This window comes from Salmo salar, chromosome ssa16 (assembly GCF_905237065.1).
Source record: "Salmo salar chromosome ssa16, Ssal_v3.1, whole genome shotgun sequence".
Taxonomy (NCBI): domain Eukaryota; kingdom Metazoa; phylum Chordata; class Actinopteri; order Salmoniformes; family Salmonidae; genus Salmo; species Salmo salar.
In genome coordinates, this window is record NC_059457.1 from 88302921 (window position 1) to 88447099 (window position 144179).

The window sequence follows — 144179 nt, forward strand, 5'->3', positions numbered from 1 at the left end:
TAGGGGCACAGTAGTATGATGCAGGAGTAGATAGGGGCACGGTAGTATGATGCAGGAGTAGAAATGGGCACAGTAGCATGGTACAGTAGCGATAGGGGCACAATAGCATGATGCAGGAGTAGATAGGGGCACAGTAGCATGATGCAGGAGTAGATAGGGGCACAGTAGCATGATGCAGGAGTAGATTGGGGCACAGTAGCATGATGCAGGAGTAGATAGGGGCACAGTAGTATGATGCAGGAGTAGAAAGGGGAACAGTAGCATGATGCAGGAGTAGATAGGGGCACATAGCATGATGCAGGAGTAGATAGGGGCACGTTAGCATGGTACAGGATAGATAGGGGCACAGTAGCATGATGCAGGAGTAGATAGGGGCACAGTAGCATGATGCAGAATTAGATAGGGCACGTTAGCATGGGACAGGAGTAGATAGGGGCACAGTAGCATGATGCTGGAGTAGATAGGGGCACAGTAGTATGATGCAGGAGTAGAAAGGGGAACAGTAGCATGATGCAGGAGTAGATAGGGGCACATAGCATGATGCAGGAGTAGATAGGGGCACGTTAGCATGGTACAGGATAGATAGGGGCACAGTAGCATGATGCAGGAGTAGATAGGGGCACAGTAGCATGATGCAGAATTAGATAGGGCACGTTAGCATGGGACAGGAGTAGATAGGGGCACAGTAGCATGATGCAGGAGTAGATAGGGTTGCAGTAGCATGATGCAGGAGTAGATAGGGGCAGAGTAGCATGGGACAGGAGAGATAGGGGCACAGTAGCATGGTACAGGAGTAGATAGGAACACAGTAGCATGATGCAGGAGTAGATAGGGGCACAGTAGTATGATGCAGGAGTAGAAATGGGCACAGTGCATGGTACAGGAGAGATAGGGGCACAGTAGCATGGTACAGCAGAGATAGGGTACAGTAGCATGATGCAGGAGTAGATAGGGGCACAGTAGCATGATGCAGGAGTAGATAGGGGGACAGTAGTATGATGCAGGAGGAGAAAGAGGCACAGTAGCATGATGCAGGAGTAGATAGGGGCACGTTAGCATGGTACAGGATAGATAGGGGCACAGTAGCATGATGCAGGAGTAGATAGGGGCACAGTAGCATGATGCAGGAGTAGATAGGGCACGTTAGCATGGGAAAGGAGTAGATAGGGGCACAGTAGCATGATGCAGGAGTAGATAGGGTCGCAGTAGCATGATGCAGGAGTAGATAGGGGCACAGTAGCATGATGCAGGAGTAGATAGGGGCACAGTAGCATGATGCAGGAGTAGATAGGGGCACAGTAGCATGATGCAGGAGTAGATAGGGGCACAGTAGCATGATGCAGGAGTAGATAGGAGCACAGTAGCATGATGCTGGAGTAGATAGGGGCACAGTAGTATGATGCAGGAGTAGAAAGGGGAACAGTAGCATGATGCAGGAGTAGATAGGGGCACAGTAGCATGGGACAGGAGAGATAGGGGCACAGTAGCATGGGACAGGAGAGATAGGGGCACAGTAGCATGATGCAGGAGTAGATAGGGGCACGTTAGCATGGTACAGGAGTAGATAGGGGCACAGTAGCATGATGCAGGAGTAGATAGGGGCACAGTAGCATGGTACAGGATAGATAGGGGCACAGTAGCATGATGCAGGAGTAGATAGGGGCACAGTAGCATGATGCAGGAGTAGATAGGGCACGTTAGCATGGGACAGGAGTAGATAGGGGGCACAGTAGCATGATGCAGGAGTAGATATGGGCACAGTAGCATGATGCAGGGAGTAGATAGGGGCACAGTAGTATGATGCAGGGAGTAGAAATGGGCACAGTAGCACGGTACAGTAGCGATAGGGGCACAGTAGCATGGTACAGCAGAGATAGGGTACAGTAGCATGATGCAGGAGTAGATGGGGGACAGTAGCATGATGCAGGAGTAGAAAGGGGCACGTTAGCATGGTACAGGATAGATAGGGGCACAGTAGCACGATGCAGGAGTAGATAGGGGGCACAGTAGCATGATGCAGGAGTAGATAGGGCACGTTAGCATGGGACAGGAGTAGATAGGGGCACAGTAGCATGAGGCAGGAGTAGATAGGGTCGCAGTAGCATGATGCAGGAGTAGATAGGGGCACAGTAGCATGATGCAGGAGTAGATAGGGGCACAGTAGCATGATGCAGGAGTAGATAGGGGACAGTAGCATGATGCAGGGAGTAGATAGGGCACAGTAGCATGATGCAGGAGTAGATAGGGGCACAGTAGCATGATGCAGGAGTAGATAGGGGCACAGTAGCATGATGCAGAAGTAGATAGGGGCACAGTAGCATGATGCTGGAGTAGATAGGGGCACAGTAGTATGATGCAGGAGTAGAAAGGGGCACAGTAACATGATGCAGGAGTAGATAGGGGCACAGTAGCATGGGACAGGAGAGATAGGGGCACAGTAGCATGGGACAGGAGAGATATGGGCACAGTAGCATGATGCAGGAGTAGATAGGGGCACGTTAGCATGGTACAGGAGTAGATAGGGGCACAGTAGCATGATGCAGGAGTAGATAGGGGCACAGTAGTGTGATGCAGGACCAGATAGGGTCACGGTAGTATGATGCAGGACCAGATATGGTCACAGTAGTATGATGCAGGACCAGATAGGGTCACGGTAGTATGATGCAGGACCAGATATGGTCACAGTAGTATGATGCAGGACCAGATAGGGTAAAGGTAGTATGATGCAGGACCAGATATGGTCACAGTAGTATGATGCAGGACCAGATAGGGTCACAGTAGTATGATGCAGGACCAGATAGGGTCACAGTAGTATGATGCAGGACCAGATAGGGTCAAGGTAGTATGATGCAGGACCAGATAGGGTCACAGTAGCATGATGCAGGACCAGATAGAGTCACAGTAGTATGATGCAGGACCAGATAGGGTCACAGTAGTATGATGCAAGACCATAGAGGGTCACAGTAGTATGGTACAGGAGTAGATAGGGGCACAGTAGCATGATACAGTAGTAGATAGGGGCACGTTAGCATGGTACAGGAGTAGATAGGGGCACAGTAGCATGATGCAGGAGTAGATAGGGGCACAGTAGTATGATGCAGGAGTAGAAAGGGGCACAGTAGCATGATGCAGGAGTAGATAGGGGCACAGTAGCATGGGACAGGAGAGATAGGGGCACAGTAGCATGGTGCAAGAGCAGATCAGGTCACAGTAGCATGGGACAGGAGAGATAGGGGCACAGTAGCATGGTACAGGAGTAGATAGGAGCACAGTAGTATGATGCGGGGAGTAGATAGGGGCACAGTAGTATGATGCAGGAGTAGAAATGGGCACAGTAGCATGGTACAGGAGAGATAGGGGCACAGTAGCATGGTACAGCAGAGATAGGGTACAGTAGCACGATGCGGGAGTAGATAGGGCACGTTAGCATGGGACACGAGTAGATAGGGGCACAGTAGCATGATGCAGGAGTAGATAGGGGCACAGTAGCATGGGACAGGAGTGATAGGGGCACAGTAGCATGGTACAGGAGTAGATAGGAGCACAGTAGTATGATGCAGGAGTAGATAGGGGCACAGTAGTATGATGCAGGTGTAGAAATGGGCACAGTAGCATGGTACAGGAGAGATAGGGGCACAGTAGCATGGTACAGCAGAGATAGGGTACAGTAGCATGATGCAGGAGTAGATAGGGGCACAGTAGCATGATGCAGGGAGTAGATAGGGGACAGTAGTACGATGCAGGAGTAGATAGGGGCACAGTAGTATGATGCAGGAGTAGATAGGGGCACGTTAGCATGGTACAGGATAGATAGGGGCACAGTAACATGATGAAGGAGTAGATAGGGGCACAATAGCATGATGCAGGAGTAGATAGGGCACGTTAGCATGGGACAGGAGTAGATAGGGGCACAGTAGCATGATGCAGGAGTAGATAGGGTCGCAGTAGCATGATGCGGGGAGTAGATAGGGGCACAGTAGCACGATGCAGGAGTAGATAGGGGCACAGTAGCATGATGCGGGGAGTAGATGGGGGCACAGTAGCATGATGCAGGAGTAGATGGGGGCACAGTAGCATGATGCAGGAGTAGATAAGCCGGCACAGTAGTATGATGCAGGAGTAGATAGGGGCACAGTAGCATGATGCAGGAGTAGATAGGGGCACAGCAGCATGATGCAGGAGTAGAAATGGGCACAGTAGCATGGTACAGGAGATATAGGGGCACAGTAGCATGGTACAGCAGAGATCGGGTACAGTAGCATGATGCAGGAGTAGATAGGGGCACAGTAGCATGATGCAGGACTAGATAGGGGCACAGTAGTATGATGCAGGAGTAGATAGGGGCACAGTAGTATGATGCAGGAGTAGATAGGGGCACGTTAGCATGGTACAGGATAGATAGGGGCACAGTAGCATGATGCAGGAGTAGATAGGGGCACAGTAGCATGATGCAGGAGTAGATAGGGCACGTTAGCATGGGACAGGAGTAGATAGGGGCACAGTAGCATGATGCAGGAGTAGGTAGGGTCGCAGTAGCATGATGCAGGAGTAGATGGGGCACAGTAGCATGATGCAGGAGTAGATAGGGGCACGGTAGCATGGTGCAGGAGTAGATAGGGGCACAGTAGCATGATGCAGGAGTAGATAGGGGCACAGTAGCATGATGCAGGAGTAGATAGGGGCACAGTAGCATGGGGCAGGAGAGATAGGGGCACAGTAGCATGGTACAGGAGTAGATAGGAGCACAGTAGTATGATGCAGGAGTAGATAGGGGCACAGTAGCATGATGCAGGAGTAGATAGGGGCACAGTAGCATGATGCTGGAGTAGATTGGGGCACAGTAGCATGATGCAGGAGTAGATAGGGGCACAGTAGCATGATGCTGGAGTAGATAGGGGCACGTTAGCATGGTACAGGATAGATAGGGGCACAGTAGCATGATGCAGGAGTAGATAGGCGCACAGTAGCATGATGCAGAATTAGATAGGGCACGTTAGCATGGGACAGGAGTAGATAGGGGCACAGTAGTATGGGACAGGAGAGATAGGGGCACAGTAGCATGGTACAGGAGTAGATAGGAGCACAGTAGCATGATGCAGGAGTAGATAGGGGTTGCAGTAGCATGATGCAGGAGTAGATAGGGGCACAGTAGCATGGGACAGGAGAGATAGGGGCACAGTAGCATGGTACAGGAGTAGATAGGAGCACAGTAGTATGATACAGGAGTAGATAGGGGCACAGTAGTATGATGCAGGAGTAGAAATGGGCACAGTAGCATGGTACAGGAGAGACAGGGGCACAGTAGCATGGTAAAGCAGAGATAGGGTACAGTAGCATGATGCAGGAGTAGATAGGTGCACAGTAGCATGATGCAGGAGTAGATGGGGGGACAGTAGCACGATGCGGGAGTAGAAAGGGGCACGTTAGCATGGTACAGGATAGATAGGGGCACAGTAGCATGATGCAGGAGTAGATAGGGGCACAGTAGCATGATGCAGGAGTAGATAGGGCACGTTAGCATGGGACAGGAGTAGATAGGGGCACAGTAGCATGAGGCAGGAGTAGATAGGTTCGCAGTAGCATGATGCAGGAGTAGATAGGGGCACAGTAGCATGATGCAGGAGTAGATAGGGGCACAGTAGCATGATGCAGGAGTAGATGGGGGACAGTAGCATGATGCAGGGAGTAGATAGGGGCACAGTAGCATGATGCAGGAGTAGATAGGGGCACAGTAGCATGATGCTGGAGTAGATAGGGGCACAGTAGTATGATGCAGGAGTAGAAAGGGGCACAGTAACATGATGCAGGAGTAGATAGGGGCACAGTAGCATGGGACAGGAGGGATAGGGGCACAGTAGCATGGGACAGGAGAGATAGGGGCACAGTAGCATGATGCAGGAGTAGATAGGGGCACGTTAGCATGGTACAGGAGTAGATAGGGGCACAGTAGCATGATGCAGGAGTAGATAGGGGCACAGTAGTGTGATGCAGGAGTAGAAAGGGGCACAGTAGCATGATGCAGGAGTAGATAGGGGCATAGTAGCATGGTACAGGATAGATAGGGGCACAGTAGCATGATGCAGGAGTAGATAGGGGCACAGTAGCATGATGCAGGAGTAGATAGGGCACGTTAGCATGGGACAGGAGTAGATAGGGGCACAGTAGCATGATGCAGGGAGTAGATAGGGGCACAGTAGCATGATGCAGGGAGTAGATAGGGGCACAGTAGTATGATGCAGGAGTAGAAATGGGCACAGTAGCATGGTACAGTAGCGATAGGGGCACAGTAGCATGGTACAGCAGAGATAGGGTACAGTAGCATGATGCAGGAGTAGATAGGGGCACAGTAGCATGATGCAGGAGTAGAAAGGGCGCAGTAGCATAGTGCAAGAGCAGATCAGGTCACAGTAGCATGGGACAGGAGAGATAGGGGCACAGTAGCATGGTACTGGAGTAGATAGGGGCACAGTAGTATGATGCAGGAGTAGATAGGGAGCACGGTAGTATGATGCAGGAGTAGAAATGGGCACAGTAGCATGGTACAGTAGCGATAGGGGCACAATAGCATGATGCAGGAGTAGATAGGGGCACAGTAGCATGATGCAGGAGTAGATAGGGGCACAGTAGCATGATGCAGGAGTAGATTGGGGCACAGTAGCATGATGCAGGAGTAGATAGGGGAACAGTAGCATGATGCAGGAGTAGATAGGGGCACAGTAGCATGATGCAGGAGTAGATAGGGGCACGTTAGCATGGTACAGGATAGATAGGGGCACAGTAGCATGATGCAGGAGTAGATAGGGTCGCAGTAGCATGATGCAGGAGTAGATATGGGCACAGTAGCATGATGCGGGAGTAGATAGGGGGCACAGTAGCATGATGCAGGAGTAGATAGGGGCACAGTAGCATGATGCAGGAGTAGATAGGGGCACAGTAGCATGATGCGGGAGTAGATAGGCGGCACAGTAGTATGATGCAGGAGTAGATAGGGGCACAGTAGCATGATGCAGGAGTAGATAGGGGCACAGCAGCATGATGCAGGAGTAGAAATGGGCACAGTAGCATGGTACAGGAGATATAGGGGCACAGTAGCATGGTACAGCAGAGATCGGGTACAGTAGCATGATGCAGGAGTAGATAGGGGGCACAGTAGCATGATGCAGGGAGTAGATAGGGGCACAGTAGTATGATGCAGGAGTAGATAGGGGGCACAGTAGTATGATGCAGGAGTAGATAGGGGCACGTTAGCATGGTACAGGATAGATAGGGGCACAGTAGCATGATGCAGGAGTAGATAGGGGCACAGTAGCATGATGCAGGAGTAGATAGGGCACGTTAGCATGGGACAGAAGTAGATAGGGGCACAGTAGCATGATGCAGGAGTAGGTAGGGTCGCAGTAGCATGATGCAGGAGTAGATGGGGCACAGTAGCATGATGCAGGAGTAGATAGGGGCACGGTAGCATGATGCTGGAGTAGATTGGGGCACAGTAGCATGATGCAGGAGTAGATAGGGGCACAGTAGCATGATGCTGGAGTAGATAGGGGCACGTTAGCATGGTACAGGATAGATAGGGGCACAGTAGCATGATGCAGGAGTAGATAGGCGCACGTGTAGCATGATGCAGAATTAGATAGGGCACGTTAGCATGGGACAGGAGTAGATAGGGGCACAGTAGTATGGGACAGGAGAGATAGGGGCACAGTAGCATGGTACAGGAGTAGATAGGAGCACAGTAGCATGATGCAGGAGTAGATAGGGTTGCAGTAGCATGATGCAGGAGTAGATAGGGGCACAGTAGTATGATGCAGGAGTAGATAGGGGCACAGTAGTATGATGCAGGAGTAGATAGGGGCACGTTAGCATGGTACAGGATAGATAGGGGCACAGTAGCATGATGCAGGAGTAGATAGGGGCACAGTAGCATGATGCAGGAGTAGATAGGGCACGTTAGCATGGGACAGGAGTAGATAGGGGCACAGTAGCATGATGCAGGAGTAGGTAGGGTCGCAGTAGCATGATGCAGGAGTAGATGGGGCACAGTAGCATGATGCAAGGAGTAGATAGGGGACACGGTAGCATGGTGCAGGAGTAGATAGGGGGCACAGTAGCATGATGCAGGAGTAGATAGGGGCACAGTAGCATGATGCAGGAGTAGATAGGGGCACAGTAGCATGGGGCAGGAGAGATAGGGGCACAGTAGCATGGTACAGGAGTAGATAGGAGCACAGTAGTATGATGCAGGGAGTAGATAGGGGCACAGCAGCATGATGCGGGAGTAGATAGGGGGCACAGTAGCATGATGCTGGAGTAGATTGGGGCACAGTAGCATGATGCAGGAGTAGATAGGGGCTACAGTAGCATGATGCTGGAGTAGATAGGAGCACGTTAGCATGGTACAGGATAGATAGGGGCACAGTAGCATGATGCAGGAGTAGATAGGGCGCACAGTAGCATGATGCAGAATTAGATAGGGCACGTTAGCATGGGACAGGAGTAGATAGGGGCACAGTAGTATGGGACAGGAGAGATAGGGGCACAGTAGCATGGTACAGGAGTAGATAGGAGCACAGTAGCATGATGCAGGAGTAGATAGGGTTGCAGTAGCATGATGCGGGAGTAGATAGGGGCACAGTAGCATGGGACAGGAGAGATAGGGGCACAGTAGCATGGTACAGGAGTAGATGGGAGCACAGTAGTATGATACAGGAGTAGATAGGGGCACAGTAGTATGATGCGGGAGTAGAAATGGGCACAGTAGCATGGTACAGGGAGACAGGGGCACAGTAGCATGGTAAAGCAGAGATACGGTACAGTAGCATGATGCGGGAGTAGATAGGTGCACAGTAGCATGATGCAGGAGTAGATGGGGGACAGTAGCATGATGCAGGAGTAGAAAGGGGACACGTTAGCATGGTACAGGATAGATGGGGGCACAGTAGCATGATGCAGGAGTAGATAGGGGCACAGTAGCATGATGCAGGAGTAGATAGGGACACGTTAGCATGGGACAGGAGTAGATAGGGGCACAGTAGCATGAGGCAGGAGTAGATGGGGTCGCAGTAGCATGATGCAGGAGTAGATAGGGGCACAGTAGCATGATGCAGGAGTAGATAGGGGCACAGTAGCATGATGCAGGAGTAGATAGGGGGACAGTAGCATGATGCAGGGAGTAGATAGGGGCACAGTAGCATGATGCAGGAGTAGATAGGGGCACAGTAGCATGATGCTGGAGTAGATAGGGGCACAGTAGTATGATGCAGGAGTAGAAAGGGGCACAGTAACATGATGCAGGAGTAGATAGGGGCACAGTAGCATGGGACAGGAGGGATAGGGGCACAGTAGCATGGGACAGGAGAGATAGGGGCACAGTAGCATGATGCAGGAGTAGATAGGGGCACGTTAGCATGGTACAGGGAGTAGATAGGGGCTACAGTAGCATGATGCGGGAGTAGATAGGGGCACAGTAGTGTGATGCAGGAGTAGAAAGGGGCACAGTAGCATGATGCAGGAGTAGATAGGGGCATAGTAGCATGGTACAGGATAGATAGGGGCACAGTAGCATGATGCAGGAGTAGATAGGGGCACAGTAGCATGATGCAGGAGTAGATAGGGCACGTTAGCATGGGACAGGAGTAGATAGGGCACAGTAGCATGATGCAGGAGTAGATAGGGGGCACAGTAGCATGATGCAGGAGTAGATAGGGGCACAGTAGTATGATGCAGGAGTAGAAATGGGCACAGTAGCATGGTACAGTAGCGATAGGGGCACAGTAGCATGGTACAGCAGAGATAGGGTACAGTAGCATGATGCAGGAGTAGATAGGGGCACAGTAGCATGATGCAGGAGTAGAAAGGGGCGCAGTAGCATAGTGCAAGAGCAGATCAGGTCACAGTAGCATGGGACAGGAGAGATAGGGGCACAGTAGCATGGTACTGGAGTAGATAGGGGCACAGTAGTATGATGCAGGAGTAGATAGGGGCACGGTAGTATGATGCAGGAGTAGAAATGGGCACAGTAGCATGGTACAGTAGCGATAGGGGCACAATAGCATGATGCAGGAGTAGATAGGGGCACAGTAGCATGATGCAGGAGTAGATAGGGGCACAGTAGCATGATGCAGGAGTAGATTGGGGCACAGTAGCATGATGCAGGAGTAGATAGGGGAACAGTAGCATGATGCAGGAGTAGATAGGGGCACAGTAGCATGATGCAGGAGTAGATAGGGGCACGTTAGCATGGTACAGGATAGATAGGGGCACAGTAGCATGATGCAGGAGTAGATAGGGTCGCAGTAGCATGATGCAGGAGTAGATATGGGCACAGTAGCATGATGCAGGGAGTAGATAGGGGGCACAGTAGCATGATGCAGGGAGTAGATGGGGCACAGTAGCATGATGCAGGAGTAGATAGGGGCACAGTAGCATGATGCAGGAGTAGATAAGCGGCACAGTAGTATGATGCAGGAGTAGATAGGGGGCACAGTAGCATGATGCAGGGAGTAGATAGGGGGCACAACAGCATGATGCAGGAGTAGAAATGGGCACAGTAGCATGGTACAGGAGATATAGGGGCACAGTAGCATGGTACAGCAGAGATCGGGTACAGTAGCATGATGCAGGAGTAGATAGGGGCACAGTAGCATGATGCAGGAGTAGATAGGGGCACAGTAGTATGATGCAGGAGTAGATAGGGGCACAGTAGTATGATGCAGGAGTAGATAGGGGCACGTTAGCATGGTACAGGATAGATAGGGGCACAGTAGCATGATGCAGGAGTAGATAGGGGCACAGTAGCATGATGCAGGAGTAGATAGGGCACGTTAGCATGGGACAGGAGTAGATAGGGGCACAGTAGCATGATGCAGGAGTAGGTAGGGTCGCAGTAGCATGATGCAGGAGTAGATGGGGCACAGTAGCATGATGCAGGAGTAGATAGGGGCACGGTAGCATGATGCTGGAGTAGATTGGGGCACAGTAGCATGATGCAGGAGTAGATAGGGGCACAGTAGCATGATGCTGGAGTAGATAGGGGCACGTTAGCATGGTACAGGATAGATAGGGGCACAGTAGCATGATGCAGGAGTAGATAGGCGCACAGTAGCATGATGCAGAATTAGATAGGGCACGTTAGCATGGGACAGGAGTAGATAGGGGCACAGTAGTATGGGACAGGAGAGATAGGGGCACAGTAGCATGGTACAGGAGTAGATAGGAGCACAGTAGCATGATGCAGGAGTAGATAGGGTTGCAGTAGCATGATGCAGGAGTAGATAGGGGCACAGTAGCATGGGACAGGAGAGATAGGGGCACAGTAGCATGGTACAGGAGTAGATAGGAGCACAGTAGTATGATACAGGAGTAGATAGGGGCACAGTAGTATGATGCAGGAGTAGAAATGGGCACAGTAGCATGGTACAGGAGAGACAGGGGCACAGTAGCATGGTAAAGCAGAGATAGGGTACAGTAGCATGATGCAGGAGTAGATAGGTGCACAGTAGCATGATGCAGGAGTAGATAGGGGGACAGTAGCATGATGCAGGAGTAGAAAGGGGCACGTTAGCATGGTACAGGATAGATAGGGGCACAGTAGCATGATGCAGGAGTAGATAGGGGCACAGTAGCATGATGCAGGGAGTAGATAGGGCACGTTAGCATGGGACAGGAGTAGATAGGGGCACAGTAGCATGAGGCAGGAGTAGATAGGGTCGCAGTAGCATGATGCAGGAGTAGATAGGGGCACAGTAGCATGATGCAGGAGTAGATAGGGGCACAGTAGCATGATGCAGGAGTAGATAGGGGGACAGTAGCATGATGCAGGAGTAGATAGGGGCACAGTAGCATGATGCAGGAGTAGATAGGGGCACAGTAGCATGATGCTGGAGTAGATAGGGGCACAGTAGTATGATGCAGGAGTAGAAAGGGCACAGTAACATGATGCAGGAGTAGATAGGGGCACAGTAGCATGGGACAGGAGAGATAGGGGCACAGTAGCATGGGACAGGAGAGATAGGGGCACAGTAGCATGATGCAGGAGTAGATAGGGGCACGTTAGCATGGTACAGGAGTAGATAGGGGCACAGTAGCATGATGCAGGAGTAGATAGGGGCACAGTAGTGTGATGCAGGACCAGATAGGGTCACGGTAGTATGATGCAGGACCAGATATGGTCACAGTAGTATGATGCAGGACCAGATAGGGTCACGGTAGTATGATGCAGGACCAGATATGGTCACAGTAGTATGATGCAGGACCAGATAGGGTAAAGGTAGTATGATGCAGGACCAGATATGGTCACAGTAGTATGATGCAGGACCAGATAGGGTCACAGTAGTATGATGCAGGACCAGATAGGGTCACAGTAGTATGATGCAGGACCAGATAGGGTCAAGGTAGTATGATGCAGGACCAGATAGGGTCACAGTAGCATGATGCAGGACCAGATAGAGTCACAGTAGTATGATGCAGGACCAGATAGGGTCACAGTAGTATGATGCAAGACCATAGAGGGTCACAGTAGTATGGTACAGGAGTAGATAGGGGCACAGTAGCATGATACAGTAGTAGATAGGGCACGTTAGCATGGTACAGGAGTAGATAGGGGCACAGTAGCATGATGCAGGAGTAGATAGGGGCACAGTAGTATGATGCAGGAGTAGAAAGGGGCACAGTAGCATGATGCAGGAGTAGATAGGGGCACAGTAGCATGGGACAGGAGAGATAGGGGCACAGTAGCATGGTGCAAGAGCAGATCAGGTCACAGTAGCATGGGACAGGAGAGATAGGGGCACAGTAGCATGGTACAGGAGTAGATAGGAGCACAGTAGTATGATGCAGGAGTAGATAGGGGCACAGTAGTATGATGCAGGAGTAGAAATGGGCACAGTAGCATGGTACAGGAGAGATAGGGGCACAGTAGCATGGTACAGCAGAGATAGGGTACAGTAGCATGATGCAGGAGTAGATAGGGCACGTTAGCATGGGACATGAGTAGATAGGGGCACAGTAGCATGATGCAGGAGTAGATAGGGGCACAGTAGCATGGGACAGGAGTGATAGGGGCACAGTAGCATGGTACAGGAGTAGATAGGAGCACAGTAGTATGATGCAGGAGTAGATAGGGGCACAGTAGTATGATGCAGGTGTAGAAATGGGCACAGTAGCATGGTACAGGAGAGATAGGGGCACAGTAGCATGGTACAGCAGAGATAGGGTACAGTAGCATGATGCAGGAGTAGATAGGGGCACAGTAGCATGATGCGGAGTAGATAGGGGACAGTAGTACGATGCAGGAGTAGATAGGGGCACAGTAGTATGATGCAGGAGTAGATAGGGGCACGTTAGCATGGTACAGGATAGATAGGGGCACAGTAACATGATGCAGGAGTAGATAGGGGCACAATAGCATGATGCAGGAGTAGATAGGGCACGTTAGCATGGGACAGGAGTAGATAGGGGGCACAGTAGCATGATGCAGGAGTAGATAGGGTCGCAGTAGCATGATGCAGGAGTAGATAGGGGCACAGTAGCATGATGCAGGAGTAGATAGGGGCACAGTAGCATGATGCAGGGAGTAGATAGGGGCACAGTAGCATGATGCAGGAGTAGATAGGGGCACAGTAGCATGATGCAGGAGTAGATAGCGGCACAGTAGTATGATGCAGGAGTAGATAGGGGGCACAGTAGCATGATGCAGGAGTAGATAGGGGCACAGCAGCATGATGCAGGAGTAGAAATGGGCACAGTAGCATGGTACAGGAGATATAGGGGCACAGTAGCATGGTACAGCAGAGATCGGGTACAGTAGCATGATGCAGGAGTAGATAGGGGCACAGTAGCATGATGCAGGAGTAGATAGGGGCACAGTAGTATGATGCAGGAGTAGATAGGGGCACAGTAGTATGATGCAGGAGTAGATAGGGGCACGTTAGCATGGTACAGGATAGATAGGGGCACAGTAGCATGATGCAGGAGTAGATAGGGGCACAGTAGCATGATGCAGGAGTAGATAGGGCACGTTAGCATGGGACAGGAGTAGATAGGGGCACAGTAGCATGATGCAGGAGTAGGTAGGGTCGCAGTAGCATGATGCAGGAGTAGATGGGGCACAGTAGCATGATGCAGGAGTAGATAGGGGCACGGTAGCATGGTGCAGGAGTAGATAGGGGCACAGTAGCATGATGCAGGAGTAGATAGGGGGCACAGTAGCATGATGCGGGAGTAGATAGGGCACAGTAGCATGGGGCAGGAGAGATAGGGGCACAGTAGCATGGTACAGGAGTAGATAGGAGCACAGTAGTATGATGCAGGAGTAGATAGGGGCACAGTAGCATGATGCAGGAGTAGATAGGGGCACAGTAGCATGATGCTGGAGTAGATTGGGGCACAGTAGCATGATGCAGGAGTAGATAGGGGCACAGTAGCATGATGCTGGAGTAGATAGGGGCACGTTAGCATGGTACAGGATAGATAGGGGCACAGTAGCATGATGCAGGAGTAGATAGGCGCACAGTAGCATGATGCAGAATTAGATAGGGCACGTTAGCATGGGACAGGAGTAGATAGGGGCACAGTAGTATGGGACAGGAGAGATAGGGGCACAGTAGCATGGTACAGGAGTAGATAGGAGCACAGTAGCATGATGCAGGAGTAGATAGGGTTGCAGTAGCATGATGCAGGAGTAGATAGGGGCACAGTAGCATGGGACAGGAGAGATAGGGGCACAGTAGCATGGTACAGGAGTAGATAGGAGCACAGTAGTATGATACAGGGAGTAGATAGGGGCACAGTAGTATGATGCAGGAGTAGAAATGGGCACAGTAGCATGGTACAGGAGAGACAGGGGCACAGTAGCATGGTAAAGCAGAGATAGGGTACAGTAGCATGATGCAGGAGTAGATAGGTGCACAGTAGCATGATGCAGGAGTAGATAGGGGGACAGTAGCATGATGCAGGAGTAGAAAGGGGCACGTTAGCATGGTACAGGATAGATAGGGGCACAGTAGCATGATGCAGGAGTAGATAGGGGCACAGTAGCATGATGCAGGAGTAGATAGGGCACGTTAGCATGGGACAGGAGTAGATAGGGGCACAGTAGCATGAGGCAGGAGTAGATAGGGTCGCAGTAGCATGATGCAGGAGTAGATAGGGGCACAGTAGCATGATGCAGGAGTAGATAGGGGCACAGTAGCATGATGCAGGAGTAGATGGGGGACAGTAGCATGATGCAGGAGTAGATAGGGGCACAGTAGCATGATGCAGGAGTAGATAGGGGCACAGTAGCATGATGCTGGAGTAGATAGGGGCACAGTAGTATGATGCAGGAGTAGAAAGGGGCACAGTAACATGATGCAGGAGTAGATAGGGGCACAGTAGCATGGGACAGGAGGGATAGGGGCACAGTAGCATGGGACAGGAGAGATAGGGGCACAGTAGCATGATGCAGGAGTAGATAGGGGCACGTTAGCATGGTACAGGAGTAGATAGGGGCACAGTAGCATGATGCAGGAGTAGATAGGGGCACAGTAGTGTGATGCAGGAGTAGAAAGGGGCACAGTAGCATGATGCAGGAGTAGATAGGGGCATAGTAGCATGGTACAGGATAGATAGGGGCACAGTAGCATGATGCAGGAGTAGATAGGGGCACAGTAGCATGATGCAGGAGTAGATAGGGCACGTTAGCATGGGACAGGAGTAGATATGGCACAGTAGCATGATGCAGGAGTAGATAGGGGCACAGTAGCATGATGCAGGAGTAGATAGGGGCACAGTAGTATGATGCAGGAGTAGAAATGGGCACAGTAGCATGGTACAGTAGCGATAGGGGCACAGTAGCATGGTACAGCAGAGATAGGGTACAGTAGCATGATGCAGGAGTAGATAGGGGCACAGTAGCATGATGCAGGAGTAGAAAGGGGCGCAGTAGCATAGTGCAAGAGCAGATCAGGTCACAGTAGCATGGGACAGGAGAGATAGGGGCACAGTAGCATGGTACTGGAGTAGATAGGGGCACAGTAGTATGATGCAGGAGTAGATAGGGCACGGTAGTATGATGCAGGAGTAGAAATGGGCACAGTAGCATGGTACAGTAGCGATAGGGGCACAATAGCATGATGCAGGAGTAGATAGGGGCACAGTAGCATGATGCAGGAGTAGATAGGGGCACAGTAGCATGATGCAGGAGTAGATTGGGGCACAGTAGCATGATGCAGGAGTAGATAGGGGCACAGTAGCATGATGCTGGAGTAGATAGGGGCACAGTAGTATGATGCAGGAGTAGAAAGGGGAACAGTAGCATGATGCAGGAGTAGATAGGAGCACAGTAGCATGATGCAGGAGTAGATAGGGGCACGTTAGCATGGTACAGGATAGATAGGGGCACAGTAGCATGATGCAGGAGTAGATAGGGGCACAGTAGCATGATGCAGAATTAGATAGGGCACGTTAGCATGGGACAGGAGTAGATAGGGGCACAGTAGCATGATGCAGGAGTAGATAGGGTTGCAGTAGCATGATGCAGGAGTAGATAGGGGCACAGTAGCATGGGACAGGAGAGATAGGGGCACAGTAGCATGGTACAGGAGTAGATAGGAACACAGTAGCATGATGCAGGAGTAGATAGGGGCACAGTAGTATGATGCAGGAGTAGAAATGGGCACAGTGCATGGTACAGGAGAGATAGGGGCACAGTAGCATGGTACAGCAGAGATAGGGTACAGTAGCATGATGCAGGAGTAGATAGGGGCACAGTAGCATGATGCAGGAGTAGATAGGGGGACAGTAGTATGATGCAGGAGGAGAAAGAGGCACAGTAGCATGATGCAGGAGTAGATAGGGGCACGTTAGCATGGTACAGGATAGATAGGGGGCACAGTAGCATGATGCAGGAGTAGATAGGGGCACAGTAGCATGATGCAGGAGTAGATAGGGTCACGTTAGCATGGGAAAGGAGTAGATAGGGGGCACAGTAGCATGATGCAGGAGTAGATAGGGTCGCAGTAGCATGATGCGGAGTAGATAGGGGCACAGTAGCATGATGCGGAGTAGATAGGGGCACAGTAGCATGATGCAGGAGTAGATAGGGGCACAGTAGCATGATGCGGAGTAGATAGGGGCACAGTAGCATGATGCGGAGTAGATAGGAGCACAGTAGCATGATGCTGGAGTAGATAGGGGCACAGTAGTATGATGCAGGAGTAGAAAGGGGAACAGTAGCATGATGCGGAGTAGATAGGGGCACAGTAGCATGGGACAGGAGAGATAGGGGCACAGTAGCATGGGACAGGAGAATAGGGGCACAGTAGCATGATGCAGGAGTAGATAGGGGCACGTTAGCATGGTACAGGAGTAGATAGGGGCACAGTAGCATGATGCAGGAGTAGATAGGGGCACAGTAGCATGGTACAGGATAGATAGGGGCACAGTAGCATGATGCAGGAGTAGATAGGGGCACAGTAGCATGATGCAGGAGTAGATAGGGCACGTTAGCATGGGACAGGAGTAGATAGGGGCACAGTAGCATGATGCAGGAGTAGATATGGGCACAGTAGCATGATGCAGGAGTAGATAGGGGCACAGTAGTATGATGCAGGAGTAGAAATGGGCACAGTAGCATGGTACAGTAGCGATAGGGGCACAGTAGCATGGTACAGCAGAGATAGGGTACAGTAGCATGATGCAGGAGTAGATAGGGGGACAGTAGCATGATGCAGGAGTAGAAAGGGGCACGTTAGCATGGTACAGGATAGATAGGGGCACAGTAGCATGATGCAGGAGTAGATAGGGGCACAGTAGCATGATGCAGGAGTAGATAGGGCACGTTAGCATGGGACAGGAGTAGATAGGGGCACAGTAGCATGAGGCGGAGTAGATAGGGTCGCAGTAGCATGATGCGGAGTAGATAGGGGCACGGTAGCATGATGCAGGAGTAGATAGGGGCACAGTAGCATGATGCGGAGTAGATAGGGGGACAGTAGCATGATGCAGGGAGTAGATAGGGGCACAGTAGCATGATGCGGAGTAGATAGGGGCACAGTAGCATGATGCAGGAGTAGATAGGGGCACAGTAGCATGATGCGGAGTAGATAGGGGCACAGTAGCATGATGCTGGAGTAGATAGGGGCACAGTAGTATGGTGCAGGAGTAGAAAGGGGCACAGTAACATGATGCAGGAGTAGATAGGGGCACAGTAGCATGGGACAGGAGAGATAGGGGCACAGTAGCATGGGACAGGAGAGATAGGGGCACAGTAGCATGATGCAGGAGTAGATAGGGGCACGTTAGCATGGTACAGGAGTAGATAGGGGCACAGTAGCATGATGCAGGAGTAGATAGGGGCACAGTAGTGTGATGCAGGACCAGATAGGGTCACGGTAGTATGATGCAGGACCAGATATGGTCACAGTAGTATGATGCAGGACCAGATAGGGTCACGGTAGTATGATGCAGGACCAGATATGGTCACAGTAGTATGATGCAGGACCAGATAGGGTAAAGGTAGTATGATGCAGGACCAGATATGGTCACAGTAGTATGATGCAGGACCAGATAGGGTCACAGTAGTATGATGCAGGACCAGATAGGGTCACAGTAGTATGATGCAGGACCAGATAGGGTCAAGGTAGTATGATGCAGGACCAGATAGGGTCACAGTAGCATGATGCAGGACCAGATAGAGTCACAGTAGTATGATGCAGGACCAGATAGGGTCACAGTAGTATGATGCAAGACCATAGAGGGTCACAGTAGTATGGTACAGGAGTAGATAGGGGCACAGTAGCATGATACAGTAGTAGATAGGGGCACGTTAGCATGGTACAGGAGTAGATAGGGGCACAGTAGCATGATGCAGGAGTAGATAGGGGCACAGTAGTATGATGCAGGAGTAGAAAGGGGCACAGTAGCATGATACAGGAGTAGATAGGGGCACAGTAGCATGGGACAGGAGAGATAGGGGCACAGTAGCATGGTGCAAGAGCAGATCCAGGTCACAGTAGCATGGGACAGGAGAGATAGGGGCACAGTAGCATGGTACAGGAGTAGATAGGAGCACAGTAGTATGATGCAGGAGTAGATAGGGGCACAGTAGTATGATGCAGGAGTAGAAATGGGCACAGTAGCATGGTACAGGAGAGATAGGGGCACAGTAGCATGGTACAGCAGAGATAGGGTACAGTAGCATGATGCAGGAGTAGATAGGGCACGTTAGCATGGGACATGAGTAGATAGGGGCACAGTAGCATGATGCAGGAGTAGATAGGGGCACAGTAGCATGGGACAGGAGTGATAGGGGCACAGTAGCATGGTACAGGAGTAGATAGGAGCACAGTAGTATGATGCAGGAGTAGATAGGGGGACAGTAGTACGATGCAGGAGTAGATAGGGGCACAGTAGTATGATGCAGGAGTAGATAGGGGCACAGTAGTATGATGCAGGTGTAGAAATGGGCACAGTAGCATGGTACAGGAGAGATAGGGGCACAGTAGCATGGTACAGCAGAGATAGGGTACAGTAGCATGATGCAGGAGTAGATAGGGGGACAGTAGTACGATGCAGGAGTAGATAGGGGCACAGTAGTATGATGCAGGAGTAGATAGGGGCACGTTAGCATGGTACAGGATAGATAGGGGCACAGTAACATGATGCAGGAGTAGATAGGGGCACAATAGCATGATGCAGGAGTAGATAGGGCACGTTAGCATGGGACAGGAGTAGATAGGGGCACAGTAGCATGATGCAGGAGTAGATAGGGGCGCAGTAGCATGATGCGGAGTAGATAGGGCACAGTAGCATGATGCAGGAGTAGATAGGGGCACAGTAGCATGATGCAGGAGTAGATAGGGGCACAGTAGCATGATGCAGGAGTAGATAGGGGCACAGTAGCATGATGCAGGAGTAGATAGGGGCACAGTAGCATGATGCAGGAGTAGATAGCGGCACAGTAGTATGATGCAGGAGTAGATAGGGGCACAGTAGCATGATGCAGGAGTAGATAGGGGCACAGCAGCATGATGCAGGAGTAGAAATGGGCACAGTAGCATGGTACAGGAGATATAGGGGCACAGTAGCATGGTACAGCAGAGATCCGGGCACAGTAGCATGATGCAGGAGTAGATAGGGGCACAGTAGCATGATGCAGGAGTAGATAGGGGCACAGTAGTATGATGCAGGAGTAGATAGGGGCACAGTAGTATGATGCAGGAGTAGATAGGGGCACGTTAGCATGGTACAGGATAGATAGGGGCACAGTAGCATGATGCAGGAGTAGATAGGGGCACAGTAGCATGATGCAGGAGTAGATAGGGCACGTTAGCATGGGACAGGAGTAGATAGGGGCACAGTAGCATGATGCAGGAGTAGGTAGGGTCGCAGTAGCATGATGCAGGAGTAGATGGGGCACAGTAGCATGATGCAGGAGTAGATAGGGGCACGGTAGCATGGTGCAGGAGTAGATAGGGGCACAGTAGCATGGGGCAGGAGAGATAGGGGCACAGTAGCATGGTACAGGAGTAGATAGGGGCACAGTAGCATGATGCAGGAGTAGATAGGGGCACAGTAGCATGATGCAGGAGTAGATAGGGGCACAGTAGCATGGTGCTGGAGTAGATTGGGGCACAGTAGCATGATGCAGGAGTAGATAGGGGCACAGTAGCATGATGCTGGAGTAGATAGGGGCACGTTAGCATGGTGCAGGATAGATAGGGGCACAGTAGCATGATGCAGGAGTAGATAGGCGCACAGTAGCATGATGCAGGATTAGATAGGGCACGTTAGCATGGGACAGGAGTAGATAGGGGCACAGTAGTATGGGACAGGAGAGATAGGGGCACAGTAGCATGGTACAGGAGTAGATAGGAGCACAGTAGCATGATGCAGGAGTAGATAGGGTTGCAGTAGCATGATGCAGGAGTAGATAGGGGCACAGTAGCATGGGACAGGAGAGATAGGGGCACAGTAGCATGGTACAGGAGTAGATAGGAGCACAGTAGTATGATGCAGGAGTAGATAGGGGCGCAGTAGTATGATGCAGGAGTAGATATGGGCACAGTAGCATGGGACAGGAGAGATAGGGGCACAGTAGCATGGGCGTAGATAGGAGCACAGTAGTAGTCGGAGTAGATAGGGGCACAGTAGCATGATGCAGGAGTAGATAGGGGCACAGTAGCATGATGCAGGAGTAGATAGGGGCACAGTAGCATGAATGCAGGAGTAGAAAGGGGCACGTTAGCATGGTACAGGATAGATAGGGGCACAGTAGCATGATGCAGGAGTAGATAGGGGCACAGTAGCATGATGCAGGAGTAGATAGGGGCACGTTAGCATGGGACAGGAGTAGATAGGGGCACAGTAGCATGAGGCAGGAGTAGATAGGGGCGCAGTAGCATGATGCGGGAGTAGATAGGGGCACGTTAGCATGGGACAGGAGTAGATAGGGGCACAGTAGCATGAGGCAGGAGTAGATAGGGGCGCAGTAGCATGATGCAGGAGTAGATAGGGGCACAGTAGCATGATGCGGGAGTAGATAGGGGCACAGTAGCATGATGCAGGAGTAGATAGGGGGGACAGTAGCATGATGCAGGAGTAGATAGGGGCACAGTAGCATGATGCAGGAGTAGATAGGGGCACAGTAGCATGATGCTGGAGTAGATAGGGGCACAGTAGTATGATGCAGGAGTAGAAAGGGGCACAGTAACATGATGCAGGAGTAGATAGGGGCACAGTAGCATGGGACAGGAGAGATAGGGGCACAGTAGCATGGGACAGGAGAGATAGGGGCACAGTAGCATGATGCAGGAGTAGATAGGGGCACGTTAGCATGGTACAGGAGTAGATAGGGGCACAGTAGCATGATGCAGGAGTAGATAGGGGCACAGTAGTGTGGTACAGGAGTAGAAAGGGGCACAGTAGCATGATGCAGGAGTAGATAGGGGCATAGTAGCATGGTACAGGATAGATAGGGGCACAGTAGCATGATGCAGGAGTAGATAGGGGCACAGTAGCATGATGCAGGAGTAGATAGGGCACGGTAGCATGGGACAGGAGTAGATAGGGCACAGTAGCATGATGCAGGAGTAGATAGGGGCACAGTAGCATGATGCAGGAGTAGATAGGGGCACAGTAGTATGATGCAGGAGTAGAAATGGGCACAGTAGCATGGTACAGTAGCGATAGGGGCACAGTAGCATGGTACAGCAGAGATAGGGCACAGTAGCATGATGCAGGAGTAGATAGGGGCACAGTAGCATGATGCAGGAGTAGAAAGGGGCGCAGTAGCATAGTGCAAGAGCAGATCAGGTCACAGTAGCATGGGACAGGAGAGATAGGGGCACAGTAGCATGGTACTGGAGTAGATAGGGGCACAGTAGTATGATGCAGGAGTAGATAGGGGCACGGTAGTATGATGCAGGAGTAGAAATGGGCACAGTAGCATGGTACAGTAGCGATAGGGGCACAATAGCATGATGCAGGAGTAGATAGGGGCACAGTAGCATGATGCAGGAGGGCGCGCAGCACTGAGCAGGAGTAGATAGGGGCACAGTAGCATGATGCAGGAGTAGATAGGGGCACAGTAGCATGATGCAGGAGTAGATAGGGGAACAGTAGCATGATGCAGGAGTAGATAGGGGCACAGTAGCATGATGCAGGAGTAGATAGGGGCACGTTAGCATGGTGCAGGATAGATAGGGGCACAGTAGCATGATGCAGGAGTAGATAGGGGCACAGTAGCATGATGCAGAATTAGATAGGGCACGTTAGCATGGGACAGGAGTAGATAGGGGCACAGTAGCATGATGCAGGAGTAGATAGGGGCCAGGTAGTACGATGCGGGAGTAGATAGGGGCACAGTAGCATGGGATCAGGAGAGATAGGGGCACAGTAGCATGGTGCAGGAGTAGATAGGGGCACAGTAGCATGATGCAGGAGTAGATAGGGGCACAGTAGTATGATACAGGAGTAGAAAGGGGCACAGTAGCATGATGCAGGAGTAGATAGGGGCACAGTAGCATGGTACAGGAGTAGATAGGGGCACAGTAGCATGATGCAGGAGTAGATAGGGGCACAGTAGCATGACGCAGGAGTAGATAGGGGCACAGTAGCATGATGCAGGAGTAGAAGCAGTAGGAGCAGATAGGGGCACAGTAGCATGATGCAGGAGTAGATAGGGGCACGGTAGCATGATGCAGGAGTAGATAGGGGCACAGTAGCATGATGCAGGAGTAGATAGGGGCACAGTAGCATGATGCAGGAGTAGATAGGGGCACAGTAGCATGATGCAGGAGTAGATAGGGGCACAGTAGCATGATGCAGGAGTAGATAGGGGCACAGTAGCATGATGCAGGAGTAGATAGGGGCACAGTAGCATGATGCAGGAGTAGATAGGGGCACAGTAGCATGATGCAGGAGTAGATAGGGGCACAGTAGCATGATGCAGGAGTAGATAGGGGCACAGTAGCATGATGCAGGAGTAGAAAGGGGAACAGTAGCATGATGCAGGAGTAGATAGGGGCACAGTAGCATGGGACAGGAGAGATAGGGGCACAGTAGCATGGGACAGGAGAGATAGGGGCACAGTAGCATGATGCAGGAGTAGATAGGGGCACGTTAGCATGGTACAGGAGTAGATAGGGGCACAGTAGCATGATGCAGGAGTAGATAGGGGCACAGTAGCATGGTACAGGATAGATAGGGGCACAGTAGCATGATGCAGGAGTAGATAGGGGCACAGTAGCATGATGCAGGAGTAGATAGGGCACGTTAGCATGGGACAGGAGTAGATAGGGGCACAGTAGCATGATGCAGGAGTAGATATGGGCACAGTAGCATGATGCAGGAGTAGATAGGGGCACAGTAGTATGATGCAGGAGTAGAAATGGGCACAGTAGCATGGTACAGTAGCGATAGGGGCACAGTAGCATGGTACAGCAGAGATAGGGTACAGTAGCATGATGCAGGAGTAGATAGGGGCACAGTAGCATGATGCAGGAGTAGAAAGGGGCGCAGTAGCATGGTGCAAGAGCAGATCAGGTCACAGTAGCATGGGACAGGAGAGATAGGGGCACAGTAGCATGGTACAGGAGTAGATAGGGGCACAGTAGTATGATGCAGGAGTAGATAGGGGCACAGTAGTATGATGCAGGAGTAGAAATGGGCACAGTAGCATGGTACAGTAGCGATAGGGGCACAGTAGCATGGTACAGCAGAGATAGGGTACAGTAGCATGATGCAGGAGTAGATAAGGGCACAGTAGCATGATGCAGGAGTAGAAAGGGGCGCAGTAGCATGATGCAGGAGTAGAAAGGGGCACAGTAGCATGATGCAGGAGTAGATAGGGGCACAGTAGCATGGGACAGGAGAGATAGGGGCACAGTAGCATGATGCAAGTAGATAGGGGCACGGTACCATGATGCAGGAGTAGATAGGGGCACAGTAACATGGTACAGGAGTAGATAGGGGCACCGGAGTATGATGCAGGAGTAGATAGGGCCACCGTAGTATGATGCAGGAGTAGATAGGGGCACAGTAGTGGGTTTTTAATAAGTGTACGGTTAGTTTTAAGGGTGTTTTATTCCCTTTCCCATTGTCCCGTTTTGTATCACAAAGTATAATGGATTTATACGATAGTCCAGTTGGGGGTGGTAATGCAACATATTGTATGCCAACCGCCATTAAACCCCACGGAAGAAGAAGAAGAAGAAGAAGAAGAAGAACGACGACGACGACCCACTACTGTGCTGTCAAAAGGATAACCGTTGTGTCCGTTTCAAATGTATTACTACAGGTAGGTAATAGCACGTTTAAACTTTCTATTATCGAAAGAACATGTCATAACATGCTAGGTAACAAACCTGTGAAGGTTTTATGACATGTTATTTATGTGTCAAGTCGAGTGTGTGAAGAACGTGCTAAAAACATAGCTAACGTTAGACTTTGGGTTTGATTTAATTAATATACAGTTCGTCAAGGTAATTTCATAAATATTCCATTCATTTGAGATTTCTGAGTTCGTTTTATATGTTATTGGTTTTCTGTAAAATGTTGTTCACAAGCTGGTAAAATGGCGTCGCCCAATCGGTCAACAGACTAAAGTGCAGGCAGTGCCGTAGCCTCTTCGCTCTGGGAGACGGTAATGGGTAGTCTAGAAGGGATCCAGCTTTTGTCAAATTAACGTCATATTTGACTTTTAGTAGCAGGTTAGGATAATTAGCATAGCAGGTTAGGATAATTCGGTTTGGAAAAGTGTTAGGGTTAGCTAAAATGCAAAGAAAATCAACCTTTTGACGGTCATTTGACAAAAGCTGGATCCCTTCTAGCCATGACCCCGAAGTCCTGGGGCCTCGTTGATAAACTGCATACATACAAAATATACCACAAAACACGCGTGAGACAATTTTCACTCAAAAGTTGGCACTTATAAAAACTGAACTTGACGTGAGAATGTGTTCACCATCCCACACATTTTAGATCACGGCTCTCCAGCCGTGTTCCTGGAAGGCTACTGTCCTGTAGGTTTTAACTCTAACCATGTTCCTGCAAGGCAACCTCCTGTAGGTTTTAACTCCAACCCTGTTCCTGGAGAGGGACCCTCCTGTAGGTTTTTACTTTAAAATGTTATATATATATTTATTTATTTGTAATAATGACAATTACAACAATATTGAATGAACAATGAACACTTTTATTTTAACTTAATATAATACATCAATAAAATCAATTTAGTCTCAAATAAATAATGAAACATGTTCAATTTGGTTTAAATAATGCAAAAACACAGTGTTGGAGAAGAAAGTATAAGTGCAATACGTGCCATGTAAAAAAGCTAACGTTTAAGTTCCTTGCTCAGAACATGAGAACATATGAAAGCTGGTGGTTCCTTTTAACACGAGTCTTCAATATTCCAAGGTAAGAAGTTTTAGGTTGTAGTTATTATAGGGCTATTTCTCTATACCCTTTGTATTTCATATACCTTTGACTATTGGATGTTCTAATAGGTACTTTAGTACTGCCAGTCAAATCTCGGGAGTTGATTGGCTTGAAGTCATAAACAGCGCAATGCATGAAGCATTGCGAAGAGCTGCTGGCAAACGCAGTAAAGTGCTGTTTGAATGAATGCTTACAAGCCTGCTGCTGCCTACCACTGCTCAGACTGCTCTATCAAATCATAGACTTAATTATAATATAATAACACACAGAAATATGAGACTTAGGTCATTAATATGGTCAAATCCGGAAACTATCATTCCGAAAACAAAACGTTTATTCTTTCAGTGAAATACGGAACCGTTCCAGAACGCAAGAGAAATGACACAATTTCCCTACTTAAAAGAAATTCATGTTAGCAGGCAATATTAACAAAATATGCAGGTTTAAAAATATATACTTGTGTATTGATTTTAAGGCATTGATGTTTATGGTTAGGTACACATTGGTGCAACAACAGTGCTTTTTTCGCAAATGCGCTTGTTAAATCACCCGTTTGGCGAAGTCGGCTGTGATTCAATGATAAATTAACAGGCACCGCATCGATTATATGCAACGCAGGACAAGCTAGATAAACTAGTAATATCATCAACCATGTGTAGTTAACTAGTGATTATGTTAAAATTGATTGTTTTTTTACAAGATACGTTTAATGCTAGCTAGCACCTTACCTTGGCTCCTTGCTGCACTCGCGTAACAGGTAGTCAGCCTGCCACGCAGTCTCCTCGTGGAGTGCAATGTAATCGGCCATGATCTGTGTCCAAAAATGCCGATTCCCGATTGTTCTGAAAACTTGAAATCGGTCCTAATTAATCGGCAATTCCGATTAATCGGTCGACCTTTAATATATACCCCAATTTGGGTGGAGGGTCCTCCTTCCCTCTAAACATTACATCTTTATTGTTAGGCAGGAAGTTATGTGATGCGGGTAATAAACGGTTCCTTCTCCCTTAATGTGACCTGACCTCCATTCCTCACTAAACCACCTCTCTCCACCCTTATCAGTGACTGCAACCATGTGATTGCCTTTCCTTTACTCAGTACATTCCAAGCTTAATTGCCCTCCACCATATAAATTCCACCTACAGATAACCATGAACTTCTGGTGTATAAAACAGACTATGGCACTCAATATTTCAATAGGATACCTGATAATGAACAATATGAACAAGTTTAGAGTCAGAACCAATCACAGGTCTCCCGGAGCGAAGAGGCTAGCAGTGCCGGTGCTTCAGAGAGTCAATTTTCACAGTTGCACTACTGTTTTGAAGCTGAATGTAATGATTATCATGTGTAGTAATATTCAGAGACATTCAGTTGTTTCTATGTTTATCTATACATGTTACTATGGTGTGAACAGGAAATACTATTGGTTTTTGATGTGAAGACAAGGAGAACCTGTGCTAAGGAGTTTTTCCACTGTGCTTCTACACCTGCATTGCTTGCTGTTTGGGGTTTTAGGCTGGGTTTCTGTACAGCACCTTGTGACATCAGCTGATGTAAAAAGGGCTTTATAAATAATACATTTGATTGATATTCAGGTAAATAGTACATAGTACTGCCTAAAACATACTGCAACCTTGTACTGAATGTTTTTTTGTCATTTATGCATTTATTTCATTTTCAGAAATGTATTATAGGTTATGTGCACTTAGTGTGCAGTTGTGTAATGTGAATCAATTAATGTTTTGTTGTCGAAGCTTAACTACCTGATCTATTGAAATTAGATAATTGAACAAGAACAAATATATTTTTAGAGAATAAAGAAAGCGCCAGAACTTTCAAGACTAACTTTTTGTGTCTGTTTCTCTTTATTACTACAGGCCGACTCCGATTAAGTCTGAGGCCAGTAACATCAACAGTGAGGACAAACCCAGCCTGCCTCTCTCCTTCCACACTGAGTCCAAACCTACAGTCACTGGGTCCTGATTGTGACAGTGGAGCCCAGTTTGCACTGCAGGATCCAGAGATGGCATCAGTGAAGCTGGAAGACTGCAGTCAAACACTGGAGCTGAATGTCAACATTAAAGATGAAGAAGAGGAGGAGGAGATCGGGAAATCTGTTTGTGATGGTAAGCACAGGTTCGATCCAGGGGTCAAAACATGGACTATCAAAAAAGCTGAATTTTAAACAATTTCACCTGCATTTTATATTGAAAGTAAAGTGTTTCTTGCTTCAATAGAACGACCAGGGATGTGCAACTATAGTTTGTTTTCCTTCACAGAAAATACATTAGTGTAACACATTAGGCAGAAAATAGCTTCATTTTCATCAGATGGCAACAGAACTGCAACACTAATTGGCTAGCAGCCAATCAAGTAAATGAGCTTACAATGAAAATCAAGGTCTTTTTTTGCTAAAACGATGCATGGTCATCATATTTCTAGTGTTTATCATAGAAAGAATGTAGCCAGCTACATTTCCTGATCTAATGTGTTGCTTGAAGTGAATCTGGCATTTTACTGGAGAAAAGTAGTCTGGCTACATCAAGAAAAGTACCAGAGAAAGTAGCTCCACATCAGAGTGCTGTCTGCTGATAGAATGATGGAGAACAGTAGCTCCACATCAGTCAGAGTGCTGTCTGCTGATAGAATGATGGAGAACAGTAGCTCCACATCAGTCAGAGTGCTGTCTGCTGATAGAATGATGGAGAACAGTAGCTCCACATCAGTCAGAGTGCTGTCTGCTGATAGAATGATGGAGAACAGTAGCTCCACATCAGAGTGCTGTCTGCTGATAGAATGATGGAGAACAGTAGCTCCACATCAGTCAGAGTGCTGTGTGCTGATAGAATGATGGAGAACAGTAGCTCCACATCAGAGTGCTGTCTGCTGATAGAATGATGGAGAACAGTAGCTCCACATCAGTCAGAGTGCTGTCTGCTGATAGAATGATGGAGAACAGTAGCTCCACATCAGTCAGAGTGCTGTCTGCTGATAGAATGATGGAGAACAGTAGCTCCACATCAGTCAGAGTGCTGTCGGCTGATAGAATGATGGAGAACAGTAGCTCCACATCAGTCAGAGTGCTGTCTGCTGATAGAATGATGGAGAACAGTAGCTCCACATCAGTCAGAGTGCTGTCTGCTGATAGAATGATGGAGAACAGTAGCTCCACATCAGAGTGCTGTCTGCTGATAGAATGATGGAGAACAGTAGCTCCACATCAGTCAGAGTGCTGTCTGCTGATAGAATGATGGAGAACAGTAGCTCCACATCAGTCAGAGTGCTGTCTGATGATAGAATGAAGGAGAACAGTAGCTCCACATCAGTCAGAGAGCTGTCTGCTGATAGAATGATGGAGAACAGTAGCTCCACATCAGTCAGAGTGCTGTCTGCTGATAGAATGATGAACAGTAGCTCCACATCAGAGTGCTGTCTGCTGATAGATTGCCCGTTTGTGAATTCTCATCCGAATGGAGAAGTGCAACTGAAGAACATGATATGATCTTTGATGCAGAAATTACAGTAAGAAGCATTTTAGATATGCGTTTACAGCAAGAAATTTGTTCTGCGTTTTTATCATTTTATTTTCTGCGTGAAAAATCCAGAATTCTGCGTTAACTTGACCCCTGCTATCTAAGTTTGTGTTGATCGTTCTAACTTTCCACTGTGCATGAAAAGTTTCTGTACTGTTTTATGATTAACTCTTTTATGAGAAGGTAGATATTATTTCATGATACTGAGTCTTGGGGTTTGACACTAGTATTGCCAGCATATGTTTTATTCACTGGGCTATCTGGAGTGCTCAGAGAGTAGACTAAAGAAGTGAAGTAGACAATCTGCCAGTGTTATAAAGTATTATGAAATGAGTCTGTAGTTACTAACCCTTGTGATAGTGAGAGGAGGATGATATGGCTCATAATTGTCAAACTTTTGCCCCTTTTTAGATTTCAACTCTTACCCAGTTTTAGGAGAGTTTTATTCTCCTATGTATTGTACAGCCTACTGATACACTACTGGTCAAAAGTTTTAGAACGCCTACAAGAGTATGTAAAGCTGTCATCAAGGCAAAAGGTGGCTATTTGAAGAATCTCAAATATAAATTATATTTTGATTTGTTTAACACTTTTTTTTTTGGTTACTGCATGATTCCATATGTGTTATTTCATAGTCTTGATGTCTTCACTATTATTCTACAATGTAGAAAATAGTAAAAATAAAGAAAAACCTTTGAATGAGTAGGTGTTCTAAAACTGTTGACCGGTAGTGTACGTATGTCGCCCGGTACAGGCAGAAGAGGATATGATGTCATATGTTTATCACACCACCTGACTGGTTTTTCTGTTGTTGTTCACACAGGGGACCATGTTGAGACTTTCTCTACATCCAGAGAGCAACAGCAGGAAGATCACAGAGCTAAGAGGTCTCACCACTGCCCACATTGTGAGGAGATTTTCCCGTTTCTATCAGGGCTAAAAATACACCTAAAAATACACACAGGAGATAATCCTTATTCCCGCACTGACTGTGGGAAGAGATTCACAACATCACATTCTCTGACAGATCATCAGAGTGTGCACTCTGGAGAAAAGCCTTTCTCCTGCTCTGACTGTGGGAAGAGTTTCTCTCGACTGAGCCATTTAAAAAGACACCAAAGTATACATAAAGGAGAGAAGCCTTACTCCTGTTCTGACTGTGGTGAGAGTTTCGCTCAACTGGGGACTTTAAAAAAACACCAACGTATTCACACAGGAGAGAAGCCTTACTTCTGTTCTGACTGTGGGAAGAATTTCTCCCGATTGGATACCTTAAAAACACATGAACGTATACATACAGGAGAGAAGCTTTACTCCTGCTCTCATTGTGGAAAATGCTTCACAACATCAACTGAGCTAAAAGTTCATCAGAGAACACACACAGGAGAGAAGCCTTACTCCTGCTCTGACTGTGGGGTGAGTTTCTCTCGACTGGGCCACTTAAAAACTCATGAAAGTATACATACAGGAGAGAAGCCTTACTACTGCTCTGACTGTGTGAAATTCTTCACAACATCAACTGAGCTAAAAGTTCATCAGAGAACACACACAGGAGAGAAGCCTTACTCCTGCTCTGATTGCGGGGCGAGTTTCTCGCAACTGGGCAACTTAAAAACACATGAACGTATACATACAGGAGAGAAGCCTTATTACTGCTCTGACTGTAGAAAATGTTTTAAAACATCAACTGGGCTAAAAGTTCATCAGAGAACACACACAGGAGAGAAGCCTTACACCTGCTCTCACTGTGGTGTGAGTTTCTCTCGACTGGGACACTTAAAAACACATGAACGTATACATACAAGAGAGAAGCCTTAAACATGCTCTTGACTGTGGGGCAAGTTTCTTTCGACTGGGCAACTTAAAAACACTTGAACGTATACACACAGGAGAGAATACTAGGGCTGTGGCGGCCATGACATTGTGTCAGCCGGTGATTGTCATATAAATACTTACCGGTCTCATGGTAATTAACCGGTAATTAACCTAAACATGTTTAGCATGTCCTGGCTTCTACGCATAGCCTACAAGCCACTGATGCGGACCTTTTGAAACATCTACATTGTAAAAAGTATAATACATCCATTTAATATAGTCTACACCTTCACAATAAATCCATTATTTATTTTATACAGGTCTAAAGAAACATGATATAAAGAAAATGTAACCTATTTCAGAAGAACAAAATAGCATATTCGGAGTTATCCTTACAGTATGTTAGGTCCTGATCTGGCTTGGCTATATGGCTGTGGGCAACACTAGTTCATTTAACAGACAGTCCTTACAGTATGTTAGGTCCTGATCTGGCTTGGCCATATGGCTGTGGGCAACACTAGTTCATTTAGCAGACAGTCCTTACAGTATGTTAGGTCCTGATCTGGCTTGGCCATATGGCTGTGGGCAACACTAGTTCATTTAGCACACGATTGAGCATAGCTGAAATAAAGAAATGGTTCCCCCAACAATTTCAGAGGAAGTGTGCACTATTCTGTGTTCTGTGTTAACAGGTCCTCCAATCTGCTTACTTTAGATTTATTTGTGCAACTTTAGTTGGGATTTAAATGTATGTTTAGATGTTTAATACATTCTAAGGCTGCATGATGCAAGTCTAATGATGATTTGAAAAAAAGTTGGATGAAAGGCCTGAGCTCTGCTCTGTTTCTTACACAGGCTGCACACACTTCATCAGTCTCTCATTCACAATTTGACAAGCACTTGATCATATTCTCAACCATCAGACTGTTCATAATTTAATCTCGTCTTTACATACAGCCTACTAATATATGTGTAGACATCATTTTCAATTAAAAAAACCCATGTCATCCGTAGCATGCACTCGAATAGCGAATGGAGGTTACGGCGTGTCTATAAGGCTAGAGGAAGCTAAGCTTTCACTAAAGTTAATTGAATTAAATTGCCAAAATTGTATAGCCTACTCCTGTCTATACAGAAATAAATAAAATCCTTCCAAATAGGCTACTAAAGTATGATTTGGCCTCAGAGGATCATTACCTTCTTTAAAATATAAATAAGTTGTGGATTGTTTTAAATTGAATTGTCTACAGTCGGAAGGAAAGGCATCGTGCACAATTTTGGCAGATTATTGTTGAGTTGAGACTGTCTGACAAGTAGAGAGGCCAAGCCAGACATATCACAATATTTTCAAAATACAATCGTGGGCAATACATACACTACATGGTCAAAAGTATGTGGACACGGACTCATCGAGCATCTCATTTCAAAATCGTGGCCATTAATATGGAGTTGGTCCCCCCTTTGCTGCTATAACAGCCTCTACTCTTCTGGGAAGGCTTTCTACTAGATGTTGGAACATTGTTGTGGGGACTTCAGCCACGAGAGCATTTGTGAGGTCAGGCACTGATGTTAGGTGATTAGACCTGGCTCACTGTCCGCGTTCCAATTCATCCCAAAGGTGTTCGATGGGGTTGAGTTCAGGGCTCTGTGTAGGTCAGTCAAGTTCTTCCTCACCGATCTCGACGAACCATTTCAGTATGGACCTCGCTTTGTGCACGGGGGCATTGTCATGTTGTAACAGGAAAGGGCCTCCCCAAACTGTTGCCCCAAAGTTGGAAGCACAGAATTGTCTAGAATGTCATTGTATGCTGTAGCATTAAGATTTCCCTTCACTGGAACTAAGGGGCCTAGCCCAAACCATTATTCCTCCTCCACCAAACTTTACAGTTGGCCCTATGCATTGGGACAGGTAGTGTTCTCCTGGAATCCACCAAACCATGATTTGTCCGTTGGACTGCCAGATGGTGAAGCGTGGTTCATCATTCCAGAGAACACGGTGTCCAATGGTGGCAAGCTTTACACCACACCAGCTGATGCTTAGCATTGCGCATGGTGATCTTTGGCTTGTGTGCGGCTTCTCGGCCAAGGAAACCCATTTCATGAAGCTCCCGACGAACAGTTCTTGTGTTGAAATAGCTTCCAGAGACAGTTTGGAACTCGGTGGTGAGTGTTGCACGCTTCAGCACTCGGTGGTCCTGTTCCGTGAGCTTGTGTGGCCTACCACTTCGCTTCTGACCCGTTGTTGCTCCTAGACGTTTGCACTTCACAATAACAGCACTTCCAGTTGGCCGGGGCAGCTCTCTCGTATCTGATATAACCCGTATCTGATATAATATATGTGATATATAACCCACGCCGTATGTGATATATAACCCAGGCCGTATGTGATATATAACCCGGGCCGTATCTGTTATAGCCCAGGCAGTATCTGAAATAACCCAGGCCGTATGTGATATGTAACCCGGGCCGTATCTGTTATAGCCCAGGCAGTATCTGCAATAACCCAGGCCGTATGTGATATATAACCCGGGCCGTATCTGTTATAACCCAGGCAGTATCTGAAATAACCCAGGCCGTATGTGATATGTAACCCGGGCCGTATCTGTTATAGCCCAGGCCGTATCTGCAATAACCCAGGCCGTATGTGATATATAACCCGGGCCGTATCTGTTATAGCCCAGGCAGTATCTGAAATAACCCAGGCCGTATGTGATATGTAACCCGGGCCGTATCTGTTATAACCCAGGCCGTATGTGATATGTAACCCGGGCCGTATCTATTATAACCCAGGCCGTATTTGATATGTAACCCGGGCCGTATCTGTTATAGCCCAGGCAGTATCTGAAATAACCCAGGCCGTATTTGATATGTAACCCGGGCCGTATCTGAAATAACCCAGGCCGTACCTGTATAGTCCAGGCCATATGTCTTATAACCCAGGCAGTATCTATTATAGCCCAGGCCTGCTATACGCGCTCAGCCATGCATTGAATGGTATTTTTTGCAAACAGTGATTGAGTGATATTATTAGTCAGAATTATGACTATTCAATCTACTCATAGCATTATAAATAATAAACTATTTTACATAAGTGTACAAATGTAATAATGCATAGAATGCTTTAATACGAAGGTGCATTTTTATGGTGAAAATAAGAACACGTTTTCACTAGGTTCTGTAGAATCAATGACTGGGCTTTAAAGAACACGTTTTCACTAGGTTCTGTAGAATCAATGACTGGGCTTTAAAGAACATGTTTTCACTAGGCTCTGTGCTCTCTGTGTTCCAGGGGTCCTAGTCTATAGGCTACGTTTGGTGTTATTTGGACATTTTTAGTTGTGCTATAAACCTTATTAAAACATATAGGGCTATGAGCTATGCTACATGATGCGTGTGACTATGATTTGGGAAAAAGGCATGCGCTGTTTCTTGCTTTAGACTGCATACGCTGGACAACATTCACGAGTGATAATACATCATTCACAAGTGACAATATTGTCAACCAATAGAAATGTAATGAAGTTAATCTTGTCTTTACATATACTAAATAATATGTGTGAATTATATGTCATGTTTTTCCCGCGGTTTATTTTCATGCAAGCCGTGTATGCTACTCCTGTTGTAAAGCGAAGCAATGTACTTAATATTAAAAACGCTGATCGATAAACAAACTGTGCATTGGGAAGTATTCGGGCCCCTTCCTTTTTTCCACATTTTGTTACGTTACAGCCTTATTCTAAAATTGATTAAATAGCTTTTTTTACTCATCAGTCTACATACAGTCCCCCTTAATGACAAAGCAAAAACAGGTTTTACAACATTTTTCCAATTTATATATAAAAAACATACATTATTTACATAAGTATTCAGACACTTTGCTATGAGACTAGAAATTGAGCTCAGGTACATCCTGTTTCCATCGATCATCCTTGATGTTTATACAACTTGATTGGAGTCCATCTGTGGTAAATTCAGTTGATTGGACATGATTTGGAAAGGCACACACCTGTCTATATAAGGTCCCACAGTTGACAGTGCATGTCGGAGCAAAAACCAAGCCATGAGGTTAAAGGAATTGTCCATAGAGCGCCGAGAAAGGATTGTGTCGCTGGAAAAAGTTTGGAAGAACCAAGACTTCCTGGAGCTGGCCGCCCGGCCAAACTGAGACATTTGGGGAGAAGGGCCTTGGTCACTCTGACAGAGCTTCAGAGTTTCTCTGTGGAGATGGAAGAACCTTCCAGAAGGACAACCTTTTCTGCAGAACTCCACCAATCAGGCCTTTATGGTAGAGTGGCCGATGGAAGCCACTCCTCAGTAAAAGGCACATGACAGCCGGCTTGGAGTTTGCCAAAAGGCACCTAAAGGACTCTGACCATGAGAAACAAGATTCTCTGGTCTGATGAAACCAAGATTGAACTCTTTGGCCTGAATGCCAAGTGTCACGTCTGGAGCAAACCTGGCACCATCCCTATGGTGAAGCATGGTGGTAGCCGCATCATGCTGTGGGGATGTTTTTCAGCGGCAGGGACTAGGAAATTAGTCAGGATCTAGGGAAAGATGAATGGAGCAAAGTACAGAGATATCCTTGATGAGAACCTGGTCTAGAGCACTCAGGACCTCATACTGGGGCGAAGGTTCACCTTCCAACAGGACAACGACCCTAAACACACAGCCAAGACAATGCAGAAGTGGCTTTGGGACAATTCTCTGAATGTCATTGAGTGGCCCAGCCAGAGCCGGACTTGAACCTGATCGAACATCTCTGGAGAGACCTGAAAATAGCTGTGCAGCGATGTTCCCCATCAAAACTTGAGCGCATCTGCAGAGAAGAATGGGAGAAACTCCCCAAAAAGGGTGTGCCAAGCTTGTAGCGTCATACCCAAGAAGACATGAGGCTGTAATCGCTGCCAAAGGTGTTTCAACAAAGTACGGCGTAAAGGGTCTGAATACTTATGTAAATGTGATGTTTTTGTCTTGTCATTATGTATGATTGTGTGTAGATTGGAGAGGGGGAAAAACGATTTATCCTGTTTTAGATAAGGCTGTAACGTAACAAAATGTGGAAAAAGTCAAGGAGTCTGAATACTTTCCGAATGCACTGTATATGGTATTTTGTATTGTATAGTGATACATGGTTGGGATACGACTGATGTGTGGTTGTCTGGTTATCTTAAGGTGAATCCACAAGCTGTAGGTAGCTCTGGATGGGAGTGTCTGCTAAATCAGGGTTTTCTAAACTTGGTCCTGGGTGGATAATTTTTTTACTACTAAATGACTTGTGTTTAATGATACACAGGCTATGAAATGACTGCATGTATTTTTAAACTAGATTCATTACGTTAGCCATTGATGATTCATGTATTTGGATAACTTCAATGAACTGAATTGATCTGCTAATAAAAAATGTAACCTTTTTGGGGGGGGGGAGTGGTGGTATCTATACAGAAAATACAATGTCTTTGTTTAAATCATGTCATTCAAAATAATATGTTTACTATTTATCTAGTCAAAACATGTCACTACATCTCTACACATCACCACTGGAACAAGCCCAATATCTAGGCGCCAGTATTATCTACAATGCATACAAATATATGTTTATCAGTATAAAGGATTTACATATGTTTCTTATTAAATAACAGTTAAATAAATGTATTTGTCATTTTTTATAAGGTGCCAAAGTCCAGGGACAGCATTACCACCACAATCCAATAATGACCCAGTTACTATTGGGGAATGGAACCAGAGAGGAAGCTTGTGTTACCTTTCTCACACCACTACAGTATTCATTTCAACAGACCTTTTCCGCACCCTATTGTTAGAGATATGCAGTACCAGTCAAAAGTTTGGACACACCTACTCTTTCAAGGGTTTTTCTTGATTTTGACTATTTTATACATTGTAGAATAATAGTGAAGACATCAAAACTATGAAATAACACATATGGAATCATGTAGTAACCAAACAAGTGTTAAACAAATCAAAATATATTCTTTAGGGAATAGGGAGCTATTCGGAACTCAGCCCAAGAGAATTAGCATTGGCTGTCTCACTAAAACATGTTGCATTGTGGTATAGTTGGAGTGATTCCACCTGAAACCAGGGTAAAGTTCATAATGCCTTGGAGTGATTCCACATGAAACCAGGGTAACGTTCATAATGTCCTTGGAGTGATTCCACATGAAACCAGGGTAAAGTTCATAATGCCTTGGAGTGATTCCACATTTATTTATTTAATTGTTCCTTTATTTAACAAGGCAAGTCTGTTAAGAACAAATTCTTATTTACAATGACGGCCTACCAAAAGGCAAAGGCCTCCTGCAGGGATGGGGGCTGGGATTAAAAATAAAAAAAATAGGACAAAACACACATCACGACAAGAGAGACAACACAACACTACATAAAGAGACCTAAGACATCAACATAGCAAGGCAACAACCCATGACAACACAGGATGGTAGCAACACAACACGGCAGCAGCACAACATGGTAGCAGCACAAAACAGGGTATAAAACATTATTGGGCACAGGCAACAGCACAAAGGGAAAGAAGGTAGAGACAACAATACATCACACAAAGAAGCCACAACTGTCAGTAAGAGTGTCCATGATTGAGTCTTTGAATGAAGAGATTGAGATAAAACTGTCCAGTTTGAGTGTTTGTTGCAGCTCGTTCTAGTCGCTAGCTGCAGCGAACTGAAAAGAGGAGCGACCCAGGGATGTGTGCGCTTTGGGGACCTTTAACAGAATGTGACTGGCAGAGCGGGTGTTGTATGTGGAGGATGAGAGCTGCAGTAGATATCTCAGATAGGGGGGAGTGAGGCCTAAGAGGGTTTTATAAATAAGCATCAACCAGTGGGTCTTGCGACAGGTATACAGAGATGACCAGTTTACAGAAGAGTATAGAGTACAGTGATGTGTCCTATGAGGAACATTGGTGGCAAATCTGATGGCCGATCTATAAATTACGTCTCCATAATCTAGCATGGGCAGGATGGTCATCTGAATCAGGGTTAGTTTGGCAGCTGGGGTGAAAGAGGAGCGATTACGATAGAGGAAACCAAGTCTAGATTTAACCTTAGCCTGCAGCTTTGATATGTGCTGAGAGAAGGACAGTGTACCTTCTAGCCATACTCCCAAGTACTTGTATGAGGTGACTACCTCAAGCTCTAAACCCTTAGCGGTAGTAATCACACCTGTGGGGAGAGGGGCCTTCTTCTTACCAATGAAACCAGGACAAAAATGAAGGTCCATGACTTTGGGGATTTTAATGAAATTGAATAGGGGATGGATTTCACAGGAGGTTGACGGCACCTTAATTGGGGAGGACAGGTTCGTGGTAATGACTGGAGCGGAATCAGTGGAATGGTATCAAATACACCAAACACATGGTTTCCAGATGTTTGATGCCGTTCCATTTGCTCCGTTCCAGCCATTATTATGAGCTGTCCTCCCCTCAGCAGTCTCCACTGGTGGAATGTTGACATATTATTGACATTTGTATCTAAAAGCATAATTGAAAAATAATTGAAAGAAGTCTGTATATTTATGACATTTCAGCCTTACCCAGGCCTCCTCTGAGACCATATTTCCTCTGTAGGTGAAGTTTTACCACTCTGTAATATGAGTAGTATTCAACTAGAGATCCTTTTTGTTATATTTTTACATTTTTGTGTGTCATTTTATTTTGTTGGTTGACAGTAAGAAAGTCCCTTTGACATGTATCCAGTGGCAGCGCCACCTAGTGTCTGGTTTGAGCAACTGAAAGCTCTATAGATCCAACAGGAGCTGGTAGAGGAATGCAGTTCACTGTTATTACACAATAGGTAAGTAGGTTCTCATGGGTACTACACATCAATACACAGGCCATTCTCACAGATCATCTGTCTGTATATGTATCAGATTTCATCCGTCTCTATCTCGCCACGGCATCAAGAAAAAGACAGATTTAATGTTGACCCGTGGCTATGGGGACCGAACTGGGGTTGTTTGGACTGCTGATTGGTCAGTTGTTTGGGGTTTAGGTTTAGGGACGTGGCCTTGGCTCCACCTTGGGGCCTCCCACCGATACCCAGGAAGTGGAGTCTGAAGGTTGCCCACTCCCCGAAGGTCATCTGGAGCAGCTGTTTAAGGTCGTCAGGATCACCGAAGACCAGCGCCTGGCCGGTGAGGTCATTGCTACGGACGATGTCTGCGTACTTCTTAGGTTAGTTCATCCTTGCCAGCTTTTGGGGAATTTGGAAAGATGCGGAACATAGAAAGAAGATTTCAGTTTACATGTTTGGGGAGGAAGGTAGCCTAGTGGCTAGAGCGTTGGGCCAGTAACCGAAAGGTTGCTCGATCATATCCCCGAGCTGACAAGGTAAAAATCTGTTGTTCTGCCTCTGACCAAGGCAGTTAACCCACTGTTCCTAGACATTCATTGTAAATAAGAATTTGTTTTTAACTGACTTGCCTGGTTAAATAAAAAAAATAAAAACATCTTTCTTGGATTTATCTGAGGTCTAAAGGTGGCTATGGACCCTGGTCTAATGGAGTGCACTATATAGGGAATAGGGTGCCATGTGGGACACAGCCAACCCCCTACCGCTTTGCAGACATCCTCAGAGGTCATGTTGATAACAGTCCTGATGTTGAGAGGAGCCAGGTTCCTCCCCCACCCAGAATTCTTCAGTCTGGTGGTCCCTCTGATCCGGGCCAGCTGCCTCCTGATAGAATGATCCAGGTTAACCATGGTCAGCTTCAACCTCTCCGCGTCTCTCACCCTGAACTGGAAATGCACCTGGAGGATTGGAAGATGAAGATGAAGTGTGCTGAGTGTTGGAGAGATGCGCGCGCACACAAACAAACACACACACAGGTCGCTGGTTCAAATCTGTCTCGAAGGAGCGTAAAAGGAACACACACCTTGAGGAACATCTCAAACATCTCTGGATCTCCGTCCTGTTCCAGCAGGTCTTCGATCTCCTCCCTCATCATGTGAAGCTCCATCCTCGAGTCGCTGAACACCTATTATAATATATATAATAATGTATTAATAGTATATAAAATAATAATATAGAATTTAATTATAATAATATATGCCATTTAGCAGACCCCCCACAAAGTCTTGGACTCGTCGACGAGTGTCGCCGTCCCGACGGCGTCATCGATCTCTGCTCTCTGCTGCTCGTCCTCCAGACACTGTAGTATCCAGCTGAGACGACAGGGCCAATGGTTGGCAAGAACGACCTCTAATGAAGTGATCATTACTGTTAATCCAGTCCATGTTTTCATTCTACTACAAACTGTCGCTTAGAATGCCATTCCATGTTTTACTCTAATGTAGTGAACATTACTGTTAGTCCAGTCCATGTTTTCATTACATTACAGACTGACACTCAGAATTCCATTCCATGTTTTACTCAGGCAGTAGTTGAGCTACAGAACTAGTGAACAACAATGTATGTAGCTATCCCCACAATGCCTTCAGTAAAGTTCAACAAACATATCAGATGCCCCAACCGACTTACGTTTTTCCTATCGTATCATTTGTATGACTCCCTCCCTCTCTCTTCCCCTCGCTCCCTCATTCTCCCTCGCTCCCTCATTCTCCCTCGCTCCCTCATTCTCTCTCGCTCCCTCATTCTCACTCGCTCCCTCATTCTCCCTCGCTCCCTCATTCTCCCTCCCTCCACAACATAACGGGGGGTGTTACAGTACCCAGGCAGCGATGTTCTCTGGCTGGGGCAGGTCAGTCTTCAGAGCCTCCATGAGCACCACGGTCACCCTGATGGAGTTGATGACCCGTCTCATGGACATGGTGTCATCAGAGATGTAGTGGTGGAGGTTCCCTCTGTTACTGGACAGGATGCTCTCCAACGCAGATTCTATTGCCTTGTCCACCTCGTCCTCACTCAGCGCAAACGCCACGTGCGCCGCCTTGATGTGGTTGTTGTCTGTCAAAGGAATACTGGCCTCCTTCAGAAAACTTGACGTCTCCTTTGTTTGGGAGGTGCTCTCGATCCAGGAGAGGGATGACTTCGGGCTGCCCAGGTCCAGCTCTCTCAGCTCGATCCCCTTTGACCCATGACCCTTGACTTCTTCCGTGATCTCTGATTGGCCGCTAACGATATTGTAGAACACCTTGGGAGAGAGACGGAGAGAAACAGATAGCGGAAGAGAGAGAGAGACAGAGAGAGAGAGAGAGAGAATTGTTTTTTTTACACAGTTTGGAAGCATTACAGATTATGAATGGCAGCAAAGGCTGAGTTATTTGATACAATGTATCCATTTCATATAGAACACCTTGTGCTTGGAGGTGTGGCAGAGTGGCGGTATGGTGAAGGCCAGGGTCACGATGCGGTTCAAGAAGGCATAGGCTCTGTCTTCTTGACTGAAGCACCCGTCTGCATAGTTCACCTGTTGGAGAGAAACAAACTGTGTTAGTTAATAATGAAAGCCATTATTGCCCTATTCACATTCTTCCACTGTAAATCATTTAAATAGTCAACGTTTCAGCTCTTTTATTATTTAAATGTTTTATTTCACCTTTATTTAACCAGGTAGAACAGTTCTCATTTACAACTGCGACCTGGCCAAGATTATGCAAAGTAGTGCGACACAAACAACAACACATAGTAACACATGGAATAAACAAACGTACAGTCAATAACACAATAGAAAAGTCTATATACAGTGTGTGTAAATGTAGTAAGATTAGGGAGGTAATACAATATGTACCTGTTGAACCAGGACCTCAGGGTTGACTGATAATAGAATATGTACCTGTTGAACCAGGACCTCAGGGTTGACTGATGTAACAATATGTACCTGTTGAACCAGGACCTCAGGGTTGACTGATAATAGAATATGTACCTGTTGAACCAGGACCTCAGGGTTGACTGATGTAACAATATGTACCTGTTGAACCAGGACCTCAGGGTTGACTGATAATACAATATGTACCTGTTGAACCAGGACCTCAGGGTTGACTGATAATACAATATGTACCTGTTGAACCAGGACCTCAGGGTTGACTGACAATACAATATGTACCTGTTGAACCAGGACCTCAGGGTTGACTGATAATACAATATGTACCTGTTGAACCAGGACCTCAGGGTTGACTGATGTAACAATATGTACCTGTTGAACCAGGACCTCAGGGTTGACTGATGTAACAATATGTACCTGTTGAACCAGGACCTCAGGGTTGACTGATGTAACAATATGTACCTGTTGAACCAGGACCTCAGGGTTGACTGATGTAACAATATGTACCTGTTGAACCAGGACCTCAGGGTTGACTGATGTAACAATATGTACCTGTTGAACCAGGACCTCAGGGTTGACTGGTAATACAATATGTACCTGTTGAACCAGGACCTCAGGGTTGACTGATAATACAATATGGACCTGTTGAACCAGGACCTCAGGGTTGACTGATAATACAATATGTACCTGTTGAACCAGGACCTCAGGGTTGACTGATGTAACAATATGTACCTGTTGAACCAGGACCTCAGGGTTGACTGATAATACAATATGTACCTGTTGAACCAGGACCTCAGGGTTGACTGATAATACAATATGTACCTGTTGAACCAGGACCTCAGGGTTGACTGACAATACAATATGTACCTGTTGAACCAGGACCTCAGGGTTGACTGATAATATAATATGTACCTGTTGAACCAGGACCTCAGGGTTGACTGACAATACAATATGTACCTGTTGAACCAGGACCTCAGGGTTGACTGATAATACAATATGTACCTGTTGAACCAGGACCTCAGGGTTGACTGACAATACAATATGTACCTGTTGAACCAGGACCTCAGGGTTGACTGATAATACAATATGTACCTGTTGAACCAGGACCTCAGGGTTGACTGATAATACAATATGTACCTGTTGAACTAGGACCTCAGGGTTGACTGATGTAACAATATGTACCTGTTGAACCAGGACCTCAGGGTTGACTGGTGTAACAATATGTACCTGTTGAACCAGGACCTCAGGGTTGACTGATAATACAATATGTACCTGTTGAACTAGGACCTCAGGGTTGACTGATAATACAATATGTACCTGTTGAACCAGGACCTCAGGGTTGACTGATAATACAATATGTACCTGTTGAACCAGGACCTCAGGGTTGACTGATGTAACAATATGTACCTGTTGAACCAGGACCTCAGGGTTGACTGGTTATACAATATGTACCTGTTGAACCAGGACCTCGGGGTTGACTGATAATACAATATGTACCTGTTGAACCAGGACCTCAGGGTTGACTGATGTAACAATATGTACCTGTTGAACCAGGACCTCAGGGTTGACTGATAATACAATATGTACCTGTTGAACTAGGACCTCAGGGTTGACTGATGTAACAATATGTACCTGTTGAACCAGGACCTCAGGGTTGACTGATAATACAATATGTGCCTGTTGAACCAGGACCTCAGGGTTGACTGATGTAAAAATATGTACCTGTTGAACCAGGACCTCAGGGTTGACTGATGGAACAATATGTACCTGTTGAACAAGGACCTCAGGGTTGACTGCCAGCAGAGAGATAAAGGGGGACTCCTCATCAGAGAGCAGTATACTGATAGCATCCAGGACACCAACGATCTTCTTAGGAGCACATCGGTCCAGGTTAGTGATCTCCAGAACCACGCGGATCCTCCTCTGCTCAAACACCTCCATGAACTGGATGAACCTGGATAACAGCCACATCTCCTTCCTCACCTGGGAGAGAAAGGGGGGAGGAAGGGGGAGAGAGGAGAGAGAGAGAGAGAGAGAGAGAGAGAGAGAAAAGTTGGAAAAATCCATCTTAATGCTGATGGGTGAAATTTTCATGCTGCCAAAGATTCCCTCACTCGTAGTCATATTGTATCACCTTGCTTCACTGGTCCCTTTGTTTACAATTCTTCCTAATTTATGCTAAACATATTATGGGATACTAGAACATGAATGGACCTTGTTACTATGGGTCTATCCCAGGTTGGAACCCTGTTCCCTACATAGTGCACTACTTTTACTCCAAGGTAGTGCACTTTGAAGGCAAAAGGGAGCCATTTAGGAAGCAGCCTCTAACAACCTTCTGATCCTCACCAGGAAGACGAGGACTATGAGAGCAGCCAGCAGCAAGGCCAGGACCAGGGACCAGAGAGGGAAACAGCAGAACTTCTTAGATCTCCACTCTGACGATGTGTTTTCAATCACCTTCTTCCTCACCTCATCCTCCTCGTTGTGCTGCGCCACGCGGTACAGGCCCAGCTGAAGAACAAGAAGAAGACTTTATTGTCCATTATCTTGATGTTTCCAGTCAGAACTCTATTTTATGAGGGAGACCGCTAACCTCTAGGTTACCTACCAGAAGTCAACCTCTAGGTTACCTACCTGAAGTTAACCACTAACCTCTAGGTCACCTACCTGAAGTTAACCTCTAACCTCTAGGTCACCAACCTGAAGTTAACCTCTAACCTCTAGGTTACCTACCTGAAGTCAACCTCTAGGTTACCTACCTGAAGTCAACCTCTAGGTTACCTACCTGAAGTCAACCTCTAACCTCTGGGTTACCTACCTGAAGTCAACCTCTAAGTTACCTACCTGAAGTCAACCTCTAGGTTACCTACCTGAAGTAAACCTCTAACCTCTAGGCTACCTACCTGAAGTTAACCTCTAACCTCTATGTTACCTACCTGAAGTCAACTTCTAACCTCTGGGTTACCTACCTGAAGTCAACCTCTAGGTTACCTACCTGAAGTCAACCTCTAGGTTACCTACCTGAAGTCAACCTCTAACCTCTATGTTACGTACCAGAAGTCAACCTCTAAGTTACCTACCTGAAGTCAACCTCTAGGTTACCTACCTGAAGTCAACCTCTAACCTCTGGGTTACCTACCTGAAGTCAACCTCTAACCTCTGGGTTACCTACCTGAAGTCAACCTCTAACCTCTAGGTTACCTACCCGAAGTCAACCTCTAACCTCTAGGTTACCTACCTGAAGTCAACCTCTAACATCTAGGCTACCTACCTGAAGTTAACCCCTAACCTCTAGGTCACCTACCTGAAGTTAACCTCTAACCTCTAGGTTACCTACCTGAAGTTAACCTCTAACCTCTAGGTTACCTACCTGAAGTCAATCTCTAACCTCTAGGTTACCTACCTGAAGTAAACCTCTAACCTCTAGGCTACCTACCTGAAGTTAACCTCTAACCTCTATGTTACCTACCTGAAGTTAACCCCTAACCTCTAGGTCACTTACTTGAAGTGAACCTCTAGGTTACCTACCTGAAGTCAACCTCTAAGTTACCTACCTGAAGTCAACTTCTAGGTTACCTACCTGAAGTCAACCTCTAGGTTACCTACCTGAAGTAAACCTCTAACATCTAGGCTACCTACCTGAAGTCAAACTCTAACCTCTAGGTGATCTACCTGAAGTCAACCTCTAACCTCTAGGTTACCTACCTGAAGTTAACCTCTAACCTCTATGTTACCTACCTGAAGTCAACCTCTAACCTCTAGGTTACCTACCAGAAGTCAACCTCTAAGTTACCTACCTGAAGTCAACCTCTAGGTTACCTACCTGAAGTCAACCTCTAGGTTACCTACCTGAAGTCAACCTCTAACATCTAGGCTACCTACCTGAAGTTAACCCCTAACCTCTAGGTCACTTACCTGAAGTCAACCTCTAGGTTACCTACCTGAAGACAACCTCTAACCTCTAGGTTACCTACCTGAAGTCAACCTCTAACCTCTAGGTCACCTACCTGAAGTCAACCTCTAGGTTACCTACCTGAAGTCAACCTCTAACCTCTAGGTCACCTACCTGAAGTCAACCTCTAGATCACCTACCTGAAGTCAACCTCTAACCTCTAGGTCACCTACCTGAAGTTAGCCTCTAACCTCTAGGCTACCTACCTGAAGTCAACCTCTAGGTTACCTACCTGAAGTCAACCTCTAACCTCTAGGTTACCTACCTGAAGTTAACCTCTAACCTCTAGGTTACCTACCTGAAGATAATCTCTGATCCTTATCTCTAACCTTCCAGCTAGCACCTAACGTTCTGAGAACCATATGTTTCTTAGAGCTTGGTGAGAGTGTGGTCGTCCTATAGGTATTTTGCATACATCCTTCCCACAACGTTCTGGGAATGGTGCAGGATACCCAGCTAGCACATAATGTTTTGAGAACCATATGTTTCTTAGGTGGGAATTTCAGTACTTCAGCATAACATTTCCTTCAGGTTTCCTCATTGTTCAATTTAAAGTAATGTTCTCAAATTGTTTTGAGAACGTTAAGAAACAACCTTCTGTGGGAATTTCAGTACTTCAGCATAACGTTTTCTGCAGGTTTCCTCATGGTTATATTTAAAGTCATGTTATCATAACATTAAGAAGAAATTTAATAAAAGACATAGAAAAACATTAGTAACGTTCAAAATACGTTCTAAGAATGTAATTTAAAAACATATACATTCTGTTCTCAGCATCAACTAGACTCTCTCTATTCTCTATCTTGTTAAGTGTGCTCAGGTGTGTTGGCTGAGCCCACTAAATTAGTCACGCCTGATCTTAATGAGTGCTTGTTTACTTTGAAACGGGGTCTGTTTGAACAGACTAAAATGAACAGCTTTGTATGAATAAAAAAACAACATGGCATGCTAGCTCCATCCTTGTACCGCAGTGGACTAATTTCATAGCTTTGAATCTCACTGACGCCGTGCCACAATAAAACATAAATGTGTTTGATACCTAAGCAAAACAGTTAACCCAAACTAAGCTAACAGTGTAATCAAAAGTCTTATTGAAATGTTCTCAGAACGTTAACTCATCATCTTCAAATAACCTATAATTTTTGTTTTCACAACTTTAATAAAACCTTCCAGGTAAACGTTTAGGGAACCATAGTAAAGCGTTCTCAGAACCTCCCCGCAACCTAAAAAGGTACATTCCCAGAACAGGCAAAACATTCACTTCCATTCTCAGAACGTAAAAAAAAAAAAAAGTTCAGTTTTACAGGTCGGGAAACGTATGGCTTCATTCCCAGAACCAATGGGAAACCAAAAACATACGTTCTCACAACCTCCAAGGAACCAAATGTGCTAGCTGGGCTCTGACCTCTAACCTCTAGGCTACCTACCTGAAGTTAACCTCTAACCTCTAGGGTAACCCACCTGAAGTTCCCCGAAGCTCTCCTGCAGTGCCAGGCACAGTCTCATCACCAGCCCTGCCCAGAGGAGGTCACTCCCGGCGAAGTGCCATGCGGAGAACCGAACATAGATGAACCGGACATTCTTCCGTCGCTGGTTCTCCTCGGTCCAGACGGGTCTGTAGAACAGCAGCCTGCAGATCAGAGCTAGGAGACCAGTGATGGAGGTTTTGACGGAACGAGGTTTGGACCTGCCCTGGTAACTCTGCTCCCTCCTCTCTGCCTCCTGCTCCATGTGGACTAGTCAAGGAGCGAGCGAGCGAGCAAGAGAGAGAGAGAGAGAGAGAGAGAGAGAGAGAGAGAGAGAGAAAGAGAACAGTGAGATAAGGATATGTTCCTTCTAGCTCTGGGCATTAGGGCTACTTTCTAACGCTGAGCATCCTGAGTGGATGAATATTGGCAACACTCTATATGACAGGATCATGTTGTATCTACCCTCTATATGACAGGATCATATTGTACCTACCCTCTATAAGACAGGATCATGTTGTGTCTACCTACCCTCTATAAGACAGGATCATGTTGTGTGTAACTACCCTCTATGAGACAGGATCATGTGGTGGTGTCTACCTACCCTCTATAAGACAGGATCATGTTGTGTTTACCTACCCTCTATGAGACAGGATCATGTTGTCTCTACCTACCCTCTATAAGACAGGATCATGTTGTGTTTACCTACCCTCTATATATCTGAGGATCATGTTGTGTTTACCTACCCTCTATAAGACAGGATCATGTTGTGTCTACCTACCCTCTATGAGACAGGATCATGTTGTGTCTACCTACCCTCTGTGAGACAGGATCATGTTGTGTCTACCTACTCTCTATGAGACAGGATCATGTTGTGTCTACCTACCCTCTATGAGACAGGATCATGTTGTGTCTACCTACCCTCTATATATCTGAGGATCATGTTGTGTCTACCTACCCTCTTTAAGACAGGATCATGTTGTGTCTACCTACCCTCTATATATCTGAGGATCATGTTGATGCGGTTCTGACATGATGAGTAGAGGCCCACCGTGGCAGGAGAGGACACTTTAATCAGAGTCTTGGACAGAGCGTACGCATAGATGTGATCCGATGGCAAATCTATAGAATCAAAAGAGATGAATGTAGCACAGAACATTCCTTCCAGGCATTTTGATAGGTCGGTTAAGTAGCTCAAATGTAATGGGAAACATTTTCCATTCTACTGAAAAAAATCTAAAAGATCAAAATAAAGGGACCAAAATGCATCATACCGGCTGTATTTCTGTATTTTGAAAGTTCTATATCTTGAAAATTTGACTGCTGATCTGACCTTTTGGGGACTATATCAACAATGGACTAATGAAACAAACACCAAAAGATATTTCTTTAATGATTGACAGTGTTTTCTGAATGATGGGAGTGATTTTTAAAGCATGTGATCACATGAATTTCCTCCAATGAGATAATAAAGGTTATCAAATGTCCTAATTATTACCAGTTGCACACAACTTCCTCTTTTTTAAACCTACAGTATGACTGCATCTGAAATGGCTCCCTATTTCCCCATAGGCCTCTGGTCCAAAGTAGTGCACTACATAGGGAACAGGGTGCCATTTGGGACACTGTCCTGTGTTTGTGTATTCCAGCTGCAGAGTTACAGAACAGGCCCAGTATATCATTATGCAAACATTCAGGTGCTGTTCTGTTCTATTCTGTTCACACAGCCATAATTGGGTTAGGGTAACTCAGAGAGGGGTTGAGAGTGAGGGACCCTAGAAACTAACAATTTGGAGGAGGAAATGGAATCTCAATTTTCTCTTTTTCTCTCGCATGAGAGAGCTCACCTTTTGTTATCATTGTATTGGTGTTGCCAACGGCACCCAGAGAATAATGGTAATGTATGGCTGTTTGTGATCTGTGAATGACAAAGAATAACACTTACAAAACCTCAGGTGAAAGAGAGGGAGGGAGAGAGAGAGAGAGAGGGTGGAGGTGAATGAGAAGGGGGAGGAAAAAGAGAGCGAGGGAGAGAGAGAAAGAGGGTGGCGGTGAATGTGAAGGGGGAGAAAAAAGAGAGTGAGGGAGAGAGAGAGAGAGAGAGGGTGGAGGTGAATGAGAAGGGGGAGGAAAAAGAGAGTGAGGGAGAGAGAGAGAGAGAGGGTGGAGGTGAATGAGAAGGGGGAGGAAAAAGAGAGTGAGGGAGAGAGAGAGAGAGAGAGAATGGGTTGGGGAATTGAATACTAATATAACAGCAGGGTTATATAGAAAGTGCATCACAACACAACTTAAGCAGTAGATAAGATAGAAATAAAATGACTTGGTGACTAAATACACCTCAATGTATACAGTATATGTCATTCTGGTGCTATTTTGAGTTACTATACTATAGTGAGTTACTGAGTTACTATACATCCAGTGAGTTACTGAGTTACTATACATCCAGTGAGATACTGAGTTACTATACATCCAGTGAGTTACTGAGTTACTATACATCCAGTGAGTTACTGAGTTACTATACATCCAGTGAGTTACTGAGTTACTATACATCCAGTGAGTTACTGAGTTACTATACATCCAGTGAGTTACTGAGTTACTATACATCCAGTGAGTTACTGAGTTACTATACATCCAGTGAGTTACTGAGTTACTATACATCCAGTGAGTTACTGAGGTACTATACATCCAGTGAGTTACTGAGTTACTATACATCCAATAGGCTATTTGTAGTGTACATGCAATTAGTAGTACTTGCCAGGATAAGGTGGGTGTGTCCAGGATAAGGTGGGTGTGTCCAGGATAAGGTGGGTGTGTCCAGGATAAGGTGGGTGTGTCCAGGTTAAGGTGGGTGTGTCCAGGATAAGGTGGGTGTGTTCTTTATAAGATAGCATAGTGCTTACTGACCATGAGCAACCACTTAGAATTCAGCTATTTGAGATACACTACAATGCCCTGTATCCAATCAAAACCCATCAGATGAAACAGAGGTCTTACCTTTCAGTTGGACGTCTCAGAACCCACTCCTCCTCCTAACACGGATCAGGATCAGGATCAATAGATGTTGTCTTGTTGTGACTGAGAGAGGGAACCACAGAGAGAGAATGCTGCTACCCACCGCTACAATGGCTAACTTCCTGCCCTGCCTGGCTAACTTCCTGCCCGCTGTACTGCTTTACAATGCAGATATCAGCTAAAAGCTAATTATTCACTAGATCATTTCTCCTTCTGTCTGTTTGTATGGCTCTCTCTATATTCTGTCTGTCTGTAGGGCTCTATCTCTCTCTATTCTGTCTGTCTGTAGGGCTCTCTCTATCTCTCTCTATTCTGTCTGTCTGTCTGTAGGGCTCTCTCTCTATTCTGTCTGTCTGTAGGGCTCTCTCTCTATTCTGTCTGTCTGTAGGGCTCTCTCTATTCTGTCTGTCTGTAGGGCTCTCTCTCTATTCTGTCTGTCTGTAGGGCTCTCTCTATCTCTCTCTATTCTGTCTGTCTGTCTGTAGGGCTCTCTCTCTATTCTGTCTGTCTGTAGGGCTCTCTCTCTATTCTGTCTGTCTGTAGGGCTCTCTCTCTATTCTGTCTGTCTGTAGGGCTCTCTCTATTCTGTCTGTCTGTAGGGCTCTCTCTCTCTATTCTGTCTGTCTGTAGGGCTCTATCTCTCTATTCTGTCTGTCTGTAGGGCTCTATCTCTCTCTATTCTGTCTGTCTGTAGGGCTCTCTCTATCTCTCTCTATTCTGTCTGTCTGTCTGTAGGGCTCTCTCTCTATTCTGTCTGTCTGTAGGGCTCTCTCTCTATTCTGTCTGTCTGTAGGGCTCTCTCTATTCTGTCTGTCTGTAGGGCTCTCTCTCTATTCTGTCTGTCTGTAGGGCTCTCTCTATCTCTCTCTATTCTGTCTGTCTGTAGGGCTCTCTCTATCTCTCTCTATTCTGTCTGTCTGTCTGTAGGGCTCTCTCTCTATTCTGTCTGTCTGTAGGGCTCTCTCTATCTCTCTCTATTCTGTCTGTCTGTAGGGCTCTCTCTCTATTCTGTCTGTCTGTAGGGCTCTATCTCTCTCTATTCTGTCTGTCTGTAGGGCTCTCTCTCTCTATTATGTCTGTCTGTAGGGCTCTCTCTATCTCTCTCTATTCTGTCTGTCTGTAGGGCTCTCTCTATTCTGTCTGTCTGTAGGGCTCTCTCTCTATTCTGTCTGTCTGTAGGGCTCATCTCTCTATTCTGTCTGTCTGTAGGGCTCTCTCTCTATTCTGTCTGTCTGTAGGGCTCTCTCTATCTCTCTCTATTCTGTCTGTCTGTAGGGCTCTCTCTATCTGCTCTCTCTATTCTGTCTGTCTGTAGGGCTCTCTCTCTATTCTGTCTGTCTGTAGGGCTCTCTCTATCTCTCTCTATTCTGTCTGTCTGTAGGGCTCTCTCTCTATTCTGTCTGTCTGTAGGGCTCTCTCTCTATTCTGTCTGTCTGTAGGGCTCTCTCTATTCTGTCTGTCTGTAGGGCTCTCTCTATTCTGTCTGTCTGTAGGGCTCTCTCTCTCTATTCTGTCTGTCTGTAGGGCTCTATCTCTCTATTCTGTCTGTCTGTAGGGCTCTATCTCTCTCTATTCTGTCTGTCTGTAGGGCTCTATCTCTCTCTATTCTGTCTGTCTGTAGGGCTCTCTCTATCTCTCTCTATTCTGTCTGTCTGTAGGGCTCTCTCTCTCTATTATGTCTGTCTGTAGGGCTCTCTCTATCTCTCTCTATTCTGTCTGTCTGTAGGGCTCTCTCTCTATTCTGTCTGTCTGTAGGGCTCTCTCTCTCTATTCTGTCTGTCTGTAGGGCTCTCTCTCTCTATTCTGTCTGTCTGTAGGGCTCTATCTCTCTCTATTCTGTCTGTCTGTAGGGCTCTCTCTATTCTGTCTGTCTGTAGGGCTCTCTCTCTCTATTCTGTCTGTCTGTAGGGCTCTATCTCTCTATTCTGTCTGTCTGTAGGGCTCTATCTCTCTCTATTCTGTCTGTCTGTAGGGCTCTCTCTATCTCTCTCTATTCTGTCTGTCTGTAGGGCTCTCTCTATCTCTATTCTGTCTGTCTGTAGGGCTCTCTCTCTCTCTCTATTCTGTCTGTAGGGCTCTATCTCTCTCTATTCTGTCTGTCTGTAGGGCTCTCTCTCTCTCTCTATTCTGTCTGTAGGGCTCTATCTCTCTCTATTCTGTCAGTCTGTAGGGCTCTCTCTCTCTCTCTCTATTCTGTCTGTAGGGCTCTCTCTCTATATATTCTGTCTGTCTGTAGGGCTCTCTCTCTCTCTCTATTCTGTCTGTCTGTAGGGCTCTCTCTCTCTCTCTATTCTGTCTGTCTGCAGGGCTCTATCTCTCTCTATTCTGTCTGTCTGTAGGGCTCTCTCTCTATTCTGTCTGTCTGTAGGGCTCTCTCTCTATTCTGTCTGTCTGTAGGGCTCTCTCTCTCTCTATTCTGTCTGTCTGTAGGGCTCTCTCTCTCTCTCTATTCTGTCTGTCTGCAGGGCTCTATCTCTCTCTATTCTGTCTGTCTGTAGGGCTCTCTCTCTCTCTCTATTCTGTCTGTCTGTAGGGCTCTCTCTCTCTCTCTATTCTGTCTGTCTGTAGGGCTCTCTCTCTATTCTGTCTGTCTGTAGGGCTCTATCTCTATTCTGTCTGTCTGTAGGGCTCTCTCTCTCTATTCTGTCTGTCTGTAGGGCTCTCTCTCTATTCTGTCTGTCTGTAGGGCTCTCTCTCTATTCTGTCTGTCTGTAGGGCTCTCTCTTTCTCTCTATTCTGTCTGTCTGTAGGGCTCTATCTCTCTCTATTCTGTCTGTCTGTAGGGCTCTATCTCTCTCTATTCTGTCTGTCTGTAGGGCTCTATCTCTCTCTATTCTGTCTGTCTGTAGGCTCTCTCTCTCTATTCTGTCTGTCTGTAGGCTCTCTCTCTCTTTCTATTCCGTCTGTCTGTCTCTCTCTCTTTCTATTCTGTCTGTCTGTAGGCTCTCTCTCTCTTTCTATTCCGTCTGTCTGTCTCTCTCTCTTTCTATTCTGTCTGTTGGCAGGGCTCAATTAGCTTGAGTACGAGTCTCTTTAACAATCCACTCCTTGCCACTCCTTGTCATTGCCAAAGAGACTGGCCTTTCAGCAATCTTAACGTTTTTTTCTAAACTGCCCCCTGTAATTCTGAATTTTTTTTCATTCAGTTGAGTCTATGACGGAAGCCTGGCGTGAAGATATTTCAACATCATGTCCAGATGATAAAAGGCTTCAATGATCACCCGTGCCAAATGTATAGGTGTCCCCATAGGTCTAAAATTTAAATTGAGGAAATGTGATCCTAATAATTGTTTTGAGCCTCCACGGTAAACATCCCTCCTAATGAAAAGACTCCACATCCTGCTGGTGTGAGCTGCAGAGGACAGTGTAGTTGCACTTGATACTGTATGTGTTTTTGGATGAAAAAGTGTTCTTGCCATTTCCAAAAATAAGCTCAGTGGGGAATGGGGAGTCTCTGCTTTGCGATCTGTTGCCTAGGTCAACAGCCAGGGTTTCATTAAATAGGCCTAGGCACTATACTTTTTATTTAAAATGTAATTAAACAGACACATTTGCCAGTTTTCAATTCACAGGCACGAAACGTGCGTCAGACAAAAACATTGTTTAAATTAACTAAATGTATGTTGTTTTTGGTTTATGTCAGTTTCATAGTTTTTTATGCTATACATAGTTTTTTTGTGGTTATAAGTGATTCAATTTAATGGAAAATTGTATTTTTTGCCATTCTGAGTAATTACTACTTTAGTAAGGATATACACTTTATTCAGTAGTACAGCAGTTGCTAAATAATTCCGATAGATGGCAGTATAAGGCCACAAATGAAATGACAGAAGATTTGTTTAGTTTTCTCCCTGGGTACACCACTCCACTCACAGGAGAAATCCTGCGTCAGACTAAAATATTGTTTTGTCTCTGGCTTACATAGCACAGACCACCTAAATCCACTGTAGGCTAGCATACGAATTGTGTATTAATAACCCAGGCTTTTTTTACAGTCTTGTCCCATCGCTGCAACTCCTGTACGGACTCGGGAGAGGCGAAGGTCGAGAGCCGTGCGTCCTCCGAAACACAACCCAACCAAGCCACACTGCTTCTTGACACCAATGTGTCGGAGGAAACACCATACACCTGGCAACTGTGTCAGTATGCACTGCACCCGGCCCGCCACAGGAGTCACTAGTGCGCAATGGGACAAGGACATCCCTCCCCTAACCCGGACGATGCTGGGCCAATTGTGCACCGCCCCATGGGTCTTCCAGTAGTGGCCAGCTGCGACAGAGCCTGGACTCGAACCCAGAATCTCTATTGGCACAGCTAGCACTGTGATGCAGTGTCTTAGACCACTGAGACAGAGCCTGGACTCAAACCCAGAATCTCTAGTAGCACAGCTAGCACTGTGATGCAGTGCCTTAGACCACTGAGACAGAGCCTGGACTCTAACCCAGAATCTCTAGTAGCACAGCTAGCACTGTGATGCAGTGCCTTAGACCACCGCGCCACTCGGGAGGCCAACTTACACAACTCTGTCTTCACTGATCCCTTCTTGAGCAATTCTCTTATTGCTCTTGAACTAGTAGCCTAACCCAATGTGTCCCAGAAGTAGAGATATAGTTTGGTTACTTACTTTGAACAATATATATTTGGGGTTCCACACACCACACAGCCTATTGGTTGTTGTTTACACATATCCTGTCCTTTCAGATCTGTGAACTGATAGAAGAGGGCGGGGCTAAGGGGCAGGGGGAGGGGGCTGCAGTTTAAAGTTCCTGAATTCCTGATCTACTGATGTCTGCTATGACAACGGGCTGTTCAGACTGTACTCAGGCCTGTACTGACATGTGTGGCTGTAGCTGTAGGGTTGCCTGAAGCCACGAATTCCTCCACAGAGCAAGACTGATGACAGAACACTGTGGATATACAGTACCAGTCAAACGTTTTAGAACACTTACTCATTCAAGGTTTTTTTTTTTTTTTTACTATTTCTACATTGTAGGATAATAGTGAAGACATCAAAATGATGAAATAGCACATATGGAATCATGGAGTAACCAAAAAAGTGTTAAACAAATCAAAATATATTTTAGATTTGAGATTCTTTGAAGTAGCCACCCTTTGCCTTGATGACAGCTTTGCGCACTCTTGGCATTCTCTCAACCAGCTTCTTGAGGAAGTCACCTAGAATGCATTTCAATTAACAGGTGTGCCTTGTTAAAAGTTAACTTGTGGAATTTCTTTCCTTCTTAATGCATTTGAGTCAATCAGTTGTGTTGTGACAAAGTAGGGGTGTATACAGAAGATAGCCCTATTTGGTAAAAGACCAAGTCCATATTATGGCAAGAACAGCTCAAATAAGCAAAGAGAAATAACAGTCCATCATTACTTTAAGACATGAAGGTCAGTCAATCCGGAACATTTCAAGAACTTTTCAAGTTTCTTCAAGTGCAGTGGCAAAATCCATCAAGCGCTATGATGAAACTGTCTCTCATGATGACCGCCACAGGAATGGAAGACCCAGAGTTACCTCTGCTGCAGAGGATAAGTTCATTAGAATAACTGCACTTCAGATTGCAGCCCAAAGAAATGTTTCACCGAGTTCAAGTAACTGACACATCTCAACATCAACTGTTCAGAGGAGACTGTGTGAATCAGGCCTTCATGGTAGAATTGCTGGAAAGAAACCTCTACTAAAGGACACCAATAATAAGAAGAGACTTGATTGGGCCAAGAAACATGAGCAATGGACATTAGACTGGTGGAAATCTGTCCTTTGGTCTGATGAGTCCAAATTTCAGATTTTTGCTTCCAACCACTGCGTCTTTTTGAGACGCAGAGTAGGTGAACGGATAATCTCCGTGGTTCCCACCGTGAAGCATGGAGGAGGAGGTGTGATGGTGTGGGAGTGCTTTGCTGGTGACACTGATTTATTTAGAATTCAAGGCACACTTAACCAGTATGGCTACCACAGCATTCTGCAGTGATACACCAATCCATTTGATTTGCGCTTAGTGGGACTATCATTTATTTTTCAACAGGACAATGACCCAAAACACACCTCCAGGCTATGTAAGGGCTATTTGACCAAGAAGGAGAGTGATGGAGTGCTGTATCAGATGACCTGGCCTCCACAATCACCCGACCTCAACCCAATTGAGATGGTTTGGGATGAGTTGGACCGCAGAGTGAAGGAAAAGCAGCCAACAAGTGCTCAGCATATGTGGGAACTCATTCAAGACTGTTGGAAAAGCATTCCTCATGAAGCTGGTTGAGAGAATGTCAAGAGTGAGCAAAGCTGTCCTCAAGGCAGAGGGTGGCTACTTTGAAGAATCTAAAATCTAAAATATATTTTGATTTGTTTAACACTTTTTTTGGTTACTGCATGTGTTATTTCCTAGTTATGATGTCTTCACTATTATTCTACAAAGTACAAAATAGTAAAAAAAAAAAAGTTTTTTTTGTTGTTGAGTGAGTAGGTTTGTCCTAACTTTTGACTGGTACTGTATATATGTATTTATGTATACACACATATATATATATATATACACTACATTTATACACTACATTTATAGCAGCAGAACCAACTCCATATTAATGCCCATGATTTTGGAATGAGATGTTCGACGAGCAGGTGTCCACATACTTTTAGTAATGTAGTGTATTATATATATTTGGTAATGTAGTGTTTTATATATATATATATATATATATATATATATATATATATATATATATATATATATACACTACATTACCAAAAGTATGTGGACACCTGCTCGTCGAACATCTCATTCCAATATCATGGGCATTAATAGGGAGTTGGTTCTGCTGCTCTAACAGCCTCCACTCTTCTGGGAAGGCTTTCCACTAGATGTTGGATCATTGTTGCAGGGACTTGCGTCCATTCAGCTACAAGCACATTAGTAAAGTCGGGAACTGATGTTGGGTGTTTAGGCCTGGCTCGCAGTCGGCGTTCCAATTCATCCCAATTGTGTTTGATAAGGTTGAGGTCAGGGCTCTGTGCAGGCCTGTCAAGTTCTTCCGCAAACCAGGAATTTACAGCCGAAGCATTGCAGGGAATACTGACCGAAGACGTTCCCCACTCTGTGTAGGGATGTGATCTGGATTGGACTGTCACTGTGGGATGGTTGTTGGATTTACATGTTGTTGTATTTTGTCTGAAGTCACCCCCCCCCCCCTCCTTTTCCACAATGGATGTTTATTTTTTCTCCAGTTTACTAACTGTACAGTAGGTGGCAGCATACACATTACATTTTGTGTGAACGTCATTTTACCAGAGAAGAAGAAGTTAGTGCATCAGTCCAGGGTCAGAGTAGTGCAGAAGGTGTCATATGCTGAGACAGTGAATAAAGTAGAGGAGGATGTATCAAGGGTGAGGGATTCTGAGAGGATCCCTGTGAGTCGTAGATCTCTACCAATACAGAGGGATACTGTAGGCCAATGAGTGATATATGCTTCAGTAAGATGGTCTTCTAGCGTTCATAGCAATGGTTATCAACTGTACAGCAGAAATGGAATGTAAATCACAGAAAATAGATGTTGTGGTGGCAGCTGCAGAGAAGTACTTGGGTGTATGAGATTTAACTTCAGAAGAGTTACAAGGTGTGTTGAGTGGCCGTGTCCTGTCCTCCCAGGCCATTGGCCTGGTGTAGAACCAGATAGAGGTCTAATGGTGGAATAGGGTAGTGGGTTTTAATGAGTGTAGGGTAAAGTACTTAAGTAAAGTACTTGAGTAAAAATACTTTTAAATACTACTTAAGTAGTGTTTTGGGGTATCTGTACTTTACTTGACTATTTCTATTTTTGACAACTTTTACTTTTATTTCACTACATTCCTAAAGAAAGTAATGTACTTTTTACTCCATACATTTTCCATGACACCCAAAAGTACTTTGTACATTTTGAATGCTTAGCAGGACAGAAAAATGGTCCAATTCACATATTTATCATGAGAAAATTCCTGGTCATCCCTATTGCCTCTGATCTGGCAGACTCACTAAACACAAATGTTTCGTTTCTAAATCATGTCTGAGTGTTGGAGCATGTCCCTGGCTATCCGTAAATTTAAAAAACAAGAAAATGGTGCCGCCTGGTTTGTTTAATATATGGAATTTTAAATTATTTATACTTTTACTTTCTATACTTAAGTATATTTTATCAATTACATTTACTTTTGATACTTAAGTATATTTAAAACCAAACACTTTTAGACTTTTACTCAAGTATTATTTTACTGGGTGACTTCCACTTGAGAAATGTTCTATTAAGGTATCTTTACATTTACTCAAATATGACAATTGGGTACTTTTTCCACCACTTGGGCCAGTAACCGAAAGGTTGCTGGATCGAATCCCGGAGCTGAAAAGGTAAAAATTCTGCCCCTGAACAAGGCAGTTAACCCACTGTTCCCCCATAGGCCTTCATTGTAAATAAGAATTCGTTCTTAACTGACTTGTCTAGTGAAATGAAGGTTAAATAAAAGTAAATAAATACAAATTATTATACTGCTATTTAAAATCACTTGGAGCTGATTTCCTGGTGTTTTTACAGTCTATTATGTTTATTTGTTTTGCTCATTAAAACTTGGGGGGCCAAATGAAACCACCCGAGTGCCGCACGGGGGGAATCTGGTTTATACTAAAGTCCAGTTGGGGGTGGTATTTCAGCATATCGACCAACCGCCATTAAACCCCACCGAACAAGAACAAGGACAAGTCCTGTTGCGCTGTGGTCGTCGCCGAACAGGAAGTTCCGGGCAGGCGTCAGCCGTAATGAAAGCGCCACAACTGTTCTCTGAAGACGATAGCTTTTATATCCGTTTCACATGTATTACTAAAAGGTATGTCATTGCACGTTTAAACTTTATAATATCGAAAGAACATGTCAGGTCACAAATCCGTCAAGGTATTATCGCGTTTGTTAATAAAGGTGTTATGACGTGTTATTTCTGTGTTAAACCGAGTGAAGAACGTGTAAAAATATATATTGTTAGTCATATAGTTAGCTAGCTGACGTTAGACTTTGGGGGTTTTCCAGAGTGAATTAATTTACATTATTTCGTCAATGTAATTTTTTATAAAGAATCAATTGATTTGAGATTTATGAGTTCGTTTGACATGTTTATTATTATTGTAACGACCCTGGGTTTATAAGCGCGGAAATCGACTCTCCAGTACGAGCATGCTTTTGCGGAACAGTCGATAGCGCGCGGGACTTCGGGCTAGAAGGTCGAGGGTTCGAGACCTGCTCCCTGCTGTTTCATTACATTATTATTTCCATATGTTCACGACCTGGTAAAACGGCGGCGCCTCTCGGTCTGAGTCAATAGACTTGCAGGCAGTGCAGATGCACCAGAGAGACAATTTCAGGGTTGTTCTACTGTTTAGAAGCAGAATGTCATGTTCATCTGATTTCTACATGTCACTGTAACAATATTCACACACATTCAGTTTCTATATTTATCTAGAATTGTTACTATGGTGTGAATGGGAAATACAATCGGTTTTTGTGAGTGAAATAAGTAGAAAATAGTACATAGTTCTGCTTCAAACAAACTGCAAACTTGTATTAATTGATTATTTAGTAATTTATGCATTTACGTGAATTTAGGTAGTCTACTTTATATTGAGTGCACTTAGGGAGTGAACACGATTTACAATTAAGGACCTCTGAAAGGAAAATGGATGGCCGTCCCATCCATCCCATCCAATGCAGATGTAGCTTCATAAAATACATTTGACATGAATATCACATCGACTGTCTGGTTCTTCTTATGTTTACACAGGAGATCATGTTGAGACATTCTCTACATCCAGAGAGCAACAGCAGGAAGATCACAGAGCTAAGAGGTCTCACCACTGCCCACATTGTGAGGAGATTTTCCCATTTCTATCAAAGCTAAAAATACACCTAAAAATACACACAGGAGAGAATCTGTATTCCTGTACTGACTGTGGGAAGAGATTCACAACATCAAGGGCTCTGACACTTCATCAGAGTGTGCACACTGGAGAGAAGCCTTACTACTGCTCGTACTGTGGGGAGAGTTACTCTCAACAGAGCAACTTCAAAAAACACCAACGTCTACACACAGGAGAGAAGCCTTACTCCTGCTGTGACTGTGGAAAATGCTTTACAACATCATCTGAGCTAACAGTTCATCAGAGAACACACACTGGAGAAAAGCCTTACATCTGCTCTGACTGTGGGAAGAGTTTCTCGCACCTGTGTAACTTTAAAGCACACCAACGTATACATTCAGGAGAGAAGCCATACTCCTGCTCTGACTGTAGGAAGAGTTTTTCTCACCAGGGTAGCTTTAAAGCACACCAACGTATCCACACAGGAGAGAAGCCATACTCTTGCTCTGACTGTGGGAAGAGTTTCTCTCAACAGAGCAACTTAAAAACACACCGACGTATACACACAGGAGAGAAGCCTTACTACTGCTCTGACTGTGGGAAGAGTTTCTCTCAAGAGAGCAACTTAAAAACACACCAACGTAAACATAAAGGAGAGAAGCCTTACTACTGCTTTGTCGGTGGGAAGAATTTCTCTCTACAGAACCGATTAAAAACACACCAAGGTATACATAAAGGAGAGAAGCCTCGTCAGTTCTCTCAGACCAGCTGAGATTAAAATTAAGTGATGGAGTGATTTTAATCTCATTGCTTGACTTGAACTGAAATATGTGCCGGTACTTATTTTGGGTGCCGGTACTGTTTATATTTAGCTTCAGGACCTCCACAATACTTTTGAGCTAATCTAAAACAGGAACAGGAGCTCAAGCAGTAGAACACTTGAGGTCCTGGTACTCCCCTCCGGTAAGTTCCTGCCCAAGTCAAGCGCCGGTACTCACAACATGTATCAGATAGAGATGGTGGATCAGTATCCTGTGGGAATGAGTTAGTAGACACAACATGTATCAGATAGAGATGATGTGATGATCAGTTTTCTGTGGGAATGAGTTAGTAGACACAACATGTATCAGATAGAGATGGTGTGATGATCAGTTTTCACTATTAGTTTGGGGGGGATTGGTTTTTACTACATAGTTATTTGTTTAATGATACACAGTCTCTGAAACAACTACATGTGTTTATTAAGTTGTCTTTCAAAACTAGATTATATATTGAAGTTATTCATCATCAATGGGTTTGGATAATTGCATCCAGTGGCGTTACTAGTCCTGGGCTTTCGGGGCTTCAGCCCCGGATTTTTTAGGTCCAGCCCCAAACTTTGGATGGTAAAAAACAAATATATTGTGCATCCGTAAAGTATTCAGACCCCTTCCCTTTTTCCATTTTTTTTTACATCCTTATTCTAAAATCTATAGTGACATTTTTGCAAATGTATTAAAAATACAAAACAGAAACCTTATTTACATAAGTATTCAGACCCTTTTCTATGAGACTTGAAATTGAGCTCAGGTGCATCCCTTTTCCCGTTGATCATCTTTGAGATGATTGGAGGCCACCTGTGGTAAAATCAATTGATCGGACATGATTTGGAAATGTACACACCTGTCTATATTGGTCCCACAGTTGACAGTGCATGTCAGAGCAAAAATCAAGCCATGAGGTCAAATGAATTGTCAGTAGATCCTGAAACAGGACTGCGTTGAGGCATAGATCTGGGGAAGGGTACCAAAACCTCTCTGCAGCATAGAAGGTAACCAATAACACAGTGGCCTCCATCATTCTTCAATGGGAGAAGTTTGGAACCACCAAGACTCTTCCTAGAGTTGGCCGCCCGTCCAAATTGAACAATCGGGGAGAAGGGCCTTGGTCAGGAAGGTGAGCAAGAACCCGTTGGTCACTCTGACAGAGCTCCAGAGTTCCTCTGTGGAGATGGGAGAATCTCCCAGAAGGACAACCATCTCTGCAGCACTCCACCATTCAGGCCTTTATGGTAGAGTGGCCAGGCGGAAGCCACTCTTCAGTAAAAGGTACATGACAGCCTGCTTGGAGTTTGCCAAAGGGCACCTAAAGGACTCTCAGACCATGAGAAACAAGATTCTCTGGTCTGATGAAACCAAGATTGAACTCTTTGGCCTGAATGCCAAGCTTCACGTCTGGAGGAAACCTGTCACCATCCCTACGGTAAAGCATGGTGGTGATTGTATCATGCTGTGGGGATGTTTTTCAGCGGCAGGGACTGGGAGACTAGTCAAGATTGAGGTAAAGGTGAACAGAGCAAATTGCAGAGAGATCCTTGATGAAAACCTGCTCCAGAGCACTCAGGACCACAACGACCCTAAGCACACAGCCAAGACAATGCAGGAGTGACTTCGGGACAAGTCACTGAATGTCCTTGTGTGGCCCAGCCAGAGCCTGGACTTGAACCCGATTGAACATCTCTGGAGAGACCTGAAAATAGCTGTGCAGTGACGCTCCCCATCCAACCTGACAGAGTTTGAGAGGATCTGCAGAGAAGAATGGGAGAAACTCCTCAAATACAGGTTTGCCGAGCTTGTAGCATCATACCCAAGAAGACTCGAGTCTGTAATCACTGCCAAACGTGCTTCAACAAAGTACTAAGGGTCTGAATACTTATGTAAACGTAATATTAGAGTTTTTAAACAAAAATATATCTAAAAACCTGTTTTTGCTTTGTCATTATGGGGCATTGTGTGTCGATTGATGAGGGGGAAAAACTGGCCAATCACCAGGAAAGCACCTCATCCATCCACCACCACTACCAAACCTTGAACCAGCTGTTAAAAAAGGTAGTGAATCAGGAGAAAAGGATAATACAATGTATTCAGACCTGGAAATTTGAGTTTTCTTTCACATGATACAGAGGGAGGACTAATGTACAGGATTTCCCATTTGCACGTAAGTTGTTGAATAGTTTAAACTGTTGTAGTGAATGTTGATTTTTAGCAACCCATTATCGACTGACAGGTTCAGGTTGTCTCACTACACTGAACAAAAATATAAAATGCAACATGTAAAGTGTTGGTCCCATGTTTCATGAGCTGAAATAAAAAAAAATGTTCCAAGTACACAAAAAGCTTATGTTGTGCGCAAATTTGTTTACGTCTTTGCCATGATAATCCATCCACAGGTGTGGCATATCAAGAAGCTGATTAAACAGCATGATCATAACACTGGTGCACCTTGTGCTTTGGACAATAAAAGGCCACTTTATTAAAATGTGAAGATTTGTCACAATGCCACAGATGTCTCAAGGTTTGTGGTTGGCTTGCTGACTGCAAGAATGTCCACCAGAGCTATTTCCAGATATTTTAATGTTAATTTCTCTACCATAAGCTGCCTCCAATGTCATTTTCAGAGAATTTGGCAGTTTGTCCAACCGGCCTCACAAGCGCAGACCACATGTAACCACTCCAGCCCATGACCTCCACATCTGGTTTCTTCACCTACGGGATTGTCTGAGGGGGTTACTGATGAGTATTTCTGTCTGTAATAAAGCAATTTTGTGGGGAAAAAGTTATTCTGATTGACTGGGCCTGGCTCCCAAGTGGGTGGGCTTTTGCCCTCCAAGGCTCCCATGGCTGCATCCCTGCCCAATCATGTGAAATTGATAGATTAGGGCCTAATTAATTACATTTAAATGGACTGATTTCCATATATATTAACTCAGCAAAAAAAGAAACGTCCCTTTTTCAGGACCCTGTCTTTCAAAAATAATTTGTAAAAATACAAATAACTTCACAGATCTTCATTGTAAAGGGTTTAAACACTGTTTCCCATGCTTGGTCAATGAACCATAAACAATTAATGAACATGCACCTGTGGAATGGTCGTTAAGACACTAACAGCTTACAGACGGTAGGCAATTAAGGTCACAGTTATGAAAGCTTAGGCCTTTCTACTGACTCTGAAAAACACCAAAAGAAAGATGCCCAGGGTCCCTGCTCATCTTTGTGAACGTGCCTTAGGCATGGTGAAAGGAGGCATGAGGACTGCAGATGTGGCCAGGGCAATAAATTGCAATGTCCGTACTGTGAGACGCCTAAGACGCTACAGGGAGACAGGACGGGCAGCTGATCGTCCTCGCAGTGGCAGACCACGTGTAAGAACACCTGCACAGGATCGGTACATCCGAACATCATACCTGCGGGACAGGTACAGGATGGCAACAACAACTGCCCGAGTTACATCAGGAACGCACAATCCTCCATCAGTGCTCAGACTGTCCGTAATAGCCTGAGAGAGGCTGGACTGAGGGCTTGTAGGGCTGTTGTCAGGCAGGTCCTCACCAGACATCACCGGCAACAACGTCGCCTATGGGCACAAACCCACCGTCGCTGGACCAGACAGGACTGGCAAAAAGTGCTCTTCACTGACGAGTCGCGGTTTTGGGGTGATGGTCGGATTCGCGTTTATCGTCGAAGGAATGAGCGTTACACCGAGGCCTGTACTCTGGAGCGGGATCCATTTGGAGGTGGAGGGTCCATCATGGTCTGGGGCGGTGTGTCACAGCATCATCGGACTGAGCTTGTTGTCATTGCATGCAATCTCAACGCTGTGCGTTACAGGGAAGACATCCTCCGCTCTCATGTGGTACCCTTCCTGCAGGCTCATCCTGACATGACCCTCCAGCATGACAATGCCACCAGCCATACTGCTTGTTCTGTGCGTGATTTCCTGCAAGTACAGGAATGTCAGTGTTCTGCCATGGCCAGCGAAGAGCCCGGATCTCAATCCCATTGAGCACGTCTGGGACCTGTTGGATTGGAGGGTGAGGGCTAGGGCCATTCCCCCCCAGAAATGTCTGGGAACTTGCAGGTGCCTTGGTGGAAGAGTGAGGTAACATCTCACAGCAAGAACTGGCAAATCTGGTGCAGTCCACGAGGAGGAGATGCACTGCAGTACTTAATGCAGCTGGTGGCCACACCAGATACTGACTTACTTTTGATTTTGACACCCCCCTTTGTTCAGGGACACATTATTCCATTCATGTTAGTCACATGTCTGTGGAACTGGTTCAGTTTATGTCTCAGTTGAAACTTATGTTCATACAAATATTTACACATGTTAAGTTTGCTGAAAATAAACACAGTTGACAGTGTGAGGACGTTTCTTTTTTTGCTGAGTTTATGTATATATATACAGTTGGAAGTTGGAAGTTTACATACACTTAGGTTGGAGTCAATAAAACTCGTTTTTCAACCTATCTACAAATGTCTTGTTAACAAACTATAGTTTTGGCAAGTCGGTTAGGACATCTACTTTGTGCATGACACAAGTGATTTTTCCAACAATTGTTTACAGACAGATTATTTCACTTAAAATTCACTGTCTCACAATTCCAGTGGGTCAGAAGTTTACATACACTAAGTTGACTGTGCCTTTAAACAGCTTGGAAAATTCCAGAAAATTATGTGTTGGCTTTAGAAGCTTCTAATAGGCTAATTGACATCATTTGAGCCAATTGGAGGTGTACCTGTGGATGTATTTCAAGGCCTACCTTCAAACTCAGTGCCTCTTTGCTTAACATTACAGGAAAATCAAAAGAAATCAACCAGGACTTCATAAAAAAAATTGTAGACCTCCACAAGTCTGGTTCATCCTTGGGAGCAATTTCCAAACGCCTGAAGGTACCATGTTCATCTGTACAAACAATAGTATGCAAGTATAAACACCATGGGACTACGCAGCCGTCATACCACTCAGGAAGGAGATGCGTTCTGTTTCCTAGACATTTACATTTACATTTACGTAATTTAGCAGACGCTCTTATCCAGAGCGACTTACAAATTGGTGCATTCACCTTATGATATCCAGTGGAACAACCACTTTACAATAGTACATCTATAACTTTGCAACGTAAGCTTAACTTTGCAACGTAAGCTTAACTTCCTGAACATTCGAGACGTGTAGTCCACTTGTCATTCCAATCTCCTTTGCATTAGCGTAGCCTCTTCTGTAGCTTGTCTACTATGTGTCTGTCTATCCCTGTTCTCTCTCCTCTGCACAGGCCATACAAACGCTCCACACCGCGTGGCCGCTGCCACTCTAACCTGGTGGTCCCAGCGCGCACGACCCACGTGGAGTTCCAGGTCTCCGGCAGCCTCTGGAACTGCCGGTCTGCGGCCAACAAGGCTGAGTTCATCTCAGCCTATGCTACCCTCCAGTCCCTAGACTTCCTGGCGCTGACGGAAACATGGATTACCACAGATAACACTGCTACTCCTACTGCTCTCTCCTCGTCTGACTACGTGTTCTCGCATACCCCTAGAGCATCGAGCCAGCGGGGTGGTGGCACTGGAATCCTCATCTCTCCCAAGTGGACATTCTCTCTTTCTCCCCTCACCCATCTGTCTATCTCCTCATTTGAATTCCATGCTGTCACAGTTACCAGCCCTTTCAAGCTCAACATCCTTATCATTTATCGCCCTCCAGGTTCCCTTGGAGAGTTCATCAATGAGCTTGACGCCTTGATAAGTTCCTTTCCTGAGGATGGCTCACCTCTCACAGTTCTGGGTGACTTTAACCTCCCCACGTCTACCTTCGACTCATTCCTCTCTGCCTCCTTCTTTCCACTCCTCTCCTCTTTCGACCTCACCCTCTCACCTTCCCCCCCTACTCACAAGGCAGGCAATACGCTTGACCTCATCTTTACTAGATGCTGTTCTTCCACTAATCTCATTGCAACTCCCCTCCAAGTCTCCGACCACTACCTTGTATCCTTTTCCCTCTCGCTCTCATCCAACACTTCTCACTCTGCCCCTACTCGGATGGTATTGCGCCGTCCCAACCTTCGCTCTCTCTCTCCCGCTACTCTCTCCTCTTCCATCCTATCATCTCTTCCCTCTGCTCAAACCTTCTCCAACCTATCTCCTGATTCTGCCTCCTCAACCCTCCTCTCCTCCCTCTCTGCATCCTTTGATATCCTCTGTCCCCTATCCTCCAGGCCGGCTCGGTCCTCCCCTCCTGCTCCGTGGCTCGACGACTCACTGCGAGCTCACAGAACAGGGCTCCGGGCAGCCGAGCGGAAATGGAGGAAAACTCGCCTCCCCTGCGGACCTGGCATCCTTTCACTCCCTCCTCTCTACATTTTCCTCTTCTGTCTCTGCTGCTAAAGCCACTTTCTACCACTCTAAACTCCAAGCATCTGCCTCTAACCCTAGGAAGCTCTTTGCTACCTTCTCCTCCCTCCTGAATCCTCCTCCCTCTCCCCCCTCCTCCCTCTCTGCGGATGACTTCGTCAACCATTTTGAAAAGAAGGTTGACGACATCCGATCCTCGTTGCTAAGTCAAACGACACTGCTGGTCCTGCTCACACTGCCCTACCCTGTGCTTTGACCTCTTTCTCCCCTCTCTCTCCAGATGAAATCTCGCGTCTTGTGACGGCCGGCCGCCCAACAACCTGCCCACTTGACCCTATCCCCTCCTCTCTTCTCCAGACCATTTCCGGAGACCTTCTCCCCTACCTCACCTCGCTCATCAACTCATCCTTGACCGCTGGCTACGTCCCTTCCGTCTTCAAGAGAGCGAGAGTTGCACCCCTTCTGAAAAAAACCTACACTCGATCCCTCCGATGTCAACAACTACAGACCAGTATCCCTTCTTTCCTTTCTCTCCAAAACTCTTGAACGTGCCGTCCTTGGCCAGCTCTCTTGCTATCTCTCTCAGAATGACCTTCTTGATCCTAATCAGTCAGGTTTCAAGACTGGGCATTCAACTGAGACTGCTCTTCTCTGTGTCACGGAGGCTCTCCGCACTGCTAAAGCTAACTCTCTCTCCTCTGCTCTCATCCTTCTAGACCTATCTGCTGCCTTTGATACCGTGAACCATCAGATCCTCCTCTCCACCCTCTCCGAGCTGGGCATCTCCGGCACCGCCCACGCTTGGATTGCGTCCCTACCTGACAGGTCGCTCCTACCAGGTGGCGTGGCGAGAATCTGTCTCCGCACCACGTGCTCTCACCACTGGTGTCCCCCAGGGCTCTGTTCTTGGCCCACTCCTATTCTCGCTATACACCAAGTCACTTGGCTCTGTCATATCCTCACATGGTCTCTCATATCATTGCTATGCAGATGACACACAATTAATCTTCTCCTTTCCCCCTTCTGACAACCAGGTGGCGAATCGCATCTCTGCATGTCTGGCAGACATATCAGTGTGGATGACGGATCACCACCTCAAGCTGAACCTCGGCAAGACGGAGCTGCTCTTCCTCCCGGGGAAGGACTGCCCGTTCCATGATCTCGCCATCACGGTTGACAACTCCCTTGTGTCCTCCTCCCAGAGTGCTAAGAGCCTTGGCGTGACCCTGGACAACACCCTGTCGTTCTCCACCAACATCAAGGCGGTGACCCGATCCTGTAGGTTCATGCTCTACAACATTCGCAGAGTACGACCCTGCCTCACACAGGAAGCGGCGCAGGTCCTAATCCAGGCACTTGTCATCTCCCGTCTGGATTATTGCAACTCGCTGTTGGCTGGGCTCCCTGCCTGTGCCATTAAACCCCTACAACTCATCCAGAACGCCGCAGCCCGTCTGGTGTTCAACCTTCCCAAGTTCTCTCACGTCACCCCGCTCCTCTGCTCTCTCCACTGGCTTCCAGTCGAAGCTCGCATCCGCTACAAGACCATGGTGCTTGCCTACGGAGCTGTGAGGGGAACGGCACCTCCGTACCTTCAGGCTCTGATCAGGCCCTACACCCAAACAAGGGCACTCCGTTCATCCACCTCTGGCCTGCTCGCCTCCCTACCTCTGAGGAAGCACAGTTCCCGCTCAGCCCAGTCAAAACTGTTCGCTGCTCTGGCACCCCAATGGTGGAACAAGCTCCCTCACGACACCAGGACAGCGGAGTCAATCACCACCTTCCGGAGACACCTGAAACCCCACCTCTTCAAGGAATACCTGGGATAGGATAAAGTAATCCTTCTAACCCCCCCTTAAAAGATTTAGATGCACTATTGTAAAGTGGTTGTTCCACTGGATATTATAAGGTGAATGCACCAATTTGTAAGTCGCTCTGGATAAGAGCGTCTGCTAAATGACTTAAATGTAAATATATATCTTTTTTTTTGGGGGGGGGGGGTTAGAAGGATTACTTTATCCTATCCCAGGTATTCCTTAAAGAGGTGGGGTTTCAGGTGTCTCCGGAAGGTGGTGATTGACTCCGCTGTCCTGGCGTCGTGAGGGAGCTTGTTCCACCATTGGGGTGCCAGAGCAGCGAACAGTTTTGACTGGGCTGAGCGGGAACTGTGCTTCCGCAGAGGTAGGGAGGCGAGCAGGCACCAAAGTAAACGTAGTTTGGTGAGGAAAGTGCAAATCAATCCCAGAACAACAGCAAAGGACCTTGTGAAGATGCTGGAGGAAACCGGTACAAAAATATATTTTTCCACAGTAAAACGAGACCTATATCAACATAACCTGAAAGGCCACTCAGCAAGGAAGAAGCCACTGCTCAAAATCCGCCATAAAAAAGCCAGACTACGGTTTGCAACTGCAAATGGGGACAAAGATCGTACTTTTTGGAGAAATGTCCTCTGGTCTGATGAAACAAAAATAGAACTGTTTGCCATAATTACCGTCGTTATGTTTGGAGGAAAAATGGGGGGTGGTTGCAAGCCGAAAAACACCATCCCAACCGTGAAGCACGGGGGTGGCAGCATCATGTTGTGGGGGTGCTTTGCTGCAGGAGGGACTGGTGCACTTCACAAAATAGATGGCATCATGAGGAAGGAAAATGATGTGGATATATTTAAGCAACGTCTCAAGAAATCAGTCAGGAAGTTAAAGCTTGGTCGCAAATGGGTCTTCCAAATGGACAATGACCCCAAGCATACTTCCAAAGTTGTTGCAAGGCTTAAGGACAACAAACAAGGTATTGGAGTGGCCATCACAAAGCCCTGACCTCAATCCTATGGAACATTTGTGGGCAGAACTGAAAAAGCGTGTGCGAGCAAGGAGGCCTACAAACCTGACTCAGTTACACCAGCTCTGTCAGGAGGAATGGGCCAAAAGCTTCCCACAAAACTTATTGTGGGAAGCTTGTGGAAGGCTACCCAAAACGTTTGACCCAAGTTAAACAATTTAAAGGCAATGCTACCAAATACTAATTGAGTGTATGTAAACTTCTGACCCACTGGGAATGTGATGAAAGAAATAAAAGCTGAAAAAAATAATTATTTCTGCTATTATTCTGACATTTCACATTCTTAAAAAAAAGTGGTGATCCTAACTGACCTAAAACAGGGATTTTTTTACCAGGATTAAATGTCAGGAATTGTGAAAAACTGAGTTCAAATGTATTTGGCTAAGGTGTATGTAAACTTCCGACTTCAAGTCGAAACAGGAAGTTCCGGGCAGGCTCCAGACACAATGAAGTCTGCAGAACTGTGCTCTGAAGACGATAGCTTGTGTGTCCGTTTCAAAAGTATTACTAAAGGTATGCATTAGCACGTTTAAACCTTCTAAATCTTAAGAACATGTCGTAACATGTTAGGTAACAAATCCGTCAAGGTATTATCGCGTTTGTTAAAGGTTTTATGAGGTGTTATTTTTGTGCTAAACCGAGTGAGTGAAGAACGTGATTAAAAACGATTTTATCTAGCTAGCTAAGTTTAGACTTTGGGTTTGTCAGAGTGAATGAATGTACATTATTTCGTCAATGTAATTTCATAAAGAATCAATTGATTTGACATGTATTTTATTTGATATATGTTCACGAGCTGGTAAAATGGCGGCGCCTCTCGGTCTGAGTCAATAGACTTGCAGGCAGTGCAGATGCACCAGAGAGACAATTTCAGGGTTGTTCTACTGTTTAGAAGCAGAATGTCATGTTCATCTGATTTCTACATGTCACTGTAACAATATTCACACACATTCAGTGTCTATATTTATCTAGAATTGTTACTATGGTGTGAATGGGAAATACAATCGGTTGTGAGTGAAATAGTGGAAAATATTACATAGTTCTGCCTCAAACTGCAACCTTGTATTAATTGTTTATTTAGTAAATTATGCATTAAGGTGAATTTTAGAAAGTCTGCTATGGCGTAACTGCACATAGAGTGAACATTTTTAATAAGGTTTACATGGAGAAAATAAGACATCTGAAAGGAAAATGGAGGCCGTCCTGTCAGCAAAATATATTAGACATAAACCCTCCCTGAACGCTTGAAAAAAATAAAAATAAAGACGCCACCTCCATACCCCAAAATAATAATTAAAACAAAGTGGATAGTAGAGAACATGTTTACCCTCACTTCTTGGACAGACCAGAGCCTTTAGATATGCCATTTTAGAAACTGTTCTTCATCCTGTAAGCATTGCATGGCAACGCAGGAATTTTGATAGCATACAGGGCTGCGGGCCAGGAGGTTGTGGGTTCACAGACCACTGTGAACAAGAGTAAGGGTGGATAGATCTCTTTTATGGTAAAAGCAGTGCCGTCTTTCGGATGGGACGTTAAACGGGTGTCCTGACTCTCTGAGGTCATTAAAGATCGCATGGTACTTATCATAAGAGTAGGGGTGTTAACCCCAGTGTCCTGACTAAATTCCCAATCTGGCCCTCATACCATCATGGCCACCTAATCATCCCCAGCTTCCAATTGGCTCATTCATCCCCATCCTCTCCACTCTAACTATTCCCCAGGTCGTTGCTGTAAATGAGAGTGTGTTCTCAGTCAACTTACCTGGTAAAATAACGGTTAAATAAAATTGCAAGAACATCTATCATCATATTTGTTTTTTTAATACCACACTAGAATGGAGAGAGGCCTATGAGAGGCCTATGTGGTCATCTTACATTTCTCCAATGCTATATCAGTATTTTGTTTGCAACGAAACTGTCCCTGTTTGCAAATAATTTAATCTGAGACCATCTGACATGATTGGTTTACAGTAGGTGGGGGCGGGAGGTCCAGTATAAACTCTAACTCACTTCCTTCACAACAGCTCTGCTCCGTTAAGCGCAATAAGTATGAAAGCCCTGATGTCTGCGGAGGATGCATCTGCAGTAAATGCTGTATGGCCACTTCAGATATCGGATGGACCATCCAGAGTCTTTTAGCAGAGAAATGTAAATCTCTAACTGCTGGCTACTCTCATTCTGTGTCTTTAACCCAACAAGTATTTCCCTAAAAGCTGTCTGGGTTTAAACATCTTCTATTGTACAGAAAGTGAATAGCTTAATACATTGGTAGTGACAGAATTAGATTACTTCCCAAGAAAAGTCTTTTTTTGTCTCCTGGGCTATAAAAGGTTGTAGCTCAGCCTCTGAATGTCAAAGAAACGAAGTCACGTCTTTCCTGGTTATTTGTCAGCTTGTTTCTAGCGTAAAGCAGTGCGGACCAAAACACTGTTATAGATCCCTTGATATAATCAGATCAGTTTTATTTTCTTCATGTTAATCTAACAAGGGGTAGGCCTGTGCTTTTTGACATCTTCAATAAAAGAGGCCTATGGCATAACCCCTCAAGTGGAGTCTGGGTTTTAACTCAACAGCCCTTCACTGACATGGAGGTAGGCTATTTAAAGAGTGTGTGGTAGGTGGAGGAATAGGCTAGTCCGCAAGCAAGATAGTGTATTTTTGGGGGACTTGGCCTAATCAACAACAACAAAATGTGAAGAAGCCTTTCACTCTCTTCCTCAACTGCCACCATAGGCCGACACAGCACAGCCATTGGTTAGGATAGGCCGACAGCACAGCCATTGGTTAGGATAGGCCGACACAGCACAGCCATTGGTTAGGATAGGCCGACACAGCACAGCCATTGGTTAGGATAGGCCGACACAGCACAGCCATTGGTTAGGATAGGCCGACAGCACAGCCATTGGTTAGGCAGCATTAAACACGTTTTGGCTCAACAAGCACAGAGCAGGCCGTTGCTCAGGGTTGGAATAACCTTTGCAGTGTGTAATGCAGCCTAGTTGTATTTACACCATCCCAGCAACTATCTTAGAAATACAGTATAACTTTGCTCTGTGGTTCTCCCAGCATGCACTTCGTATCCTATAGGCCAGGGCTCTCCAACCCTGTTCCTGGAGAGCTACAGTCCTGTAGGCTTTCGCTCCAGTGAAAACTTGGAGTGAAAACCTACAGGAGGCTATCTCTCCAAGAACAGAGCTGGAGTTAAAACCTACAGGAGGGTAACTCTCCAGGAACATGGTTGGAGTGTAAACCTACAGGAGGGTAGCTCTCCAGGAACAGGGTTGGAGTTAAAACCTACAGGAGGGTATCTCTCCAGGAACAGGGTTGGAGTGTAAACCTACAGGAGGGTAGCTCTCCAGGAACATGGTTGGAGTGTAAACATACAGGAGGGCAGCTCTCCAGGAACAGGGTTGGAGAGCCCTGCTTTAGCCTATAGGCTATGGATCATTTTATTGACACTACACTAAATAGCCTACAGGCACACTTGATATTGCGCGCCCAGCAGCGAATCAGAGATGAGGGGCGGCATCGGGCACACATTGATATATAGCCAATCAGCGTTCAGGGTTCAAACCACCCAGTTTATAAAGCCTAATAAGCAACTCATTCTTAAACACTGAGAAATATTGACATTTCATCAATTGTAAATGACATGACCCTCTTCTGGACTAGATTAAAACAATACTAAACCCTCCCCTTGACTGACATTGAAAAAGCATAACCCTCATTTTCTTCCAGGTAACCATTCTGTACATTTAGATCCATCTCTTATTTGTGTCATTTAAAGGGTGAATTTTGTCTGATTTGAATGAATGTTTTGTTGTCAATGTTTAGCTATCTGATCTATTGAAATTAGATAATTGAACAACAAAAAAATAGTATATATTTTGAGGACAAACAATGTGCCAGAACTGTCAAGATTGTTTTCTGTTTCTCTTTATTACTACAGGCTGACTCAGATTAAGTCTGAGGCCGGTAACATCAACAATGAGGACAAACCCAGCCTGCCTCTCTCCTTCCACACTGAGTCCAAACCTACAGTCACTGGGTCCTGATTATGACAGTGGAGCCCAGTTTGCACTGCAGGATCCAGAGATGGCATCAGTGAAGCTGGAAGACTGCAGTCAAACACTGGAGCTGAATGTCAACATTAAAGAGGAAGCGGAGGAGGAGAAGATTGGGACATCTGTTTCTCATGGTAAGAGCAGGTTCCTCATAAGTTAGACTGGGCCATAAGTTATGGAGGTCTAACGCTAGGAGAGACTAAAGAAGAGAAGTAGACAAACTGCCAGTGTTTTGAAGTTCTATGAAATGAGTCTGTGTAGTTTACTAACCCTTGTGATAGTGAGAGGAGGATGATATGAAATTAGTCTGTGTAGTTACTAACCCTTGTGATAGTGAGTGGAGGATGATTATGGATAATTATTTTCACCCCTTTTGCCTTGGACTGTTACCAGGGTTCGGGTCAATTCCAGATAATTCAGGAAATACACTGAAATTCCAATTCTCTTCAATGCTTCTCAATTAGCAGCATGTGGAATTGGATTTAGGTTTACTTTCTGAATTGATTGAAATGGAATTGACCCCAACCCTAACTGTTACCCTCTTTTAGAATAGTTTTATTCTCCTGTATTGTGCAGCCTACTGATATGAATTCATATGTCACCTGGTACAGCCAGAAGAGGACTGGCCACCCCTCAGAGTCTGGTTCCTTTCTAGGTTTCTTCCTATGTTCCTGCATTCTAGGGATTTGTTTTCTAGCACACCAACTCATTCAAGGGTTTTTACTATTTTCTACATTGTAGAATAACAATGAAGACAAACTATGAAATAACACATGGAATCATGTAGTAACCAAAAAAAAAAATCAAAATATATTATTCAAAGTAGCCACCTTTGCCTTGATGACAACTTTGCACACTGTTTGCATTCTCTCAACCAGCTTCACCTGGAATGCTTTTCCAACAGTCTTGAAGGAGTTCCCACATATGATGAGCACTTGTTGGCTGCTTTTCCTTCACTCTGCGGTCCAACTCAGCACAAACCATCTCAATTAGGTTTAGGTCGGGTGACTGTGGAGGGCCAGGTCATCTGATGCAGCACTCCATCACTCTCATTCTTGGCCAAATAGCCCTTACACAGCCTGGAGGGGTTTTGGGTCATTGTCCTGTTGAAAAACAAATGATAGTGGGACTAAGTGCAAACCAGATCCATGTGTATAGTGGCTTGCGAAAGTATTCAATCCCCCTTGGCATTTTTCCTATTTTGTGGCCTTACAACCTGGAATTAAAATTGATTTTTGGGGGGTTTGTATCAGTTGATTTATACAACATGCCTACCACTTTGAAGATGCAAAATATGTTTTATTTTTATTACAGTCAGAAATACTCCTCAGCACCCCCCAGGTAAAGAAGCAGGATGTGGAGGTCCTGGGCAGGATTGGTTACGCATGATGTGTATCGCTGTAGAATGCTGTATTTGTATTTTTGTTTTTATTATGGATCCACATTAGCTGCTGCCAAGGCTGCTGCTACTCTTCCTGGGGTCCAACATGCCTACCACTTTGAAGATGCAAAATATTTTTTATTTTGAACCAAACAAAAACAACTTGAGCGTGCATAACTATTCACCCCCCCCAAAGTCAATACTTTGTAGAGCCACCTTTTGCAGGAATTACAGCTCTTGGGGTATGTCTCTATAAGCTTGGCACATCTAGCCACTGGGATTTTTGCCCATTCTTCAATGGAAAACCGCTCCTCCAGCTCCTTCAAGTTGGATGGGTTCCGCTGATGTACAGCAATCTTTAAGTCATACCACAGATTCACAATTGGATTGAGGTCTGGGCTTTGACTAGGCCATTCCAAGACATTTAAATGTTTCCCCTTAAACCATTCGAGTGTTGCTTTAGCAGAATGCTTAGGGTCATTGTCCTGCTGGAAGGTGAACCTCCGGCCCAGTCTCAAATCTCTGGAAGACTGAAACAGGTTTCCCCTCAAGAATTTCCCTGTATTTAGCGCCATCCATCATTCCTTCAATTCTGACCGGTTTCCCAGTCCCTGCCGATGGAAAAACATCCCCACAGCATGATGCTGCCACCACCATGCTGCACTGTGGGGGTGATGAGAGGTGTTGTGTTTGCGCCTGAAATAGCATTTTCCTTGATGACCAAAAAGCTACATTTTAGTCTCATCTGACCAGAGTACCTTCCATATGTTTGGGGAGTCTCCCACATGCCTTTTGGCAAACACCAAATGTGTTTGCTTATTTTTTTCTTTAAGCAATGGCTTTTTTCTGGCCAGTCTTCTGTAAAACCCAACTCTGTGGAGTGTACGGCTTGAAGTAGTCCTATGGACAGATACTCCAAGCTCCGCTGTGTAGCTTTGCAGCTCCTTCAGGGTTATTTTTGGTCGCTTTGTTGCCTCTGATTAATGCCCTCCTTGCCTGGTCTGAGTTTTGGTAGGCGGCCCTCTCTTGGCAGGTTTGTTGTGGTTCCATATTCTTTCCATTTTTTAATAATGGATTTAATGGTGCTCTGTGGGATGTTCAAAGTTTCTGATATTTTTTTTATAACCAACCCTGATCTGTACTTCTCCACAACTTTGTCCCTGACCTGTTTGGAGAGCTGCTTGGTCTTCATGGTGCCGCTTGCTCTTGCTTAGTGCTGTTGCAGACTCTGGGGCCTTTCAGAACAGGTGTAAATATACTGAGATCATGTGACACATAGATTGCACACAGGTGGACTTTATTTAACTAATTATTGTGACTTCTGAAGGTTATTGGTTGCACCAGATCTCGTTTTGGGGCTTCATAGCAAAGGGGGTGAATACATATGCATGCACCACTTTTCCGTTTGTAATTTTTTGAAACAAGTAATTTTTTTCATTTCACTTCACCAATTTAAACTATTTTGTGTATGTCCATTACATTAAATCCAATAAAAATCAATTTAAATTACAGGTTGTAATGCAACAAAATAAGAAAACCGCCAATGGGGATGAATACTGTTAAAAGGGACTGTACGTGTGTATAGTGCGTATGTTATCGTGTACGTATGCATGCATGTGTCTGTGCCTATGTTTGTGTTGCTTCACAGTCCCCGTGGTTCCATAAGGTGTTTTTTTTATCCGTTTTTTAAAATCTAATTTTACTGCTTGCATCAGTTACTTGATATGGAATAGAGTTCCATGTAGTCATGGCTCTATGTAGTACTGTGCACCTCCCATAGTCTGTTCTGGACTTGGGTACTGTGAAGAGACCTCTTGTGGCATGTCTTGTGGGGTATGCATGGTTGTCCGAGCTCTGTGCCAGTAGTTCAAACAGACAGCTCGGTGCATTCAACATGTCAATACCTCTCACTTTGAGCCAGGAGAGATTGACATGCATATTATTAATATTAGCTCTCTGTGTACATCCAAGGGCCAGCCATGCTGCCCTGTTCTGAGCCAATTGCAATTTTCCTAAGTCCTTTTTTGTGGCACCTGGCCACATGACTGAACTGTAGTCCAGGTGCGACAAAACTAGGGCCTGTAGGACCTGCCTTGTTGATGGTGCTGTTAACCTGTTTAGGATAGGGGGCAGTATTGACACGGCTGGATAAAAAACGTACCCGATTTAATCTGGTTACCACTCCTACCCAGTAAGTAGAATATGCATATACTTATTACACATGGATAGAAAACACCCTAAAGTTTCTAAAACTGTTTGAATGGTGTCTGTGAGTATAACAGAACTCATTTGGCAGGCAAAAACCTGACAAGGTTTCAGGCAGGAAGTGGCCTGTCTGACAAGGTGTCGTTCTTCTTGTCTCTGTTTATTGAAGAGTGAGGATCTTAGCTGTCCCGTGACACTTCCTACGGCTGCCATAGGGTCTCAGAAGGCGGCAAAAAGCTGAGTCGTGGCTTTGCAGGCTCTGGCTGAAAAAAAGTAGCGCGTTTGGGTAGTGGCTGGTTACAGTACTGTGAGACTCAGGCGCGTGCCCGCGTCGACCGAAAGCTTTGTTTACTTTCCTCAGTTTAGCTAAATGGACATTCCCGGTCGGAATATTATCGCTTTTCTACGAGAAAAATGGCATAAAATGGATTTTAAACAGCGGTTGACATGGTTCGAAGTACGGTAATGGAATATTTAGATTTTTTTTGTCACGAATTGCGCCATGCGCACGACCCTTCATTACCATTTCAGATAGTGTCTGGGACGCACGAACAAAACGCCGCTATTTGGATATAACGATGGATTATTTTGGACCAAACCAACATTTGTTATTGAAGTAGCAGTCCTGGGAGTGCATTCTGACGAAGACAACAAAAGGTAATCAAACTTTTATAATAGTAAAGCTGATATTGGTGAGTGCTAAACTTGCCGGGTGTCTAAATAGCTAGCCCGTGATGCCTGGGCTATGTACTTAGAATATTGCAAAATGTGCTTTCACCAAAAAGCTATTTTAAAATCGGACATATCGAGTGCATAGAGGAGTTCTGTATCTATAATTCTTAAAATAATTGTTATGCTTTTTGTGAACGTTTATCGTGAGTAATTTAGTAAAATGTTAGCGAATTCCGCGGAAGTTTGCTAGTTCTGAACGTCACATGCTAATGTAAAAAGCTGTTTTTTTTTTATATAAATATAAACTTGATTGAACAAAACATGCATGTATTGTATAACATAATGTCCTAGGGTTGTCATCTGATGAAGATCATCAAAGGTGAGTGCTGCATTTAGCTGTCTTCTGGGTTTTTGTGACATTATATGCTAGCTTGAAAAATGGGTGTCTGATTATTTCTGGCTTGGTACTCTGCTGACATAATCTAATGTTTTGCTTTCGTTGTAAAGCCTTTTTGAAATCGGACAGTGTGGTTAGATTAACGAGAGTCTTGTCTTTAAATAGCTGTAAAATAGTCATATGTTTGAGAAATTGAAGTAATAGGATTTTTAAGGTTTTGAAAATCGCGCCACAGGCTGCAAGTGGCTGTTACGTAGGTGGGACGAATTCGTCCCGCCTAGCCCATAGAGGTTAAGAATGCAGAGCAGTGCTTTATTATGGACATTATGTTTTGACCATGACAGTTCACAATCCAACAATTACCACATGATTTATTACAAGGTTTAATTGAGGTTTAGGGTTTATTGAATGATTTGTCCCAAATACAATGCTTTTAGTTTTATAAATATTTAGGGCTAACTTATTCCTTGCCACCCACTCTGAAATTACCTGCAACTCTTTGTTAAGTGTTGCAGTCATTTCAGTCGTTGTAGTAGCTGACGTGTATAGTGTTGAGTCATCCACATACATAGACACACTAGCCTTACTCAAAGCCAGTGGCATGTCGTTAGTAAAGATTGAAAAAAGCAAGGGGCCTAAACAGCTACCCTGGGGAATTCCTGATTCTACCTAGATTATTTTTGAGAGGCTTCCATTAAATTACACCCTCTGTGTTCTGTTAGACAAGTAACTTTTAATCCACATTATAGCAGGGGGTGTAAAGCCATAACACAAGTTTTTCCAGCAGCAGACTATGATCGATAATGTCAAAAGCTGCAATGATGTCTGACAAGACAGCCCCCACAATCATTTTATCATCAATTTCTCTTAACTTCTATGGGCTATGTGGGACGCTAGCATCCCACCTGCGGGACACAGCCAGTGAAATATCAGGGCGGCAAATTCAAAACAACAAAATGTCATAATTCAAATTTCTCAAACATACAACTATTTTACACCATTTTAAAGATACACCTCCCCTTAATCCAACCACATTGTCCGATTTCAAAAAGGCTTTACGGCGAAAGCATAAAGTTAGATTATGTTAGGACAGTGCCAACACAAGAAAAACCACACAGCCATTTTCCAAGCAGTAGAGGGGTCACAAAAACCAGAAATACAGCTAAAATTAAGCACTAACCTTTGACGATCTTCATCAGATGACACTCCTAGGACTCAATGTTACACAATACATGTATGTTTTGTTCGATAAAGTTAATATTTATTTCCAAAAACCCCATTTTACATTGGCGCGTGATGTTCAAAAAATATTTTGCCTCCAATACTGCCGGTGAATCAGCACAACAATTTACAGAAATACTCATCATAAACGTTGATAAAATATTAAACTTTTATTCAAAGAATTATAGATAAACATCTCCTTTATGCAACCGCTGTGACAGATTTCAAAAAAGCTTCACGGGGAAAGCACACTTTGCAATAATCTGAGTACGGCGCTCAGAAAAAGACATCAAGCAATACAGATACCCGCCATTTTGGAGTCATCTAAAATCATAAATAGCATTAGAAATATTCACTTACCTTCGATGATCTTCATCAGAAGGCACTTCCAGGAATCCCAGGTCCACAATAAATGTTGTTTTGTTCGATAAAGTCCATAATTTATGTCCAAATACCTCCTTGTTGTTTGCGAGTTCAGTAAACTACTCCAAATGTAGGAAGCGCGCTGAAAATTTCACGACAAAAAGTTATATTTATGTTCGTTGAAACATGTCAAACGTTGTAAAGCATCAATCTTTATGGCCTTTTTAACGTAAAACTTCAGTAATATTCCAACCGGACGATTCCAATGTCTTGAAAAACGTTATGGAACACAGCTACCCCTCACGTGAATGCGCGTAATTGAGGCCATGTCATTCTCTCGGTCATCAGACTCCAGGAGGTCTTGTTCGCTCTCTGTTGACTGCAAAAGCCTGAAACACATTCTAAAGACTGTTGACATCTAGTGGAAGCCTTAGGAAGTGCAAATTGAACCCTAAGTCACTGTATACTGAATAGGCCCAGTCTTGAAAAACTACAATCCACTTCCTGGTTGGATTTTTTTCTCAGGTTTTTGCCTGCCATATGAGTTTTCTTATACTCACAGACATCATTCAAACAGTTTTAAAAACTTCAGTGTTTTCTATCCAAATCTACTAATAATATGCATATCCTACGTTCTGAGCCGGAGTAGTAGGCAGTTTAATTTGGGCACCTCATTCATCCCATCTACTCAATACTGCCCCGGGGCCCAGAAAGGTTAACCAATCAATTATTTGTGTAAGTTTTGTGCTTGTTGAGTGTCCTTCCCTATAAGTGTGCTGAAATTCTGTTGTCATTTTTTTTTTACTGTGAAATAGCATTGTACAGTGGGGGAAAAAAGTATTTGATCCCCTGCTGATTTTGTACGTTTGCCCACTGACAAAGAAAGGATCAGTCTATAATTTTAATGGTAGGTTTATTTGAACAGAGACAGAATAACAACAAAAATATCCAGAAAAACGCATGTCAAAAATGTTATAAATTGATTTGCATTTTAATGAGGGAAATAAGTATTTGACCCCCTCTCAATCAGAAAGATTTCTGGCTCCCAGGTGTCTTTTATACAGGTAACGAGCTGAGATTAGAGCACACTCTTAACCTCTCTAGGCTAGGCGGGACGAATTCGTCCCACCTACGTAACAGCCACTGCTATCCTGTGGCGCGATTTTCAAAACCTTAAAAATCCTATTACTTCAATTTCTCAAACATATGACTATTTTACAGCCATTTAAAGACAAGACTCTCGTTAATCTAACCACACTGTCCGATTTCAAAAAGGCTTTACAACGAAAGCAAAACATTAGATTATGTCAGCAGAGTACCAAGCCAGAAATAATCAGACACCCATTTTTCAAGCCAGCATATAATGTCACCAAAACCCAGAAGACAGCTAAATGCAGCACTCACCTTTGATCTTCATCAGATGACAACCCTAGGACATTATGTTATACAATACATGCATGTTTTGTTCAATCAAGTTCATATTTATATCAAAAACCAGCTTTTTACATTAGCATGTGACGTTCAGAACTAGCATACCCCCCGCAAACTTCCGGGGAATTCGCTAACATTTTACTAAATTACTCACGATAAACGTTCACAAAAAGCATAACAATTATTTTAAGAATTATAGATACAGACCTCCTCTATGCACTCGATATGTCCGATTTTAAAATAGCTTTTTGGTGAAAGCACATTTTGCAATATTCTAAGTACATAGCCCAGGCATCACGGGCTCGCTATTTAGACACCCGGCAAGTTTAGCACTCACCATAATCATATTTACTATTATAAAAGTTTGATTACCTTTTGTTGTCTTCGTCAGAATTACACACCCAGGACTGCTACTTCAATAACAAATGTTGGTTTGGTCCAAAATAATCCATCGTTATATCCGAATAGCGGCGTTTTGTTCGTGCGTTCCAGACACTATCCGAAATAGTAAAGAAGTGTCGCGCGCATGGCGCAATTCGTGACAATAAAATTCTAAGTATTCCATTACCGTACTTCGAAGCATGTCAACCGCTGTTTAAAATCAATTTTTACGAAATTTTTCTCGTAGAAAAGCGATAATATTCCGACAGGGAATCTCCTTTTCGGCAAACAGAGGAAAAAATCCCAAAGGCGGGGGCGGTCGGGGTCATGCGCATAAGCCAGTGTCCCTTGATCGGCCACTTGAGAAAGGCGATAATGTGTTTCAGCCTGGGGCTGGAATGACGACATTCTGTTTTTTCCCGGGCTCTGAGCGCCTATGGACGACGTGGGAAGTGTCACGTTAGAGCAGAGATCCTTAGTAAATGATAGAGATGGAAAACAAGTTCAAGAAATGGTCAGACAGGCCACTTCCTGTAAAGGAATCTCTCAGGTTTTGACCTGCCATTTGAGTTCTGTTATACTCACAGACACCATTCAAACAGTTTTAGAAAATTTAGGGTGTTTTCTATCCATATGTAATAAGTATATGCATATTCTAGTTACTGGGTAGGAGTGGTAACCAGATTAAATCGGGTATGTTTTTTATCCAGCCGTGTCAATACTGCCCCCATATCCTAAACAGGTTAAAGGGAGTGGTCCTAACCGCAGCTTGTTACCTGTAAAAAAGACACCTTTCCACAGAAGCAATCAATCAATCAGATTCCAAACTCTCCACCATGGCCAAGACCAAAGAGCTCTCCAAGGATGTCAGGGACACGATTGTAGACCTACACAAGGCTGGAATGGGCTACAAGACTATCGCCAAGCAGCTTGGTGAGAAGGTGACAACATTTGGTGCGATTATTCGCAAATGGAAGAAACACAAAAGAACTGTCAATATCCCTCAGCCTGGGGCTCCATGCAAGATCTCACCTCGTGGAGTTGCAATGATCATGAGAGCGGTGAAGAATCATCCCAGAACTACACGGGAGGATCTTGTCAATGATCTCAAGGCAGCTGGGACCATAGTCACCAAGAAAACTATTGGTAACACACTACGCCGTGAAGGACTGAAATCCTGCAGCGCCCGCAAGGTCCCCCTGCTCAAGAAAGCACATATACATGCCCGTCTGAAGTTTGCCAATGAACATCTGAATGACTCAGAGGACAAATGGTGAAAGTGTTGTGGTCAGATGAGACCAAAATAGAGCTCTTTGACATCAACTCAACTCGCTGTGTTTGGAGGAGGAGGAATGCTGCCTATGACCCCAAGAACACCATCTCCACCGTCAAACATGGAGGTGGAAACATTATGCTTTGGGGGTGTTTTTCTGCTAAGGGGGCAGGACAACTTCACCGCATCAAAGGGACGATGGACGGGGCCATGTACCGTCAAATCTTGGGTGAGAACCTCCTTCCCTCAGCCAGGGCATTGAAAATGGGTCGTGGATGGATATTCCAGCATGACAATGACCCAAAACACACGGCCAAGGCAACAAAGTAGTGGCTCAAGAAGAAGCACATTAAGGTCCTGGAGTGGCCTAGCCAGTCTCCAGACCTTAATCCTATAGAAAATCTGTGGAGGGAGCTGAAGGTTCGAGTTGCCAAACGTCAGCCTCGAAACCTTAATGACTTGGAGAAGATCTACAAAGAGGAGTGGGACAAAATCCCTCCTGAGATGTGTGCAAACCTGGTGGCCAACTACAAGAAACGTCTGACCTCTGTGATTGCCAACAAGGGTTTTGCCACCAAGTACTAAGTCATGTTTTGCAGAGGGGTCAAATACTTATTTCCCTCATTAACCTGTTAGGGCTAGGGGGCAGTATTTACACGGCCGGATAAAAAACGTACCCGATTTAATCTGGTTATTACTACTGCCCAGAAACTAGAATATGAATATAATTATTGGCTTTGGATAGAAAAAACCCTAAAGTTTCTAAAACTGTTTGAATGGTGTCTGTGAGTATAACAAAACTCATATCGCAGGCAAAAACCTGAGAAGATTCTGTACAGGAAGTACCCTCTCTGACCATTCCTTGGGCTTCTTGGCTCTGTTTATTGAAAATTTAGGATCTTTGCTGTAACGTGACACTTCCTACCGCTCCCATAGGCTCTCAGAACCCGGGAAAAAGCTGAATGATGTAATTCTAGCCGCTGGCTGAAACACATTAGCGCCTTTGGTAAGTGGCCGATCAGAGGGCCATCAGACTGAGGCTCGTGCACGAGGGGATCCCATGTTTTTATTTTCTCTCTCTTTGAACGTAAACACGCTTTCCCGGTCGGAATATTATCGCTTTTTTACGAGAAAAATTGCATAAAAATTGATTTTAAACAGCGGTTGACATGCTTCGAAGTACGGTAATGGAATATTTAGACATTTTTTGTCACGAAACGCGTCGTGCGCGTCACCCTTCTTTACCCTTTCGGATAGTGTCTTGAACGCACGAACAAAACGCCGCTATTTGGATATAACTATGGATTATTTTGAACCAAACCAACATTCGTTATTGAAGTAGAAGTCCTGGGAGTGCATTCTGACGAAGAACAGCAAAGGTAATAACATTTTTCTTATAGTAAATCTGACTTTGGTGAGGGCTAAACTTGTTGGGTGTCTAAATAGCTAGCCCTGTGATGCCGGGCTATCTACTTAGAATATTGCAAAATGTGCTTTCACCGAAAAGCTATTTTAAAATCAGACATAGCGAGTGCATAGAGGAGTTCTGTATCTATAATTCTTAAAATAATTCTTATGTTTTTTGTGAACGTTTATCGTGAGTAATTTAGTAAATTCACCGAAAGTTTGCTAGTTCTGAACGTCACATGCTAATGTAAAAAGCTGGTTTTTGATATAAATATGAACTTGATTGAACAAAACATGCATGTATTGTATAACATAATGTCCTAAGATTGTCATCTGATGAAGATCATCAAAGGTTAGTGCTGCATTTAGCTGTGATTTGGGTTTATGTGACATTATATGCTAGCTTGAAAAATGGGTGTCTGATTATTTCTGGCTGGGTACTCTGCTGACATAATCTAATGTTTTGCTTTCGTTGTAAAGCCTTTTTGAAATCGGACAGTGTGGTTAGATTAACGAGAGTCTTGTCTTTAAAATGGTGTAAAATAGTCATATGTTTGAGAAATTGAAGTAATAGCATTTCTAAGGTATTTGAATAACGCGCCACAGGATTCCACTGGCTGTTACGTAGGTGGGATGAAATCGTCCCACTGGCCCTAGAGAAGTTAATTGAAATGCATTCCAGGTGACTTCCTCATGAAGCTGGCTGAGAGAATGCAAAGCTTTCATCAAGGCAAAGGGTGGCTACTTTGAAAAATCTAAAATATATTTTTGATGTCTTCACTATTATTCTACAATGTAGAAAATAGTAAAAATAAAGAAAAACCCTGGAATGAGTAGGTGTCAACTTTTGACTGGTACTGTATATCACACCAACTGACTGGTTCTTCTGATGTTGTTCACACAGGAGACCATGTTGAGACATTCTCTACATCCAGAGAGCAACAGCAGGAAGATCACAGAGCTACGAGGTCTCACCCCTGCCCACATTGTGAGAAGATTTTCCCATTTCTATCAAAGCTAAAAGTACACCTCAAAATACACACAGGAGAGAATCTTTATTCCTGTACTGACTGTGGGAAGAGATTCACAACATCAAGGGCTCTGACACTTCATCAGAGAGTGCACACAGGAGTGAAGCCTTACTCCTGCTCGTACTGTGGAAAATGCTTCACAACATCATCTGAGTTAACAGTTCATCAGAGAACACACACTGGAGAAAAGCCTTATATCTGCTCTGACTGTGGGAAGAGTTTCTCCCACCTGTGTAACTTTAAAGCACACCAACGTATACATGCAGGAGAGAAGCCGTACTCCTGCTCTGACTGTGGGAAGAGTTTCTCTCAACAGAACCATTTAAAATCACACCAACGTATACACACAGGAGAGAAGCCTTACTTCTGCTCTGACTGTAGGAAGAGTTTCTCCCACCTGTGTAACTTTAAAGCACACCAGCGTATACATGCAGGAGAGAAGCCGTACTCCTGCTCTGACTGTGGGAAGAGTTTCTCTCAACAGAACCATTTAAAATCACACCAACGTATACACACAGGAGAGAAGCCTTACTACTGCTCTGACTGTGGGAAGAGTTTCTCTCGATTGGATACCTTAAAATCACATGAACGTATACATACAGGAAAGAAGCGTTACTACTGCTCTGACTGTAGGAAGAGTTTCTCCCACCAGGGTAGCTTAAAAAAACACCAACGTATACACACAGGAGAGAAGCCTTACTCCTGCTGTGACTGTGGAAAATGCTTCACAGCATCATTTGATCTAAAAGTTCATCAGAGAACACACACTGGAGAAAAGCCTTACATCTGCTCTGACTGTGGGAAGAGTTTCTCTCAACAGAACCATTTAAAAACACATCAACGTATACACACAGGAGAGAAGCCTTACTACTGCTCTATCTGTGGGAAGAGTTTCTCTCAACAGAACAACTTAAAAACACACCAACGTATACATAAAGGAGAGATGCCTCATCAGTTCTCTCAGACCAGCTAAGATTAAAATCACTCCATCACTCAATTTTCATCTCATTGCTTGACTTGGACTGAAATAGGTGCCGGTACTGTTTTATATTTAGCTTCCACCACATACATCATTCATAAGTAAATTATCTGTTATAAAATATAAATTGCTATGTGGTATTCACTGGACTTAAACTTCATTGTGTTCTGTGACATTTTAATCACTGTGTTTTAGAGATGATCTCTTTATCTATGTATGTTTCTACTGTGAGGTTAACACACGTCTAGCAGCTTTAATTAGCCTGGCATAGGTTGTTATTCTATTCCTATTATACGGTAATTCATCAGTTCTGCCCCACAAAGGAAAATGTCAATAAACTCACTGATGTACTTTATGGTCTGCAGATTCAGTTTGTTATAGTTTCCATATTGTTGGAGAGTCAGGGGTTGTACACTGTTATTAAAATAACAAGAATGATCAAATTTCATCTGTCAATAGTTCTTTTTTTACGACTACAGAATTTTCAGTTTCAGAGAAGTATTTTTAACTATTGGACAAGTAAAGATAATTTGGACAAGTGGCAAAAAAAGATAATGTCAAGCCCTGACATACTTAAGAAGGTACAAACTGCACTTTATATACTAAAGTATGTGGACACCCCTTCAAATTAGTGGATTTGGCTATTTCAGCCACACCCGTTGCTGACAGGGGTATAAAATCGAGCACAATGCCATGCAATCTCCATAGACAAACATTGTCAGTAGAATAGCCTTACTGAAGAGCTCAGTGACTTTCAAAGTGGCACCATCATAGGATGCCACCTTTCCAACAAGTCAGTTTGTTAAATTTCTGCCCTGCTAGAGCTGCCCCAGTCAACTGTAAGGGCTGTTCTTGTGAAGTGGAAACGTCTACGAGCAACAAGGTCTCAGCTGCAAAGTGGTAGCGCATAAAAATTGTCTGTCCTCGGTTGCAACACTCACTACCGAGTTCCAAACTGCCTCTGGAAGCAACGTCAGCACAAGAACTGTTTGTCGGGAGCTTCAATGAAATGGGTTTCCATGGCCGAACAGCCACACACAAGCCTAAGATCACCATGCACAATGCTAAGCGTCGCTGGAGTGGTGTAAAGCTCACCGCCATTAGACTCTGGAGCAGTGGAAACACGTTCTCTGGAATGATAAATCACGCCTTACCATCTGGCAGTCCGACGGAAGAATCTGGGTTTGGCAGATGCTAGGAGAACGCTACCTGCCCGAATACATAGTGCCAACTGTAAAGTTTGGGGGAGGAGGAATAATGGTCTGGGGTTGTTTTTCATGGTTCGGGCAAAACCCCTTAGTTCTAGTGAAGGGAAATCTAACACTACAGTATACAATGACATTCTAGACAATTCTGTGCTTCCAAATTTGTGGCAACAGTTTGGGCAAGGGCCTTTTCTGTTTCAGTATGATGATGCCCCCGTGCACAAAGCGAGGTCCATACTGAAATGGTTTGTCAAGATCAGTGTGGAAGAATTTGACTGGCCTGCACAGGGCTCTGACCTCAACCCCATAAAACACCTCTGGGATGAATTGGAACGCAGACTGCGAGCCAGGCCTAATCGCCCAACATCAGTGTCCGACCTCGCTAATGCTCTTTTGGCTGAATGGAAGCAAGTCCCCGCAATGTTCCAACATCTAGTGGAAAGCCTTCCCAGAAGAGTGGAGGCTGTTATAACAGCAAAGGGGGGACCAACTCCATATTAATGTCCATGTTGTGTATTTTTTTTATTGTGTTACAAAACAAAGAACAACAAAACATGTTGGTTGCATAAGTATTCACCCCCCAAGTCAATACCTAGTAGAAGCACCTTTGGCAGTAATTACAGCTGTGAGTCTTTTTGGGTAAGTCTTTAAGAACTTTGCATATCTGAATCCTGCAATTTTTGCCAATTTTTCTTGGGAAAATTTGTTAAGTGCTGTCAAGTTAGATGGGGAACATTAGTCAACTGCAATTTTAAAGTCTTGCCACAGATTCTCAATTGGATTCAGGTCTTGCCTTTTTTCAGCAATGGATTTTTTTCTCGTCAGGCTTCTATAAAGCCCAACTTTGTGGAATGTCCAGTTGGTAGTTGTCCCGTGGACGGTTTCTCCCGTCTCAGCTGTGGATCTCTCCAGCTCTTTCATAGTTACCATTGGCCTCTTGGTTGCTTCTTGGTCTAACACCTTCCTTACCCGGTTGCTGAGTTTTGGTGGACGGCCTTCTCTAGTCAGAAGTAGCGGTTGTGCCATATTCTTTCAATTTTTATTTTATTTTTTATAATGGATTTAACAGTGAGTTCTTGACCTACTGATGGTGTGGCTGCTATGACAACGGGCTGTTCAGACTGTACTCAGGCCTGTACTGACATGTGTGGCTGTAGCTGTAGGGTTCCCTATAAAGTGCATAGGGCCCAGGTCAAAAGTTGTGTATTGAGTTCAACACATTGTTCATTTTCAGATACTTTCCGTTTTCCTTCTCCTATTCAGATCCAACCTTGAAGCATAATTAATCTACCCAGTATATGATAGCCATCTTCAATGAATCCTGAGCATGAATTCATTAGTTGTAATTACAGATTTCATATGGGAGAGGCCACAGAACAGGGGATGAGGAGGAGGAGTAGGAAGGCTCCACAGAACAGGGGGCCCGGAGGAGGAGGGCTCCACAGAACAGGAGGCCCGGAGGAGGAGAGCTCCACAGAACAGGAGGCCCGGAGGAGGAGGAGGAGGGCTCCACAGAACAGGAGGCCCGGAGGAGGAGGAGGGCTCCACAGAACAGGGGATGAGGAGGAGGAGGGCTCCACAGAACAGGGGATGAGGAGGAGGAGGAGGGCTCCACAGAACAGGGGATGAGGAGGAGGGCTCCACAGAACAGATTCAATCAAATTGATCCTGCATCTGTCGCTCTCTCTCTCCATTTCCCTCGCTGTCCCTCTCCCCTCCCCTCTCTCCATTCCCCCATCCTCTCTCTGTCACTCCCTGTCTTCCTCTCTCCCTCCATCTTTCTCCCTCTCGATCTCTCCCTCTCTCTCGTAACAACCATGTTAATTCAAGTAGTTGAACAATCAGGTGTTCTCTCTCAGTAAAGTAGAGGAGTAATCTGCCGGAGGCTGAGCATTTCATATGATCTTAACCAGACAAACTATTCAATTCCTACTGCTTGACGGACAGAAAAGCGGTGTGTTTAATTCAAATAATCAGCACAAGGTACGAAGTCTATCAGACTATGGTCCCTGGTCAAAACAAGTAGTGAAGTCAGAGCTTGATTACAACCAAAAGGCGTTTATTTGGCTCCTTCAGTTATAGCCTGACCAGTAAAAATAAGAACATGAACTCAGGGGGAAAAAAAGAAACGTCTCTTTTTCAGGACCCTGTCTTTCAAAGATAGTACCCTTATTGGCCTTCTTGCAACACCTGAGTTAAGAAAATATTTACTAAATAAACTAATGCAAGATATTGAATGCCAACCACCATTAAACCCACCGGAGAAGAAGTCCTGTTGCGCTTTGATAGTCGGGAAACAGGAAGTTCCGGGCAGGCTCCAGACACAATTGTTCTCTGAAGACGATAGCTTGTGTGTCTGTTTCAAAAGTATTACTAAAGGTATGCATTAGCACGTTTAAACGTTCTAATATCGAAAGAACATGTCGTAACATGTTAGGTAACAAATCCGCCAAGGTATTATCGCGTTTGTTAAAGGTTTTATGACGTGTTATTTTTGTGCTAAACCGAGTGAGTGAAGAACGTGATTAAATATAATTTTAGAAGTCACATTTAGCTAACTAGCTAAGTTTAGACTGGGTTTGTCAGAGTGAATGAATCTACATTGACGAAATAATCTAATTTCATAAAGAATCAATTTATTTTAGATTTCTGAGTTCGTTTGACATGTATTTTATTTGATATATGTTCACGAGCTGGTAAAATGGCGGCGCCTCTCGGTCTGAGTCAATAGACTTGCAGGCAGTGCAGATGCACCAGAGAGACAATTTCAGGGTTGTTCTACTGTTTAGAAGCAGAATGTCATGTTCATCTGATTTCTACATGTCACTGTAACAATATTCACACACATTCAGTTTCTATATTTATCTAGAATTGCTACTATAATATGAATGGGAAATACAATCGGTTGTGAGTGAAATAGTGGAAAATATTACATAGTTCTGCAACCTTGTATTAATTGTTTATTTAGTAAATTATGCATTAAGGTGAATTTTAGAAAGTCTGCTATGGCGTAACTGCACATAGAGTGAACATTTTTAATAAGGTTTACATGGAGAAAATAAGACATCTGAAAGGAAAATGGAGGCCGTCCTGTCAGCAAAATATATTAGACATAAACCCTCCCTGAACGCTTGAAAAAAATAAAAATAAAGACGCCACCTCCATACCCCAAAATAATAATTAAAACAAAGTGGATAGTAGAGAACATGTTTACCCTCACTTCTTGGACAGACCAGAGCCTTTAGATATGCCATTTTAGAAACTGTTCTTCATCCTGTAAGCATTGCATGGCAACGCAGGAATTTTGATAGCATACAGGGCTGCGGGCCAGGAGGTTGTGGGTTCACAGACCACTGTGAACAAGAGTAAGGGTGGATAGATCTATTTTATGGTAAAATCATTCCATGAATCTATCATCGTATTTGCAGGTCTGAGAAAAAAATAGCCTTTTATAAACATTTCATGCAAGTCTAGGTCATTTTACATATTAGCAGAATGTTTTAATACCACACAGGCTAAGAATGGACAGAGAGAGGCCTGTGTGTTCATCTTATATTTCTCCAATGCCAAATCAGTGTGTCTTGTTTACAACGAAACTGTCCCGGTTTACTAATAATTACATGTGAGACCATCTGATCCTGGTACTTTAAATAGTTAGGCCTACCTCTCCACTCCAGACAGAGTAAAAGCCAATTCATGTTTGATCCCAAAATGTGTTGGGAAGCTTCTTAGGGAGGGTGTGACACAATTTCTGAACCCACGGAGGCAGAGGTCAAATCAAGCTCCTAACGCATCGCCGTGTGCCTCTTCAAGTTTTGTAACAATGTGAAGGGCTCCGCATTGACATGATTGGTGGGCGGGAGGTCCAGTATAAACTCTAACTCACTTCCTTGACAACAGCTCTGCTCCGTTAAGCGCAATAAGTATGAAAGCCCTGATGTCTGCGGAGGATGCATCTGCAGTAAATGCTGTATGGCCACTTCAGATATCGGATGGACCATCCAGAGTCTTTTAGCAGAGAAATGTAAATCTCTAACTGCTGGCTACTCTCATTCTGTGTCTTTAACCCAACAAGTATTTCCCTAAAAGCTGTCTGGGTTTAAACATCTTCTATTGTACAGAAAGCAAATAGCTTAATACATTGGTAGTGACAGAATTAGATTAGTGAGATTTGTGTATTTCTTTTTGTTTTGTCTCCTGGGCTATAGAAGGTTATATCTCAGCCTCTGAATGTCAAAGAAATTAAACTGTGATATGAATCTGAGTCGTGTCTTTCCTGGTTATTTGTCAGCTTGTTTCTAGCGTAAAGCAGTGCGGACCAAAACACTGTTATAGATCCCTTGATATAATCAGATCAGTTTTATTTTCTTCATGTTAATCTAACAAGGGGTAGGCCTGTGCTTTTTGACATCTTCAATAAAAGAGGCCTATGGCATAACCCCTCAAGTGGAGTCTGGGTTTTAACTCAACAGCCCTTCACTGACATGGAGGTAGGCTATTTAAAGAGTGTGTGGTAGGTGGAGGAATAGGCTAGTCCGCAAGCAAGATAGTGTATTTTTGGGGGACTTGGCCTAATCAACAACAACAAAATGTGAAGAAGCCTTTCACTCTCTTCCTCAACTGCCACCATAGGCCGACACAGCACAGCCATTGGTTAGGATAGGCCGACAGCACAGCCATTGGTTAGGATAGGCCGACACAGCACAGCCATTGGTTAGGATAGGCCGACACAGCACAGCCATTGGTTAGGATAGGCCGACACAGCACAGCCATTGGTTAGGATAGGCCGACACAGCACAGCCATTGGTTAGGCACCATTAAAAAAATCTAGTTTTGGCTCAACAAGCAGAGCAAGTCGGGGCTCAGGGTTGGAATAACCTTTTGCAGTGTGTAATGCAGCCTAGTTGTATTTACACCATCCCAGCAACTGTATTAGAAATACAGTATAACTTGATATTGTGAGCCCAGCAGAGAATCAGAGATGAGGGGCGGTATCGGCCACACATTGATATATTTAAGTGTTAAGGCCAGAGGGGGTTTGTGATATGGCCAAGATACCACGGCTAAGGGCTATTGTGGAGTGCCTGGATACAGCCCTTATCCCTGATATATTGGACATATACCACAAACCCTTGAGGTGCCTTATTGCTATTATAAACTGGTTACCAACGTAATTAGAACAGTAAAAAGTAATGTTTTGTCATACCCGTGGTATATGGTGTGATATACCACGGCTGTCAGCCAATCAGCGTTCAGGGTTCGATCCACCCAGTTTATAAAGCCTAATAAGCAACTAATTCTTAAACACTGAGAAATATTGACATTTCATCAATTGTAAATGACATGACCCTCTTCTGGACTAGATTAAAACAATACTAAACCCTTCCCTTGACTGACATTGAAAAAGCATAACCCTCATTTGCTTCCAGGTAACCATTCTGTACATTTAGATCCATCTCTTATTTGTGTCATTTAAAGGGTGAATTTTGTCTAATGATTTGAATGAATGTTTTGTTGTCAATGTTTAGCTATCTGATCTATTGAAATTAGATAATTGAACAACAAAAAAGAGAATATATTTTGAGGACAAACAATGTGCCAGAACTGTCAAGATTGTTTTCTGTTTCTCTTTATTACTACAGGCTGACTCAGATTAAGTCTGAGGCCGGTAACATCAACAGTGAGGACAAACCCAGCCTGCCTCTCTCCTTCCACACTGAGTAGAGACCTACAGACACTGGGTCCTGATTGTGACAGTGGAGCCCAGTTTGCACTGCAGGATCCAGAGATGGCATCAGTGAAGCTGGAAGACTGCAGTCAAACACTGGAGCTGAATGTCAACATTAAAGATGAAGAAGAGGAGGAGAAGATTAGGACAACTGTTAATCATGGTAACAGCTGGTTCTATCTATAAGTTGTCTTCATAAATTAGACCTCCATAAGTTATGACCCAGTCTATTGCTAGGTTGAATTCTGTAATTCTGACATCACACATCCCTGAACAACTGGGTTATCTGGGGTGCTCAGAGTGTAGACTAAGGAAGTGGAGTAGACAAACTGCCAGTGTTTTAAAATTCTATGAAATGAGTCTGTGTAGTTACTAACCCTTGTGATAGTGAGTGGACGATGATTATGGATAATTATTTTCACTCATTTTGCCTTGGACTGTTACCAGGGTTCGGGTCAATCCCAGATATTTTGGGAAAAACACTGAAATTCCAATTCTCTTCAATGCCTTTCAATTAACAAAATGTGAAATTGGAATTTGGTTTACTTTCTGAATTGACTGTTATTTAAATGGAATTGACCCCAACCCTGGCTGTTACCCACTGTTAGAATAATTGTATTCCCCTGTTTTGTACAGCCTACTGATATGAGTATATATGTCACCCAGTACAGCCAGAAGAGGACTGGCCACCCCTCAGAGCCTGGTTCCTTTCTAGGTTTCTTCCTAGGTTCCTGCCTTCTAGGGAATTCTTCTAGCCACTGTGCTTCTACTTCTGCATTGCTTGCTGTTTGGGGTTTTAGGCAGGGTTTCTGTAAAGCACTTACATGTCAAATGTATTTTATGAAACCCTTTTTACATCAGTAGTTGTCACAAAGTGCTTAACAGAAACCCAGCCTAAAATCCCCAAAGAGCAAGTAATGCAGATGTAGCTTCATAAAATAAGTACAGTACCAGTCAAAAGTTTGGACACACTGTTAGGGTTCGTTCCTTACTTCCTGCCTTGTCAATCATTGGTTCATTGGTGAAATTAGTATTATGACAATATCTTTAATTAAATAATTCAAAAACCTTTATTAATGCAATTGCAGACAGAAGTTGACAAACAGGAACATAGCATGCATGTTTCTGAGTAAGTTCTGCATCAAACAAAAGGTCTCCAGTTGTTTTATTAAACCCTAAGTCGCGCCCTGATGATGACACTGCCTACGTTATCATCCTCTACTCCTGGGACCAGAACCAGCCTACAAAGCTGTATAAACAGGGCCTTTAGTGTTAGCTAAACACTTAGCAGTAAATGTCCCCTTCCCCCAAAGTTGATTTATTGTGGAATATTTGCCTAGTCTTATCTCCTTCACTCCCCTGCAGAGTTCTGTCTAACTCACACATTTCTAAGAGGGGCCTCTTTATAATGAGGCAGAGAGAGAGAAAACTAAAATACAACTGTACAACAATACTAAACTTCTACAATGAATATATATATTGTTAATCTGTAGTCTAAAACCCTATAAATGTAAGGAGGGAGGGGGTCTTATAACCTCTCCCCTTCTATTAATATAACATAAGCATAATCAATTATTCTAATACATCAAACATTTGTACAGCCCCAAATCATGATCCCTAGGTGAATCCTGACACCTACTCATTCAAGGGTTTTTCTTTATTTTTTTAAACTATTTTCTACATTGTAGAATAATAGATAAGACATCAAAACTATGAAATAACACATATGGAATCATGTAGTAACCAAAATAGTGTTAACCTCTCTAGGGTAGGGGGCAGTATTTTCACATCCGGATAAAAAACGTACCCGATTTAATCTGGTTATTACTACTGCCCAGAAACTAGAATATGCATATAATTGTTTGATTTGGATAGAAAACACCCTAAAATTTCTAAAACTGTTTGAATGGTGTCTGTGAGTATAACAGAACTCGTATGGCAGGCAAAAACCTGAGAAGATTCTGTACAGGAAGTGCCCTCTCTGACCATTTCTTGGCCTTCTACACTCTCTTTATTGAAAACAAAGGATCTCTGCTGTAACGTGACACTTTCTGAGGCTCCCATAGGCTCTCAGAAGGCGCCAGAACGTTGAATGATGACTTTGCAGTCCATGGCTGAAAAACATTAGCGCATTTGGTTAGTGGTCGATCTGAGAACAATGAGACGGGCGCGCGTGCATGTGAAGAGTCCATTTTAGATTTTGAGTCTTTGAACGGAAAGGACGTCTCCCGGTCGTTTGACATGCTTCGAAGTACGGTAATGGAATATTTTGAAATTTTTTGTCACGATACGCGTCCGTGCGTCACCGTTCGGATAGTGTCTTGAACGCAAGAACAAAACAGAGGATATTTGAACATAACTATGGATTATTTTGAACCAAAACAACATTTGTGGATGAAGTAGAAGTCCTTGGAGTACATTCTGACGAAGAACAGCAAAGGTAATCCAATTTTTCTTATAGTAAATCTGAGTTTGGTGAGTGCCAAACTTGGTGGGTGTCAAAATAGCTAGCCTGTGATGGCGAGCTATCTACTCAGAATATTGCAAAATGTGCTTTTGCCGAAAAGCTATTTTAAAATCGGACACCGCGATTGCATAAAGGAGTTCTGTATCTATAATTCTTAAAATAATTGTTATGTTTTTTGTGAACGTTTATCGTGAGTAATTTAGTAAATTCACCGGAAGTTTGCGGTGGGTATGCTAGTTCTGAACGTCACATGCTAATGTAAAAAGCTGGTTTTTGATATAAATATGAACTTGATTGAACAAAACATGCATGTATTGTATAACATAATGTCCTAGGAGTGTCATCTGATGAAGATCATCAAAGGTTAGTGCTGCATTTAGCTGTGGTTTTGGTTTTTGTGTCATTATATGCTAGCTTGAAAAAAAGGTGTCTGATTATTTCTGGCTGGGTACTCTGCTGACATAATCTAATGTTTTGCTTTCGTTGTAAAGCCTTTTTGAAATCGGACAGTGTGGTTAGATTAACGAGAGTCTTGTCTTTAAAATGGTGTAAAATAGTAATATGTTTGAGAAATTGAAGTAATAGCATTTCTAAGGTATTTGAATATCGCACCACGGGATTCCACTGGCTGTTGAGTAGGTGGGACGATTTCGTCCCGCAGAACCCTAGAGAGGTTAAACAAATCAAAATATATTTTATCTTTTGTATTCTTCAAAGTAGCCACCCTTTGCCTTGATGACAACTTTGCAAGCTTTTGGTATTACAATGTAGAAAATTGTTAAAGAAAAACCCTTGAATGAGTAGGTGTGTCCAAACTTTTGACTGGTACTGTATATCACACCAACTGACTGGTTCTTCTGATGTTGCTCACACAGGAGACCATGTTGAGACATTCTCTACATCCAGAGAGCAACAGCAGGAAGATCACAGAGCTAAGAGGTCTCACCACTGCCCACATTGTGAGGAGATTTTCCCATTTCTATCAAAGCTAAAAATACACTTAAAAATCCACACAGGAGAGAATCTGTATTCTTGTACTGACTCTGGGGAGAGATTCACAACATCAAAGGCTCTGACAATTCATCAGAGAGTGCACACAGAAGAGAAACCTTACTCCTGCTCGTACTGTGGGAAGAGTTTCTCTCAACAGACCAACTTAAAAAACCACCAACGTCTACACACAGGAGAGAAGCCGTACTCCTGCTGTGACTGTGGAAAATGCTTCACAACATCATCTGAGCTAACAGTTCATCAGAGAACACACACTGGAGAGAAGCCTTACATCTGCTCTAACTGGGAAGAGTTTCTCCCACTAGGGTAGCTTAAAAGCACACCAACGTATACATACAGGAGAGAAGCCATACTCCTGCTCTGACTGTGGAAAGAATTTCTCCCGATTGGGTACCCTAAAATTGCATAAACGTATACATACAGGAATTAAGCCTTACTTCTGCTCTGACTGTAGGAAGAGTTTCTCCCACCAGGGTAGCTTTAAAGCACACCAATGTATACGTACAGGAGAGAAGCCGTACTCCTGCTGTGACTGTGGGAAGAATTTCTCCCGTTTGGGTACCTTAAAATCGCATGAATGTATGCATACAGGAAAGAAGCCTTACTACTGCTCCGACTGTGGGAAGAGTTTCTCTCAACGGAACCATTTAAAATCTCATGAACGTATACACATAGAAAAGAAGGCATACTCCTGCTCTGACTGTAGAAAATGCTTCACAACATCGTATGATCTAAAAGTTCATCAGAGAACACACACTGGAGAAAAGCCTTACGTCTGCTCTGACTGTGGGAAGAGTTTCTCTCAACAGAGCAGCTTCAAGAAACACCAACGTCTACACACAGGAGAGAAGCCTTACTCCTGCTGTGACTGTGGAAAATGCTTCACAACATCATTTGATCTAAGAGTTCATCTGAGAACACACACTGGAGAAAAGCCTTACATCTGCTCTGACTGTGGGAAGAGTTTCTCTCAACAGAACCATTTAAACACACATCAACGTATACACACAGGAGAGAAGCCTTACTACTGCTCTGTCTGTGGGAAGAGTTTCTCTCAAGAGAGCAACTTAAAAACACACCAACGTATACATTAAGGAGAGAAGCCTTGTCAGTTCTCTCAGACCAGCTAAGATAAAAATTAAGTGGTGGAGTGATTTTAATCTCATTGCTTGACTTGGACTGAAATAGGTGCCGGAACTCATTTTGGGGGGAACCCTTTTGGACAATCAGAGCCTTACAAACGTGCTGTGGGAAAAGCCGCACACCCTTCCTAAGAAGGTCTGGTTCCGACAGATAAACGGCGAACGAAGGCATTCACATGTAAATACATTCATGATTTCTTACTCCAAACGGGCGGCGATTCGTCTGCAAAGTATATGATTACTGTGAGAATAGTTTCTAAAATATATCAATGATAAGTGTCGCTTTCTCTCTCTCTCTCTCCTTTTGTAAAAAAAACTCCATTATATTGTGTCAGTCCGCTAGGGACCTTTTCTTATGTATTAAGTGTGTATGTTTATCCAGTGTTATCATTTAGTTAGCTAGTAAATAAATATTTAAACCAATTTGTATAGTGCTGAATCATAAGTAAGGCTGGGTTTTTTGCAGATGCAGGAGTTTACCACTGTTCAGAATGATGATATGAGATGAGGTATGATTAATATGTTGACTGTTTTATGGTTGTGATAGGTAAATACCTTTTTAGAGTTTAATTCGGGAGATGTTAACTCTTTAAACAACCGCTCTCATGGTGCCCCAAATTCCTAATGAGTTAATTGTTACATGATTCATTTAATCGGGTAACAATTAAAAAGTTTGTTGATTTAGGTACATAACAGTCATCAGATTAATGAAAGTAAAGTCACGACAATTGTGTGTGGGTTTCTCGTCAGTCTGGATGCAATCGGCTACCAAAAGCGCCAACAGTGAGCGACGTCATCAGCACTCCCACAAGTCTCCAGAAAACTTGTTTTGTGACCGAGAGGCACCTTTTCAGTACAACGTTAGAGGAAATACGTTCCTCGCATGTGAGGAATTTGTTTGCTGGCCTCAAATGCTAGTCAATTAGCTAATATTTAGAACAAAATGTTTTTGTTTGGCTAGTTTTGCTAACCCGTTTGCAATCTCTTTAGCATTGCTTTCTAGCTACAGAGGATAGTTAGCTACAGTAGTTAGCAACTGCCATCAGTTGTGTTATTATCATATGTTGCCTTTTCCACCGTTTTTAGAATGCATACTGGCATTTGTGCGGGAATCCGGACACACTTAAAAAAAGGTTACATTTTTAAAAATGCACATGGGAAATCCTTTACATTAGATGTCCGAAAACATTTTTTTCTCCTTTTCTCCTGCTTTTTTAAGCAGCTGGTACAAGGTTTAGTGGTGGTGGATGGATGGGGTGCTTTCCTGGTGCCTGGCCAGCTTTCAGTGCTTGTATAAACATTTTGATAGCTGTCTATCTCCCTCTCTCCATCGCCCAGGACATGTCGAGACTTGACAGTTCATGCAGCTTTACTAGTCCCTACGGGACTCCCAATCACAGCCGGATGTGATGCAACGTGGATTCGAACCAGGTACTGCAGTGTGTTTTAGACCGCTAAGATGCAGTGTTTTAGACCGCTGAGATGCAGTGTTTTAGACCGCTGAGATGCAGTGTTTTAGACCGCTGAGATGCAGTGTTTTAGACCGCTGAGATGCAGTGTTTTAGACCGCTTAGATGCAGTGTTTTAGACCGCTGAGATGCAGTGTTTTAGACCGCTGAGATGCAGTGTTTTAGACCGCTGAGATGCAGTGTTTTAGACCGCTGAGATGCAGTGTTTTAGACCGCTGAGATGCAGTGTTTTAGACCGCTGAGCCACCCGGGAGTTGATAGTAGTTTAAACTGTTGAAGTGAATGTTGATTTTTAGCAACCCATTATCGACTGACAGGTTCAGGTTGTCTCACTACACTGAACAGAAATATAAAATGCAACATGTAAAGTGTTGGTCCCATGTTTCATGAGCTGAAATTAAAAATCCCAGAAATGTTCTAAATACACAAAAAGCTTTTTTCTCGCAAATTTGTTTACGTCCCTGTTAATGAGCATTTCTCTTTTTCCATGATAATCCATCCACAGGTGTGGCATATCAAGAAGCTGATTAAACAGCATGATCATTACACTGATGCACCTTGTGCTTTGGACAATAAAAGGCCACTTTATTAAAATGTGCAGTTTTGTCACAACACAATGCCACAGATGTCTCAAGGTTTGCGGGAACATGCAGTTGGCATGCTGACTGCAAGAATGTCCCCCAGAGCTACCATCTGCTGCCTCCAATGTCATTTTTAGAGAACTTGGCAGTTTGTCCAACCGGCCTCACAACTGCAAACCACGTGCAACCACTCCAGCCCAGGACCTCCATATCCGGCTTCTTCACCTACGGGATTGTCGGGGGGCATACGAGTATTTATGCCTGTAATAAAGCCCTTTTGTGGGGAAAAACTCATCCTGATTGGCTGGGCCTGGCTCCCCAGTGGGTGGGCCTATGCCCACCCATGGATGCATCCCTGCCCAATCATGTGAAATCCATAGGTTGGGGCTTAAATTGACTGATTTCCTTGTATGAACTGTAACTCAATAAAGTCTTAGTAATTGTTGCATGTTGCATTTTATATTGTAATTCCGGTATATATGTTATATAGCTAGCTACAGATAGCATAGAAAGCAGGCTAACGTTATTTGCCAGTCAATTAGCCACCACCAGGTTACATTGATCAGCTAACGCTAGCCATGCAGAGATAGTTTGATTTTGACAGTTTAAGCCCGTTATCTACTTCCCCACATTCAGATGAACTCATGGATAACCGTTTTATGTCTGCGTGCAGTTTTGAAGGTAGTTGTTAACTAGTGTTAGTGCAGTTGCTAACTAGCGTTATTGCCACAAGGTAGTTAGCGTTGGCTCGTGAAACTACGTCTCTAGACTAGAGTAACTAAATGTGATATAGTGGTAGGCCTTCATGTTGTCTCAGCAGCTCTGTAGAATTATATGGGTTTAGCACCATCTAGGGGCTAGGAGGAGGAGGGCTCCACAGAACAAGAGGTGAGGAAGAGGAGGAGGAGGGCTCCACAGAACAAGAGGTGAGGAAGAGGAGGAGGAGGAGAGCTCCACAGAACAGGGGGCTAGGAAGAGGAGGGGGGGCTCCACAGAACAGGGGGCTAGGAGGAGGAGGGGGGGCTCTACAGAGCAGGGGGGCTAGGAGGAGGAGGAGGGCTCCACAGAACAGGGGGCTAGGAAGAGGAGGAGGGCTCCACAGAACAGGGGGCTAGGAGGAGGAGGAGGGCTCCACAGAACAGGTGGCTAGGAAGAGGAGGGGGAGGGCTCCACAGAACAGGGGGCTAGGAGGAGGAGGAGGGCTCCACAGAACAGGTGGCTAGGAGGAGGAGGAGGAGGGCTCCACAGAACAGGGGGCTAGGAGGAGGAGGAGGGCTCCACAGGACAGGGGGCTAGGAGGAGGGGGAGGAGGGCTCCACAGAACAGGGGGCTAGGAGGAGGAAGAAGAGGAGGGCTCTACAGAACAGATTCGATCCAATTTATCCTGCATTGATTTGTAAGATCCCACCTGGCCAAAGTAATAAGAGAGAATAGGTATTTTTCCACCCATCTCGCGCCGCCTCCTCTCTCTATCTCCATATTTCTCCCATCTTTCTCTCCCTCTTGTAACAACCATGCCAATTAAAGTAGTTGAACAATCAGGTGTTCTCTCTCAGTAAAGAAGAGGAGTAATCTACCGGAGGCTGAGCATTTCATATGATCTGAACCAGACATAAAATAATTACATTCCTACAGCTTGATGGACAAAAAAAGTGGAGACTTGATTTATTGTGTTTAGTTCAAATAATCAGCACAAGGTAACAATACCAGGGCCCATAGTCTGATAGACTTCACTACTTGTCAAGACCAGGGCCCATAGTCTGATAGACTTCACTTCTTGTCAAGACAAGGGCCCATAGTCTTGTCACTACTTGTCTTGACCAGGGCCCATAGTCTGATAGACTTCACTACTTCACTACTAGTGAAGTCTATCAGACTATGGGCCCTGGTCAAGACAAATATTCCAGTCTATCAAACTATGGGCCCTGGTTAAAACAAGTAGTGAAGTATATCAGACTATGGGCCCTGGTCAAGACAGGTAGTGAAATCTATCAGATTATGGGCCCTGGTCAAGAGTAGTGCACTATATAAGGAATAGGGTGCAATTGGGACACTGCCCAGATGATCGCTTGCTTCTCTTTTGAGTCTATAATGCATGTAATAATGTCATTCATATAAAACATTACATCACCAGGTGGTGCTAGAGTCATTCATATAAAATATTACATCACCAGGTGGTGCTAGAGTCATTTATATAAAATATTACATCACCAGGTGGTGCAAGAGTCATTCATATAAAATATTACATCACCAGGTGGTGCCAGAGTCATTCATATAAAATATTACATCACCAGGTGGCGCTAGAGTCATTCATATAAAATATTACATCACCAGGTGGTGCTAGAGTCATTCATATAAATTATTACATCACCAGGTGGCGCTAGAGTCGTTCATATAAAATATTACATCACCAGGTGGCGCTAGAGTCATTCATATAAAACATTACATCACCAGGTGGCGCTAGAGTCATTCATATAAAACATTACATCACCAGGTGGCGCTAGAGTCATTCACATAAAACATTACATCACCAGGTGGCGCTAGAGTCATTCATATAAAACATTACATCACCAGGTGGTGCCAGAGTCATTCATATAAAACATTACATCACCAGGTGGCGCTAGAGTCATTCATATAAAACATTACATCACCAGGTGGCGCTAGAGTCATTCACATAAAACATTACATCACCAGGTGGTGCTAGAGTCATTCATTTAAAACATTACATCACCAGGTGGTGCTAGAGTCATTTATATAAAACATTACATCACCAGGTGGTGCTAGAGTCATTCATATAAAGTATTACATCACCAGGTGGTGCTAGAGTCATTTATATAAAATATTACATCACCAGGTGGTGCTAGAGTCATTCACATAAAACAGAGCAGGCAACACACAGTCACCATGGCCACAGCTAGTTTCTCTGATGTACTGAGGGATGCCAGACAGCAGGGAGAAAGCGAAACATAGTCATGGTAGCATGTAATATAGACACTGTATGTTTATGATTGACACATATGTGTTGTTTTACAGGGTCAGTCATAGTAGTATGATATGTGTTGTTTTACAGGGTCAGCCATAGTAGTATGATAGGTGTTGTTTTACAGGGTCAGTCATAGTAGTATGATAGGTGCAGTGTAATGTGTTGTTGTACAGGGTCAGCCATAGTAGTATGATAGGTGCAGTGTAATGTGTTGTTGTACAGGGTCAGCCATAGTAGTATGATATTATGTTGTTTTACAGGATCAGTCATAGTAGTATGATAGGTGCAGTGTAATGTGTTGTTGTACAGGGTCAGCCATAGTAGTATGATAGGTGTTGTTGTACAGGATCAGCCATAGTAGTATGATAGGTGCAGTGTAATGTGTTGTTGTACAGGGTCAGCCATAGTAGTATGATAGGTGCAGTGTAATGTGTTGTTTTACATGTCATATTGTCATGTGTCTCTCTGCACCCCCCCCATAGTATGAGTGATGTCATATTGTCATGTGTCTCTCTTCACCCCCCCATAGCATGAGTGATGTCACATTGTCATGTGTCTCTCTGCACCCCCCCATAGTATGAGTGATGTCATATTGTCATGTGTCTCTCTGCACCCCCCCCCATAGTATGAGTGATGTCATATTGTCATGTGTCTCTCTGCACCCCCCCCCCCATAGTATGAGTGATGTCATATTGTCATGTGTCTCTCTGCACCCCCCATAGTATGAGTGATGTCATATTGTCATGTGTCTCTCTGCACCCCCCCCATAGTATGAGTGATGTCATATTGTCATGTGTCTCTCTGCACCCCCCCCCATAGCATGAGTGATGTCATATTGTCATGTGTCTCTCTGCACCCCCCCCATAGTATGAGTGATGTCATATTGTCATGTGTCTCTCTGCACCCCCCCCATAGTATGAGTGATGTCATATTGTCATGTGTCTCTCTGCACCCCCCCATAGTGAAGCTGAGTAAACAACTCTAAAGCTCTGCAGTTAAAGGGCCACTCTGTGATTCGTCCACATTAAAGAGACAGTCTGTGATATGGTCTTCAGGCTCTGGTGGTGAAGGTCTTAATGAAAGCCTGCATTGGAGCGTGATCACTAAATCTCACCCTACCCCCACCTGTCCTGTTTTATTGTCAATATCAGATACCTCGGGGGTGGTGGGGGGTGACAGGGTGGGGGTAAATATGATGAAAGCTTTCCTCTTACAGCGATAAAATAACTACATTTCAAGAGCCTCAAGGTTGTTATTAGGCAGGGCTGCAATCTGAGCATTATCACCCCGGGAGAGGAGAAGCAGGGTGGCCAGGTGTACATACAAAGCACCCCCCACCTCTCTCCCCCTCCCTCTCTCTATCTTCTCCCTCTCTCTGTCTCTCCCCCTCTCTCTCTCTCCCTCTATCTTCTCCCTCTCTCTGTCTCTCCCCTCTATCTTCTCTCTCTCTCTCTCCCTCTATCTTCTCCCTCTCTCTGTCTCTCCCCTCTATCTTCTCTCTCTCTGTCTCTCCCCCTCTATCTTCTACCTCTCTCTGTCTCTCCCCTCTATCTTCTCCCTCTCTCTGTCTCTCCCCCTCTCTCTGTCTCTCCCTCTATCTTCTCCCTCTCTCTGTCTCTCCCCCTCTCTCTCTCTCCCTCTATCTTCTCCCTCTCTCTCTCTCCCTCTATCTTCTCCCTCTCTCTGTCTCTCCCCCTCTCCCTCTATCTTCTCCCTCTCTCTGTCTCCCCCCCTCTCTCTCCCTCTATCTTCTCCCTCTCTCTGTCTCTCCCCCTCTCTCTCCCTCTATCTTCTCCCTCTCTCTGTCTCTCCCCTCTATCTTCTCTCTCTCTCCCTCTATCTTCTCCCTCTCTCTGTCTCTCCCCTCTATCTTCTCTCTCTCTGTCTCTCCCCCTCTCTCTATCTTCTCCCTCTCTCTGTCTCTCCCCTCTATCTTCTCCCTCTCTCTGTCTCTCCCCCTCTCTCTCTCCCTCTATCTTCTCCCTCTCTCTGTCTCTCCCCTCTATCTTCTCTCTCTCTCCCTCTATCTTCTCCCTCTCTCTGTCTCTCCTCTCTATCTTCTCCCTCTCTCTGTCTCTCCCCTCTATCTTCTCCCTCTCTCTGTCTCTCCCCCTCTCTCTCTCCCTCTATCTTCTCCCTCTCTCTGTCTCTCCCCTCTATCTTCTCTCTCTCTCCCTCTATCTTCTCCCTCTCTCTGTCTCTCCCCTCTATCTTCTCTCTCTCTGTCTCTCCCCCTCTCTCTCTCTCCCTCTCTCTGTCTCTCCCCTCTATCTTCTCCCTCTCTCTGTCTCTCCCCCTCTCTCTGTCTCTCCCTCTATCTTCTCCCTCTCTCTGTCTCTCCCCCTCTCCCTCTATCTTCTCCCTCTCTCTGTCTCCCCCCCTCTCTCTCCCTCTATCTTCTCCCTCTCTCTGTCTCTCCCCCTCTCTCTCCCTCTATCTTCTCCCTCTCTCTGTCTCTCCCCTCTATCTTCTCTCTCCCTCTCCCTCTATCTTCTCCCTCTCTCCCTTGCTCTCTCTCTCTCTCTCTCTCGCTCTCCTTCTATATAATTGTACCATCTACTTTACAGTCACATCACACCATCTCATCTCACAGTGTGATAGCAACGAGGAACCCTTTTATTAAATCAGAGGACGGACTAATCTCATTTGTTTTTTATATCATGAACAGAGACATCTCGGGTCCAGCATAATGCACCATATTATACTAGACCTGGTTTCGTGTCCAAATGGCAACCTATTCCCTATTTAGTGCACTACTACCATAGGGCTTTGGTCAAATGTAGTGCACTATATAGGGAATAGGGTGCAATAGGGCTTTGGTCAAAAGCAGTGCACTACATAGGGAATAGGGTGCCATAGGACTCTGGTCTAAAGTAGTGCACTATATAGGGAATAAGGTGCCATAGGGCTTTGGTCAAAAGCAGTGCACTATATAGGGAATAGGGTGCCATAGGGCTCTGGTCTAAAGTAGTGCACTATATAGGGAACCAGGTGCCATTTGGGATGCCTGTTATCAAAGGTCTCAGATGATCCATTTCCTTTGAAGAAGAATAGCTACTTCCAGACTACAACCAGAGAATCAACCTCTTTATAACCCTATTCAGGCAAGTCGTCCAGGTCCTGAGGCAGCATGGCATCCCCAAACCATCACACTACCACCGCCATGCTTCATCCAGGTCCTGAGGCAATATGGCATCCCCAAACCATCACACTACCACCGCCATGCTTCATCCAGGTCCTGAGGCAGCATGGCATCCCCACACCATCACACTACTGCCACCATGCTTCATCCAGGTCCTGAGGCAGCATGGCATCCCCAAACCATCACACTACCACCGCCATGCTTCATCCAGGTCCTGAGGCAATATGGCATCCTCAAACCATCACACTACCACCGCCATGCTTCTTCCAGGTCCTGAGGCAGCATGGCATCCCCAAACCATCACACTATTGCCACCATGCTTCATCCAGGTCCTGAGGCAATATGGCATCCCCAAACCATCACACTACCACCGCCATGCTTCATCCAGGTCCTGAGGCAGCATGGCATCCCCAAACCATCACACTACTGCCACCATGCTTCATCCAGGTCCTGAGGCAATATGGCATCCCCAAACCATCACACTACCACCGCCATGCTTCATCCAGGTCCTGAGGCAGCATGGCATCCCCAAACCATCACACTACTGCCACCATGCTTCATCCAGGTCCTGAGGCAATATGGCATCCCCAAACCATCACACTACCTCCGCCATGCTTCATCCAGGTCCTGAGGCAGCATGGCATCCCCAAATCATCTCACTACCACCACCATGCTTGACCGTTGGTATAAGGTTCTTACTGTGGAATGCGGTGTTTGATTTTCACCAGGCATAATGGCACCCATGTCGTCCAAAGTGATATACTTTTGACTCATCTGTCCATAGAACATTCTTCCAAGAGTCTTGATGATCATCTAGGTGTTTCCAGGTGCTTCCTGGCAAACTTGAGTCAACTTTATGGATGAGATGGGTCCCATTATGTCCGGTGAAAACCAAACACTGCATTCCGCAGTAAGAACCTCGTACCAACGGTCAAGCATGGCGGTGGTAGTGTGATGGTTTGGGGATGCTTTGCTGCCTCAGGACCTTGACGACTTGCCTGAAAAGAAGGAAAGAACCATGAATTCTGTTCTGTATCAGAGAATTCTACAGGAGAATGTCAGGCCATCTGTCTGGGAGCTGAAACTGAAGTGCAGCTGGGTCATGCAGCAAGACAATGATCCAAAACATACAACCAAGTCTGCATGAAAATGGCTAAAAAGTAACACATTTGAAGTTTTGGAATGGCCTAGCCAAAGTTCAGACCTAATCCCATTTGAGATGTTGTGGCAGGACTAATATGGAATATTTCATGCTTGAAAACCCACAAATGCTGCAGAGTTAAAGCAGTTGTGTTTGGAAGAGTGGGCCAAAATTCCTCCACAGAGATGTGAGAGACTGATCAACTACAGGAAGCATCTGGTTGCAGTCATTGCAGCTAAAGGTGGTACAACCAGTTATTGGTTGCTTTTTTACACATGGGAATTGGGTGTTGCATAACTTTGTTCATTAAATAAATAAAATAAGTATATATTTTCTTGGTTGTTATTTGTAAACTCAGATTCCCTTAATCTGATAACATTCCAAATAAAAAATATGCAAATGTAGAGAAAAACAGAAAGGGGACAAATACTTTTTCATGGCACTGTACATGTTCAGCTTGTTTACCATTAAATAACATAACATTGTGTGTGGCTGTGTGTGTGTGTGTGTGTGTGTGTGTGTGTGTGTGTGTGTGTGTGTGTGTGTGTGTGTGTGTGTGTGTGTGTGTGTGTGTGTGTGTGTGTGTGTGTGTGTGTGTGTGTGTGTGAGTGATACAACAGAGAATACAGTGGAGAGAGTAGGCGGATGTGAAGCGTCTGTCTGAATAGGATCTGATTTGTTAAAGTGACTCTTATACATAGTTCTTTGAAGTCTCTCTCGCTCTTTCTCTCTCATTCTCTTTCTCTCTCTCTCTCTCACACTCTCTCTCTCTCTCTCTCTCTCTCTCTCTCTCTCTCTCACTCTTTCTTTCTCTCTCTGTCTCTCTCTTTCTCTCACTCTCTCCCTCTCTCTCTCACTCTCTCTGTCTCTCTCTCTTTCTCTCTCTCTTTCTCACTCTCTTTCTTTCTCTCTCTCTTTCTCTCTCTGTCTTTCTCTCATCTTGTCTTCTCTCTCTCTCGCTCTTTCTCTCTTTCTCTCTCTCTTTCTCACTCTCTTTCTCACTGTCTTTCTCTCTCTCTCTGTCTTTCTCTCATCTCCTCTTCTCTCTCTCTCGCTCTTTCCGTCAGCTGTGAGAGGATTTATACTAATCCATTGTCGCTGTGTTTGGATTAATTTGCATAATTCCACCATTGTTGGTGCCTCAGATCCCTCTATCCTCTCCTCCTTGTCATCCCTCCTCTCTCCTCTACTCCTTGTCATCCCTCCTCTCTCCTCTACTCCTTGTCATCCCTCCTCTCTCCTCTACTCCTTGTCATCTCTCCTCTCCTCCTTGTCATCTCTCCTCTCTCCTCTCCTCCTTGTCACCCCTCCTTTCTCCTCTCCTCCTTGTCATCGCTCCTCCTTGTCACCCCTCCTTTCTCCTCTCCTCCTTGTCATCTCTCCTCTCTCCTCTCCTCCTTGTCATCTCTCCTCTCTCCTCTCCTCCTTGTCATCTCTCCTCTCTCCTCTCCTCCTTGTCATCTCTCCTCTCTCCTCTCCTCCTTGTCATCCCTCCTCTCTCCTCTCCTCCTTGTCATCTCTCCTCTCTTCCTTGTCACCCCTCCTTTCTCCTCTCCTCCTTGTCCTCTCTCCTCTCCTCCTTGTCACCCCTCCTTTCTCCTCTCCTCCTTGTCATCTCTCCTCTCTCCTCTCCTCCTTGTCATCTCTCCTCTCTCCTCTCCTCCTTGTCATCTCTCCTCTCCTCCTTGTCATCCCTCCTCTCTCCTCTCTTCCTTGTCATCCCTCCTCTCTCCTCTCCTCCTTGTCATCTCTCCTCTCCTCCTTGTCATCTCTCCTCTCCTCCTTGTCATCCCTCCTCTCTCCTCTCCTCCTTGTCATCTCTCCTCTCCTCCTTGTCATCTCTCCTCTCTTCCTTGTCATCCCTCCTCTCTCCTCTCCTCCTTGTCATCTCTCCTCTCCTCCTTGTCATCTCTCCTCTCCTCCTTGTCATCCCTCCTCTCTCCTCTCCTCCTTATCATCTCTCCTCTCCTCCTTGTCATCCCTCCTCTCTCCTCTCCTTCTTGTCATCTCTCCTCTCCTTCTTGTCATCCCTCCTTTCTCCTCTCCTCCTTGTCATCTCTCCTCTCTCCTCTCCTCCTTGTCATCCCTCCTCTCTCCTCTCCTTCTCGTCATCTCTCCTCTCCTCCTTGTCATCCCTCCTCTCTCCTCTCCTTCTTGTCATCTCTCCTCTCCTCCTTGTCATCCCTCCTTTCTCCTCTCCTTCTTGTCATCTCTCCTTCTTGTCATCTCTCCTCTCCTCCTTGTCATCCCTCCTTTCTCCTCTCCTCCTTGTCACATGGCTAGGATCGCACACCTCAACTTGTTGCACAGGAGTGGGGGAGAGTGGAGAGGGGGGAGAGAAAGAAAGAGAGAGAGAGAGAAAAAGAGACATGATGAGGAGAGAGAGAGGAAGTAAAAAGACAAGGTGAAAGGGAGAGAAAGGGGAGAAGAGAGAAAGACTGATGGAGAGAAAAGAGGGGAAGCTACTCGTTCAGTGAATTGAAAACGGAGCAATTTTCTGTTACTTAAAAAGTCATTTATCTATGTGGTCAGACTATTAGTCATGGAGTGTGTGTGTGTGTGTGTCTGTGTGTGTGTGTCTGTGCTTGAGTGTGTGAGGCCAGGGTTATTGCTAATCCACTGGGATGGAGCTGAGGCCGAAGGGAAAGGGAGGGAAGAGAGGCGGCACTAAATTGTGGAGACAGAATCGATACGTTATTAAGGGGAGATGTGACACTTTTCAAAATGCACGTTGTGTAATATCATATTAGTCCTCTGTTTACGTATGAGGAGCAGTCTGAGCATGCTACGTCCCAGATGGCACCCTATTCCCTTTATAGTGCACTACGTCTAACCAGAGCCCTGTGGATACTAGTGTACTAGGAAGGGAATAGGGTGTCATTTGGGACTGATCCTGAGCAGCTAGCAGAGGATAATGGGTCCTAGACTAGTCCGGACGGAATTGACTGTAATTTAGGAGAGAATCACTGGCTTTTATCCAGTACACTTCCAACCCTCCTCTCATCTCCTCTCCCTTCACACTGCCATTCAGAGGAGCTACTGAGGCATACGAGACAGTCACAGGCGCTATGAAAGACATCTGATATTAATGGTGTGTTGTCCCAGTTCACAGGAGGGGATTATCTTAACTACCTGTACTGTCAAAGTCAGGTAATAAAATAATTGTCAAGGTTAGAAGAGCCCTCACTGCTGCTCGATCATCCTATTTTTCCAACTTAATTGAGGAAAATAAGAACAATCCGAAATTTCTTTTTGATACTGTCGCAAAGCTAACTAAAAAGCAGCCTTCGCAAATGGAGGATGGCTTTCACTTCAGCAGTAATACATTTATGAACTTCTTTGAGGAAAAGATCATGATCATTAGAAAGCAAATTACAGACTCCTCTTTAAATCTGGGTATTCCTCCAAAGCTCCATTGTCCTGAGTCTACACAACTCTGCCAGGACCTAGGATCAAGGGAGATACTAAAGTGTTTTAGTACTATATCTCTTGACACAATGATCAAAATAATCATGGCCTCCAAACCCTCAAGCTGCATACTGGACCCTATTCCAACTAAACTACTGAAAGAGCTGCTTCCTGTGCTTGGCCCTCCTATGTTGAACATAATAAACGGCTCTCTATCCACCGGATGTGTACCAAGCTCACTAAAAGTGGCAGTAATAAAGCCTCTCTTGAAAAAGCCGAATCTTGATCCAGAAATTATAAAAAACTATCGGCCTATATCGAATCTTCCATTCCTCTCAAAATTTTTTGAAAAAGCTGTTGCAACACAACTCACTGCCTTCCTGAAGACAAACAATGTATACGAAACGCTTCAGTCTGGTTTTAGACCCCATCATAGCACTGAGACTGCACTTGTGAAGGTGGTAAATTACCTTTTAATGACGTCAGACCGAGGCTCTGCATCTGTCCTCGTGCTCCTAGATCTTAGTGCCGCTTTTGATACCATCGATCACCACATACTTTTGGAGAGATTGGAAACCCAAATTGGTCTACATGGACAAGTTCTGGCCTGGTTTAGATCCTATCTGTCGGAAAGATATCAGTTTGTCTCTGTAAATGGTTTGTCCTCTGACAAATCAATTGTAAATTTCGGTGTTCCTCAAGGTTCCGTTTTAGGACCACTATTGTTTTCACTATATATTTTACCTCTTGGGGATGTCATTCGAAAACATAATGTTAAATTTCACTGCTATGCGGACGACACACAGCTGTACATTTCAATGAAACATGGCGAAGCCCCAAAATTGCCCTCGCTAGAAGCCTGTGTTTCAGACATAAAGAAGTGGATGGCTGCAAACTTTCTACTTTTAAACTCGGACAAAACAGAGATGCTTGTTCTAGGTCCCAAGAAACAAAGAGATCTTCTGTTGAATCTGACAATTAATCTGGATGGTTGTACAGTCGTCTCAAATAAAACTGTGAAGGACCTCGGCGTTACTCTGGACCCTGATCTCTCTTTTGAAGAATATATCAAGACTGTTTCAAGGACAGCTTTTTTCCATCTACGTAACATTGCAAAAATCATAAACTTTCTGTCCAAAAATGACGCAGAAAAATTAATCCATGCTTTTGTTACTTCTAGGCTGGACTACTGCAATGCTCTACTTTCCGGCTACCCGGATAAAGCACTAAATAAACTTCAGTTAGTGCTAAATACGGCTGCTAGAATCCTGACTAGAACCAAAAAATGTGATCATATTACTCCAGTGCTAGCCTCCCTACACTGGCTTCCTGTTAAGGCAAGGGCTGATTTCAAGGTTTTACTGCTAACCTACAAAGCATTACATGGGCTTGCTCCTACCTATCTTTCCGATTTGGTCCTGCCGTACATACCTACACGTACGCTACGGTCACAAGACGCAGGCCTCCTAATTGTCCCTAGAATTTCTAAGCAAACGGCTGGAGGTAGGGCTTTCTCCTATGGAGCTCCATTTTTATGGAATGGTCTGCCTACCAATGTGAGAGACGCAGACTCAGTCTCAACCTTTAAGTCTTTACTGAAGACTTATCTCTTCAGTAGGTCCTATGATTAAGTATAGTCTGGCCCAGGAGTGTGAAGGTGAACGGAAAGGCTGGAGCAACGAACCGCCCTTGCTGTCTCTGCCTTGCCGGTTCCCCTCTTTCCACTGGGATTCTCTGCCTCTAACCCTTTTACAGGGGCTGAGTCACTGGCTTACTGGTGTTCTTCCATGCCGTCCATGGGAGGGGTGCGTCACTTGAGTGGGTTGAGTCACTGACATGGTCTTCCTGTCTGGGTTGGCGCCCCCCTTGGGTTGTGCCATGGCGGAGATCGCTGTGGGCTATACTCGGCCTTGTCTTAGGACGGTAAGTTGGTGGTTGGAGACATCCCTCTAGTGGTGTGGGGGCTGTGCTTTGGCAAAGTGGGTGGGGTTATATCCTGCCTGTTTGGCCCTGTCCGGGGTATCATCGGATGGGGCCACAGTGTCTTCTGATCCCTCCTGTCTCAGCCTCCAGTATTTATGCTGCAGTAGTTTATGTGTCGGGGGGCTAGGGTCAGTCTGTTACATCTGGAGTATTTCTCTTGTCTTATCCGGTGTCCTGTGTGAATTTAAATATGCTCTCTCTAATTCTCTCTTCTCTCTTTCTGTCTTTCTCTCGGAGGACCTGAGCCCTAGGACCATGCCTCAGGACTACCTGGTATGATGACTCCTTGCTGTCCCCAGTCCACCTGGCCGTGCTGCTGCTCCAGTTTCAACTGTTCTGCCTGCGGCTATGGAACCCTGACCTGTTCACCGGACGTGCTTGTTGCACCCTCGACAACTACTATGATTATTATTATTTGACCATGCTGGTCATTTATGAACATTTTAACATCTTGACCATGTTCTGTTATAATATCCACCCTGCACAGCCAGAAGATGACTGGCCACCCCTCATAGCCTGGTTCCTCTCTAGGTTTCTTCCTAGGTTTTTGGCCTTTCATGGGAGTTTTTCCTAGGGAGTTTTTCCTAGCCACCGTGCTTCTTTCACATGCTTTGCTTGAAGTTTGGGGTTTTAGGCTGGGTTTCTGTACAGCACTTTGAGATATCAGCTGATGTACGAAGGGCTATATAAAAATACATTTGATTTGATTTGATTTGGTTAGAAAGGAATAAGTGATCAAGCAGTCAGTAAGCATTTCAATGTGTGAGATGAGGAGGGGCATACCCTGAGAGAGGAGAAGGAAAGTTAACAGAAGGCTACCTCTCACCTACCCCTCCCTCTCACCTACCCCTCCCTCTCACCTACTCCTCCCTCTCACCTACCCCTCCCTCCCTCTCTAACCTCTCTAGGCTCTCTAACCTCTCTAGGCTCTCTAACCTCTCTAGGCTCTCTAGGCTCTCTAGGCTCTCTAGGCTCTCTAGGCTCTCTAACCTCTCTAACCTCTCTAACCTCTCTAACCTCTCTAGGCTCTCTAACCTCTCTAGGCTCTCTAGGCTCTCTAGGCTCTCTAGGCTCTCTAGGCTCTCTAGGCTCTCTAACCTCTCTAACCTCTCTAACCTCTCTAGGCTCTCTAGCCTCTCTAACCTCTCTAACCTCTCTAAGCTCTCTAGCCTCTCTAACCTCTCTAAGCTCTCTAGGCTCTCTAGCCTCTCTAGGCTCCCTAACCTCTCTAGGCTCTCTAACCTCTCAAGGCTCTCTAACCTCTCCAGGCTCTCTAGCCTCTCTAACCTCTCTAACCTCTCTAAGATCTTTAACCTCTCTAACCTCTCTAAGCTCTCTAACCTCTCTAGGCTCTCTAGCCTCTCTAACCTCTCTAGGCTCTCTAACCTCTCTAACCTCTCTAACCTCTCTAGGCTCTCTAGCCTCTCTAACCTCTCTAGCCTCTCTAACCTCTCTAACCTCTCTAGGCTCTCTAGCCTCTCTAGGCTCTCTAGGCTCTCTAACCTCTCTAGCCTCTCTAGGCTCTCTAGTCTCTCTAGCCTCTCTAGCCTCTCTAGCCTCTATAGGCTCTCTGAGCTCTCTAGCCTCTCTAGCCTCTCTAGACTCTCTAGGCTCTCTGGGCTCTAGCCTCTTTAGCCTCTAGCCTCTCTAGACTCTAGCCTCTCTGGGCTCTAAATCAAAATCAAATCAAATTTATTTATATAGCCCTTCGTACATCAGCTGATATTCTCAAAGTGCTGTACAGAAACCCAGCCTAAAACCCCAAACAGCAAGCAAAGCATGTGAAAGAAGCACGGGGCTAGGAAAAACTCCCTAGGAAAAACTCCCTAGAAAGGCCAAAAACCTAGGAAGAAACCTAGAGAGGAACCAGGCTATGAGGGGTGGCCAGTCCTCTTCTGGCTGTGCAGGGTGGATATTATAACAGAACATGGTCAAAATGTTAAAATGTTAAAATGTTCATAAATGACCAGCATGGTCAAATAATAATAATCATAGTAGTTGTCGAGGGTGCAACAAGCACGTCCGGTGAACAGGTCAGGGTTCCATAGCCGCAGGCAGAACAGTTGAAACTGGAGCAGCAGCACGGCCAGGTGGACTGGGGACAGCAAGGAGTCATCATACCAGGTAGTCCTGAGGCATGGTCCTAGGGCTCAGGTCCTCCGAGAGAAAGACAGAAAGAGAGAAAGAGAGAATTAGAGAGAGCATATTTAAATACACACAGGACACCGGATAAGACAAGAGAAATACTCCAGATGTAACAGACTGACCCTAGCCCCCCCGACACATAAACTACTGCAGCATAAATACTGGAGACTGAGACAGGAGGGATCTTAAAGATAGCCTCTAGGCTCTCTAGACTCTCTAGGCTCTCTAACCTCTCTAACCTCTCTAGGCTCTCTAGCCTCTCTAGCCTCTCTAGGCTCTCTAGGCTCTCTAGGCTCTCTAGCCTCTCTTACCTCTCTAAGCTCTCTAGCCTCTCTAACCTCTCTAGGCTCTCTAGGCTCTCTAGGCTCTCTAACCTCTCTAACCTCTGTAGGCTCTCTAGGCTCTCTAGGCTCTCTAGCCTTTCTAACCTCTCTAACCTCTCTAACCTCTCTAGGCTCTCTAACCTCTCTAGGCTCTCTAACCTCTCTAACCTCTCTAGGCTCTCTAGCCTCTCTAACCTCTCTAGGCTCTCTAACCTCTCTAACCTCTGTAGGCTCTCTAAGCTCTCTAAGCTCTCTAACCTCTCTAACCTCTCTAGGCTCTCTAGCCTCTCTAACCTCTCTAACCTCTCTAGGCTGTCTAGCCTCTCTAACCTCTCTAACCTCTCTAAACTCTCTAGGCTCTCTAACCTCTCTAGGCTCTCTAACCTCTCTAGGCTCTCTAACCTCTCTAGCCTCTGTAGCCTCTCTAACCTCTCTAACCTCTCTAGGCTCTCTAACCTCTCTAGGCTCTCTAGCCTCTCTAACCTCTCTAACCTCTCTAACCTCTCTAGGCTCTCTAACCTCTCTAGCCTCTCTAGGCTCTCTAACCTCTCTAGGCTCTCTAACCTCTCTAGCCTCTCTAGCCTCTCTAGCCTCTCTAGGCTCTCTAGGCCCTCTAACCTCTCTAACCTCTCTAGGCTCTCTAACCTCTCTAGCCTCTCTAGCCTCTCTAACCTCTCTAACCTCTCTAGCCTCTCTAAACACTCTCTAACCTCTCTAGCCTCTCTAGCCTCTCTAGCCTCTCTAGGCTCTCTAACCTCTCTAGGCTCTCTAACCTCTCTAGGCTCTCTAGCCTCTCTAACCTCTCTAAACTCTCTAACCTCTCTAGGCTCTCTAACCTCTCTAGCCTCTCTAGGCTCTCTAACCTCTCTAGGCTCTCTAACCTCTCTAGCCTCTCTAGCCTCTCTAGCCTCTCTAGGCTCTCTAGGCTCTCTAACCTCTCTAACCTCTCTAGGCTCTCTAACCTCTCTAGCCTCTCTAGCCTCTCTACCCTCTCTAACCTCTCTAGCCTCTCTAAACACTCTCTAACCTCTCTAGCCTCTCTAGCCTCTCTAACCTCTCTAGGCTCTCTAACCTCTCTAGGCTCTCTAACCTCTCTAGGCTCTCTAGCCTCTCTAGCCTCTCTAACCTCTCTAACCTCTCTAACCTCTCTAGGCTCTCTAGGCTCTCTAGCCTCTCTAGCCTCTCTAGCCTCTCTAACCTCTCTAGGCTCTCTAGGCTCTCTAGCCTCTCTAACCTCTCTAACCTCTCTAACCTCTCTAGCCTCTCTAACCTCTCTAACCTCTCTAGGCTCTCTAACCTCTCTAGGCTCTCTAACCTCTCTAGGCTCTCTAACCTCTCTAACCTCTCTAACCTCTCTAACCTCTCTAGGCTGTCTAGGCTCTCTAACCTCTCTAACCTCTCTAGGCCCTCTAGGCTCTCTAACCTCTCTAACCTCTCTAGCCTCTCTAACCTCTCTAGCCTCTCTAACCTCTCTAAGCTCTCTAGGCTCTCTAGGCTCTCTAGGCTCTCTAACCTCTCTAACCTCTCTAGGCTATCTAGGCTCTCTAACCTCTCTAGGCTCTCTAACCTTTCTAACCTCTCTAACCTCTCTAACCTCTCTAAGCTCTCTAGCCTCTCTAACCTCTCTAGGCTCTCTAGGCTCTCTAACCTCTCTAACCTCTCTAGGCTCTCTAGCCTCTCTAACCTCTCTAGGCTCTCTAACCTCTCTAGGCTCTCTAGCCTCTCTAACCTCTCTAGGCTCTCTAACCTCTCTAGGCTCTCTAACCTCTCTAACCTCTCTAGCCTCTCTAACCTCTCTAACCTTTCTAACCTCTCTAACCTCTCTAACCTCTCTAGGCTCTCTAGGCTCTCTAACCTCTCTAACCTCTCTAGGCTCTCTAGGCTCTCTAACCTCTCTAACCTCTCTAATCTCTCTAGGCTCTCTAGCCTCTCTTGGCTCTCTAGCCTCTCTAACCTCTCTAACCTCTCTAACCTCTCTAGGCTCTCTAGCCTCTCTAACCTCTCTAGGCTCTCTAACCTCTCTAACCTCTCTAACCTCTCTAGGCTCTCTAGGCTCTCTAACCTCTCTAGCCTCTGTAGCCTCTCTAACCTCTCTAACCTCTCTAGGCTCTCTAACCTCTCTAGGCTCTCTAGCCTCTCTAGCCTCTCTAACCTCTCTAACCTCTCTAACCTCTCTAGGCTCTCTAACCTCTCTAGGCTCTCTAACCTCTCTAGGCTCTCTAACCTCTCTAACCTCTCTAGCCTCTCTAGCCTCTCTAGCCTCTCTAGCCTCTCTAGGCTCTCTAGGCTCTCTAACCTCTCTAACCTCTCTAGGCTCTCTAACCTCTCTAGCCTCTCTAGCCTCTCTACCCTCTCTAACCTCTCTAGCCTCTCTAACCTCTCTAACCTCTCTAGCCTCTCTAGCCTCTCTAACCTCTCTAGGCTCTCTAGGCTCTCTAACCTCTCTAACCTCTCTAGGCTCTCTAACCTCTCTAACCTCTCTAGCCTCTCTAACCTCTCTAACCTTTCTAACCTCTCTAACCTCTCTAACCTCTCTAGGCTCTCTAGGCTCTCTAACCTCTCTAACCTCTCTAGGCTCTCTAGGCTCTCTAACCTCTCTAACCTCTCTAGGCTCTCTAGCCTCTCTTGGCTCTCTAGCCTCTCTAACCTCTCTAACCTCTCTAACCTCTCTAGCCTCTCTAACCTCTCTAGGCTCTCTAACCTCTCTAACCTCTCTAACCTCTCTAGGCTCTCTAGGCTCTCTAACCTCTCTAGCCTCTGTAGCCTCTCTAACCTCTCTAAGCTCTCTAGCCTCTCTAACCTCTCTAAGCTCTCTAGGCTCTCTAGGCTCTCTAACCTCTCAAGGCTCTCTAACCTCTCCAGGCTCTCTAGCCTCTCTAACCTCTCTAACCTCTCTAAGCTCTTTAACCTCTCTAACCTCTCTAGGCCCTCCAGCCTCTCTACGCTCTCTAACCTCTCTAACCTCTCTAGGCTCTCTAACCTCTCTAGGCTCTCTAAGCTCTCTAGGCTCTCTAACCTCTCTAGCCTCTCTAGGCTCTCTAATCTCTCTAGGCTCTCTAACCTCTCTAGCCTCTCTAGCCTCTCTAGCCTCTCTAGGCTCTCTAACCTCTCTAGGCTCTCTAGGCTCTCTAACCTCTCTAGCCTCTCTAGACTCTCTAACCTCTCTAGCCTCTCTAGCCTCTCTAACCTCTCTAACCTCTCTAGCCTCTCTAATCTCTCTAGGCTCTCTAGGCTCTCTAGCCTCTCTTACCTCTCTAACCTCTCTAGGCTCTCTAACCTCTCTAGCCTCTCTAACCTCTCTAGGCTCTCTAGGCTCTCTAGGCACTCTAGCCTCTCTAGCCTCTCTAGCCTCTCTAGCCTCTCTAGGCTCTCTAGCCTCTCTAGGCTCTCTAGCCTCTCTAGGCTCTCTAGCCTCTCTAACCTCTCTAGGCTCTCTAGGCTCTATAGCCTTTCTAGACTCTCTAGCCTCTCTAAACTCTCTAGGATCTCTAGGCTCTCTAACCTCTCTAGGCTCTCTAGGCTCTCTAACCTCTCTAGCCTCTCTAGGCTCTCTAGTCTCTCTAGCCTCTCTAGCCTCTCTAGCCTCTATAGGCTCTCTGAGCTCTCTAGCCTCTCTAGCCTCTCTAGACTCTCTAGGCTCTCTGGGCTCTAGCCTCTTTAGCCTCTAGCCTCTCTAGACTCTAGCCTCTCTGGGCTCTAGCCTCTTTAGCCTCTCTAGGCTCTTTAACCTCTAGCCTCTCTGAGCTCTCTATGCTCTCTGGGCTCTAGCCTCTTTAGCCTCTAGACTCTCTAGGCTCTCTAAACTCTCAAGCCTCTATAAGCTCTCTATGCTCTCTGGGCTCTAGCCTCTTTAGCCTCTAGCCTCTCTAGGCTCTCTAGGCCCTCTAGTCTCTCTAGGCCCTCTAGCCTCTCTGGCCTCTCTAGGCTCTCTAGCCTCTCTAACCTCTCTAGGCTCTCTAGGCTCTCTAGCCTCTCTAGGCTCTCTAACCTCTCTAGGCTCTCTAGGCTCTCTAACCTCTCTAGGCTCTCTAGCCTCTCTAACCTCTCTAGGCTCTCTAGGCAATCTAGGGCTCTCTAGCCTCTCTAGGCTCTCTAGGCTCTCTGGGCTCTAGCCTCTATAGCCTCTCTAGCCTCTTTAACCTCTAGCCTCTCTGGGCTCTCTATGCTCTCTGGGCTCTAGCCTCTTTAGCCTCTAGCCTCTCTAGGCTCTCTAACCTCTCTAGCCTCTCTAAGCTCTCTATGCTCTCTGGGCTCTAGCCTCTTTAGCCTCTAGCCTCTCTAGGCTCTCTAGGCTTTCTAACCTCTCTAGCCTCTCTAGCCTCTCTAACCTCTCTAGCCTCTCTAGGCTCTCTAGCCTCTCTAGGCTCTCTAACCTCTCGAACCTCTCTAGGCTCTCTAGCCTCTCTAGCCTCTCTAGGCTCTCTAACCTCTCTAACCTCTCTAACCTCTCTAGGCTCTCTAACCTCTCTAGCCTCTCTAACCTCTCTAACCTCTCTAGGCTCTCTAACCTCTCTAACCTCTCTAGGCTCTCTAGCCTCTCTAACCTCTCTAGGCTCTCTAACCTCTCTAACCTCTCTAACCTCTCTAGGCTCTCTAGCCTCTCTAGCCTCTCTATCCTCTCTAGGCTCTCTAGGCTCTCTAGGCTCTCTAACCTCTCTAGGCTCTCTAACCTCTCTAGCCTCTCTAGCCTCTCTAGCCTCTCTAACCTCTCTAGCCTCTCTAGCCTCTCTAACCTCTCTAACCTCTCTAGCCTCTCTAGCCTCTCTAACATCTCTAGGCTCTCTAACCTCTTTAGGCTCTCTAACCTCTCTAGCCTCTCTAGCCTCTCTAGCCTCTCTAGGCTCTCTAACCTCTCTAACCTCTCTAGGCTCTCTAGCCTCTCTAGCCTCTCTAGCCTCTCTAGCCTCTCTAACCTCTCTAGGCTCTCTAGGCTCTCTAGGCTCTCTAGCCTCTCTAACCTCTCTAACCTCTCTAGCCTCTCTAACCTCTCTAACCTCTCTAGGCTCTCTAGGCTCTCTAACCTCTCTAGGCTCTCTAGGCTCTCTAACCTCTCTAACCTCTCTAGGCTCTCTAACCTCTCTAACCTCTCTAGCCTCTCTAACCTCTCTAGGCTCTCTAGCCTCTCTAGCCTCTCTTACCTCTCTAACCTCTCTAGGCTCTCTAACCTCTCTAGCCTCTCTAGCCTCTCTAGCCTCTCTAGGCTCTCTAACCTCTCTAGGCCCTCTAGGCTCTCTAACCTCTCTAGCCTCTCTAGGCTCTCTAGCCTCTCTAGCCTCTATAGGCTCTCTGAGATCTCTAGCCTCTCTAGCCTCTCTAGACTCTCTAGGCTCTCTGGGCTCTAGCCTCTTTAGCCTCTAGCCTCTCTAGACTCTAGCCTCTCTGGGCTCTAGCCTCTTTAGCCTCTCTAGCCTCTTTAACCTCTAGCCTCTCTGAGCTCTCTATGCTCTCTGGGCTCTAGCCTCTTTAGCCTCTAGACTCTCTAGGCTCTCTAAACTCTGTAGCCTCTCTAAGCTCTCTATGCTCTCTGGGCTCTAGCCTCTTTAGCCTCTAGCCTCTCTAGGCTCTCTAGGCCCTCTAGCCTCTCTAGGCCCTCTAGCCTCTCTGGCCTCTCTAGGCTCTCTAGCCTCTCTAGGCTCTCTAACCTCTCTAAACTCTCTAAACTCTCTAGGCTCTCTAGGCTCTCTAACCTCTCTAGGCTTTCTAGCCTCTCTGGGCTCTCTATGCTCTCTGGGCTCTAGCCTCTTTAGCCTCTAGTCTCTCTAGGCTCTCTAGGCTCTCTAACCTCTCTAGCCTCTCTAAGCTCTCTATGCTCTCTGGGCTCTAGCCTCTTTAGCCTCTAGCCTCTCTAGGCTCTCTAGCCTCTCTAACCTCTCTAGGCTCTCTAACCTCTCTAGCCTCTCTAAGCTCTCTATGCTCTCTGGGCTCTAGCCTCTTTAGCCTCTAGCCTCTCTAGGCTCTCTAGACTCTCTTACCTCTCTAGGCTCTCTAGGCCCTCTAGCCTCTCTAGGCTCTCTAGCCTCTCTAGGCTCTCTAGCCTCTCTAACCTCTCTAGCCTCTCTAACCTCTCTAGCCTCTCTAGCCTCTCTAGGCTCTCTAGCCTCTCTAGGCTCTCTAACCTCTCTAGGCTCTCTAACCTCTCTAGGCACTCTAACCTCTCTAACCTCTCTAGGCTCTCTAGGCTCTCTAGCCTCTCTAGGCTCTCTGGGCTCTAGCCTCTTTAGCCTCTCTAGCCTCCTTAACCTCTAGCCTCTCTGGGCTCTCTATGCTCTCTGGGCTCTAGCCTCTTTAGCCTCTAGTCTCTCTAGGCTCTCTAGCCTCTCTAAGCTCTCTATGCTCTCTGGGCTCTAGCTTCTTTAGCCTCTAGCCTCTCTGAGCTCTCTATGCTCTCTGGGCTCTAGCCTCTTTAGCCTCTAGACTCTCTAGGCGCTCTAAACTCTCAAGCCTCTATAAGCTCTCTATGCTCTCTGGGCTCTAGCCTCTTTAGCCTCTAGCCTCTCTAGGCTCTCTAGGCCCTCTAGTCTCTCTAGGCCCTCTAGCCTCTCTGGCCTCTCTAGGCTCTCTAGCCTCTCTAACCTCTCTAGGCTCTCTAGGCTCTCTAGCCTCTCTAGGCTCTCTAACCTCTCTAGGCTCTCTAGGCTCTCTAACCTCTCTAGGCTCTCTAGCCTCTCTAACCTCTCTAGGCTCTCTAGGCAATCTAGGCTCTCTAGCCTCTCTAGGCTCTCTAGGCTCTCTGGGCTCTAGCCTCTATAGCCTCTCTAGCCTCTTTAACCTCTAGCCTCTCTGGGCTCTCTATGCTCTCTGGGCTCTAGCCTCTTTAGCCTCTAGCCTCTCTAGGCTCTCTAACCTCTCTAGCCTCTCTAAGCTCTCTATGCTCTCTGGGCTCTAGCCTCTTTAGCCTCTAGCCTCTCTAGGCTCTCTAGGCTTTCTAACCTCTCTAGCCTCTCTAGCCTCTCTAACCTCTCTAGCCTCTCTAGGCTCTCTAGCCTCTCTAGGCTCTCTAACCTCTCGAACCTCTCTAGGCTCTCTAGCCTCTCTAGCCTCTCTAGGCTCTCTAACCTCTCTAACCTCTCTAACCTCTCTAGGCTCTCTAACCTCTCTAGCCTCTCTAACCTCTCTAACCTCTCTAGGCTCTCTAACCTCTCTAACCTCTCTAGGCTCTCTAGCCTCTCTAACCTCTCTAGGCTCTCTAACCTCTCTAACCTCTCTAACCTCTCTAGGCTCTCTAGCCTCTCTAGCCTCTCTATCCTCTCTAGGCTCTCTAGGCTCTCTAGGCTCTCTAACCTCTCTAGGCTCTCTAACCTCTCTAGCCTCTCTAGCCTCTCTAGCCTCTCTAACCTCTCTAGCCTCTCTAGCCTCTCTAACCTCTCTAACCTCTCTAGCCTCTCTAGCCTCTCTAACATCTCTAGGCTCTCTAACCTCTCTAGGCTCTCTAACCTCTCTAGCCTCTCTAGCCTCTCTAGCCTCTCTAGGCTCTCTAACCTCTCTAACCTCTCTAGGCTCTCTAGACTCTCTAGCCTCTCTAGCCTCTCTAGCCTCTCTAACCTCTCTAGGCTCTCTAGGCTCTCTAGGCTCTCTAGCCTCTCTAACCTCTCTAACCTCTCTAGCCTCTCTAACCTCTCTAACCTCTCTAGGCTCTCTAGGCTCTCTAACCTCTCTAGGCTCTCTAGGCTCTCTAACCTCTCTAACCTCTCTAGGCTCTCTAACCTCTCTAACCTCTCTAGCCTCTCTAACCTCTCTAGGCTCTCTAGCCTCTCTAGCCTCTCTTACCTCTCTAACCTCTCTAGGCTCTCTAACCTCTCTAGCCTCTCTAGCCTCTCTAGCCTCTCTAGGCTCTCTAACCTCTCTAGGCCCTCTAGGCTCTCTAACCTCTCTAGCCTCTCTAGGCTCTCTAGCCTCTCTAGCCTCTATAGGCTCTCTGAGATCTCTAGCCTCTCTAGCCTCTCTAGACTCTCTAGGCTCTCTGGGCTCTAGCCTCTTTAGCCTCTAGCCTCTCTAGACTCTAGCCTCTCTGGGCTCTAGCCTCTTTAGCCTCTCTAGCCTCTTTAACCTCTAGCCTCTCTGAGCTCTCTATGCTCTCTGGGCTCTAGCCTCTTTAGCCTCTAGACTCTCTAGGCTCTCTAAACTCTGTAGCCTCTCTAAGCTCTCTATGCTCTCTGGGCTCTAGCCTCTTTAGCCTCTAGCCTCTCTAGGCTCTCTAGGCCCTCTAGCCTCTCTAGGCCCTCTAGCCTCTCTGGCCTCTCTAGGCTCTCTAGCCTCTCTAGGCTCTCTAACCTCTCTAAACTCTCTAAACTCTCTAGGCTCTCTAGGCTCTCTAAACTCTCTAGGCTTTCTAGCCTCTCTGGGCTCTCTATGCTCTCTGGGCTCCAGCCTCTTTAGCCTCTAGTCTCTCTAGGCTCTCTAGGCTCTCTAACCTCTCTAGCCTCTCTAAGCTCTCTATGCTCTCTGGGCTCTAGCCTCTTTAGCCTCTAGCCTCTCTAGGCTCTCTAGCCTCTCTAACCTCTCTAGGCTCTCTAACCTCTCTAGCCTCTCTAAGCTCTCTATGCTCTCTGGGCTCTAGCCTCTTTAGCCTCTAGCCTCTCTAGGCTCTCTAGACTCTCTTACCTCTCTAGGCTCTCTAGGCCCTCTAGCCTCTCTAGGCTCTCTAGCCTCTCTAGGCTCTCTAGCCTCTCTAACCTCTCTAGCCTCTCTAACCTCTCTAACCTCTCTAACCTCTCTAGGCTCTCTAACCTCTCTAGGCTCTCTAACCTCTCTAGGCTCTCTAACCTCTCTAGGCACTCTAACCTCTCTAACCTCTCTAGGCTCTCTAGGCTCTCTAGCCTCTCTAGGCTCTCTGGGCTCTAGCCTCTTTAGCCTCTCTAGCCTCCTTAACCTCTAGCCTCTCTGGGCTCTCTATGCTCTCTGGGCTCTAGCCTCTTTAGCCTCTAGTCTCTCTAGGCTCTCTAGCCTCTCTAAGCTCTCTATGCTCTTTGGGCTCTAGCTTCTTTAGCCTCTAGCCTCTCTAGGCTCTCTAGCCTCTCTAACCTCTCTAGGCTCTCTAGGCTCTCTCGGCCCTCTAACCTCTCTAACCTCTCTAATCTCTCTAGGCTCTCTAACCTCTCTAATCTCTCTAGGCTCTCTAGCCTCTCTAGGCTCTCTAGGCTCTCTAGGCTCTCTAGGCTCTCTAGGCTCCCTCGGCCCTCTAACCTCTCTAACCTCTCTAATCTCTCTAGGCTCTCTAGCCTCTCTAGCCTCTCTAACCTCTCTAGGCTCTCTAGGCTCTCTAACCTCTCTAGGCTCTCTAACCTCTCTAGCCTCTCTAGGCTCTCTAGGCTCTCTAACCTCTCTAGGCTCTCTAGGCTCTCTAGCCTCTCTAACCTCTCTAACCTCTCTAGCCTCTCTAGGCTCTCTAACCTCTCTAGGCTCTCTAGGCTCTCTTGGCTCTCTAACCTCTCTAGGCTCTCTAGGCTCTCTAGCCTCTCTAGTCTCTTTAGGCTCTAGCCTCTAGCCTCTCTGGGCTCTCTGGGCTCTAGCCTCTTTAGCCTCTAGCCTCTCTAGACTCTAGCCTCTCTGGGCTCTCTAGGCTCTCTGGGCTCTAGCCTCTTTAGCCTCTAGACTCTCTAGACTCTAGCCTCTCTGGGCACTCTAGGCTCTCTAGGCTCTAGCCTCTTTAGCCTCTCTAGCCTCTTTAATCTCTAGCCTCTCTAGACTCTAGCCTATCTGGCCTCTGTAGCCTCTTTAGCCTCTAGCCTCTCTGGCCTCTTTAACCTCTAGCCTCTCTAGACTCTAGCCTCTTTAACCTCTAGCTTCTCTAGACCCATTCCCTCTCTAGCCTCTTTAACCTCAAGCCTCTCTAGCTTCTCTGGCCTCTGTAGCGTCTTTAGACTCTCAGGCCTCTTTAGCCTCTCTAGCATCTCTAGCCTATCTGGCCTCTCTAATCTCTTTAGCCGCTGTAGTCTCTTTAGCCTCTCTACCCTCTTTAGCTTCTCTGGCCTCTCTGCCTTTCTGCCATCTCCCCACTCAGTAAAAGGCATGGTAAGTACGTCCCAAATGGCACCCTATTCCTTACATAGTGCACTTCTTTTGACCAGAGCCCTATGAGCCCTAAAGGGAAAAGGGTGCCAATTAGAACGCAGGCTGTTTTTTGTCTAATAACGTCATGACAGCATGGCGGACCATGACAAAGGGACTTGCTGCTAATCACCTGGAGCTCTTTCTCTTTCTCTCTGATAGATAGAAGCTAATATTCTGTCCCCATTTAACTCTGTAGTAGTCTACCTAAGGAGAGGATGGGATGAGAGGAGAGGAGAGAAGGGCGGAGAGACCAGTGTAGAGGAGAACTATCAGGCATTAATTAAATAACTGTCTGTAATACTGCAGGATTAGCTGTGTGAGCCTGAGTCCCTGTGATGGAGGACACACACACATATATACAAGTACACACACAAACACCTAATCCTCCAGAACAATTCAGGGGAGATGTGGACAGCTGGACTGGATAGTGTCCAAGTGGAGGATTAAAACCCATCAGTACAGCCGCCTCACACAGAACATACATGAAGGCTCGGACACACACTCTCTCTCTCTCTCTCTCTCTCTCTCTCTCTCTCTCTCTCTCTCTCTATTCCTCCACAGTAGTAGTGGTTGTCGGTCTGTTCCTCCACAGTAGTAGTGGTGGGTGTGGGTCCTGTTCCTCCACAGTAGTAGTGGTGGTTGAGGGTCCTGTTCCTCCACAGTAGTAGAGGTGGTTGTGGGTCCTGTTCCTCCACAGTAGTAGTGGTGGTTGTGGGTCCTGTTCCTCCACAGTAGTAGTGGTGGTTGAGGGTCCTGTTCCTCCACAGTAGTAGTGGTGGTTGTGGGTCTGTTCCTCCACAGTAGTAGTGGTGGTTGAGGGTCCTGTTCCTCCACAGTAGTAGTGGTGGTTGTGGGTCTGTTCCTCCACAGTAGTAGTGGTGGTTGAGGGTCCTGTTCCTCCACAGTAGTAGTGGTGGTTGTGGGTCTGTTCCTCCACAGTAGTAGTGGTGGTTGAGGGTCCTGTTCCTCCACAGTAGTAGTGGTGGTTGTGGGTCCTGTTCCTCCACAGTAGTAGTGGTGGTTGAGGGTCCTGTTCCTCCACAGTAGTAGTGGTGGTTGAGGGTCCTGTTCCTCCACAGTAGTAGTGGTGGTTGTGGGTCTGTTCCTCCACAGCAGTAGTGGTGGTTGAGGGTCCTGTTCCTCCACAGTAGTAGTGGTGGTTGTGGGTCCTGTTCCTCCACAGTAGTAGTGGTGGTTGTGGGTCTGTTCCTCCACAGTAGTAGTGGTGGTTGAGGGTCCTGTTCCTCCACAGTAGTAGTGGTGGTTGTGGGTCTGTTCCTCCACAGTAGTAGTGGTGGTTGAGGGTCCTGTTCGTCCACAGTAGTAGTGGTGGTTGTGGGTCCTGTTCCTCCACAGTAGTAGTGGTGGTTGTGGGTCCTGTTCCTCCACAGTAGTAGTGGTGGTTGAGGGTCCTGTTCCTCCACAGTAGTAGTGGTGGTTGTGGGTCCTGTTCCTCCACAGTAGTAGTGGTGGTTGTGGGTCCTGTTCCTCCACAGTAGTAGTAGTGGTTGAGGGTCCTGTTCCTCCACAGTAGTAGTGGTGGTTGAGGGTCCTGTTCCTCCACAGTAGTAGTGGTGGTTGTGGGTCCTGTTCCTCCACAGTAGTAGTGGTGGTTGTGGGTCCTGTTCCTCCACAGTAGTAGTGGTGGTTGAGGGTCCTGTTCCTCCACAGTAGTAGTGGTGGTTGAGGGTCCTGTTCCTCCACAGTAGTAGTGGTGGTTGTGGGTCCTGTTCCTCCACAGTAGTAGTGGTGGTTGAGGGTCCTGTTCCTCCACAGTAGTAGTAGTGGTTGTGGGTCCTGTTCCTCCACAGTAGTAGTGGTGGTTGTGGGTCTGTTCCTCCACAGTAGTAGTGGTGGTTGAGGGTCCTGTTCCTCCACAGTAGTAGTGGTGGTTGTGGGTCCTGTTCCTCCACAGTAGTAGTGGTGGTTGTGGGTCTGTTCCTCCACAGTAGTAGTGGTGGTTGAGGGTCCTGTTCCTCCACAGTAGTAGTGGTGGTTGTGGGTCTGTTCCTCCACAGTAGTACTGGTGGTTGAGGGTCCTGTTCCTCCACAATAGTAGTGGTGGTTGTGGGTCCTGTTCCTCCACAGTAGTAGTGGTGGTTGTGGGTCCTGTTCCTCCACAGTAGTAGTGGTGGTTGTGGGTCCTGTTCCTCCACAGTAGTAGTGGTGGTTGAGGGTCCTGTTCCTCCACAGTAGTAGTGGTGGTTGTGGGTCTGTTCCTCCACAGTAGTAGTGGTGGTTGAGGGTCCTGTTCCTCCACAATAGTAGTGGTGGTTGTGGGTCCTGTTCCTCCACAGTAGTAGTGGTGGTTGTGGGTCCTGTTCCTCCACAGTAGTAGTGGTGGTTGTGGGTCTGTTCCTCCACAGTAGTAGTGGTGGTTGTGGGTCCTGTTCCTCCACAGTAGTAGTGGTGGTTGAGGGTCCTGTTCCTCCACAGTAGTAGTGGTGGTTGAGGGTCCTGTTCCTCCACAGTAGTAGTGGTGGTTGTGGGTCCTGTTCCTCCACAGTAGTAGTGGTGGTTGTGGGTCTGTTCCTCCACAGTAGTAGTGGTGGTTGAGGGTCCTGTTCCTCCACAATAGTAGTGGTGGTTGTGGGTCCTGTTCCTCCACAGTAGTAGTGGTGGTTGTGGGTCCTGTTCCTCCACAGTAGTAGTGGTGGTTGTGGGTCCTGTTCCTCCACAGTAGTAGTGGTGGTTGAGGGTCCTGTTCCTCCACAGTAGTAGTGGTGGTTGTGGGTCTGTTCCTCCACAGTAGTAGTGGTGGTTGAGGGTCCTGTTCCTCCACAATAGTAGTGGTGGTTGTGGGTCCTGTTCCTCCACAGTAGTAGTGGTGGTTGTGGGTCCTGTTCCTCCACAGTAGTAGTGGTGGTTGTGGGTCTGTTCCTCCACAGTAGTAGTGGTGGTTGTGGGTCCTGTTCCTCCACAGTAGTAGTGGTGGTTGAGGGTCCTGTTCCTCCACAGTAGTAGTGGTGGTTGTGGGTCCTGTTCCTCCACAGTAGTAGTGGTGGTTGTGGGTCCTGTTCCTCCACAGTAGTAGTGGTGGTTGTGCGTCCTGTTCCTCCACAGTAGTAGTGGTGGTTGAGGGTCCTGTTCCTCCACAGTAGTAGTGGTGGTTGAGGGTCCTGTTCCTCCACAGTAGTAGTGGTGGTTGTGGGTCTGTTCCTCCACTGTAGTAGTGGTGGTTGTGGGTCCTGTTCCTACACAGCTGCTACTGCTCCATCTCTGTACCTAGGCCAGTGTTGTTGGAGGGAGCTAGCCTGATGATTGATTGGCCATAAAACATGCATGGCTGTCATGAATTATAGTGTTAGAACATCCAATAAATTGTTTTAGATGGCTTATTACAACAACGTTACTGGACAAGCATATTAAATTATTTGCCAACCTGTAAATCAACGAAGGGTGGGTAGCTTTTGAAAATAAACCCATTACGGGGTTCATCATGAGTCTACCTCGCGCTCCCTAAAACATCATGAGTCTACCTCGCGCTCCCTAAAACATCATGAGTCTACCTCGCGCTCCCTAAAACACCACCAGCGCCTGTCAGGGGCGGCCTTTTAATCACCAGTAGATATTGTCATCAATCACAACTGATTAGGCCTTTAATCACACAGCGTCAAAAAATAAAAGGAAATGATGTAGGATTCTGTGAGACAGGCTGCTAGTTGGATGGAGAAATGTTGTGGAGGAACGTTGACGTGTGTCACATCCTGACCAGTAAAGGGGTTATTTGTTATTTGAGTTTGGTCAGGACGTGGCAGGGGGTATTTGTTATTTGAGTTTGGTCAGGACGTGGCAGGGGGTATTTGTTATTTGAGTTTGGTCAGGACGTGGCAGGGGGTATTTGTTATTTGAGTTTGGTCAGGACGTGGCAGGGGGTATTTGTTATTTGAGTTTGGTCAGGACGTTGCAGGGGGTATTTGTTATTTGAGTTTGGTCAGGACGTGGCAGGGGGGTATTTGTTATTTGAGTTTGGTCAGGACGTGGCAGGGGGTATTTGTTATTGGAGTTTGGTCAGGACGTGGCAGGGGGGTATTTGTTATTTGAGTTTGGTCAGGACGTGGCAGGGGGTATTTGTTATTTGAGTTTGGTCAGGACGTGGCAGGGGGTATTTGTTATTTGAGTTTGGTCAGGACGTGGCAGGGGGTATTTGTTATTTGAGTTTGGTCAGGACGTGGCATGGGGTATTTGTTATTTGAGTTTGGTCAGGACGTGGCAGGGGGTATTTGTTATTTGAGTTTGGTCAGGACGTGGCAGGGGGTATTTGTTATTTGAGTTTGGTCAGGACGTGGCAGGGGGTATTTGTTATTTGAGTTTGGTCAGGACGTGGCAGGGGGTATTTGTTATTTGAGTTTGGTCAGGACGTGGCAGGGGGTATTTGTTATTTGAGTTTGGTCAGGACGTGGCAGGGGGTATTTGTTATTTGAGTTTGGTCAGGATGTGGCAGGGGGTATTTGTTATTTGAGTTTGGTCAGGACGTGGCAGGGGGACGTGGCAGTTTATTTCTATGTTCTGTCTAGTCGTTTGTATTTCTATGTGTTGCTAATTGGTGTTGGGGCCTTCAGTTGGAGGCAGCTGTCTATCGTTGCCTCTGATTGAAGGTCCTATAATTAGGAGTATGTTTATTTGGGGGCTTGTGGGAGATTGTTTCTTGTATTGCTGTGTGTTGCCTACAAGACTGTTTTGTCGTCCGTTTATCGTTTTTTCGTGTTTGTTTTGGATGAATAAAAATGAGCATTTACGCGCCTTGGTCCATCTATTACCACGACCGTGACAACGTGATCATTCTGTAGGTGAAGCTTGATGCTTCGACAAAACTAACACTTTACCAAACAATAGAGTTTATTTCAGTCCCAAATGGCACCCAGCAGTAGTCCAGTCTTCAGGTTAGGACAGCAGTAGTCCAGTCTACAGATTAGGACAGCAGTAGTCCAGTCTACAGGTTAGGACAGCAGTAGTCCAGTCTACAGGTTAGGACAGCAGTAGTCCAGTCTACAGGTTAGGACAGCAGTAGTCCAGTCTACAAGTTAGGACAGCAGTAGTCCAGTCTACAGGTTAGGACAGCAGTAGTCCAGTCTACAGGTTAGGACAGCAGTAGTCCAGTCTACAGGTTAGGACAGCAGTAGTCCAGTCTACAGGTTTGGACAGCAGTAGTCCAGTCTACAGGTTAGGACAGCAGTAGTCCAGTCTACAGAAACAGGCAGTAGACTGTGTTAGTACAGCAGTAGTCCAGTCTACAGGTTAGGACAGCAGTAGTCCAGTCTACAGGTTAGGACAGCAGTAGTCCAGTCTACAGGTTAGGACAGCAGTAGTCCAGTCTACAGGTTAGGACAGCAGTAGTCCAGTCTACAGGTTAGGACAGCAGTAGTCCAGTCCACAGGTTAGGACAGCAGTAGTCCAGTCTTCAGGTCAGGACAGCAGTAGTCCAGTCTACAGGTTAGGACAGCAGTAGTCCAGTCTACAGAAACAGGCAGTAGACTGTGTTAGGACAGCAGTAGTCCAGTCTTCAGGTTAGGACAGCAGTAGTCCAGTCTACAGGTTAGGACAGCAGTAGTCCAGTCTACAGGTTAGGACAGCAGTTGTCCAGTCTACAGAAACAGGCAGTAGACTGTGTTAGGACAGCAGTTGTCCAGTCTACAGAAACAGGCAGTAGACTGTGTTAGGACAGCAGTTGTCCAGTCTACAGAAACAGGCAGTAGACTGTGTTAGGACAGCAGTAGTCCAGTCTACAGGTTAGGACAGCAGTTGTCCAGTCTAGAGAAACAGGCAGTAGACTGTGTTAGGACAGCAGTTGTCCAGTCTACAGAAACAGGCAGTAGACTGTGTTAGGACAGCAGTTGTCCAGTCTACAGAAACAGGCAGTAGACTGTATTAGGACAGCAGTTGTCCAGTCTACAGAAACAGGCAGTAGACTGTGTTAGGACAGCAGTTGTCCAGTCTACAGAAACAGGCAGTAGACTGTGTTAGGACAGCAGTAGTCCAGTCTACAGAAACAGGCAGTAGACTGTGTTAGGACAGCAGTAGTCCAGTCTACAGAAACAGGCAGTAGACTGTGTTAGGACAGTAGTTGTCCAGTCTACAGAAACAGGCAGTAGACTGTGTTAGGACAGCACAATAGATCATTGCCAGAGGTATAGTACCCGGAGTAGGATATGGGCCTGTGCACTGCAGGCCACAGTGTGTAAACAGAGATACCACATCATTACAGTAGTTGCAGGTTAGACCCATGTGTCCGTCTGTGGCCTTGTGGTTTAACAACAACCTCCGCTAATGAAGAACGGTCCACCACACTCCCTACTGTCTATTTCACCACAGTCTAATAACTCTCCCCTGATCAGATTCAGGTATCAGTCTATTAACTCTCCCCTGATCAGATACAGGTATCAGTTTAATAACTCTCCCCTGATCAGATACAGGTATCAGTTTAATAACTCTCCCCTGATCAGATTCAGGTATCAGTCTAATAACTCTACCCTGATCAGATTCAGGTATCAGTCTAATAACTCTCCCCTGATCAGATTCAGGTATCAGTCTAATAACTCTCCCCTGATCAGATTCAGGTATCAGTCTAATAACTCTCCCCTGATCAGATTCAGGTATCAGTCTATTAACTCTCCCCTGATCAGATTCAGGTATCAGTCTATTAACTCTCCCCTGATCAGATTCAGGTATCAGTTTAATAACTCTCCCCTGATCAGATTCAGGTATCAGTTTAATAACTCTCCCCTGATCAGATTCAGGTATCAGTCTATTAACTCTCCCCTGATCAGATTCAGGTATCAGTCTAATAACTCTCCCCTGATCAGATTCAGGTATCAGTCTATTAACTCTCCCCTGATCAGATTCAGGTATCAGTCTATTAACTCTCCCCTGATCAGATTCAGGTATCAGTTTAATAACTCTCCCCTGATCAGATTCAGGTATCAGTCTATTAACTCTCCCCTGATCAGATTCAGGTATCAGTTTAATAACTCTCCCCTTATCAGATTCCGGTATCAGTCTATTAACTCTCCCCTGATCAGATTCAGGTATCAGTTTAATAACTCTCCCCTGATCAGATTCAGGTATCAGTTTATTAACTCTCCCCTGATCAGATTCAGGTATCAGTCTATTAACTCTCCCCTGATCAGATTCAGGTATCAGTTTAATAACTCTCCCCTGATCAGATTCAGGTATCAGTCTATTAACTCTCCCCTGATCAGATTCAGGTATCAGTTTATTAACTCTCCCCTGATCAGATTCAGGTATCAGTATATTAACTCTCCCCTGATCAGATTCAGGTATCAGTTTAATAACTCTCCCCTGATCAGATTCAGGTATCAGTCTATTAACTCTCCCCTGATCAGATTCAGGTATCAGTCTATTAACTCTCCCCTGATCAGATTCAGTATCGGTCTAATAACTCTCCCCTGATCAGATTCAGGTATCAGTTTAATAACTCTCCCTTGATCAGCATCGGCTCAGAGAAAGTTTTAATAGACTAGAACTGGCTGTGTGGATCACTATGACCAATGATAGCCTGTTGTAAAACATGTCAGCGCTCTATCTCTATATGTGTCCCAAACGGAACACTAGTCCCTAAATAGTGCACTACTTTTGACCAACAAGTAGTGGACTGCATAGATAGGGTTCCATTTAGGACACAGCCTCTGGTAACACAATGCACACAATTCTCTGGTGTTGAACGACTGTAGATTAGCAGCACATACTTTATAACAGCATTGGTATGGTGGTATTGTACACCGTAGGTTACATCAGTACAACATGACTCATCTTGTTCAACCCGATGATAACGATATCATACTGATTTAAATCTCTACTTTGGTCCGAGCGGGCTGTTCTATTTGAGCTGTAATTCCACTTCATTTGTCCAAATTAAAATTCAAGCGAGCTGCGTGCCAGTGGCTGGGAGCGAACTGAGACATAAAAAGGGAGAATGAATACTGAGAGAGGGAGAGAGGGAGCGTGGAGTGTCACAAAGCATTGTGTACCTCGCCACCCCGACACCCTAGCGTCGATCTCATTTGATCCACAGTCCTCCTTCTCCTCCCCCATCCTCCCTCGCTCTTTGAAGTGTTGCCTTTGTGAGGGGTAAAATAGAGCTTTGTGTTCAAACCTGAGGGTGGGTGAGGAGAGGAGGAGTAAAGAGGGGCGAGGAGGAGCAGGACTCCCTCAGACTGTCATGGAGCCTTTCCTTGAACTAGGCCGACGTCCCAAATAGCACTCTATGACATATGTAGTGCACTACTTTAGAACAGGGCCCATCCTCCCGTTTCCCTCCTGAAAATACTGTACTGTACACCCAGTTACTGAGGCATTAGTCTTGTTTGATTGTAGCCTCTCAGAAGTGGCAATGTGTCACAATCACAAATACTGGCTGGTTCTGATAGTTTGATCATACCCGGAGGAGAGGCTGAGGAGAAGAGACTGAGGAAGAGAGGTTGAGGAGGAGAGGAGGAGAGGCTGAGGAGAGGAGGGGGAGAGGAGAGGAGGAGGAGAGGCTGAGGAGAGGATGAGGAGAGGAGGAGGAGAGGATGAGGAGAGGAGGAGGAGAGGAGGAAGAGAGGCTGATTAGAGCAGGAGGAGAAGAGGCTGAGGAGAGCAGGAGGAGGAGAGGCTGAGGAGAGCAGGAGGAGGAGAGGCTGTGGAGAGGAGGAGGAGAGGCTGAGGAGAGGAGGAGGAGAGGAGGGAGAGAGGAGAGGCTGAGGAGAGGATAAGGAAAGGAGGAGGAGAGGAGGAAGAGGAGAGGCTGAGGAGAGGAGGAAGAGAGGCTGAGGAGAGGAGGAAGAGGAGAGGCTGAGGAGAGGGAGAGGAGAGGAGGAGAGGCTGAGGAGAGGAAGAGGAGAGGAGGAGGATGAGAGGCTGAGGAGAGGAGGAAGAGAGAAGGAGGAGTGGAGGTGATTGCTGCAACACACTGAGATAACCCTGGGTCTGTCTGGTTGATAGTCAGATGACTGGAGACAACACATAATGTTGAGTGATTCTCTCTGTCACAGTTTGTCAGTGTGGTGTCACATACCGTTTGGATTTTCACCGCCCGCCAGGGGGAATTGTGGGTAACATCTAACGCACAGGGTTCAGTCTAAGGAGATTGAAATCAGACGTGACGATGAGGAAGATGTTTCTAATACACACTGACTGATGCCCTCCTTTGCTGGCAGTTTAGTCTTCCTCATATGGTCAGATATACAGGAACTAAAGACTGTTGTTACAGTTTAGTCTTCCTCATATGGTCAGATATACAGGAACTAAAGACTGATGTTACAGTTTAGTCTTCCTCATATGGTCAGATATACAGGAACTAAAGACTGATGTTACAGTTTAGTCTTCCTCATATGGTCAGATATACAGGAACTAAAGACTGATGTTACAGTTTAGTCTTCCTCATATGGTCAGATATACAGGAACTAAAGACTGATGTTACAGTTTAGTCTTCCTCATATGGTCAGATATACAGGAACTAAAGACTGATGTTACAGTTTAGTCTTCCTCATATGGTCAGATATACAGGAACTAAAGACTGATGTTACAGTTTAGTCTTCCTCATATGGTCAGATATACAGGAACTAAAGACTGATGTTACAGTTTAGTCTTCCTCATTTGGTCAGATATACAGGAACTAAAGACTGTTGTTACAGTTTAGTCTTCCTCATATGGTCAGATATACAGGAACTAAAGACTGTTGTTACAGACATTTACATTTTCATTGTAATCATTTAGCAGACGCTCTTATCCAGAGAGATTTACAGTTAGTGCATTCATCTTAAGATAGCTAGGTGGGACAACCACATATCACAGGCATCGTGAGTGCATTTGACTCAGTAAAGTAGTTATCAGCGTAGTCAGTGCTAGTAGAAAGGGTAAAAAAAGAAAAGAGTGAGTGTTAGTTTAGTTTATTGATAAATCTATTGTCTGGGGGGGTGCTGTGGGATTATTTGACATACTCTTTGAAAAGATAGGGTTCAGCTGTTTTCAGGAGATGGACTCTGCTGTCCTAGCATCAGAGGGGAGATGGACAGGGACTCTGCTGTCCTAGCATCAGAGGGGAGATGGACAGGGACTCTGCTGTCCTAGCATCAGAGGGGAGATGGACAGGGACTCTGCTGTCCTAGCATCAGAGGGGAGATGGACAGGGACTCTGCTGTGTATCTCCATCCATATTGACTGCTGTGTATCTCCATCCATATTGACTGCTGTGTATCTCCATCCATACTGACTGCTGTGTATCTCCATCCATACTGACTGCTGTGTATCTCCATCCATACTGACTGCTGTGTATCTCCATCCATACTGACTGCTGTGTATCTCCATCCATACTGACTGCTGTGTAACTCCATCCATACTGACTGCTGTGTATCTCCATCCATATTGACTGCTGTGTAACTCCATCCATACTGACTGCTGTGTATCTCCATCCATACTGACTGCTGTGTATCTCCATCCATACTGACTGCTGTGTAACTCCATCCATACTGACTGCTGTGTATCTCCATCCATACTGACTGCTGTGTAACTCCATCCATACTGACTGCTGTGTAACTCCATCCATACTGTCTGCTGTGTAACTCCATCCATATTGACTGCTGTGTATCTCCATCCATACTGTCTGCTGTGTAACTCCATCCATATTGACTGCTGTGTATCTCCATCCATACTGACTGCTGTGTATCTCCATCCATACTGACTGCTGTGTAACTCCATCCATATTGACTGCTGTGTAACTCCATCCATATTGACTGCTGTGTATCTCCATCCATATTGACTGCTGTGTATCTCCATCCATATTGACTGCTGTGTATCTCCATCCATATTGACTGCTGTGTATCTCCATCCATATTGACTGCTGTGTATCTCCATCCATATTGACTGCTGTGTATCTCCATCCATATTGACTGCTGTGTAACTCCATCCATACTGACTGCTGTGTATCTCCATCCATATTGACTGCTGTGTATCTCCATCCATATTGACTGCTGTGTAACTCCATCCATACTGACTACTGTGTATCTCCATCCATATTGACTGCTGTGTATCTCCATCAGTGTATTTGTGCTTTTTGGATGGCTGACTTTATATAATCATCATAAAGGTACGATCTAAACTATTATCATTCACCAGCCAGTACCTTCTTTTCTCCACAATCCATGATGTGATACCTGTGAATAATAACAGGAAGTCAAGTGCAGGCTACTGTGCCAATTCTACACAGATAATAATGAGTAATTAGTGAGGGAAATTAGACTTGAACTTTTCTTATTAGGGTTTTGTTCCACTAATGCAGGTTGCTTATATGGGGTAAACTGATCCTATGGACGTTAGATTGAACTACAAAACATTCAAGTACAAATTCCTTCCTTCCTTCCTTCCTTCCTTCCTTCCTTCCTTCCTTCCTTCCTTCCTTCCTTCCTTCCTTCCTTCCTTCCTTCCTTCCTTCCTTCCTTCCTTCCTTCCTTCCTTCCTTCCTTCCTTCCACAAATCACCACCCTTCCTCAATGTATACAGTGTCTTGCTGTGACCTGTCCCTCTTTGGAAATAATCAATCTAATTCCACATGGATTTCCTTAACAAGGAGAACATTATTTAAAACATGTTTATTCCAGAGCATTGATGATAGTATATTAAAGAGTGGTTAAGTTTAGGAGCCAAACCCCAAACCTGGCGGTGACTGTGCAGGTTTCCAGTTGTGATTATTGACTGCCCTTGAACACAACACGTCATGTCTCTCTCTCTGTATATATATATATATATGTGTGTATGTATGTGTGTGTATATATATATATATATATATATGTGTGTATGTATGTGTTGTGGCAAACCTCTTCAAAGTTAGGAGCGTTTGTCACAAATTAAGTGGGAAACTGTCACCAAAGTCAGCCCAGAATGAAAGTTCTTTCGAACATGACAGTACCTGTGTGTTTGTTTCGCTGTCCTGGTCCACCCAGGCCGCAGGTAAGGTCAAGGATAGCAGGGTTCGGTACACAAATCTGGTTCTCGGTAGGTCCAGGTCTAAACGCCAACAGGTAAGTCCAAAACAGTCCAGCTCGTACACGGTAAATCCAGCCAATGTAGATTGTCTCTTTCTCTATGGTTCATAGATCCTTCCCGCCCTCTCTCTCTCTTCCTGGTTTTTCTTGACCTTTTATCTGTGGGTCGGCTCCACCTTCTGAGGGTTCCCCTTGCTTCTGGGAATTTGTGATCTGTAGTTCTGATCGGGGTGGCCATTTTAGTGAGCCCGTTTATTAGTTCTGCCCTCACATATCTGCCATTTATCACTCGACCCCCTTCTTTGCCACAATATATATATATATATACTGCTCAAAAAAATAAAGGGAACACTTAAACAACACATCCTAGATCTGAATGAAAGAAATAATGTTATTAAATACTTTTTTCTTTACATAGTTGAATGTGCTGACAACAAAACCACACAAAAATAATCAATGGAAATCCAATTTAATCAACCCATGAAGGTCTGGATTTGGAGTCACACTCAAAATTAAAGTGGAAAACCACACTACAGGCTGATCCAACTTTGATGTAATGTCCTTAAAACAAGTCAAAATGAGGCTCAGTAGTGTGTGTGGCCTCCACGTGCCTGTATGACCTCCCTACAACGCCTGGGCATGCTCCTGATGAGGTGGCAGATGGTCTCCTGAGGGATCTCCTCCCAGACCTGGACTAAAGCATCCGCCAACTCCTGGACAGTCTGTGGTGCAACGTGGCGTTGGTGGATGGAGCGAGACATGATGTCCCAGATGTGCTCAATTGGATTCAGGTCTGGGGAACGGGCGGGCCAGTCCATAGCGTCAATGCCTTCCTCTTGCAGGAACTGCTGACACACTCTAGCCACACGAGGTCTAGCATTGTCTTGCATTAGGAGGAACCCAGGGCCAACCGCACCAGCATATGGTCTCACAAGGGGTCTGAGGATCTCATCTCGGTACCTAATGGCAGTCAGGCTACCTCTGGCGAGCACATGGAAGGCTGTGCGGCCCCCCAAAGAAATGCCACCCCACACCATGACTGACCCACCACCAAACCGGTCATGCTGGAGGATGTTGCAGGCAGCAGAACGTTCTCCACGGCGTCTACACTACTGAGCCTCATTTTGACTTGTTTTAAGGACATTACATCAAAGTTGGATCAGCCTGTAGTGTGGTTTTCCACTTTAATTTTGAGTGTGACTCCAAATCCAGACCTCCATGGGTTGATAAATTGGATTTCCATTGATAATTTTTGTGTGATTTTGTTGTCAGCACATTCAACTATGTAAAGAAAAAAGTTTAATAAGATTATTTCATTCATTCAGATCTAGGATGTGTTATTTTAGTGTTCCCTTTATTTTTTTGAGCAGTGTATATATCCAGCATGTTGGAGTGATATCTCTCTCTCTCTCTCTCTCTCTCTCTCTCTCTCTCTCTCGCTCGCTCTCTCTCTCTCTCTCTCTACATCTCTCTCGCTCTCTCTCTATTCCATTAATAATGTAAAATGTGTACATAATGTAACTGTGTGGTTGTGTTGTTGTGTATTTGACTGTGTTGTGGAGTATTTGACTGTGTGGTTGTGTTGTTGGGTATTTGACTGTGTGTTTGTGTTGTTGTGTATTTGACTGTGTGGTTGGGTATTTGACTGTGTTGTTTGGTATTTGACTGTGTTGTTGTGTTGTTGGGTATTTGACTGTGGTTGTGTTGTTTGGTATTTGACTGTGTTGTTGTGTTGTTGTGTATTTGACTGTGTTGTTTGGTATTTGACTGTGTTGTTGTGTTTTTGGGTATTTTGCTGTGCGGTTGTGTTGTTTGGTATTTGACTGTGGTTGTGTTGTTGGGTATTTGACTGTGTTGTTGTGTTCTTGGGTATTTGACTGTATTGTTCTGTTGTTGGGTATTTGACTGTGTGGTTGTGTTGTTGGGTATTTGACTGTGTTGTTGGGTATTTGACTGTGTTGTTGGGTATTTGACTGTGTTGTTGGGTATTTGACTGTGTTATTGGGTATTTGACTGTGTTGTTGTGTTGTTGGGTATTTGACTGTGTTGTTGTGTTCTTGGGTATTTCACTGTATTGTTCTGTTGTTGGGTATTTGACTGTGTGGTTGTGTTGTTGGGTATTTGACTGTGTTGTTGGGTATTTGACTGTGTTGTTGGGTATTTGATTGTGTGGTTGTGTTGTTGGGTATTTGACTGTGTTATTGGGTATTTGACTGTGTTGTTGTGTTATTGGGTATTTGACTGTGTTGTTGTGTTATTGGGTATTTGACTGTGTTGTTGTGTTATTGGGTATTTGACTGTGTTGATTGATGTTTGACTATGTGGTTGTGTTGATGGGTATTTGACTGTGTGGTTGGGTATTTGACTGTGCTGTTGTGTTGTTGGGTATTTGACTGTGTGGTTGTGTTGTTGGGTATTTGACTGTGTTGTTGGGTATTTGACTGTGTTGTTGGGTGTTTGACTGTGTTGTTGTGTTGTTCGGTATTTGACTATGTGTTCATGTTACTGTGTATTTGATTGTCATCGCTCCTTGACAGTGCGTGAGTGAGAGTCTCCTTGTGAGGTCAGAGTGGAGCTGCCAGATAGCAGAAAAGCAATATCCTGGGGAGGGACGCAAAGTGGAGAGAGGGGGGTTGTGGGATATCACGCTGATAGTCATCTGCTGTTTCACATGAGCTGTTGTGTGTGTCTGTGTGTCTGTGTGTGTGTCTCTGTGTGTGTGTGTGTCTGTGTGTGTGTGTGTGTGTGTGTGTGTGTGTGTGTGTGTGTGTGTGTGTGTGTGTGTGTGTGTGTGTGTGTGTGTGTGTGTGTGTGTTGATGGAGGTGAGGGTAGGTTGAATGGTTGACTGCTTTATTTGTGGGGAGGACTGGGAGGAGTGACCCTCTCAATTCACAGACACACTCATAACTACCGAGAGGAGGGAGGGAGGGAGGGAGGCAGGCAGGCAGGCAGGCAGGCAGGCAGGCAGGCAGGCAGGCAGGCAGACAGACAGACAGACAGACAGACAGACAGACAGACAGACAGACAGACAGACAGACAGACAGACAGACAGACAGACAGACAGACAGACAGACAGACAGACAGACAGACAGACAGACAGACAGACAGACAGACAGACAGACAGACAGACAGACAGACAGACAGACAGACAGACATTAGAGGGTACTAGGACATAACTTACCAACAGACCTGTATAGGGAATAAGCTGTCATTTGGTATCCAGCCCACCTCTGGTCCATCAGCCCAGTGTCCTGCAGCCAAGTCCCTAGAACACACAACTCCCCACATGTGTTTGAAACCTTTCCATCCATTCCATTCAGGCCATTTCAAAGAACCCTTTCCTCCGATTTACACTGCAGAACATCTCTGGTCCATCAGTTTCCAACCCACTGAGTGTGTGAGTGTGTGTGTGTGTGTATGTCTGTGTGTGTGTGTATGTGTGTGTGTGCGTGCTCTTTGCGTCTCTACAGCCAACTCACCAGCCCACCTCCATCCTCCGCTCAGCCCACTGTCCTGCCGCCAACATGCCCACTCCGAGCCTCTCCCCTCGGGGTGGATAGCAAGATAACAGGGCCTTCAAAGGCTGGGACTATTCTACAAAGCATCAGGCTCTGCTTTAGATGTGGCTACATATATATATACACACACACACACACACACACACACACACACACACACACACACACACACACACACACACACACACAGGCACACATACATTCCCTAATTTAGGCAACTAACACATTAATGCCAATTAAGAAAGCTTTCCAAATGACTGATAGAAGGAGGGAGAATCATTAATATGCAGCCTGACTTACAATTAAATTTCAGTAACAAAAACAAGTAAACAAGTGATTTTAGATAATATTAGGTGTCTTAAGTGATTATTCATGGGTTGCACCTGCGAAACTCGGTCGCGTCATGGCCATTGTTATCAACGTGTGGAAAGGTGTTTTAAAGACAAGTGGAAATAAAGACAAGTGAAAATAAAGACAAGTGGAAATAAAGACAAGTGGAAAGGTTTTTTAAAGACAAGTGGAAATAAAGACAAGTGGAAATAAAGACAAGTGGAAATAAAGACAAGTGGAAATAAAGACAAGTGGAAAGGTTTTTTAAAGACAAGTGGAAATAAAGACAAGTGGAAATAAAGACAAGTGGAAATAAAGACAAGTGGAAAGGTGTTTTAAAGACAAGTGAAAATAAAGACAAGTGAACAGGCGTTTTAAAGACAAGTGAAAATAAAGACAAGTGGAAATAAAGACAAGTGGAAAGGTTTTTTAAAGACAAGTGGAAATAAAGACAAGTGGAAATAAAGACAAGTGGAAATAAAGACAAGTGGAAATAAAGACAAGTGGAAATAAAGACAAGTGGAAAGGTTTTTTAAAGACAAGTGGAAATAAAGACAAGTGGAAATAAAGACAAGTGAAAATAAAGACAAGTGAAAATAAAGACAAGTGGAAAGGTGTTTTAAAGACAAGTGGAAATAAAGACAAGTGAAAATAAAGACAAGTGAAAATAAAGACAAGTGGAAATAAAGACAAGTGGAAATAAAGACAAGTGGAAATAAAGACAAGTGGAAATAAAGACAAGTGGAAATAAAGACAAGTGGAAATAAAGACAAGTGGAAATAAAGACAAGTGGAAAGGTGTTTTAAAGACAAGTGGAAATAAAGACAAGTGGAAATAAAGACAAGTGGAAATAAAGACAAGTGAAAATAAAGACAAGTGAAAATAAAGACAAGTGGAAATAAAGACAAGTGGAAAGAAAGACAAGTGGAAATAAAGACAAGTGGAAATAAAGACAAGTGGAAATAAAGACAAGTGAAAATAAAGACAAGTGAAAATAAAGACAAGTGAAAATAAAGACAAGTGAAAATAAAGACAAGTGGAAAGGTTTTTTAAAGACAAGTGGAAATAAAGACAAGTGGAAATAAAGACAAGTGGAAAGGTTTTTTAAAGACAAGTGGAAATAAAGACAAGTGGAAATAAAGACAAGTGAAAATAAAGACAAGTGAAAATAAAGACAAGTGGAAAGGTGTTTTAAAGACAAGTGGAAATAAAGACAAGTGAAAATAAAGACAAGTGAAAATAAAGACAAGTGGAAATAAAGACAAGTGGAAATAAAGACAAGTGGAAATAAAGACAAGTGGAAATAAAGACAAGTGGAAATAAAGACAAGTGGAAATAAAGACAAGTGGAAATAAAGACAAGTGGAAAGGTGTTTTAAAGACAAGTGGAAATAAAGACAAGTGGAAATAAAGACAAGTGGAAATAAAGACAAGTGAAAATAAAGACAAGTGAAAATAAAGACAAGTGGAAATAAAGACAAGTGGAAATAAAGACAAGTGGAAATAAAGACAAGTGGAAATAAAGACAAGTGGAAATAAAGACAAGTGGAAAGGTGTTTTAAAGACAAGTGGAAATAAAGACAAGTGAACTGGCGTTTTCAGTAAAAAAACAACAACATCCAATCCATTTAAAGCCAATTGTAAAAGAAAGGTAATCATGTCTTAAAATAGAACTTCATGTAATCTTCTTTTAGATCATGTCAAAAGTGGAAGGCTACACAAGCAGACAGGTGACATCACTCACTGTGTTACAACATCTGTTGTCTCCTTACCTCCCTGTGTGTTGACTGTACTAGGGAGGGGTTGTATACATCCTAGCAAAAAGGATTCCAATAGGGTTATTCCGCTGTCTCCATAGGACTGTACATTACTGCTTCGGCAATATTGATACAATGGTCTTCATGCTGAGAGAGAGAGAGAGAGTTAGAGAGAGAGAGAGAGAGAGAGAGAGAGAGAGAGAGAGAGAGAGAGAGAGAGAGAGAGAGAGAGAATATATATATATATACACATAAGGCTGCACCCTATTCCCTATATCGTGCCCTACTTTTGACCAGATGCAGAATAGGGTGCCATTTGGGATGCAGTCTTGTTGTGTGTGTGTTGTGTAGGGAGTAGAAGACCAGCAGTAGCAGCAGAATGACCATGGTTTATAGCTGTACTAAAACCCTCCATGGTCTGGCTGCTACTCTGCTCTGCTCAGGGAAAGCCAAGGTCACTCTGTTTATGGCTCTAGTCTCCAACATTAGAAAGTACCTGCTGCATTTACCTCAGCGTTCAGCCTGATATGTTTGACCAAGCCTGTCAACAGTGCACTGCTCTTTTCGTCAATGTGACTTGGATTGAATCCCAGTGTTAATTATCTGACAGTATATTGAAACATAATGACACAACATCCTCTGTAGAAAGCAGGGTAATGTTAACATTAAGTCT

The 144179-nt window shown here is 45.4% G+C and overlaps 6 protein-coding genes and 1 pseudogene across 7 annotated transcripts in view; 5 read left to right on the forward strand and 2 right to left on the reverse strand.

The window, feature by feature from the left end:
* The first annotated feature begins 24670 nt into the window (after positions 1-24670).
* On the forward strand, positions 24671-31605 carry LOC106575350 (zinc finger protein 239-like). The gene is made up of 3 exons (XM_014151835.2): positions 24671-24778; positions 27801-28049; positions 30280-31605. The coding sequence occupies exons 2-3, from the start codon at positions 27947-27949 to the stop codon at positions 31272-31274; spliced, it is 1098 nt and encodes a 365-aa protein (XP_014007310.1). The 5' UTR covers positions 24671-24778; positions 27801-27946; the 3' UTR covers positions 31275-31605.
* Positions 31606-38401: 6796 nt separating this feature from the next.
* Positions 38402-40652, reverse strand: LOC106575357 (NTPase KAP family P-loop domain-containing protein 1-like). The gene is made up of 3 exons (XM_014151842.2): positions 40179-40652; positions 39859-40053; positions 38402-39496 (listed from the first exon to the last, which is right to left on the reverse strand). The coding sequence occupies exons 1-3, from the start codon at positions 40260-40262 to the stop codon at positions 39479-39481; spliced, it is 297 nt and encodes a 98-aa protein (XP_014007317.1). The 5' UTR covers positions 40263-40652; the 3' UTR covers positions 38402-39478.
* Positions 40653-40857: 205 nt separating this feature from the next.
* Positions 40858-50584, reverse strand: LOC106575402 (NTPase KAP family P-loop domain-containing protein 1-like). The gene is made up of 8 exons (XM_014151907.2): positions 50442-50584; positions 49295-49365; positions 48441-48569; positions 47443-47717; positions 44376-44540; positions 43794-44009; positions 41559-41672; positions 40858-41396 (listed from the first exon to the last, which is right to left on the reverse strand). The coding sequence occupies exons 2-8, from the start codon at positions 49305-49307 to the stop codon at positions 40965-40967; spliced, it is 1344 nt and encodes a 447-aa protein (XP_014007382.2). The 5' UTR covers positions 49308-49365; positions 50442-50584; the 3' UTR covers positions 40858-40964.
* Positions 50585-59179: 8595 nt separating this feature from the next.
* Positions 59180-87495, forward strand: LOC106575349 (zinc finger protein 501-like). Of its 2 annotated transcripts, XM_045696777.1 has the most exons (4): positions 59180-59313; positions 60259-60342; positions 74297-74535; positions 86037-87495. In XM_045696777.1, exons 3-4 carry the CDS (start codon positions 74325-74327, stop codon positions 87134-87136), a joined length of 1311 nt encoding a protein of 436 aa, XP_045552733.1. In that variant the 5' UTR covers positions 59180-59313; positions 60259-60342; positions 74297-74324; the 3' UTR covers positions 87137-87495. The 2 variants fall into 2 exon arrangements, with proteins under 2 accessions (XP_045552733.1, XP_014007309.2); XM_014151834.2 differs by lacking the exons at positions 59180-59313; positions 60259-60342 and adding an exon at positions 70748-70848 and having other exon boundaries at positions 74287-74535.
* Positions 59355-61753, forward strand: LOC106575358 (gastrula zinc finger protein XlCGF49.1-like). The gene is made up of 2 exons (XM_014151843.2): positions 59355-59361; positions 60349-61753. The coding sequence occupies exons 1-2, from the start codon at positions 59355-59357 to the stop codon at positions 61104-61106; spliced, it is 765 nt and encodes a 254-aa protein (XP_014007318.2). The 3' UTR covers positions 61107-61753.
* A 6450-nt stretch (positions 87496-93945) lies between the features above and the next one.
* LOC106575356 (gastrula zinc finger protein XlCGF26.1-like) lies at positions 93946-100622 on the forward strand (annotated as a pseudogene).
* Positions 100623-141823: 41201 nt separating this feature from the next.
* Positions 141824-144179, forward strand: part of LOC123727730 (proline-rich extensin-like protein EPR1) — a 74902-nt gene continuing 72546 nt past the window's right edge. The window contains exon 1 of the mRNA XM_045696735.1: positions 141824-141851. Within this exon, the coding sequence (XP_045552691.1) occupies positions 141824-141851 (28 nt within the window). The remainder of the gene's footprint in view (positions 141852-144179) is intronic.

Coding starts and splice junctions, on each gene's coding strand:
- LOC106575402 (XM_014151907.2), bottom strand. Junction 41,673..43,793: donor CTGAGGTCCTTGTTCAACAG/GTACATATTGTT, acceptor TCTCTCCAACAG/GTGAACTATGCAGACGGGTG. Junction 41,397..41,558: donor GCCACACCTCCAAGCACAAG/GTGTTCTATATG, acceptor CTCTCTCCCAAG/GTGTTCTACAATATCGTTAG.
- LOC106575357 (XM_014151842.2), bottom strand. CDS start 40,262: ATGGAGCTTCACATGATGAGGGAGGAGATCGAAGACCTGCTGGAACAG. Junction 40,054..40,178: donor TGTTTGAGATGTTCCTCAAG/GTGTGTGTTCCT, acceptor CCAATCCTCCAG/GTGCATTTCCAGTTCAGGGT.
- LOC106575350 (XM_014151835.2), top strand. CDS start 27,947: ATGGCATCAGTGAAGCTGGAAGACTGCAGTCAAACACTGGAGCTGAAT. Junction 28,050..30,279: donor CGGGAAATCTGTTTGTGATG/GTAAGCACAGGT, acceptor TTGTTCACACAG/GGGACCATGTTGAGACTTTC.
- LOC106575349 (XM_045696777.1), top strand. CDS start 74,325: ATGAGGACAAACCCAGCCTGCCTCTCTCCTTCCACACTGAGTCCAAAC. Junction 74,536..86,036: donor TGGGACATCTGTTTCTCATG/GTAAGAGCAGGT, acceptor TTGTTCACACAG/GAGACCATGTTGAGACATTC.